This window comes from Blennius ocellaris (genome assembly GCF_963422515.1).
Source record: "Blennius ocellaris genome assembly, chromosome: 3".
Lineage (NCBI taxonomy): Eukaryota > Metazoa > Chordata > Actinopteri > Blenniiformes > Blenniidae > Blennius > Blennius ocellaris.
This window is the reverse complement of record NC_137652.1, coordinates 27,993,129-28,116,821: the sequence shown is the minus strand read 5'-3', so window position 1 is coordinate 28,116,821 and position 123,693 is coordinate 27,993,129. Positions and strand designations below refer to the sequence as shown.

At 45.9% G+C, this 123,693-nt stretch overlaps 4 protein-coding genes across 4 annotated transcripts in view; 1 reads left to right on the top strand and 3 right to left on the bottom strand.

The window, feature by feature from the left end:
• Positions 1-611, bottom strand: part of cygb2 (cytoglobin 2) — a gene marked incomplete at both ends in the record, with an annotated part of 32,369 nt that extends 31,758 nt beyond the window's left edge. Inside the window, one exon of the mRNA XM_080519924.1 lies at positions 433-611. Within this exon, the coding sequence (XP_080376050.1) occupies positions 433-611 (179 nt within the window). The remainder of the gene's footprint in view (positions 1-432) is intronic.
• Positions 612-15,340: 14,729 nt separating this feature from the next.
• On the top strand, positions 15,341-67,321 carry myh10 (myosin, heavy chain 10, non-muscle). Its single transcript, XM_080520579.1, is given in 45 exon segments — positions 15,341-15,479; positions 19,441-19,823; positions 25,522-25,678; positions 38,539-38,566; positions 39,670-39,772; positions 40,127-40,183; positions 41,037-41,054; positions 44,775-44,867; positions 46,063-46,126; positions 46,321-46,419; positions 46,716-46,859; positions 47,613-47,708; positions 49,080-49,198; positions 49,690-49,842; positions 49,943-50,116; positions 51,295-51,468; positions 52,416-52,530; positions 54,532-54,534; positions 54,537-54,724; positions 54,820-54,941; positions 55,067-55,136; positions 55,313-55,473; positions 55,586-55,694; positions 55,933-56,064; positions 56,183-56,389; positions 56,488-56,625; positions 56,874-56,997; positions 57,387-57,558; positions 59,154-59,366; positions 59,499-59,643; positions 59,788-59,994; positions 60,100-60,204; positions 60,514-60,666; positions 60,857-61,105; positions 61,194-61,406; positions 61,969-62,181; positions 62,283-62,444; positions 62,541-62,669; positions 62,745-62,833; positions 62,922-63,045; positions 63,803-63,892; positions 64,080-64,198; positions 64,271-64,379; positions 64,459-64,631; positions 65,663-67,321. Coding segments are annotated over 44 exon segments (6,006 nt in total). The 5' UTR covers positions 15,341-15,479; positions 19,441-19,478; the 3' UTR covers positions 65,811-67,321.
• Positions 67,322-70,839: 3,518 nt separating this feature from the next.
• ubn2a (ubinuclein 2a) lies at positions 70,840-97,682 on the bottom strand. The gene is given in 19 exon segments (XM_080494283.1): positions 70,840-71,154; positions 74,594-74,662; positions 75,221-75,419; positions 78,679-79,272; positions 79,274-80,206; positions 80,417-80,459; positions 80,598-80,648; positions 81,130-81,273; positions 82,781-82,891; positions 83,377-83,483; positions 86,430-86,559; positions 86,922-86,992; positions 88,202-88,802; positions 90,978-91,114; positions 92,516-92,589; positions 92,592-92,625; positions 93,396-93,494; positions 94,914-95,030; positions 97,055-97,682. Coding segments are annotated over 19 exon segments (3,882 nt in total). The 5' UTR covers positions 97,376-97,682; the 3' UTR covers positions 70,840-71,107.
• Positions 97,683-100,955: 3,273 nt separating this feature from the next.
• Positions 100,956-115,286, bottom strand: ift56 (intraflagellar transport 56). The gene is made up of 18 exons (XM_080521167.1): positions 115,136-115,286; positions 114,847-114,990; positions 112,329-112,421; positions 112,102-112,216; positions 110,594-110,643; positions 110,335-110,480; positions 108,494-108,665; positions 107,920-107,994; positions 107,189-107,291; positions 106,435-106,490; positions 104,600-104,653; positions 104,441-104,504; positions 104,272-104,360; positions 103,586-103,669; positions 103,429-103,498; positions 102,618-102,724; positions 101,447-101,580; positions 100,956-101,281 (listed from the first exon to the last, which is right to left on the bottom strand). Exons 1-18 carry the CDS (start codon positions 115,136-115,138, stop codon positions 101,167-101,169), a joined length of 1,674 nt encoding a protein of 557 aa, XP_080377293.1. The 5' UTR covers positions 115,139-115,286; the 3' UTR covers positions 100,956-101,166.
• Between the last annotated feature and the right edge of the window lie 8,407 nt (positions 115,287-123,693).

Below are 123,693 nucleotides of genomic sequence, written 5' to 3'. Positions count from 1 at the left end.
AAGTGAGATCCACTCAAATCAAACCAAAAACAAGCGTGAGAATGAAACGCACCGAAGCAAAACTATCGAGATTATAACTTGATATGCAGTTTGATCACACCTTCAAAAAAAAAAAAACACCTTTCACGGCAAAAATAAATAAATAAATAAATAAAAAAACAAGTGTCAATAAATCCACAGCAACTTCAGTAGTTCCAGGTTTTGGGGTATATTGGCAGCCAGCTGGTCTAATGCTTCATTCTAATGCCACAAATAAGAATTCTAAATCACCTCATAGTGACTAATTGGATTTCTACCAGACGTGACAGAGAGGTTTGCGTTCGGACACTGTAACTTCACGCCAGCCAGGCTCCACGGAGCGTCTCTGTCCACACATGGGAGCCGTAACGGAGGGTGTTCTCCCTCTCCTGGCCCCCTCCGGGTCGGACTCACCTGATCAGCACGGACACCCCCACGTCCTCGCAGTTCTTGTACACCTGCCCCCACGTGTCCTGGATGATCTCCGTCTCGGCGTCGGACAGCGGCTCCGCGCGCTCCGGACGCTCCTCGCGCTGCACGCCCACCAGCTGCGGAGGGGGCGAGGGCGGCGGCGGAGACTCCCGGCGGGACATCCTCCTGCGGCGCAGCAGCCCGGAGGCTCCCAGCAGCGCCCGGGGGAGGTAGGGGGCGAGGGAGGGGGGGAGGGAGACTGAGAGCGGAGAACCCACGGCGGGAGCCGGGAGGGGGGGTCGGGAGGAGAAGAGGAGCACAGAGGAGGAGAAGGGGGGGGGGTGAGAGGAGGAGGAGGAGGAGGAGGAGGAGGAGGAGGAGGAAGGAGGAGGATGGTGCTCACAGCCAAGAGAAGAAAAAGGGGAAATGAAGCTCCCAGTCCCCCCCGCTGCCACCCACCAAGTCCTTCCAACTGAAAACTACTTTTCCTCCCTGTCCCCTGCACTCCCTCTCTCTTTTTCAGCCTCCCTTTTTTCTCCCCTCTCTCTCTCTCTCTCTCTCTCTCTCTCTCTCTCTCTCTCTCTCTCTCTCTCTCTCTCTCTCCCTCTCTCCCTCTCTCCCTCTCTCCCCCAGTGAGGGATGCTGATGCTGCTCCTCCCGTCACTTCTCCTCTCCTCCTCTCCTCCTCTCCTCCTCTCCCTGGTCCTCTGGCTCTGCTGGAGGTGTGTGTGTGTGTGTGTGTGTGTGTGTGTGTGTGTGTGTGTGTGTGTGTGTGTGTGTGTGTGTGTGTGTGTGTGTGTGTGTGTGTGTGGTGAAGACCTGATGGAATGAGAGCAGGGTGGGGAGAGAGAGAGAGAGAGAGAGAGAGCACACACAGAGATTAAGTGATGTAGAAGAAAGAGAGGAGAGTGTGCACGGTCTCTGACCCCCCCCCCCCCCCCAAACACACACACACACACACACACACACACACACACACACACACACACACACACACACACACACACACACACACACACACACAGGTATGCTTTAGAAAAGCACTATGTCAAGTCATTTCAAAATCATTTCAAATGGTACAGACATTGTGTTTTTACGCTGACGACACTGTTGCATCGCACCGCGTTTCTATTCCTGTCTAATTGGTCAGTGAGGGATTGTCGTCAAGCACCTGCACAATGTTTTACCTTACAATCAACTACCTGTGCACGATGAGTCCTCAACGATCACTCCTGTCCTCCGCTTGGCTCATGTTTTGGGATGTCACACATTTATAAGGCTTCGTACAACAAAAGACACAATTCAGGCATCAAAACTGAATTATTTGCATCAGTTTTTATCCCCAAACCCCCCAAAGAATATGAGGCGATGAGCAAGAACTCTACCTTCCTGTCAACTCACTCATATTCTGGTAACATATGTCTTATAGCACTGATCTCCTTTGTGGACTGAGTAGAAATCAAAGCTGGAATCACAATACTTTGTACAAAGGTTTTATGTATGGCGGTTATCCTGTGAGCGTATGTGATAAGAAAAAGTAGTTGAAGGTGTTCTCTTTCCAGATGTTTCTACTGAACAGACATCCAGACAAACAGTATTCTTTCGGATTCTCCTTCTCGACTCCAAATATGTGTGTTTGCTGTCAGCCTTCATCTCAACATCATGTCAGCATCAACACCTCTGACACACGACGTCTGAGTGCCAGCATGTCTGATGATTTATTCTAGTGTCACTAATGACTCTTCAAATAAGTTATTTAAGCCGTCCAGGAGATAGGATCTCAATAATGTAATAGGCTTTCATTTTGTGGAGTAAATAAAAACCCATGGTTGAAATGTACAGTTACTATAATGTAGATATGGACATTCTACTGTTGATCCAACTGAATATATAACTTTGAAGTGTATAGTAGCTTTATGTAAATAACATTCTGGAAACAAGAGCGAATTACCTTCATCAGCGAAAGTAGGGTGACCTTTGAACGCTGCCTGAGAAGTTTATGTATTCACCTGTGTATGTTTATTTATTTATTGGTTTGTATGTGTGTATTTTAACAACTTTCCGCAAAAACCAGTCCCCTGACTTGCATGATATTTTCAGGGATGATTTGTCATCATCCTAGGAACTTTAACGACGAACCGTTTCTAAATAAATCTCCCCGAAAAAATGGAGAAAAAATTCCCCATACAAAGCAGATGAGAGAGGCTCCTCATGAAGGAGATCAAGCGAGATCAGCATCTGTTGCCATGGAGACGCTGCCTGACCAGTGTTTCACACAGTGACTGACGGGCTGGTGAGCATCGATATGAGCTGACTGCTATCACGCTCGCCATGCTAACTCCATCCTGCAATCAAATGTGGCGTTGGTTAAGGTCTGCACTCTACCGAGTGTGGTTCTATTTTGAAATATATTTTATAGATCTAATAAATGATAAGAATAATAGGACATATCATCCATTATCAGAGGACTGACAACCACTGCCGTACGAGGCATTCAGCGTTTGGTTGCAAATTGCCTAATTGTGCTAATCGGGGATCAAACGGGATGTTATGGGAGCGAGGCGGGGAATCGAACTACCAGCCTTTGGGCTTGGAATATATGACCTGTTCCACCAGCTGAAGTGAATTCCTGCACCCTTTCACTTCGGGAGCGACTGAAGCCAACAGCATTCACCCACTCAGTTAGACTGACAACACTTAAATCTGCTGAAAGGAAAAGAAGAAAAAAAGAAGCTGTGATGAGGCAGAACACAGCTGTGGCCTCACATTCAGCCTCAGAAGAGCAAGGTTGGTTTATTTTTAAATCCAAAAGTTATTGAAGAAAAGAAGTGGAGCCTAAAAAGTGCAATACTTGACATTTGTCAAGTTGTCATATCAGAATAACTGAAGCGTCTCTTCATGTGTGGAACAACTGTTCTCTATGTCCGTCACAGGAAACAAGCAGTCACAGATTCTGCAGCCAAAGCAGGCATCAGTTCATCTTCTTAGTTTGAGCTGAACTGTTTGATGCGGAGCAGACCGGAGGCAGTCCCCAGTGAACATGCTGAGCTCTGAGCAACAAGAAACACAAACTGTGCATTCGGGGGCCGTAAAGCCTGAACAATGTGCAGAATGACACGACGAGTCCCTTGCAAAGTCATTAAAACATCCAGTGATTAATGGCTTCAAACGTTTTACTTTCACTATCGCAATTGATTGACCTGAGGCTCTGATGGCAGCGTGTCTTCTGCGGCCCCAGAGTGGATTCAAACATCACTACATTTCAGGTTTTGAAGGCTGCAGGACTCCAGTGATAATCTTTTAACAGGAACTGACAAACATTTCTCAAGATGAAGAGATGAAAAGATTTTTATCAAGCTCCTCAAATGGAAATATCAGGATCTTGTAAGAACTTTGCGTTTACATTTGGGTGTACCGTTTACATCTGCACTGAGTACATCTCATTTTCTACCTATCTACACTGTGTGTATATCAATTCCTGTCCATTTACTCTATTTTTAGAGGACTTCTTTTCTTACTGGATTGTTTTATTTATTTATTTTTTATTATTTTTACTTATTCGATTTTTTTTGTGCTCTTTTTTTGCTCTTGTTTAGATATTTACATATGTTTACATAATTTAATTCTTTAATTTTATCATTTCTGCACCTTTTTACCTTGAGCTGTTGTAAGTTTGTTTCCCCCTGGGGAGGAATAAAGCTCTATTCCATTCTATTCTATTCCATTCTATTCTATTGTATTTAACACAACATTTAAAAGCTGCATTAGACACGTTTCCTCCGTCTTGTTCTCTGGATTGTGAGGAAGAAAACATCAACACGTTCTGCCGCCACATTCAGCTTTACGTATTGAATCGAAATGAAATCCCGCTCTGCTCCAATGTGCGTCACTGGTGAAACCTTCCCCTCACCACTGCTTTCTATATGGTAATGTTGTTTAACCTGGACCATCTGAGGAACGTAATAACTGCAGGTACCGACGCAACGTTGCTGGAAAGTTCCCATCTCATATCCAATCTCTGCTGCTGTGAGGCTCGTATTTAAAGAGTTCCAGTGGCTGGTTTGATGCGGGAGGAGACGCCAACCAGAACTGATCCTGGAAAGTCTGCCTCTGCCCTTCTTCTGCTTCAGCTGTCACCCTCAATTCTCTTCTCCCCAAAGAAACCAGAAGCTTGAGCTCCAGTTGCCAATCATTCTGATCAGTGAGCTGCTGCCAATCGTCCCTCCTCTTGCTGGACTAAACTTCTGAGGTTAGTGAGATAAAGAAGAGATGAGCTACTGTTCTCGCTCTGGATGCTGGAATTATTTGGATGTTTTGTCTGATAATGATGATTAAAACATTTCTGGGAAACGTACGAACGCAGAATAACTGAAGAAACTGAAGTTGCAAAAGTAAAAAGCAAAGCAGTCATATCACATGCAATATTGTATGAAATCGGTCTACAAAGAGCTTTAGAATAGAATAGAAGAGAACGGAACGGAACAGAATAGAATAGAATTGAATAGAACGGAACGGAACGGAACAGAACAGAACAGAACAGAACAGAACAGAATAGAATTGAATAGAACGGAACGGAACGGAACAGAACAGAACAGAACAGAACAGAAGAGAACAGACCGGAACGGAACGGAACGGAACGGAACGGAACGGAACGGAATGGAACGGAACGGAACGGAACGGAACGGAACAGAACAGAACAGAACAGAAGAGAACAGAACAGAACAGAACAGAATAGAATAGAATAGAATAGAATAGAACAGAACAGAACAGAAGAGAACAGAACAGAACAGAACAGAACAGAATAGAATAGAATAGAACAGAACAGAACAGAAGAGAACAGAATAGAATAGAATAGAATAGAATAGAACAGAACAGAACAGAAGAGAACAGAACAGAACAGAACAGAACAGAACAGAAGAGAACAGAATAGAATAGAATAGAATAGAATAGAACAGAACAGAACAGAACAGAACAGAACAGAACAGAACAGAACAGAAGAGAACAGAATAGAATAGAATAGAACAGAACAGAACAGAACAGAACAGAACAGACCAGAACACAACACAACACAACACAACACAACACAACACAACACAACAGAATAGAATAGAATCTAAACTTTATTGCCATTGTCACCAGTGCAACTAGATTAAAAAGTGCCGACTCCTGTGTGCATCATACATTTTGTAAAACATTACAATATCCAGTAGAATATTCAGAAATAGTCTCAAAGAAGAGCAGTTTAGTTTAGTTTCTCTCTCGTATGAGACTCAGAATTTCTGAGGAAAGTGTTCAGGAACAAGTAAAAGTTGTGCTACAATAATCAGCAGAATCTCCTTTAAACCCCAATAGTGGCTGATTTATTACCGCTTAAACTGAGCGAGACCACTTCCTGTCCAGCTCTTCATATCGCCAGCAGCTCACTGCTACAAACACAAGTCTTTCAGGTGAATGTGACAATGACGGATGTGTAAAGGAGGAAGTACACTGACGGTCAAACACAACTGAAGACCTGCTTCTGTACAAAGTGTGTGTCCAACATGGAGGCGGACAGTTTGTCCATCTGAAGTTGTTTTGAATGACCAGACATCGGGTTTGAAGTCTCCCTGTTTTATTGACACAGTTTCCAATAGTCCATCTTCTATCAGGCAGAATCTAGAAGTTCAGTAACAACAGACATAATGTGCATCATAATAGTACCAACGGATTCTCAGTAAAGGATTCCAATGACAAAGTGAGAAAGATGAAAAGTTTTTGTGTTGTTTTTTTTGTTTTTTTTTTATTCTGACTGTCTATATCAGGGGTGTCAAACATGAGGCCCGGGGGCCAGAACCGGCCCGTCAGAGGATCTAACCCGGCCACCATGTGATTTTTTTTTTTTTTTTTAAAGTATAAATATGAAAAGTGACAGAGGCTGATCTAAAAACACCAGATTGGCAAAAATGACATTCAAAACCACCCTTGGTCAGAATTTGACTCCCGACATTAAAGCATCTGTGGAGGTCACATGATGCAACACCTTTCACAATAAAGGTGTCCAACTTATGTGAAGTGATACTTTAGACACGTAAACTCAAGGAATTGTTCCAGATGATGACAAATTGTTTTAATCCTGAATAAACATACGATATCCAGATCCAGATATTGTGGTTTTTTTTTTTCAAATATAATAGTTTCTGATTAACTTTAATATGTATATTTCAGAATAGACTGGCAAATTCTTGCAGTTTCAAAAGGATGAAAAGAAGGAAAGACTTTGCATTTGTCCGTATCTGCAGTTTAACATGTGATGTTTGACTTGTTGGGCCTCCAGAGGTCAGATCAGGTTGATGTGGCTCCTCAACTGAAATCAGTTTGACCCCCTGGTCTATATTGTCGATTTTGTGAGTATGCATGAATGGAGTTTTGTAATTTCCGCTGTTGAAATACAGTGTATAAACCTCACTAGCAGGGGGTCACAATAGAAAAAAAAAATCTGTGGTAATAACTTCACCTGTCAGTGGTGTTGAGAGGGAAAAACGGTAGAAAAAAGTTACTATAGAAAATCAAGAATATTTACACTTGAAATATTTAGAATAACATCTATGGCGATTCAGGCAAAGCCTATTTTCCAAAACTGTGTCAGCGCAGTGAAATAAATATGACTTTCAAATCCAGTGACGGGAACATTTGCTCATTAAGATGGAGATTCTCTCCAGTGGCGGAGAGCAAAGAGAGCTCATCCATTTGTACCTGTGCAGAAAAACTGAAGTGCCCAAAGAGGTCACACTCTTATCTCAGTCCAATCTGGTGTGGCACTATTGAAATGGCCACATTTGACATTCCTTATCGACGCTCCGGAGGAGAGAAAAAAAGAAAAAGAAAAGAAAAGATGAGGATTGGGTTCCTGATAAGCTGCCGTCTAGACAAAAGCAGGAGAGGGGTGGTGAAGGACGATGCTGATGACGGGTCTATTATGCCACAGAGGCGACAGGAGGAGCCCAACAATTGAGAGCCGGCGCTGTCGCAGCATTTTGCAAAATGGCAGTATTCCTGAGCCAAAACCAAAGGGTGTCACTCTGCCAGCCGTCAGGACGAGGTGAGATCACTCACCTGCGTCTGTCACACAAACTCCGCTGCTCCTTTCTATGTAGAAGATCCTGGCAAAAATACTTCTGACCAACTGCTGTGGAAACCTGTTTGATGCATGAGGAGAAACCGGGCTTCACTATACTGTGTGACCGAATGTTCCACCTGTCTGTACAGGACCACACAAGATTCCCTCATATCCCTGGAATTAAAATGTCTCTCCTGAGTTTTAACCGCAGTGAGAGGAGGAAGACGACACAACAGCGTATCTGTCAGGACAATGTCAGTATGTGAGTGACAAACGTGTGTGATGGTGGTCCAGTGACCTGATCTGAATCTGTGAGCCTGACAGGAGGAACTGCTTTACCTTTACTTCTGCTGCCCTCTGCTGCCCCCTGCTGTCTGCTGCTGTCTGCTGCTGTCTGCTGCACTCTAATGTACATCAGGTGAAATCATGTTACAGTTTTTGTCAATCACTTTGAGACTAGTTTCAGAACCTTGATGTCATTTTTCGCAACTCTAGATACAAAACTCACAACCAATGATCAAAATGCACTTTTTTTCACTCACTTGGCTACAATGCACATAAACCAAAGATCATTTGTCCACTGAGTCCATTGATTTAATCACCGGTTGAAAATGACACATCTTAACATCACAGTACAATCATTTCAAAATGCCATTCACACATTACATTTCAAATGACTGCCTATTCATTTCATGACAATATTCTAACTATCAATTGATACAACTACTCAAAATGACAAGTAACTGTTGAATTTTAAAGCAGAGTCTTGGAAACTGAGGATGAGCATGTTCAAATCATGACATTTTCAGGATGATGACAATGATTGACACGACCTGTGACACCAGTTCGTTACTGATGATTGATCTGACCTTGTCGTATGGCAGTAAGGAAGTGGCTTCCACAACTACATATGTAGTGATACAACGTGGAGCGGGCAGGTGGGCACCATAGAGGTCAAGTAGGAGGAGGAAGAGGAGGAAGAGGAGGAAGACGTGGTCAAAGGAATGGCAGAGGACAAGCACTTAGTTTGAGAGGTGTCCATGGGCCCCGTTGAGACATGTGGGGGGACGGGGTCGAGGACAAGGACCAAGACGGCAATGGCAAAGAGTCTCCAATGAGATTAGATCAGTGGTTGTTGATCATGTCATCAATCACGGTATGACAATGATTGAGGCAGCAAGAATGATACAACCAAACCTTAGAAGACCAACGTGGCCTCAATCATGAGAACCTTCTACAATGAGAACCGCTGAGTGTTCAGCTGTACTACAGTAAACTTTACAGTATAGTACTGTAGTACTCTTACTGTCATTGTCAAGTTATTGTACACTGTACTACAGTAAACTTTACAGTATGGTACTGTAGGCTCCTCTTACTGTCATTGTCAAGTTATTGTACACTACATGCCAATGTGCAGTACAGAGTAGGACATGTGACTATTACTGTAAAATGTGTTCTACAGTATGACGACAGGTTCTTCCTGTCAGATTCCTACACAATTGAGACTCGACCCAATAGTGGAGGTAAACTCAGTCAACATGTAGTCAACATGGTCCGGCCAGAAATGACATTAGGCTGAGAGAAATCAGACATAACATCCTGGACCATGAAGATCCCTACAGGAATGTGGAAGACATCAGTTTGCACACCTTTGCACGTGTTCTGAAAAGGCAGCAGGTGTCCCTCAAACAGTTGTACCATGTGCCTTTCGAAAGAAATGCAGACAGAGTGAAGCATGAGGGTTGAGTTTGTTCAGGTATGTTCAGGTTCATGATGCTTGTTTGTGAAACATTCCCCATCATTGTACTGTAATCAATACTGTACAGTAATCCTCTTTCCAACATGTCTTCTTGTACATAGAGGGTGACGTCCTGGAGGCAGAGGAAAATGATCACAAATGTGTGTTTGTGGATTCAGCAGGCTTCAACCTGGCCAAGACAAGGAGGAGAGGGAGAAAATTACAGTAACTGGCCAGCGGGCCACCGTACAAGCACCTGGACGAGGGGGCCAACATACGTAACAGGGCCACACCAGGTTACATCTTTGGGAGACTGGAACAATGTTTTTTTGTTGTTTTTTTTAATGAATATGTGTACTTTAACAAACCTGAGCTTTGTCTCTCAGGGCATATTTTAATCTCCATGTGCATATCTGAAAGTATGAGATGTTAAAAAGATATTAAATACAATACAGTACTGTGAGAGAAAAAAAATCACACAATTCAAATTAATAAGTGATTCAAACACTTTGGTAATCTATAGGATAATCATATAATGTACGGTAAAGGGTTGTGTCCACCTCACAGTTTAGGCAAAACTAAAAACACAGATTACTGTTATTATCATTATATATATATATATATATTTTTTTTTTTTTTTTTTTTTTTTTTATACAATTGATGCATTGTTTAGAATTGTCTTCATATTGTGTGTTTTTGTGACCATTTCACAACAGATGATCACTGGTTGAAGTCTGGGCTTATGGGCCTTTATGTTTGAGGTTAATCACTGACTGGAAATTGTTTATGTTGTGAATGTTAACGTGTGGAATCGTCTGCCTTTCTCTATTCAAACTTGTATGTGATTTTTTCATTAATTCCATTTAGAAAGTCAAACGTGTAGAATGTATATATTCATTCCAAACAGACTGATATATTTAAAGTGTTTTTTGCCCCCCCCAAAAAAGGATGGTTATAGCTGACAACCAATGAAAACCCTAAATTCATTATCTCAGAAAATGAGAATATTGTGAAAAGGTCAGATATTGAAGACGCCTGGTGCCACACTCTAATTAGCTAATTAACTCAAAACACCTGGAAAAGCCTTTAAATGGTCTCTGGGTTTGATTCTGTATGACACACAATCATGGAGAAGACTGCTGACCTGACAACTGTCCAAAAGATGACCATTGACACTTTAAAGAAGGAGAGCAAGACACAAAAGTGATTGCCAAATAGGTTGGATGTTCACAGAGCTCTGTGTCCAAGCACATTAATAGAGAGGCGAAGGGAAGAAAAAGATGTGGTAGAAAAAAGTGTACAAGCAAGAGGGATAACCACACCCTGGAGAGGATTGTCAAACAAAAGCCATTCAAAAATGTGGGGGAGATCCACAAAGAGTGGACTGCAGCTGGAATCAGTGCTTCAAGAACCACCACGCACCGACGTGTGCAAGATATGGGCTTCAGCTGTCGCATTCCTCGCGTCAAGCCACTCTGGAATAAGAGACAGCGTCAAAAGCGTCTCGCCTGGGCTGAAGACAAAAAGGACTGGACTGCTGCTGAGGGGTCCAAAGTTCTGTTTTCACATGAAAGTACATTTTGTATCTCCTTTGGAAATCAAGGTCCCAGAGTCTGGAGGAAGACAGGAGAGGCACAGAATCCACGTTGCCTGAAGTCCAGTGTCAAATGTCCACAGTCAGTAATGGTCTGGGGTGCCCCCCCCTCCACAGTAATGGTCTGGAGTGCCCCCCCCCCCCCCCCCCTCCACAGTAATGGTCTGGGGTGCCATGTCATCTGCTGGTGTTGGTCCACTGTGTTTCCTGAGGTCCAGGGGCAATGCAGCAGTCTACCAGGAAGTTTTAGAACACTTTATGCTTCCTGCCGCTGACCAACTTTATGGAGGTGAAGAATTCATTTTCCAACATGACTTTGCACCTGCACACAGTGCCAGATCTACCAGTACCTGGTTTAAGGACCATGCTATCCCTGTTCTTAATTGGCCTGAAAACTCACCTGACCTGAACCCCATAGAAAACCTCTGGGGTATTGTGAAGCGGAAGATGCGAGATGCCAGACCAAACAATGCTGAAGGGTTGAAGGCCACTATCAAAGCTACCTGGGCTCTCATCACACCTGAGGAGTGCAACAGACTGATGGACTCCATGCCACGCCGCATGGCTGCAGCAATTCAGGCAAAAGGAGCTGCAACGAAGTATTGATTGTCGTACATGCTGAAACTTTCCATGTTCATACTTTTCAGTTGACCCACATTTCTAAAAAATAATTTTTTGTATTAGTCGTAACTAATATTCTAATTTTCTGAGATACTGAATTTGTGATTTTCAGTAATTGTCAGTACTAATCATCCAAATTAAAAGAAATAAACATTTCAAATATATAACTCTGTGTGTAATGAATTGATATATGTAAGTTTCACGTTCTGAATATAATTACTGAAATAAATCAACTTTTCAATACCCCCCCCATGTTAAAGTCATTCCTATGCCCTCGATTACATTTATATCAAAAGACACAGGGAATTACTCCCAGACCACATTATTTATTTACATCAATACTTTTTTTAAAGAAAATTTATTAATTCATGTGTATTTTTTCAAATGTAGAGTTTCGTGTACGTAATATTGACGTTTAAACTAACATTTCCTTCTTAAGCAAAGTTTCCCTTTAACTTAAAAGAACCTTTCTTTGTAGGACAAACATGTTCCAGTGTTTGTGTTTGTGTTTATGCTTGTGTTGGTGTCAGTGTGACTGAAAGAGGAATGTTGATGATATACAGTTTTACCAGTTGATGCTGTTGGATGAAGAGTGAAATAAGAAGCTCTTTTCACTTCGTACAAGATAAATCTGAGTCCAGAGAGTCGGTGCCTCATCAGCCAGGAGCCTCACCTCACCTCACCTCACCTCATGGAACCTCACCTCCCCTCACCTCACCTCATGGAACATCACCTCACCTCATGGAACCTCACCTCATCTCACCTCACCTCACCTCACCTGACCTCACCTCACCTCACCTCACCTCACCTCACGTCACGTCACGTCACGTCACGTCACCTCACCTCACCTCACCTCACCTCACGTCACGTCACATCACCTCACCTCACCTCACCTCACCTCACGTCACCTCACCTCACCTCACCTCACCTCACCTCACCTCACGTCACATCACCTCACCTCACCTCACCTCACGTCACGTCACGTCACGTCACCTCACCTCACCTCACCTCACGTCACGTCACATCACCTCACCTCACCTCACCTCACCTCACCTCACGTCACCTCACCTCACCTCACCTCACCTCACCTCACCTCACGTCACATCACCTCACCTCACCTCACCTCACCTCACCTCACCTCACCTCACCTCACCTCACCTCACCTCACCTCACCTCACCTCACGTCACATCACCTCACCTCACCTCACCTCACGTCACGTCACGTCACGTCACCTCACCTCACCTCACCTCACGTCACCTCACCTCACCTCACCTCACCTCACCTCACCTCACGTCACATCACCTCACCTCACCTCACCTCACGTCACGTCACGTCACCTCACCTCACCTCACCTCACGTCACGTCACATCACCTCACCTCACCTCACCTCACCTCACCTCACGTCACCTCACCTCACCTCACCTCACGTCACCTCACCTCACCTCACCTCACCTCACCTCACCTCACGTCACATCACCTCACCTCACCTCACCTCACGTCACGTCACGTCACCTCACCTCACCTCACCTCACCTCACGTCACGTCACATCACCTCACCTCACCTCACCTCACCTCACGTCACCTCACCTCACCTCACCTCACCTCACCTCACGTCACCTCACCTCACCTCACCTCACCTCACCTCACCTCACGTCACGTCACATCACCTCACCTCACCTCACCTCACCTCACCTCACCTCACCTCACCTCACCTCATGGAACCTCACCACACCTCACCTCATGGAACCTCACCACACCTCACCTCACCTCATGGAACCTCACCCCACCTCACCTCACCTCATGGAACCTCACCCCACCTCACCTCACAAACACACATAAACACTTTGGTAGTGATGGATTCTTTGGAGAAACCAGGGAAATTCTCGTTCTGAAATGAATTTTACTCAGATAGCTTTTTCTATTTCTTTGCACATAATTTGCTTTTCTATTGTAGAAACACGGGCATCATTTTGATGCTTCAGCCTGCTGGTTGGGTGTCCCATTCCCTCAGCGATGTTATTTGTCTCTCCACGATAAATATGGTGCCATATTTCTTTGTAATAGGTAGTATTTTCTGCTGAAATAGTTTATTTTATTGTGCTGTGGTTTGTGTATGTATTAGGTATACATAAGTGATGTTTTGGATTGTACCTGTTGCAAAAATATCAAAATGCCATTTTATATCTTGAGCTTTTGCTTTTAAATTTGATTCAACACATCTTCATTTTGACATGTAGTTTTTTTGTTGTTGTTGTTGCTTTTTTCCAGTAGTGATATCTGTTTATAATCAACAGAGGGCACTATTTAAATAGTAAACTGTCTTCTCGGTTTGTAAAGGCTCACTCTGGAGGATTCAATGGCAGGTTATACAATTAATTATTAGCTCAGTTAAATATGTTGCCGATAGCAGCAATGCACAAACAACAATGAAACTAAAACTAAAGACGAGACTAAAACAATAAATGCGAATATAAAAACATTTGTATGTAACATTAGATGATCTGATCATAAAATAAATCTAAATATTTCCTCATTTACTTCCTCCTCCGTGATAACAACTGAACATATGAACTTCCGTTTGAAACAGAACACAGCATTTATTGATTATTGATTTTTATTAGACATGTCAAAACTATGGTATGAACCAAAATACAAAAACATACAAAAATATGTTTAGATTATTATGAATAATGAATATACATATAAAAATCAATCAATCTACACATGCCTATATATACATACATACTTATATTCAAGATTAAGGATTGAAATGCTTTATTGTCATCATCATGACTACAATGAAATTCTGTTAGAGACATAGTATGTTGTAGAAGAAAGGAAGAAAGAAAGAATGAAAGAAAGAAAGAAAGAAAGAAAGAAAGAAAGAAAGAAAAGAGCATCAATATATTCAGTGCAGGCACAAACTAACAGTCTTTAGCAGCAAGAGGCAAAACAGAAACACATTGTCATTCATTGGTAAATGATGACTAATCCAGTTTACACATGTTTAAATGTGTGTGTGTGTGTGTGTGTATAGGACAAAACACCCCCTGTATATATATATATATATATATATATATATATATATATATATATATATATATATATATATATATATATATATATATATAATCCAGAGTAAGTGATCTATCTATCTATCTATCTATCTATCTATCTATCTATCTATCTATCTATCTATCTATCTGTATAAATCATACATGTTATGTATCATAGCTATGTAGCGCGCCCATTTGTTTTTACCTATAAGTGCCCTTGTGCTTTTAGATTTGTATTTTAAATATATGAAACAGATCATCAGTTTCTCTTACAGTAACTCTACAAGAAAGACCTTCTTCGAACATTCACAAAACCATCTGATAGGGTCACCATATACATCAAGTAAACTCAATTAGATTGACCACAAATTAAATTGAGAACAAAATGTATTAAGAAAAACATCACATTTTTTTATTTTTTATTATTTAATTAAGATCCTAAAGAATCCAGCCAGAGAATGAATGTTGAAACATTAGATTCCTTTGCAGTGTTGCATCGTACACCTTTGCACCACCGTGTGTGGAGCCCAGGATCCCGCGCGGCGGCCTTCCCGGGCCGCGTCACGCCGCCGCAGCGGCAGCATCACCGGCCTGCAGGTGTTCTTGCTCTTCGGGCGGCAGTCGTCAACTATCAAAGTTTTTGGGTTGGGACTTTCAATTTCCACCAATCACGGCGCGGTGTCGCTCTCCTCCATCCAATCACAATCTGGTATTGCTTTGACTGGGCGTGACCGCAGAGAAGTGCGGGCGGAGCGGCGCATCCTCCTCCCGGGCCGGAGCGGAGAGAGAGTTCGGTTGAGAGGGTGCTGGATGGTGGAGGAGTACCACTGATGAGAGAGCGACCGAAGGACGGGACTCTGTTAACGCGCGTATCTGGGTTTTTTAATCTCTCCACCGGGACACCGAGAGGCACCGAGGCGCGGTGTCTTCGCCCACGACGTGCGGTGAGTCCAGCCTTTGCCGGTCGCGTTCAGCCGGGGATGTGGCGGCGGGGAGCGGTAACCGTTAGCTAGCGGATTATTGTGCCATGACTTTTTAATGATGGAGGACCGGGAGCTCTGCTAACGTTAGCCGGCGCCGCAGAGCCCTCCACGGTTTAATTACAGCCCCTCAATCCATATTGGCCCTCCGGAGACACTGTTCGCGGGGGGGTTGGTTGATACGAGCTGCCGCGGTGAAACGGCGTGGTCATTGTCCGCCTGCTTCCATCCCCACCCAGACGGCTGCGCGTGAGCCTCCCACACCCACGATGGGAGGCTGCACACTTCATCCCCCCCCCCCCCCCCCCCCCCCCCCCCCCCGAACTCCCCGTCCGCGCTCAAACCGAGACCATCCACACCGCCGCAATCCGCTTTTTACAATACTTCCCCGCGGATCCTCTGAAACCCTTCCGGTGGTGCGCGGTCGGGACACCCCGGGGCTCGTGGAGCCTCTCCGGTTATCTGGAGATCAACTTTGGGGCTAACGCTAGCAGCTAGCCTTAGCCGCTGCAGCTGTTCGGCCTGGACACGACGAGCCGCCGCCACAACTTGACATCCGACCGCCGCGTCCGACTTCCAAGTGCAGAGCATCTATGGTGCAGGAGCGAGGGTTTCGAGGCGCCGCGCGGACACACGACTGCTCAGAAAACAATTAACAGCAACAATAAAGCAGCAAGTTGGGATCAATTCGAGAGCAGACAAAGACTTTATGAAAGCTGTGAAATCAATGAGCTGATCAAATGACATTAAGGCAAAATTAAATGTCTTTCGGGATAACAAAGACATTCTTCTAATGACAAGGTGTATTAAAATGGATTGACAGTAAAAACAAGTGAAATAGCCAGGAGAGGCACAAGATGGGCTGTGATCGAATAAAGAAACAATACATGAGGAAAAGTAGGTTGAGGCCAAGTGCAATATTGAATGTGTAATTCAAAGGCAATGGTATAGATTTCAATTGAAGGTGAAGTTGCTGCGTGGATATTTTGCACATCTGTATTGTAATTCTCTCTTGATTGACAGCTGAAAGTGACTGGAAGGATGCACAGACACAACAGCCTGCAGCCACACACGCACACGCACACACACACACACACACACACACACACACACACACACACACACACACACACACACACACACACACACACACACACACACACACACACACACACACACACACACAGAGGACCCCCCCATGACCTGACCCAGATCTGTATCTAAATAGTGCCTGATTTAAGCCTGGGACTAGATTGTAGGTTAAATATCCCAGATGAGGTCGTCTTGGATTAATAAGGCAGGAGGTTGAGTGAAGCTTGCATCAGCTGTTGAGAGCATCAAGTGCCACCTTATGCAACAGTTCCCCTGCTCTGACTTACTCCCTCTTTAGTTACTGCATCTTCTACGTTCAACCCTAACCCTCAGGAAAATTAAAAACAACACCTGTACCGTCCTCGGTTATATTGGCGACAGTATCCCACTACAGAAATTAAATATATAGATGGAGAAGTTGAATCTTTTACTTTTTTATATATTACAGAAAGATGTTCACACTAATAAATTAGTGTATACATCTAATTTACAGAAATCCATTTGTAGCTTCATACAGGTTGAACAATTAGTATTTTATAACAGGGGGTGTTTTGTCCTTTTTGTTTTACTTTTTTCTTTTGAATAAGCCGACACTGGTTACCTGTTGCATAAAAGGCAGCAGTTACTGAATTACTAGTATATATCTTGATTAGTGACAGTGAAATGTAAAGGATCGCTCTTGTTTTTTAAAGCACAAGATGACATTCCAGGATTATTTTTCATTAATTCCAATAATATCACATTGATTTATCATTTGGGCTTTAAGATGTAAACATAAAGTAAAATGGTTGTCATCCTTGCTTAAAGCTGAACATGTGCCTTCAAGTTACCTTTTCTGTCCCATTTTATTTCAATAATCAACTTATTTTTCTGAACTATTTGGTCTGTTTGAATTGTATATTTTTAAAAGCACAATATTGATCATCATTGCCTGAAACTGAAGATAATGTGCTCAGGTAAGGCAAATGACTTAAGCAAAAAAATTAAAGCTGAAAAATTAATTTACAAAAAAACTAAACCATGTAGCCTGTTTCCTTTGAGAAATTACCTGCTGATTACCTAATAAATATGACCTCAAGGTTGCTTTTCTATTAGACTGTTTCATAGATTGAGATTGACTTTCTAAAATGCGTCATTTGTGGGGGTTTAATGTTTTTAATTCTTTGTTTCTTTACCTTGTTTTAATGTAGCAAATCAGTCCAGGTTTTTTTCTTTAGAAATGGCTAAAAATTGTGAATTTCCTGTGTATGTGGGTTGGTTATGCATGAGGACGGAGGCTTGACACTTGAACCGTCTGTGTGGGCAAAACTGCTCCTTCTGGGAAAATTCACAGGCCTGCTACAAAAGAGAATTAACAACAATAAAAGCCTGAATACAAACAATTAGCATTAATGTGTTCGTTGACTTAGAATTCCTCATTGGAACAGAATAAAACACCTTCCTAATTTAGATATCATAGGGACTCCCACTCATAATCACTGTTTTGCTGTAGGAAAGGCCAAGGGCTGGCCGAGCACCATGTGTTTAGATAACTCGCATTTCTGTGATAGAAGTAAATTAAAATAATGTCTGATCCTCATCCAGTCCCTGCAGAGCAGTGGCAGGCCTGCACCAAACACTGGATGATGACTGTGATGAGCTTTGACACCCGTCACTCCACTGCACATGCTCTGAAATGGATCTGATAAGACTTGTTCAGTGAAACTTTTTAGAATAACAGTACGTATAAATATATCTAGTTATTGTCACCTGAAGGTGTTTCGGTAGGAATCTCTTGTTTGTGTAACAGAAGCGAGTCTGATCGTTGTGACCCGACAACATTGAGCAGCGACTTCAGGCTCACAGAACGTCATCGATTCTGCTTTTCCCGACAACCAGCGACTGTTCTTTTTATATCACTCTGACTGTAAGTCGCGGTCGATGGAATGGGAGTGAAGTTATTCCCCAAAAAATGTTATAGAATTATCGGAGAATTGACCTGTTTTATAAAAACTACAAGGACTGTGGTGGAGGGGAGAATCTGCTCACAGTGCAGACCTTCAAATGTCAATGATTCAAATGCATCGTTACACAGAGCAACGCTTGACCAAAGCTGCTCTGTATCGCCTTCCATCCATCCGTCCGTCCATCCATCCATCCGTCCATCCATCCATCCGTCCGCCAGTCCCTCACAATGCAACCGGAGATAAACAGACAATCACACACACTCACATTCACGCCTGTGATTAATTTAGAATCAGCGGTTGTGGGAGCAAACCAGAGCAGCAGGAGAGAGCCCACACACCGCCAGGGCCCCGAAGCCTCACCAAGACTCAAACTGACAACATTCTTGCTATGAAGCACTAGACTGTTAACCGTGACACCGTTCTGCAGCCCTCTTCACACTCCTAAATGACAGAATTCAAAAGACTCCCATCGGTGTCACCTATTGAAATCAATGTGTTGGGAGCTGATAATGTAGGTTATAATGTTGTCAGCAACTGTGACCAGGATGCAAACGTTGTTAATTGGTTCAGTATTGTGTTGAACTCCAAGGTGACTTTGCGTTAGTTTGGAAAGGAGTTTGTAACGGGAGACGACAACCGGTGCTGTAACCAACACACATCAAGGCTTATTTATCAGCCTGACAAATTCCAGCACAGCTGTGTATTAAAAGTAATCTTGGAACCGACTCCCGTCTCTGTGGCACAAATGCTTCAAGTTGAAAGAACAACTCTACCGATACAATCGCTCGTCTGTTGTAACGAAAACCTCATTTTGTAGGACGCGTTAATCAGTGCATGGTTCCTCTGTGTCGGTGATGTACGTTTAATACTTTCTCTCTCCCTCACAGGTGGCCGAGAGAGGTCTGCTTCTGGTTTCCCAGCAGCGATGTCACAGAGGAGTGGGCAGGAGGACCCGGAGCGGTACCTGTTCGTGGACCGCGCCGTGGTCTACAACCCCGCAGCGCAAGCCGACTGGACGGCCAAGAGGCTCGTATGGATCCCGTCGGAGCGCCACGGCTTCGAGGCGGCGGGCGTTCGCGAGGAGCGCGGGGAGGAGGTGGTGGTGGAGCTGGCCGAGAACGGCAAGAAGGCGGTGGTCAACAAGGACGACATCCAGAAGATGAACCCGCCCAAGTTCAGCAAGGTGGAGGACATGGCGGAGCTCACCTGCCTGAACGAGGCGTCGGTGCTGCACAACCTCAAAGACCGATACTACTCGGGTCTCATCTACGTGAGTCACTTCCCTCCAGTAAAAGTACTGTGCTCTGATCGTCTTTGTCGTTGTCCGTCTCCTGAAAGCTCCAGCGTCTACGTCATTTAAAACATGTGGTGTCCAAACGTACAAATTCTAGGTCTTACTTGAGGATATTACGGTAATTAAGAAACTGATCAACAAATGCTAATATTCATTGAAAAGTTAAGTTTTGTGACCTTTGTAATATGACGCTTATCCAGTTATCTAACAAAAAGCCAGTTTTCATGGTATACTGTACCATAATGCATATTACCCCGGGAGTAGATTCCCTCAAGCTCGTGTGTGTCGCTATAGTTTATATAGTCTATAATACACCTAAAGTGTACAATAATTTCACTGATGTGTTCTAAGAAAAATGCAACTTGGGTTCAAATCATCTCATATTTCAGTCTATGAATTTTAAGAGAGTGCCAATCACGTCCCCTTCAGTAACAAGTGATTATGTGGTTCCTAATGTGACGATTTCCCTGGCGCTTGTGACCCAGTTAATAACATGCATTCCTGGAATAGCCCATACACGGAGCGCGTAGGCCAGGAGCCACGTCTCCGTTCACACTGAGGAAATGAAGAAATATCCCTGGAGTTGATCCTTGGGGGGGGAAAAAAGCTGAATTTCTGTTTAGGTGCTCATGAAGAAACTCACGTCCTTTGTAAATGATTGTGAAGTCAATATAAGATATTGTTGTTTGAAGTCATTCAAAAAGCTCAAGTGTGCCTTTGCAGTCTGTTCCATGTGCGCTAAGAGCTGTTTTTGTTGCATTTTCTATTTCAGACACGAGGAGCGAGTTGTTGTGAATGCAGAGCTTTGTTTCAGTTTGGTCAAATGTTTATGTGCTGGGCTTTCAGCTGTGCCGTCGTCTGCAGCTCTTCTGTGCAGCGTCGCGGAAATAGATTGAAATATTGATGTATAGTTGGACAACTGACTAAACCACAAGTGACTCGTTCTGCGGCTACGTGTAACGCCACATAAATATATCAACAATATGAGAGTGTCGTACATCTGGTGACATTAGCTGCTATTCATGTGATTGACCAAGACAGAGACCGAATCATTTGGGAATAATTTTTCACTATTCTAAAGAATCTCCGAAGAAAATGTGACTGGAGCCTGTCTGATAAATTCAAATGACTTCAAATTGAGGCTACATAAGTATAGGGAAGTGTGTGCTATTTCATTTATATATATATATTATGATCATTTTGCAATTGTATGCCGAAGTGAGATTTTTGTTTTGACATCTTGTTGTACTGATTAATTTGATGACACCATCAGATTCTACATTTTGAAGAAGAGAGGCCAAAAAACAGTCAACGTTCCAATCTTAGTATATATGATCGCTGGGAGAGTGTTGCATTGTACGCTTTGGACTGTCTTTATTCAAAATCTTTCTATAAGCTGAGTGAGATGGATCCCAGTTAATCTCTTTGTTGTGTTTTTGGGGGGGGGTTTAAAAGATAAAAACTGGTTCAAGAGTTAACCTCTGCAAACTTGATGGTACCGTGTAAGAAACCCAGCTTTCTTCTGAAATGCTGTGCAGGAGTTTTTCACAAGTTCAGGTTTGATTTAATCCAGATTTCTTTTTAAGGCCCGACTAAAAAGATCACGTCTGTATTTCCGAGGGCTTCTAATGGAGCTGCAGTCTCATGTCTTCGCTCAGGGAGGTCACACTGTAACCAGACTGCCTTCACAGAGCTCTTTGTGTGCACTGATAAGCAACATCTGTTTTGCTCAAATAACTGAATTTCATCAGTTGTGCTGTTAGAAAAAACCCCTGATGTGACATTAATGGCGAGAGTGTGTCTGTTTATAGCTGACCTACAAGGTCACAGAGGAGCCTTTTTTTCTGAGCTCAGTGTGCAGTCTTCTCTGTGTGCACTGTGTGCTGATGTGTCCTTGAGCCTAGTTTATCGTCCCTATGAAGAGGCCTAGCTGTGAACCCCCCCTCCCCCCTCCCCAGGGCCTCTGTGTCGCCTGATGCACCTCCCCGAAAGGTCCCATCTACGTTCTGAAGCGACGCTCATCACAAGGGCTGTGATTGGTCTGCTGTACTAGGTCATGGGGCCTCTTAAGAAAGTGCATGATTCAGATGACGGATGTATTAAACGTGCATGTTATTGGAGAAGTACTATTACATTCCATCCAGAACTCTTTGCACAGCGTAGCGTCACGGCAGTGAACTGCTTTGCGGCTCCTACAACCTCGACGCAGGACGTCCAGGGGTGAAGGGAGTGTAAGAGGTCACATACTGTCGACGCAGACGTGTATAGATCAGCCTTTAGCCACTCAAGTGTGAAGTAAAAGACCAAGAAGCTTTAGGAAACTTGATTTGGAGACACAAAGACCTGTGGGTCAGCTGCTCCAGCCCTCCTGACTCCGTTTCTCCCGACATCCATTCACACCAGCCTTTTGAATACAAATGTGATCATTGTGACGTTTCTAGGGCAACGGAACGAGTTTGTGGACTGAAGGTGTGACATGAAAATGTTATTTTGAAGGAGGTTGATCCGGTGGCTGAGTAAAAAAAGGGAAAGATGCCACCATAATGTATTATTGAATGCAGGCCACTATATGCTGGTGCTTTGTGAGGGTGGCAGCGTGCATCCTGAGGAGGAAGTGTGGTCCGCTCCAGGCTGGGAGCTTTGTGTCTGCTTCTGAAAGCGTCCGCCTCTTATCGGAGTGTCTTTGTTCGCAACAGAAATGTGGACAAAGTCTCCTCTGAGCGCCTCTCGTCGGCAAACTGAGCGCCAGGCTTGTCTGATATTTACATTTTTGCCCACATTATTGACAAAAGTTCTGAGCTCTTACTTTATTGATCCTCACATCTCGATAACGATGCTGCTCCCTCGCAGCAGTACGTGTTGGTATCCTGTGGTCATTCTAGATTCTTTTCATTGTGTATTGTTTCAATCGTGACTCTCTGCTCACTGCTCTCTACCATGTGGGGAGAGAAGTCTGATCTCAGTCGTATTCTGTTGTGCTCACCAGGGAGGCGACGTGTCCCCTGTGCTGTCCAAGCTGGTTAAAATGTCCAAGCTGGTTAAAATGTCCTCTGTGCTGTCCAAGCTGGTTAAAATGTCCAAGCTGGTTAAAATGTGGCGAACTGTCTCACAAGCATGCGAAGCCCCATCGTGATGACGGGTTGAGCGTTTTAATCAAGCGCCGGTAGGAGACAAATTTAGAGCACCTCAAGAATTGGAGTAAATATAAATCCTGGAGAATCTTCAGTCTTTCTGGGCAAAATAAGGGACATAATTAAGATGTCCCATGTTTGACAAGTATACTTCTTAACTTCTTTGCCAAGGCAGCAAAGATACTGTGAGGTCCAGTGACGTCAGACTGGAAAGCACCGATTTATACACAAGGAGTCCAAAAATCTTTTCCCATTATGAGAGGCCCGGTTGCTAAGCACTACTTCTCTCACGGACATTTATTGGGAAATTTCTGGACGTGCCAACGTTTGTCTGTGGTCGTGGGCTCAAAGCTGTCTGAACACACACACTGGTACGTACTTTAGTAATCTATTAACTATGTTTGTAACTATTCTCTGCGTGTAAGTTCCTCTATGAGAAATCTCTGTTTTGAATGGGTACTGGTGCAGACGGCCAACCCACCCCTTCCTCTGAGCCCCATTAATCCCACCAACACCCCCCCAAGATCTAACATCGAGGCTGAGTCATCCCTCTCCCCGCTGCTCGTGGTCCAGGCTGGGTCGGGACGGCTGATCTGTCTGCTTGGCGCAGTGCCCACCCCAGGGGGTCCCGACTGGGTTTATTATGGCAAAGTCTTGTTCTACACACTGTAAACATAGTGTCCATTCAATAGACTCTAGCGTTCAGTGGGTCCTGGAAGAGTCCTGCTAGTGCCACTGGTGTCAAGCAGTCAGACTTCAGGAGGCAAATACCACTGGTGACTTCAAAATACCAAATCTCTCTGGAGCCGGGCTGCTGCACATTGTCGTGTCGGAAGCATCTGTGCACATGGAAGGGGGGGGGGGGGGGGGGTGGCCATCTGGTAACATTACCCCCCCCCCCCTCCCTTTTTCTCCAGACATGTAGAATAGAATGATTTATTCTCATTATACAAATACAACGAAATTAATAGACATTGTGGAGGCAAAGTACAAGTAGAACGAGACAAAGATCAAGTATATAAATATATCGACAAACTAGATACAGTACGCAATAAAAGGAACAAGTATGACTGCAAACAACCAATAAATGGGAGGTGTGAATACTGTTGACGTTGACTGAACACTGAGGATATGTATGATAAATATATATCCTTATTCAGGATGTCGGAGATATTGTGTTATGTGAGCGACAACGATGTACAACCACCACAAGTGGCGTACGTTAATAAATATTTCACGAGTAAGTGAGGTCTTGTGACTGTTGCAGGTTCAACCCATTATTGCACATTTAGTCTTTATTACAGTGAATGCACTGACTGCAGTGATCGCATTAAGAAGTAGTCCAGCGCTGTTTGACTGTCGCTGGAGCATCACAGTGCTATTTCAGGCTGTACAGGATCGTCATGCAGATAAATGTACTATATGAATAGACTTGTGTGTTGAAAACCTCCAGCCAGGTGTCGGTTATGTTGTAATTAAAATTTTTTTTTACCAAATTCTTCTCCCTCGTCTATCACGTACACAATCCACACCGCAATGCGCCGCATGCTTCAGTTGTGTCACTATTGTTCCAGTTCAACAACTGGGTTAGCTGGAGCCGGGCCCCCATGCGGGCCGCTGGCTCCCACAGGCCACACAATCAACATAGTGGGGCTTCGCTGCTCAGTCAAGCGTGGAAATCTGAAAGGTGAAAAGGACATGCAGAGAAGAGGAGTTAAAAACAGAGGGATGGGTCCAGGAGAAGGACGACCGTAAACCGTCAACACCGACGTGCTGATTGTCGGTGCATTTTAATATCTAGCACAAGAGAGGGTTGTGATTAATTTATCAAAATGAATATGGCAGCATGTGTTGTATACAGTCGACCCCGCGAACGTTCCTGTAATGTTGCAGCAGTAGGAGAGGCGTCGGGGATTAACCCCGTCCTGCCCGGTGGGTTTGCATTACAGAGCTGAAGAGCAGCTCGACTGTCGTGGATTCAAATCTCCACCTCTTGTGTTTCAGTTGTGATGCGAGAGGATTTCTGGGTAAAATTGACACCAGATTATAAACTGAATTGCTCATATAGTCATCAGAAGTAAATGACACAAGAATCTCAAATTCAGTTGAACGCTTGGTAGTATTGTAAGCATGAAGAAACTATTTGTACAATAAGATCATTTCTTAAATGGCACATACGGTATGAGTATATGAGAAAATATGTAGCATTCAACATTTCTCTGGTGGTGTACAAGTAGAATTCCTGAACAGTCGTAGTATTGTCATATCTTTTTGACAGTCCAGTGTGTGTGGTACAATCCTAGTTTGCAGTAACAGGAAGGGTAATTAATTAAAATTGTATTTTTAAACTTTGCAGGAAGTTGTCGTAGACATTTATGTAAAATCCTCATTTTGATGGATGTTCCGGGATCCTCGTCGTTTAATGCTTGTCCATTTACTGCTCAAGACAGTCAGTCCTCATGAATGTCAAAATAATGCGTCTTTACCGTGACACAATGGCTGACGACTAAAGGGTCCACCATGTCTTCTCTTTCTTCTTGTAGACGTACTCCGGTCTCTTCTGCGTGGTCATAAATCCCTACAAGAACCTGCCCATCTATTCAGAGAACATCATTGAGATGTACAGAGGAAGAAAGAGGCATGAAATGCCGCCCCACATATACGCCATCTCAGAGTCTGCGTACCGCTGCATGCTTCAAGGTAAGTCTCACTGCCTTTATCCAGGTCCGACACACTCGCAGGAATAAGTTGGTTATATTCTGACTTCAATCAAAGGTCATAACTACTCGATACATTTTAAACATGAAATTGGGCTGGATGGATTTGTGACTTTTACTGATGTTTTAGCATTCTGGAGAGAATCCGAGGTGTGTGGCAGCAGTGTGATTACCACCAGGAAGTATTTTGAAAGGTACAACATTTGTACTGTGAAGATGTGACGCTGACATGGAGCACATCGGGTTCCGTTTTAGATAAATGAAAGCCCCACAGTTGTCGAGGTTGTTTTGTACCACGATTGCAGTAAATAGTTCTGCACGTGTGTGAATAAGTCAACAGTAACATTAGTGAACTCCGCAGTGCTGTTTGTACTGCTCATCCTTCTGCATGATTATTTTAAAGAAACATTCTGCATTTTCAGCTTTTCTGGCGTTTCCGTTGTGTTTTCCAAACGTTGCCGTCTGAACCCCATAAAAGATTTGTAAGAAGCGATCTATTCATGTTTTATTACAAAATGTTTGTTCTTCCCACAACAGATTTGTAGTTTTTTTTTCTGGTGTTTCTGGTTGATATTGTTCTTTTGGGGGTGATTTGTGTCACCCAATCTACTCCTGTTGTCTTGTTTGCCCAGTTTTGTTTTGGTCCACTAAAGCAGTGTTTTTCAACCACTGTGCCGCGGCACACTGGTGTTTCTGCGAGATCTAGTCAGGTGTGCCGTGGGAAATTATCCAATTTCACAATTTTTCTATTATACATTTGTGTGCAGAGCGTGCAGACTAATCAAGTGTAAATACTGTGGCGAGCGCCACGGAACAATTGCTGAGTCGAGATTCTTTCCGACCAGCTGATCACCAGAAGCTTTTATTTTGACATGAACACACGCAACCGGAACTTCATAACAGGATGAGACTCCACACAACACATTTCTCACTCATGGTTGCACACCAACGTGCAACAAACCAAACGAGACGAAATAATGAACTATCTGAACCGAGGAACAAAAACACAACACAAGCACAAATCAACACACAACAACCCCAACAATAACCCTCAATAACCTCCGGCAACACATAACCTGAACTCCCATCATGCCTTGCAGCGACCAACTCCGTGATCGCTACAATACTCTTCACCACTAGATGGCAGCACAGAACTTTGCCGGTGAAATGTAAAGTGAAAGACGTCAGTGTGGTTAATCTCCACCTCCTGCTACCATCTTGTATCAAAGTACTGTGTCAGTGGCAGTGATGGAGAAGTTTTTGAAAAGGAAGAATGTGAACCAGGATCTCAGCTCTTCATCCATCAGGTCCAGGTTTCACACTGAGGGAGTCACTATTAAAAAAAGACATTGGGAAATACTTTTTTTCTGTATTTATTTGATTCCTGTTGATAAAACTTTGATGAGAAAGACTTTATATTGTTAATATAGACTACAGAGTTTCACATTTTAACATTTTCGGGTGGTGGTGTGCCTCCAGATTCTTCCAAACAAAAAAGTGTGCCTTGGCTCAAAAAGGTTGAAAAACAGTGATCTAAGGAACGGGACTCGGAGCAAGTGAAGGCTGTGCAGACTGAGCAGTGTCTTGGAAGAAGCTTGGCTCTGGGCTGGCGAGCTCCCAGGCCCCGAGCAGTGACGGACTAGGATCAGACCAGCGAGAACAGTGAGGGCGACCCCATTGTGCTCAACAATAGATCCTTTGTGCGGCTGCCCGGGCTGACCGGTGGGGGTGGTGACAAACTGGACACTTCCGTCAGTCCTTCTAGGCTCTGCTCGCTCCGTATTGGCTTCACAGAAGGATGTTTTTAAAACCTCAAGAAGAAGATCAATGGTACCGTTTCATCTCACGAGTGCATTGGAACACGATTAATGAATTCTTCTCTTGAACGTTGAGTTGTTTGTGCCGCAGTGTGGCTGTATTTTATTTTAAACCTATTTTGGGGGTAAATAGTGTAGATTTTGTAACGTGGTCTCTTATTTGACGCTGCAAACACTGGAAGGTATTTCTCAGTAACCTGTGTTCTGTCATTCATTCCTGCTAGTTTCTTCTTCTTTTTTTTTACCACCATTCCTTTTCTTCACAGTCTCTGTTTTCTGCAAACTGTTTCCACGTGGATGGTCATGCATCAGGGTGGGGGGGGGGTCAATTAGCAGAGCTTTGATACCAACATATTTTTGTTGGTTGTTTCTTCAGCTTGAGTGAAGCAGTGACCTCTGTCCTCAAGCGCTCCAAAGCGCCGCCCGGGTCTACTGTACTTCGCTTAAGTACGCAGCTGTGACCCGTAGTTTGAAGCGCTGCTCCCACCCATTTGTGGCCATATCAGAATTAAGAGAGTTGTGGGTGAAAAGGAGGTTTGTAGGTTGGAGATTAGCGGAGGGCCAGCTGCTGCTCAGCTGTGGCCCTGAGCTCTTCAGCAACCTGGTTCATATGTGAGAATATCCAGCTGTATAGATTAGCATCGCTACTTAGTTTTTTTTCCCCCTTTCCTCCAAACGGGCAGCAAAGTCATTGGAAAACTCAACACTGGCAGATGCCGTGAGTTTCCTCCCGTATGTTGGAGGTTCCAGACGTTGGGACTCTGGTTTTTCTACTCACAGGCTGTTTGTCATTTCTAATCCAAACACAGGTGGAGTGATCAAATGCCCTCAATGTGGAAAAACACTATTCAATGAATCACACAAGGCAGGAAGCTGTTTTAGACTCATTTGTCTTTTTGATGTACAACTTTACCACAAAAAACTGACTGAGTTTATTCGCAAATTATAAAACCACTTGATATAAAACAAACAAATGATTGGCGTCGCTCCAGTTTCAACAAGAAAAGTTCATCAGAATCTCTGGCAGATCGTCTCTGACGATCACATTATTCAAGCTGCTTCTCCGTTGCCTCGGCATGATTAAAACTCTGTGATGAACGCTGGACCTTTTACACCCCATGCTCAGGTTTTGCACCGTCAGTTGCCACCTTGACAAGAAATACCATTTCAGGTGATTAATTTCTTGGCTCTATATTCTGCCCTCTGCAGCTGAGCAGATTGCAGAGTCATATTTATGACCGAAGGGTGTATAAACCTTGCGGGGATCTGTTAATTGCCGCAACATCGCCCGTGAAACCAGCCGCTGCTGAGATGGGAGATTAAATGAAGTGTTGCCTCACAGAGATGGGGTGTAGACTGTTCTCTCTCCACCCCACTGCACATCTGTCATCCATTAGAGGTTCAGATAAACTTTCTATAATTGCCTGCCCTCGCTGCCCTGTCAGCGGCTAATTTGATTGTATGTGGAAATGTGTTGCAGGGGAATGCTGGTCCTTTTCTTTTCCATCAATGCAGGCATGCAATGAATGTTCATGTCAGCAAGTCAGATGGGTTTAAGTAGTGGACGTGCATCAGCAGCACTGGGAGCCTCGCAGGTGGAGGTATGAAACACACGTCCAGTGGAAGTGATGTTTAATCAGGGCATTAGGTCACATTCAGCTCAATCCATCTTGAATTGTTGAGGTTTTCCCCTGAAGCACAAATCTTTGATTTCTCATCTATTTAACAATCTTTTTTTGTGGAGAGAAAAAGAACACAAGTACTCTTCATGTCACACATTCGCCAAGTGGCTGATATTCAAAAGGTTTTCCAAGTGAAACCTGTGGCCGTGAGCCACTCTGCTTCCAAAAACTGAGTTTATTGTGGAAGCTCCTCTCTCCCAGTGAACAGCAGCCCACCGGGTGGTGATCAGGTTCAGTTGAGTTTTGATGGCCTTTTCAACCAAATCTTGAACTCCACCTTTTTTGGGGGGGGTTGATCAGTCTGTGTTAAACACATAGAGGATATTGCTAATCCTTTAGTCCTGGATTGTTTCTTTTCTGAACTTGAAAATTCTCAGGGAAGAATATAATCAAACATTGATCCACCGTTTGATTGGAAGTAAAGAAACTCCTTAGGTATAAAGGATTACCCCAGCTGAAGCTATAACAATTGGTTTTAATTCAACCACTGTTTAAAATACTATCATATATATGTTGAGTTCATGATGGAGGGAGGAAACATTGGCTAGAAACTAATGGCCAAACATTGAGCCTCGGAAAACTTGAGTGTTATATCGTCCATCCTGTCAGCACAATGTCTATTTAGGACCTAAAACACACGACTGGACTCTGTCAGTTTGGATAAAAGGATTATGATTTAAGTGAATTAAACTTGTAAGCATCTGAAACGCAATTGATTTAGTTTTTGAAGCATCAACAAGTACTATTGTGCTGTGAACTCCAGTTAAAATCAGCCAGACTTGTAAAAAGACATCTGCAACTTTACAAGAACTGGATTGGACTTTTTTCTATTTGTAATTGCTGCTTGACAAGTTTTTTTGGCGTTGGTATTGAAGAATCTTCATGTTAAAATAATAAATATGATTTAACCTCTTTTGCCGTCAGGCTTACTGCTTTCTTTACTGATCGTTTCTCTCTTTGGCTGCCTCATAAGACTCAAGTTATTTAACGCTGAAGCACTTTTCCATCGGTTTGCATGAATACCTTGATAAAAAGATCAATCCAAATCTTGTCAACTTTGCAGTGAAGATTCCTGTCAGGTATGATTACAGACTGCCCTTCTCAGAAATGCTGCCTAAAGAAAGCCAAACACTTGGATCTGCATTTGTTTCCATCTGTCCTTGGCAGCACCTTTAGCGTTTTGCAGAGACACCATTGAAATGAAGTGACTGCTTTGATTTTTTTTCTGACATTAGAGGGGAAACTCTGCGGTGAGGTGTTATCCACTCTTCAACACTGGTTTTTATCTTATTCTGAAGCTGTAATAACAAGTTTGAGAAGGTTTGGTTCATGTCACTGAATTCCTTTAGTTTTGATTTGAAGTTCCCATGGCGATCTTTCGTAAGTGTCATTGCCTCGTCATGCGTCAAAGCGACGGACACAAGCTTCTGTATTATAAGACGGTCTATTGTAGGTTATTGTGTTCTGCTAAATGCTGTTTCATTCTGTGGACCTCAGTGCAGACATTGTACAGTATATATTCAAATTTTCATAGATGTAGTTGTCAATGCATCCAAATGGATAAATAAACGCAGGACTGGGACTTAAACTCATTAATTTTGATTGAGTAACCAGATTAGAATCGCATTAACAAATAAGTGCATTTCATCATGCCTTATTTCTACACAACTCTGCACCTGAGAGTCTTCCTTTCAGTTAATACCAGTCATAAGAATGAAAAGTGCAAACGTGCAAGTCGACAACTGTTTGACCAGTGCATTTCTTTCTATTGATGAAGGAGAAGGAGGTCCTCATCTGGTTAAAATAGTCACAACTCCATGAATTTCCATTGGATTCATAAGCACTTTAGTTTACAAATGGTCAGCGTGGAGAAACATTTCTTAAAGAGCTGCATTTTGATCTTTAGACCTAACTTATCCAGTGCAATATCTTAAACGTGTATTTCAGTGTGTAAAGCTACATTTCAAATGTAAATGCATCTTAGTTTAGCTTGTTTCTCATGAGCATAATAATGTCATTTGAATTGTCAACCCAATTTTACATGGTTTGGTTCGTACACAGAGCAGGTATCAGGCTTTGTAGCGCCCATAAACAAGAACATATAAACCCTGGAAAACGGAGACATGTGGCCTGGAGTTAAAGTCCTAGTGAAATGTAAAACACTACTTTGCAAAAAACGATAGTTGGGGTTCTACTTCTAAGGTTCCTCCGACTCTGCCCCACCACTGTTGTCGCATAACAAAGTTATTTGAATTTTGAATCTCCAGCCGAGGAAGTCGGGGGAATCCTTCTTCGTGGGCGTGACGTCAAGAGTTGTGCAGATCTCCATCTGTTGTGTTTATATCGGCTTGTTTCCTCTTAAATATCCAAGTTTTTACAGTGTTTTGAAGTTATAGTCGGCGTTTTATGAGCCTTGACGAAAGATTGAGCCTGGAAGAGACCGAGAGAGGAGGAAAGGAGCACGGGCAGCAGGAGCGGCTAGCCGCTAGCTCGGGCAGCTAGCGGGAGCGGCTAGCTCGGGCGGCTAGTAGACGATCAAGTAACACCTGGACTCATCTTCAGTGATTCCGCGCAGTGGGAAAAGCGCTTCGACATGATCCAGGAAGTCGTTCTGCCAAAAGTCAGGAGCCTCAAAGGTGAAAACTGGCGGCTGCTGAGGAGACGAGGACGAATGGAGGACGAAGCGTCTTCTGCTTCCTCAAACATGTTCCAGACGGGGTCACCGATGGCAGAACCACCTTCTGTGTCTTCTTCATCAATCACTGGGTTTGAAATGACGATGATGATGAAATATGGTTAAATTCAGCCTCTTCGTGGTCAAAACTCTGATCCTCCATAATGTAAACACAACTTGGGCGTGTGCACAACTCGTGATGTCACTCTATTATTGTCAGAAGCTCCGCCCAGCAGAGGAAATACCCTGTTTATCGGCTATTTTCTCGCAGATTGCCGTGTTTTAACATTTTACCCTTGGACCAGTTAACATAAAAAATGTCCCTAGAAGCGACAGCCAGAGTGTTTTGGAGGTCGAATTTTCATTTCACGAGGACTTTATGACTTTTTTGTAGTGAATTTCCTCAGTGAGGCAATGCTCCAATAGGCAGTGGCAGTTAATGAGGCATCCTCTTATTGTATCCACGTCGACTTATTCCTGTCTGTGACAACAAAGCTCCATGTGAGCTGCAGATAAGAATAGCAGCAGGCCATAGTCATCTATTTTTTTTTTTAATCGCGTCTCATCTTTAAAAATAACATTTCCCACAGATATGGAGTTTTACTTGCTACATGCACTTCACAGACATCAGATCTTAAGCAGCAGACGACCTCTCAAAGACGAATCGCAGTAACTCATGATACGTCATTCACGAGAGCCGAAAGCAAACGTCCTTGTTAGCCGTTAGCTTTGAACGTGACACTGCAGCTTGAGGTGCAGCCCAAGTGGCCGAGCTGTTACTCAAACTCAGGAAGGCATTTGACTCCTGTCTGTTTCTGACTGTACGAAGCCATTTCTTTCTTTAACAGTTGATTTAAAAAAAAAAAAGTTTATTGACTTTAAATGATGTGCATGGGCTAAATGTTGTCTGCACACCAACAGTAATTCCACCTGGTCTTGTTATACGTGTCGGAGTGGTGCATCTGTCACAGGTTGACGATACGCCATTATTCAAGGTGTGGCGTCGCTCAGCATGCACCAGACCGGCGTTGTATTAAACTAGAGCAGTGTTTTTCAACCACTGTGCCGCGGCACACTGGTGTTTCCGCGAGATCTAGTCAGGTGTGCCGTGGGAAATGATCCAATTTCACATTTTTTCTAAAAATCCTTTGCTCTCACAGTCGACAGTGTGTTGCAGAGTAATCATGTATAAATACTCTTCACCACTAGATGGCAGCACAGAACTTTGCCGGTGAAATGTAAAGTGACAGACGTCAGTGTGGTTAATCTCCACCTCCTGCTACCATCTTGTATCAAAGTACTGTGTCAGTGACAGTGATGGAGAAGTTTTTGAAAAGGAAGAATGTGAACCAGGATCTCAGCTCTTCATCCATCAGGTCCAGGTTTCACACTGAGGGAGTCACTATTAAAAAAAGAAATTGGGAAATACTATTTTCTGTATTTATTTGATTCCTGTTGATAAAACTTTGATGAGAATGACTTTATATTGTTAATAGAGGCTACAGAGTTTCACATTTTAACATTTTCGGGTGGTGGTGTGCCTCCAGGTTTTTCCAAAGAAAAAAGTGTGCCTTGGCTCAAAAAGGTTAAAAAACACTGAACTAGAGTACTTGAAAAGGGCCACATCGAGGTGAAGAGCCTTTTAAGCAGATTTCTTTCACAGTTCTGTTTGTTGGGAATATATCCTCGGTGTCCAAGAAGGATTACCGATGACAAATTAGTTTATATGAGAAACAATCTTCGAAATTGAATTTGGAGTATTGATCCAGCTGTGCTTTGGTCGGGTTGTTGAGGTTTTGGCCCAGAGCTGTAATTATTTATTGGTAATGAGACACTCTAGTAATTCTAAGGTTGTTTCTGTTACGTAACGTTGAACTAATGGGCGCTCCTACCTATGTGGTGTCGATGGCAGTAGTTTTGTCACTGTGACACTTCAGGAGGAGCTGAGTCAGCATGTCGGAGGTGACTGTTGCACTTCATAGTGTCTTAAAGGACCCTTATTTCTCTATATTTCATGTTTCACAGTCCATCCTCTGCTCATGTAGGATAATAATTTAGGTGACACAGTATCCAACACTCAAAACTTGTGAAATTAGTTATTTCTGGGATTGAGCTGACGTCGCCTCTCATGAAACGGGGGGGTTCTCAAAACAACTCAAAACAGTTGTGGACACAACAAAACCAGCAGTTCAATGTGAAGCAGCAGAGAAGAGGCTGCAGCTCCTGGGCACATTGGTGGGCGTGTCTTGTTTTGGTTTCTCATGTCAATCTCCCTGGAGGCGGGGCTTCTCCAGCTCTGTGACGTCAGCAAGGTGGTGCCTCATCATCAAATAGAATCAAAGTGTTGAGCTCCCCCACCAGGTAGAACAGAGAAAGATCACTGTGAACTCAAGCTGGAGGGAATCAATGAAAAAAACACTTTGGGGATGTTTATGAACCCCAAATAGAACTTTTATGATGTTTAAAGCACAGAAAAGTCCATTTCGTATAATATGGGTCCTTTAAATGCAGGTCCATAGCAGCCACTGTCTAACTTAATCAACCTTTGTGTAGTTTGTTCCATTTGCTTTAAACATTTTATTTTGTACTCAAACTGGGTGGACATTTCCCCTACTCTTAAGGGAAACATATTTTAATGCCAGTTTGTGGCTAAATGTCATCAATGTTGATGCTTTGATTTGATCTGTGAATACTGATTACTACAGTGAGCAGATTAGAAACCTTCTCTCGGCTCTGTTACACAATTATCTAATAGGATTTTTTATATTCCTTTTAACTTCTATATTTGCAAGATTCTTTTTTTAAATACATGTATTTGAAAATGACAAAAACAGACTTTCATAGTCTCCAGCCAGCTGTTAGTTTCAGGTAAATGCAATACTGCTGACTGGGTCAAACTCATATCAGCCTCATTTTATTGAACGCCTTAGTAAAACACTTTTGTCTTTTAATTTTGGTCATAGCAGTCCGAAAGGTTGGACTACAAGGATAAACTATATTTAATGTTTTTTTTTCTTCTCATTACAATGTTATTTTACAGGGTTTTTTTCTGACAAGGATAATCACATTGCAGAATTCAGATACAGATCAGTAGCTGTACTGAGATCAGAATATCATTTTAAGTAGGAAAATATGCTGGAGCCATGTTTATCTCTAGTGATTTAGGTTTTCCACTGTATTAACAAACTGACATCAATATTAGCCAAGTATTGATGAGATCTTTTAGCTGTCCAACATTGATCATAGTGTTCTACTGTTACTTTTATACCATCTTGTGATTTTTATGATCCAATTGTTTTTGTTGTTGGTTTTTTTTTGCCTTTGAACAATTCTAAGTTCATTATTTCAAATAGTTTCCACAGGTCAGCTGAAGCTAATGTCACTTTTTTGTATCTTGGGGGAGAAATTGCAACTGGCCTCCATCATAATGGAATCATGTGACGCTCGCAGCAGCCTTGGCAATCGTACCAAAGCCACAGAACAGCTCTTATGATCATTAAGTAATTTCACGGAAATGGCTCCTCTCTTGGTAGTCGTGCACAGACGGTGTCTCCCGGTACCGTGTGCTTCACAGTGACGGGGGCTGTTCAGGTCGCAGCACCACGAAAGGACACGAGCGGTTTAACAATGACCGGATCGTATCTTCCCACTGTCTGCAGGCTCTCTGATAAACACACTGGCTTTCTTTCAGATGGGTGTTTTGTTGTGACCAATTTAGTGTATATAGCATGTGTGTGTAAGAAGAGACGTGACGAAGCCTCCTGTTAAGCTTCCTCCGTGCTCGGTGGACGAGTGGAGGTGTTTAAGGGCGATTGTCCTCCTAACAGTATATAAAGGAAGGAGATCCAACCTGGGTTGTCCTGATGAGCCGTCCAGCTGCATCCTGAGTCTGATAACCTTCCGTCATTCTGCCCCAGAGGATTCCAGTCAGCAGGAAAGCTTTACTGGCAGCAGCGTCCCTCCTGGACACGGCGAAGCACCGAAGGACTCATTTTACAGCAGGAGTAAGAAGAGTGCAGGCATCTGGTCACGAGTGACAACATTTTAGCAGGGTCTTTTTTATATGTGGGTCTTTACTGACCAAGAGTCAAACTATAGAGGCTCTTCTACAAGGCTTCATCCTGTTCAGAGGCCCTGGAGCCCGTCTCAGACAGAGCACACCTTGGAGACTCTAAATCCTGTCGCTTGATCAGACGCCATGTATTTGTGTTTTTATATCAGATGTCATTGTATGAAATTTGATTTCAAGGTTTCTGACATGGAATCATTTCTAAAGCTTCCTTTGTGTGGATAAAGTGCAAGGTTGACAAAAGACCAGGTGAAGAAAAGGGCCAGTCAGACATTTTTGTGCACTAGTTCACTATGATTTTCACACACTATTGTCTGCATAACTTGTATTACTTTAATAGCTGAGCGGTCCTTTACAGAGGCAAATCCTTGGAGAATATTATAAATAATGTATTACAAATAAAAACCTAAAGAAAATGTAGTACGAGCAATCAAATAAAACAAATGTCCGTGTGAGATGAACCACTTTCACGCCGTATCTTTAAATATCAAGTGTAAGAAACACCTGTAGCTTTGTGTTCATCATGCATTGGTCATTTTGTATAGATGCAGGCTCTCTTCTTCAGTCATGTACTTTTTGCTCATTTTGCAGAGAGGTTCCAATCAGGAGTCTTGTTAACATATAAACTATAAAGCCACACTTGGTTTTTTTAGCCTTTGTGAAAAAATGATAACGTTCCTGTCCAAAATAAACCTCAGGAAGGTTCTAGCTGGAGAGGATCTACTGTGAGTTCTCTGTAGTGCAGTAATCTCGCACAACTTGAATAACTAAAATGTAAAAAAAAATAATTAAAAAAATGGAATCTTTCTACTAAATTTCAATATTTTTGTTATTGAACTTTTTATTTGAAAAACAAGAACACGTATTATACATGTTAGTCACACGTGTCACCAGTCTTTTACACGTAGCCTGAATGAAATAGCACTGAAAGGTGAAATAATAAATTCAATTCAATAAATGAAAAAAAAAACTCACTGACAATAGTCAGTCTCTCTCTCTCTCTCTCTCTCTCTCTCTCTCTGTCTCTCTGTCTCTCTGTCTGCAGAGACTCACCATACACTTTCATCTTAGTGTTTTACTGTGACATTTAAAGTAAAAGTAATCCCTCTTTTGTAAACTGCAGCACTAAATCATGCAGAACTGAAGCCCATCTGAACATAAATGTGAATAGTGAATCCAGAATGAGCCTTTTGAGGGAAAAGGATCTAAAACGCTGCATCATTAGTTGAACTATTGATGTCTTGTGGTTTTCAATCCAGCCTACGTTTGTCACCAGCCAGTGAGGAACCTCCAGTTGGAAACCTGCAGACTTTGCAATCCAGCTGCAATATTAATGACCTCCGAGATTAAAGAACTTAATGAACATGCAGACACTCTGAATTGTTTTAGCTTGAGTTAAATGGGTTCAAGTACCGGCTCAGTCTTGCGCCATCAGACCAATCAGTCACTGGCGTTCCCCACTGATCACTCAGTAGCTAGCTGCTGTTTGGCACCACTTTAATTCAGGTTCTTCTTATTCAGATCGCTTTCAAGGTCAGCTTATTCGCAGAGCCTGTTTCTTGAATAATATAGTAAATTTCATCTTTTTTTTTTTTCAAAATGAATAAAAAACAAATTGTGATTCCTGATCAACTATTACATGAATCATGACGTGGACTCTGTTTATAATCCTCCTTGCCAAAGACGGCGGAGCCACAGAGTTAAGTTGTGACTAAACTGCAACAAGAGTCTGGTGACTTCGATCTCGTCGTCTGACTTCCGGCTGCTCGGCCAGCCATGTGACCAGACGGGAGGCCCTCTCCCCGCCGCCGCATTGAGGCCGGGTTCCCATGACATCATCGCCATGAAGTCCCCTCCTTCAGGCCTGGAGATGACTGGATGAGTCTCGGTTCAAACTCACAAGAGACGACACAGTGATAAAACCCTGCAGGTTGACGGAGTCGCATCCGTTCTCATATGATCGTGTGACTTCGACACAGTGAACATTAATACTTGTCTGCAGCTTGACTGGGCTCATACTGGAATCAAATACATTATTAAATATCTCTATTGGACTCTCCCTTCGACTGTTGTGCTCATACAACAATCCAAAGCTGTTTTCGGCAGCATGAACCTTATTTAATTGTGCGAGCTGCTTCCTCCATGGACCGCGTTCACTGCTGAAACATCTGGGACGGATGAATCTTCTCATTTTGTGTGCATTAGAAGCAGGCTGGTGGTTCATTGGCGTCTCATGGTGCTGGAAGGGTTCATCCTCATACAGGCTGTTTGTTTCACTAATGGAGAGAGAAGTAGGAAGCTGCCGGGGGCTTGCGTTGGAATTTAAGTACAGATGTTGTACAGATGTAACCCGCTTCGGTTTCTCCTAATATCCAAGCTGTGTGACCTTCAGGATTTTTTTTTTTTTAATTGTCATTGCTGTTCATCATGTCCTCGGCATATTTGAAAGAAAATATTTATAATCGGTCTTTCGTTAGTTAAAATGGTTAAAATGACGTTTCTTAGCAGTCCTAACATTGAAACCATCCTTTGATGTATCCATTTTTTATTTTATTAACATTTCTTTTGTCCTGATGTTGTTTATTTTCTTGCTCCCCACAGATCGAGAGGACCAGTCCATTCTTTGCACGTAAGTAAACGGGCTGAATGACTTTTACTTTGAAGAAAGTTCGCCGCTGAAGTGAGATAGTGGCCTGAGGTCTCAAGAGTTATTCCACAGTGTGTCATTGACACTGGCCACGCCGCTGCTACTTAAGACAAAAGGGTCAAATGGAGATCTCAGAAATGCCCGGCGTGCCTGCGTCAAGGCCCTCTGGCTTCATTTCGGCATCGACGGTCTCCAGACGACAGATGTGGAGCCAAAGAATAGGCCGGGAGGGATACGAAGGACTAGAAGAACAGGCTGTTTGTGCTATTTGGTCTCGTCTAAATACAAACAGGAATCTAGACAACTTGTCTTGGACACCTTGTGTCCTCTACTACCACGCTTTTTCTCGGTTGGAAAAATAGAAGCCTTATTCACGAGCCGTGCCTTATTAGTGTGATCATTATGGTATATTTAATTTTTGAACAGTACGTCCATCTCAAACTAAGCAGTTGATAGAATTGCATAAACGTATTTGCATACAGCTGTGCTCATCGTCTTGTGAAAAGCATACATCATAGACACTACACTTTTTTTATAAGCCTTATAAGACTTGTTGAGTGGGGGGCGCTGAGGAATGTTCCACGCGGCAGGCCGAGGCCATCAACCGACACATCGACGCAGTCTGCATGACCCCCCCCCCCCCCCTGCTCAGAGGAGCTGACAGGACTGGCAGCACCTCCGCTCTGCTCCCACGCTGCTGACGCACGGCCGCGTCACGCGCAACTCAAAACAATATTCTGTGCATACTTGGTGTATGCAAATGTGCACTTCTTGTAAAACCTCAGGTATGCTCTAAATCTAAAACCACCTCGGCTCAGACAAATGTCTCTTCTGCCGTCCTGTGCCCTGCTCAGTGTGTGAGGGATAGAGAGACTGCATGCCAGCAACCACATCTGCTGCCTCTGGGCCCACTGGCAGAATGAAGGGAAATATACTCGTGATAGTATGCGAACCCGGTTTTTGGTTTGAAGTATGGATGGTGCTTTGTTGTCCAAATGAGAATTGTCCAGATTGTATTATGTTGAATGTGAAATGTCTTTTTTTTTTGCTGTGTGTGTGTCTGCATTGTGCTTTTGTGTTTGCAGGGGAGAGTCGGGAGCCGGCAAGACGGAAAACACAAAAAAGGTCATTCAGTACCTGGCACATGTTGCCTCCTCCCACAAAGGAAGAAAAGATCACAACATTCCTGTGAGTACTCTGTCAGATGTAATCCTTCTCATTCCCCTCATTCCCCTCAGCAGCACCTCCTTCCAGGCCCGAGTCAATGAGTCTATGGTTTGATGCTATAAATGTTACTTATTGGTTTTAAATGTGTATAAAAGTTCTGTTAAACTAGAAATCACACTAGAATAAACTCTGTGTGTTTAGTATCGACTTAATTGCTGAGAAGTTTGGCCGCGGCGGGAGTGTTGGGACGTGTTTATACTGCCATTGTTCTCGCTACAGTTTGTCCAGCGTCCTGCACTAAGGGGAGAAGCTCTGTGCACCAGATGTGTCTGCACACAATCTAACAATTTACATTTGTTTATCTGTGACAAACAGCCAGAATCACCTAAACCAGTGAAACTACAGGCAAGTTCTTGTGCTTTCTTACACACTGTGTCCATGTGCATGCAACACTTAACGTTCTGTTTCCACAAAACCAAATGATGATTAATTGACCTTTTTCAAGCTCTCAAGTTTCTGTAGTTGAGTCACAAGTTTGACTGGAACGGCTGTTGTTAAATGTAAAATACAAGCAATTTAGAATCCACTTTGTTTTTCTTCTCCGTCAGGCACAAAATGCAGTTGTAAGTAAAGTTGTAAAGTGGCCCGATTGACTGTGTTTCCAGTGTTTGTTGTGATGTGTACTGTGAATATGCTTGCCATTAGTGTGAAACATAATCACATGCATGCACTGTTTATTTGTTGTCGTAGCCACACGTAAGGTCTTTGCTGTCATTTTGTGCCGCTTGTATTATTCTACTGCTACCAAAAAAAAGATGCAGACGGTAAATAATGTGGTAGTTTGAGATGTATGCCTGTGCCGTTGACCTAGATCTGCTGAGCGTGCGTTTCTGCTGTAGATGCTTAGTGTCGCAGTAACGGTCTGGAATCGGACCGTTTGATCCGGCGGAGTTAAGTGACTGTGTTTCCTGGTCGTCGGGACCCAGAGCCACGCAGGCTGCCCGTGTGCTGATAAGTAGAGCCAGTGAATTACGGCATGCCTGAACCCCCAAGGGCCCCACGGACTTCCTGGTAGCGTGTTCTGGGTCTGGAGGGCCAGGATAACAGGCCACTCAAGCGCTATCATTAGACCTGCTGCGTGTTGCATTCATAGACCGCTATAGAGCTTTTGTAGATATTTAAAAATGTTTAATTATGCCAGCCGGTAGACTTGTATCCATTACATAAATGTAATGTATCATTTGTTCGTAAGTATTTAACAACTGAATCTCCCCATATCCTACAGAGTGGATCCCTGTTTTATGTGAGTAGTTATGTAGTTTCTCACCTCTCTCACCTCATTGATTGATAGGGGGTGCTTTTGCCCACTCTGTTTCCACCTTTCAGATAATATAAGAGGCTTTTAACTCCTTAATGTTGACTGAAGATGGGCAGTAGTTGCTTTCCATTCACCATGAACACCTGCTGTAGTGTGCTTTAACATTTGCATTGCATGAGCTGCACTAATACGATGACATCCGTTTCATTTATAACATGAAGACAACTCTTCTCAGAAACCCACAACCTCAAGATGCTGTGAAGAAAAACTGATTTGTAATTGACTTTTTAGAGCAGTGGTGTGAAAAGCCAATATAATACATTTTCTTTATCGCACAACATGATCAGGCCATGCATACTCGAGGTTTAAACCAAAAGAGAGACATTTCTAATGTTATTACTTGATGGTGTCCCATAATCCATTGCTTACTGAGTGTAAATTAGGTCAATTTGTAGACTTGGTTTGTCACCTCAAAACTCACAGCGGGTCGTAACAGACAGAATCATATGATCTACACCAGTGTTTTTCAACCACTGTGCCGCAGCACACTGGTGTTCCGCGAGATCTAGTCAGGTGAGCCGTGGGAAATTATCCAATTTCACATTTTTTTCTAAAAAAAATAATTTGCTCTCAGAGCCGCTGTCAGCTGTGAGAGCAGTGTGTTGCAGAGTAATCATGTATAAATACTCTTCACCACTAGATGGCAGCACAGAACTTTGCCGGTGAAATGTAAAGTGACAGACGTCAGTGTGGTTAATCTCCACCTCCTGCTACCATCTTGTATCAAAGTACTGTGTCAGTGACAGTGATGGAGAAGTTTTTGAAAAGGGAGAATGTGAACCAGGATCTCAGCTCTTCATCCATCAGGTCCAGGTTTCACACTGAGGGAGTCACTATTAAAAAAAGACATTGGGAAATACTTTTTTTCTGTATTTATTTGATTCCTGTTGATAAAACTTTGATGAGAATGACTTTATATTGTTAATAGAGGCTACAGAGTTTCACATTTTAACATTTTCGGGTGGTGGTGTGACTCGAGATTTTTCCAAAGAAAAAAGTGTGTCTTGGCTCAAAAAGGTTGAAAAACACTGGTTTAGACAATCAGTCACAAGAGGCTCAGTGTTACGATGGTGAAGACAAACTGCCGTTGTCACATTGTGAGTTCACCGTTGACTTTGAATGGAAGCTGCACAAAACAACAGGTGGAAGTTAGGAACCTCTCAGGTGGAAAGATAAAACGACCTCCGTGTCATCAGACTCTCATGAACTCAACTTGTAGAATAGATGATTCTGGAGGAAAGGAGTCGTTACAACTCACCAGTTATCTTTCTCAAACTTCATTATGAAGATGGTGTTTGTTCTGTGGTCAACATGTCCTTGATCAAAAGTAAACATGGAGACATTCGTACCCTGAGAGCATAATAACAAGGCAGAATGGCCTTTGTTTTTCTTTTTCTTTTACAAACCTCTGGTAACAAAGGCTTTCCAAGTACATCTTTTATTTCTCAGTATTACAAAGATAATACATTTCATACTGTTTTCGATTTTCAGGCAAGACACTGTAGATCGGTTAACTCTGAGAGCGATATATATATACAGTATAACCTTAAATACAATCCACTAGGTTTCCTTGCTTGTGAGTGGCGATTTCTTCAAAACACTTTTTGACATTCCAAATTAGTTCCCCGTGGATTTTCTCCCCATAGAATTCTGAAATCTCAGCTATTAGCGAGTTGTGCTACACTGGTTCCCCACATGGGCCCATTTCTATCCTGCATCCTCTTCTTTTTCTTGCCTGTGAGAAGAGACACATGTAATGTGTGTGATGTCACCATGTGACCACTGAAGCAGATGTTGAAGTGAATCCTCATCCCCAGCTGGCCTCGGTGCCACAAGATTTACTGGGACTTTAGTGACGGATTCCTTTCTGCCTCCCATCCAATCTGCCCTCAAGTCTTGTTTCACAATTTGCCTGTGAAGTGAGACAAACTAGCCGTTCTCCAGTGAGAACGGTTTGAAAGTCGTTGATGGGTTTGAGTTTGATCTCTTTCGATTCACAAGAGAACGTCGGATGTTGTTTGGCAGCTGGATGATCACGTAGGTTTTGTAGTTTCGGAGGAGTCGCCTCTGTTGGGCGTCGGACGTCCGACACGCTCACTTTGCAGCAGGAATGTGGGTCAAGTCCTAAAGCCGCCACTGGACCCCCCGCTGGTGTTTGTAATCGGCTCTTTGTGTGTGTGTGTGTGTGTGCACCGCCGAGTAAAGGCGACCGATGAGCAGTTTTGACGAGCCTGCCACGCAGCGGGCCTGTGTTTATACAGCAACAAAGGCTTTTTGCTTTGAAGCCTCTGCCCTCGTTGGGCCGCACCGCCGCCCTGACACACCAGGACCCGCTTCATCCACTCTCCAGCCCCGCTTCATTCCCCATGGCTCCAAAACTCAATTAATCGCGGCCCATCATGCTCTCTGGCCAAAGATCACGTTACATGTCTCGCATCCCGAGCGCAGTGCCGATTCCTCACTTCCCCCTCGGGGGAGAACCAGCCGAGGCGAGCCTCCGCTGTGTGGAGCTATTCCTGTCGGGGGAATATTTCACTCCGCCGCAAAGAAATCTCCGCTCGCAATAGAAACGTTTCTCTCTCTCGGTAGATTCTCTGGTCATGACGAAGCCCGCAGTGTGGCTGAGATGGAACTGGAGTGGAAACACCTGTGTAAACATCTGCACAAGTCCTTTATTTATTTATTCAGCTTTTTAAAGTGTCCATCTTGACCAGAAACAAGCTGAGCTGTCGTCTTTGTAAGTTTTGTAAATGAAGCGCAGCGTCATGTGTCTGTTACTAAACGCCTCACACGTCAGGAATTAGTCTTGAGACGCTCTGCTGATGTGGGTTGTAAACAAAACTTTACAAGACAAAACGTCTGTAAATAAAGCTGTTTCTAAAAAGCATTGTGAAATAACGAGGGAGATTTTTATGACCATCAGAAATTAAAATCTCAGTTTTGTTTGGGCTTTGGCCTCATACCTTCTAAAATGTTTATCATCAGAACACAGAAACACGATGACTTTACTTTTATTCAGATGGATTTCTTTGGCATGGATTGGGCAAACTTTACACACCACGTAATGATTCTCTCTTAAAACCTCACGTCACAAACATGTTAGTTTTGTGTTGTGGTTTTCGGGTGAAGTCTCTGGTTGCTCAAAGGTTCAGCTGTAGATCAACTCCAGAATAAAACACACTTTACGTTAAAAGGTGATTCATGTTTAGCCCTGATTAATTGACTTTAAGTGAGTGACGATTCTATTTTTTATACTTTTATGTCTAAAACAATTGATCAACGCACACAATCCGACTTTTGCTTGATAAAGTCGATGTAATTAACTTTTAAAGTTGTCAGTTATTAATACGTCTTCATGGATGGATTACTGCCACAGGTTTATTTTTTTTTCCTCATTAGCATTGTATTTAAACCCGTATGACCACGACACTCTTCACACACGTTTCTTTTCTCTCACTCTGTTGACTTTATCTTTGTGGGCCTGATGTTTTTGAACCTTCCTCTACAAACAACACCACAGCGTCTGCTGTCTTCGTCTGCATGTCCATGTTTGTTTTTCCAGCCGTCACTGAAACGCGTTAGTTGCTTTTCCTTGCCATCAGGCGGTGAAACAGCTCGCCTCTAAAATGTGTATTTTGCTTTTAGGGTGAGTTGGAACGTCAGCTCCTGCAAGCCAATCCTATTCTGGAATCTTTTGGGAACGCCAAGACTGTGAAAAATGACAACTCGTCACGTTTTGTGAGTATGAACAATGGTTTTTATGAGCCGCTCATCACCTGTTCCAGCGTTGTGACGGCGATCATTGTGCTCACTTGCAGCACTTTGACCCCATAAAGACAGAGTCTGGTGCCTTGCAGTCATTATAAAGCCTTCGATCTGTATTTTCCGCACTATAAGGCGCACCTCCATTGATTGACATAATTTACAACTTTGTTCATATATAAGGCGCATGCAATAGACCAGTGGTCAGCAACCTTTATAGCTCAAAGCCATTAAGTTACATTTTCCACTGATTCTAACACCCAGAGAGGTGCATGCACTTTATTTTGATAGTCCTACCTGCAGCCTATGCCAGGAGGACACTACACACTAAACCTTCTTCACTGCTGGTTGACAACTTACAACTACCGGTAATAAACTAAACTACATGAACTAAGCAACAAAAACACAACACAACACAATTATTACCGACACCACAAACCAAATAGAACCCCCAATAATTGCATTTAAAACACCACAAACAGAAACTCCCATAATTAATTGCAGCTATCGGCTGCACTGAGGAGCTCAGGATGCAAAGCATGATGGGAATTCATGTTTTGTGTTGTTGGAGGTTATTGTGGGTTGTTGTTGGGCTTGGTGTTGTGTTGATTGTGTTTATGTGTTTTTGTTCCCCAGTTTAGGGAGTAATTATTTCATCTAGTTTATTTTGGTTTGTTAGAATGTTGGTGTGCAACCATGAGTGATGAATGTGTTGTGTGGAGTGTCGTCCGCTCTGAAGATCCAGTGGCGAAGTTAGAGTTGTCAAAATAAAAGCTTCTGGTTGTTTAACTGTCAAATAGCAGTCTCCAGTAGAGCAATTCTTCCATGTATAAGGCGCACCGGGTGATAAGGCGCACTGGCAGCTTTTGAGAAAATTTGAGGTATTTAGGTGCCTTATAGGGCGGAAAATACGGTACTGGATCTCCAAAGAAAGGAGCCACTCTGCTTGTCAGTGATGTCCTCCTCCTTCGTCATCTATTAAAACTTGTTCAGAAGTAAAGGATTCTATTTTACAGAGTAGAATGTCTTTTCTCTTCCATGTTAACGAGAGACTCACGTTGACTCTCGGTTCACTTCAACCCGTTCAGTCGAGGGTCGTGATGCTTCCGTTTGTTCATGATTGCTGGTTGTCGTCTGTCTTGTGTTGAGTATTTCTGATTGATCTCTGCAGGGGAAATTCATCCGGATCAACTTTGACGTCACCGGATACATCGTCGGGGCCAATATTGAAACCTGTATCCTTCTCCATAAGAGTGAACATTCCAGGCTCTCTGCAGTGAAAGTTGGACGACATCTTGACAGAGTCATTTTGTTAAAGCCTGACTTGTACACCAGTCACACGTATCAGTTTCTCTGGGATTACCTTTTTCACCACACGTCAGTTTATTCCAAGACACCAGGCATGTTGTTCTTGACCGCCCGGTGCCAGACCTACTGGAGAAGTCCAGAGCCATCCGTCAAGCCAAAGATGAGCGCACCTTCCACATCTTCTACCAGCTGCTGGCTGGAGCTGGAGAACATCTCAAATGTGAGGCGTGTTTGACTTTAAGGGACGTTGATCTGAAGAGACACGTCTTTACTGTTTGGCAGCAGGAATTTGTGCGAGACAAACATGATTTATAACAATCGGCACTGCTTACTGAGTTTTAACATCATTAGTTTGTCTCACTTAAGGTTTCTCATGTTGTCCATAATAATGATAATTGTTATTATGGTACCTCCACCACTAAAAAGCCACAGTTTTCATGTCAGTTTTTGTAGCTTCTCATATTATTGGGCAAACTATTACGTGGGAAAATGATTTTTGGATGTATTTCTCTGTAGCGGACCTGCTATTGGAGGGTTTCAATAACTACCGCTTCTTGTCCAACGGAAACATCCCGATCCCCGGCCAGCAAGACAAGGACAACTTCCAAGAGACCATGGAGGCCATGCACATCATGAGCTTTGGCCACGAGGAAATTCTAGGTATCTCTATGTGTTGCATCTAAATAAGCTTGTTTTACGTGTTTCTCTCCATCCCATCCCTTTTTTCTTATCTTTTTTTTATCCAAGTCTTTGGCATGGGTGATTTTTTTTTTTTTCATGACGCTGCTTGAATTTGATGGCTTTTAGAAACTGTTTCTTTTAAGAGAAACTCCTCCAAATTGTTGACCTCTGATCAAACAGTCGAGAAAGGGTTCGTCTCCAGGCACGACAGGTGTGTATTTATATGTCAAACTATAAAGGAAGGCTGCTTTCCACACATTAGAAACTGATTAAATATACTGAGCTGGAACAATGATTTTCTATGTGACCGAGTCCACTGGGTCAAATGAAAACACCTTTGATTAGGCTTGTTTATATTTGTTTGATAAATCAATGGCACTTGGTGAACTAATTTAAGATGATGTAAATGTTTTGTAGATAGAAGATGAGAGGTTTTATCTAAGAGGGAGTTGGTTATCCAGAGAGAAATGCCAGAATTGGGAGATGCATTTCAGGAAATGTTTCCGTCTTTTGTCTAAAAACGTGACTTGGAGGTGAATTAGTATCTGTAAACGGTCTGTAGGTGTGATGATGAGTGTGTGTGGTTGTCTGCCGCTTTGTTTAACAAAATGTTTGTAACGTGCCGTATTATTTTTAATGAATTTAACCCCCGTGGAAGAAATGACTTATCGATGTGAATCTAAAAAGTTTTCACCACCGTCTTTGTTTCCTCCTGACTGTTGATCTCTGTAGCCATGTTGAAGGTGGTTTCCTCGGTGCTCCAGTTTGGTAACGTCGTCTTCAAGAAGGAGAGGAACTCTGACCAAGCCTCCATGCCTGATAACACTGGTAAGATTCTCAGAACTGAACCACAAAGTCCTTACAGCAGCAGCCTGTTCTATCTGCTTTATGACCTTGTAAGCAGGATGTTACAGGTCAGTACCCTCTCCTCCTCCTCCTCCTCCTCCTCCTCCTCCTCCTCTTCCTCTTCCCATATATACTTCAGCTCCTCTCCTCCCTCCCACTCTGCACCTTGTCCGCAGAGCAGCGGGCCCCGTGATTTATATCGTTCCTCTCTGAGCCTTGTCATGGTGCCATTAAGCCACATCATTGAGAGGATTTACTCCTGAAGGAAATGGGGCAAGGCCTCCCGGTCCCTTCACATGTGGCACTGCACATTGTAGAGCGAGGGATTGGAGAGTTTGGTTTGGTGCCAACAATGCAGCTCAGCCAGATATCCCCAACTCCAACAGCAGAATGTGGCCCGGAGCAGATGTTAGCAGTGGGACTGGGCCAAACTCAACTGGATCCCACTTGTTCTACATTTCCACAAGCTTGTGCCATGTAAAATCTGACGTCTTCCCAGCCACGTTCCCCATCGAGACTGGAATATATTCTAATGTGAATGTGTTAAGTGCAAACGGTAGACATCCCCTACCTCCTTTGAAAAGATGTATTTTTCTTTGTATCTACTCACAAAGTCAAAGCAAGTTAAGGTTTCCACATTAAAACACTACAAACACACATTTCCACCGTCTGTTTGACTTTTTTTTAGTCAAAACAATTTATCTTGCACATAGTTTAAACCAGGGGTGTCAAAGTCATTTCAGTTGAGGAGCCACATCAACCTGATCTGACCTCTGGAGGCCCAACAAGTCAAACATCACATGTTCAACTGCAGATACGGACAAATACAAAGTCTTTCCTTTTGATCCTTTTGTAACTGCAAGAATTTGCCAGTCTATTCTGAAATATACATATTAAAGGAAATCCGCTATTATTATATTTGCAAAAAAAAAAACCCTCAGTCACCTGTATCTGGAAATCGTATTTTTATTCAGGATTAAAACAATTTGTCATCATCTGGACATTTTGTTTGAGTTTCCGTGTCTAAAGTATCACTTCACATAAATTGGACACCTTTATTGTGAAAGGCGTTGCGTCATGTGACCTCCACAGATTACATTAATTAATTCTGACCAAGGGCGGTTTTGAATGTCATTTTTGCCAATCTAGTGTTTTTAGATCAGCCTCTGTCACTTTTCATGTTTATACTTTAAAAAAACTAAATAAATCACATGGCGGTCCGGATTAGATCCTCTGGCGGGGGCCGCTTCTCGCCCCCGGGCCGCATGTTGGACACCCCTGATTTAAACTGTCCTCTAGTGTCACCAATGTGTCCTGATTTCACTTCACTTGTTTCTGTCTGCTTTTTCCCAGCTGCTCAGAAGTTGTGTCACCTGCTGGGCCTGAACGTGATGGAGTTCACCAGAGCCATCCTCTCCCCCAGGATCAAAGTGGGACGAGACTACGTGCAGAAAGCACAGACCAATGAGCAGGTCAGGGGCTTTTTCATTCACCCATCATCTTTTATTCATCGAGTGTGTCCCTTTATTATCTAGTTATCAGGGAAGTAGATTTATCTGATGTCTTGGCCGGTTTCTGTGTTGAATCTCCGTCCGGAAGTCTTTTTTTCTTTCTGTGAAACTTGTAAAACTGCATTACCTGCTCATGAATCATTTATGGCCATTTGGTGTGTAGCACGGTTTCCTGATGTTTGCTACTGCATCTCACTGAATACAGCTTTTATCCCAAGACTTAACACACATCAATTGATGCTGCCTTGCCAAAATGTAGGGTTCCACTGGTAGAGGGGAGATTGTTGTGACGATCAGGCAGCTGGTCTGAATTACAATGATTTAACCAAAACCTGATCGACGAAGCAAAGCACACTTTTTTTTTTTCTTTTGTTTTAGTTTTCACACTTGGATCAGTTCATCCATTTCTTTTTAATCCGTTTTTTTTGATCTAATTTTTTCCTTCGCTCCAGGCTGATTTTGCTGTGGAGGCCCTGGCGAAAGCAACGTATGAGCGTCTGTTTCGCTGGCTGGTTCATCGCATTAACAGAGCTCTGGACAGAACCAAACGGCAGGGTGCTTCCTTCATTGGCATTCTGGATATCGCTGGTTTTGAGATTTTCCAGGTTTGGCCTCCGATCTTGTCAAAAAAAAAATAATCCTTCATTTTTGAAAGATTGCCCAAACGTTGAGACGTTGTTTTGTGTTTCTGGTCACGTCCTGCAGCTGAACTCCTTCGAGCAGCTGTGCATCAACTACACCAACGAGAAGCTGCAGCAGCTCTTCAACCACACCATGTTCATCCTGGAGCAGGAGGAGTACCAGAGGGAGGGCATCGAGTGGAGCTTCATCGACTTCGGCCTCGACCTGCAGCCCTGCATCGACCTCATCGAGAGGCCGGTCAGTACCCCCGGTCAGCGGGCCGTGAAGCTGCCTCGTTTTCTAAAAATACACCCAACTTCCAATTTAGGGAATTTAAAGGCCTAGTGAAATGTAAAACACTACTCCGTAAAAAAACGATAGTTGGGGTTCTACTTCTAAGGTTCCTCCGACTCTGCCCCACCACTGTTGTCGCATAACAAAGTTATTGGAATTTTGAATCTCCAGCCGAGGAAGTCGGGGGAATCCTTCTTCGTGGGCGTGACGTCAAGAGTTGTGCAGATCTCCATCTGTTGTGTTTATATCGGCTTGTTTCCTCTTAAATGTCCAAGTTTTTACAGTGTTTTGAAGTTATAGTCGGTGTTTTATGAGCCTTGATGAAAGATTGAGCCTGGAAGAGACCGAGAGAGGAGGAAAGGAGCACGGGCGGAGGGAGCAGCTAGCTCGCGCGGCTAGTAGACGACCAAGTAATACCTGGACTCATCTTCGGTGATTCCGCGCAGTGGGAAAAGCTCTTCGACATGATCCAGGAAGTCGTTCTGCCAAAAGTCAGGAGCCTCAAAGCCTCAAAGGTGAAAACTGGCAGCTGCTGAGGAGACGAGGACGAATGGAGGACGAAGCGTCTTCTGCTTCCTCAAACATGTTCCAGACGGGGTCACCGATGGCAGAACCACCTTCTGTGTCTTCTTCATCAATCACTGGGTTTGAAATGATGATGATGATGAAATATGGTTAAATTCAGCCTCTTCGTCGCCAAAACTCTGATCCTCCATAATGTAAACACAACTTGGGCATGTGCACAACCAGTGATGTCACTCTATTATTGTCAGAAGCTCCGCCCAGCAGAGGAAATACCAACGTTTATCAGCTATTTTTTCAGATTGCCGTGTTTTAACATTTTACCCTCGGACCAGTTAGCATAAAAATGTCCCTAGAAGCGACAGCCAGAGTGTTTTGGAGGTCGGATTTTCATTTCACTAGGACTTTAAGATGCTGTTATCTTGGAAACAGACTTTTATATGATACTTAATGGAGAACAACTGTGTCTAGAGATAAAGTTGAATGAGAGTAAGCTTCTCCAGCTTAGTGAAAGGAGAAGAACCCTGAGAAATGTCCTCAAGCAGGACAGAGAAGTCGTTATGCAGGTGTCGATTTGGACCTCTGGACTCTTAACTCCTGTCCTGCCCTCTTTCCTTCAGGCGAACCCTCCAGGAGTGCTGGCCCTGCTGGACGAGGAGTGCTGGTTCCCCAAGGCCACGGACAAGACCTTTGTGGACAAGCTGAGCCAGGAGCAGGGCACACACACCAAGTTCCAGAAGCCCCGCCAGCTCAAGGACAAGGCCGACTTCTGCATCATCCACTACGCTGGCAGGGTACGCTCGTTTCTGTCCCTTTAAGGGGATTTTCAGGCACAAGTGGTTTGCTGGGCAGAAGTGTGAAGATGTGGAAGACGCTGAAACTGGTCATATTTTATGACTACCGTGTCACTGCCTTTGTTTTATCTCACTTTGCAGCACATCTGCCTAAAACAATTGCACAGGACTATAAGTATTAACTTAAAAAGAGGTGTAAAGTTTACAACTTGTGTCATTATGCCTCAATGTACGTTTTACCTTCATAGGTAAAAATATGAAACTTCCTTTTGCAAAACTCGCCCAGCAAGTGAGCAAGGAAAGCTTCTGATAAAAACATTGATATCTGACTCTCCTGTTAAAGTTATTTGAGGGAAAATTCTGAAACTTGATACGCGTGTCATTGTAGTTTAGAGTGTCAATAGCAGAGTTATGAAACTGAATTCCATGTGTGTTTTCACAAAACCTGTGGATATGAACCATATCGTTCCAACAACAATATTTCAGAAAGTGAAATATGCAGCGTTACAAACATCTGCTGTGTGGGGGGAAAAATCTTCTGAGCCAAAAGTGACAAACCTTTACAAAAGTGAGTCACAGCTCATTGAATGAATGTCAAATGGAACTGGACTCAAACCTCAGATTGATATTCTAACTATTGAAGCAAATAAGATATGTTGACAAATATTTGGTTGGGTTTTTTTTGCAGTAAATTCCTAAAATGTATTGTTAATATTAGATTTAACCTTGTTGATTTAGTTGTATTTAGTTTATGGTGACATTAAAATACAAACATCAGCATTTTGAATCTGTGGGAAGCTCTCAGGTACATAAACCAAACCAAAAATATCAATCCGCTGCTGTAAACTTATTTGCAACCCAATGAGTTGTGTAAAATAAGCCAAAGGATTTCAGAAACATGGTGTGTCGTTGTGTTTCACGGAGTGGAACCACGCTTGTTGTTGCAGGTTGACTACAAGGCAGACGAGTGGCTGATGAAGAACATGGACCCTCTGAACGACAACGTGGCCACACTCCTGCACCAGTCCACCGACAAATTTGTGTCCGAACTGTGGAAAGATGGTAATCAGCTGCTCTTCTCGCTCCCAACACTTGAACTGTGTTCAGCACTTCCACACCATTGACATTACGAGCCGTTGGCGTGTCACTTTGGACTGACTGAATTTAAATAACTACGCCGACACGTGTTGCTCCGGCAGACTAACCACAGCTGTGTGTGCCTTGTTGAGCCGGGCCTCCATGTTTCTAAGAACTAACCCCCCCCCCCCTCCCTCCCCCCTCCCTGTCTCTCTCTCTGTGTTGTAGAGATTCAGACCGTTCAAAGGGCCTCATTCTATGACAATGTCACTAGTCTGGATGAGCCGGCAGGTGAATGACTGGGTCGTTTTGTAGCAGACCTGGGCCAAAATAATGACCAGCGTTAGGGGATGAGCTCTCGCTGCTCATGGTGGGGGGGGGGGGGGGGGGGGGGGGCTCAATGCAAGCCCTCCTCAACTGACTTGAAGATTGTTGGTATATTTTTGCCCAGATCTGGCTGTGTGTCTCGCTTCAGCCAGCATTGTGTCCGTCGTAGCTCCAGCCGCTCCCATGTGCTTCCAGGCTGCATGGCTCTGTCGCCCCGGCCTCCAGCCGTAGTGGCCAGTCCCTGAAGGCATCACGCTAGTTCCTCCCTGCAGCCCAGTCATTGTGCTGTAATTAGCTCCAGTACTTTTGTGTGCTGATGTTGGTCTTTGTGTTGAAGATTTGCAGTCTAATGCAGCTGTTCGTGAATCTTTTTTTCTTCCTCCTTTGAGACGTGAAACATCAACCAGCAAATTTGAGGATTTGAAGCCCGACAGAAAATATTTAATAACTCCAACCTCTCGTCATTCCTCTAATTTTATTGGATCGCAAGTGTCTGGGAATTGAAACCAGACGTGACTCTTTGTGTTTTGCTTTGGCTCTGACCTGGTCGTGACTTCCAGCAGCTTCACTCTTCAGACACTAATCATTTCTAAAACGCTCCTAAAAACTGATGATTTGTTGGATAGCAGCAATTTGGTCAGCTGACCAGTTGAAATAAAAGTTATGGAGGTTTTTGTGAGTATGTTTAATGCTTTCTGACTGTTCCTATGCCCGATACTGAAATGTGTTTAGTTTTCTGTCACAGTAACACTCTAGGTACAGGTCTTATACATAGCCCAGGTTCTGCCTGTTTACAAGAAATCATGTTTGATGTCATAAAGTAGGTGTGGAACTTAAAATAACAAAGCCATTGTCAGAGTGATAGACTGGGGTCTTCCTCCTCCTCACCTGCTGCGAAACTCCACTTGCAGTTGTCAAAGTCAAATTTGCAACTTGAAAATTAATGAGAAATTGAGGGAACGATGAGTGAAATGTGGTCACAAAGAAGGTTCTTGATCTAATTCAGCTCAGATCCGTCTCAGATGTTCCATTATACACACACACACACACCTTTCTCCTGGAGGAATGGTAATAAATAATCACCTCGGTGGCAAATCAGCAGCAGAGCTGCAGTCCTGCACGGCCCCGCGCCTGTTTGCTTAAAACTCCTCAACATTTGCGGTTCTTCATCCTCGTCATCTGATACGTTCCCCCCCCCCCCCCCCGAGCACGGCTTTCAGAGTTGGACGCATTTGGACTCGTAAAGTGATCTTTCTGTGTGCAATCGTCAGCGTGCCTCGTCCAATGTAAGTCACAAGAGCAGTTTATACGGTGTGAACAGCGACTCTGTTGACACGTTGGCAGAACTATTTTCCTGGCACTGAGAGGCTTCCACTTTGAGAAGCACTTCATTTCTCGGTTTTAAATCCACGTTTTAAAATGCGTTCTCTTCCGACGAAGCCGAGGGAATAGAGGCTGTGGGCCCAGAGACAAGACTGTTGCAGATGTTAGGTAGTTATAGAGTTAATGCTACTTTGTTCCACTGCCATTGTTTGGAATCTGTGTCTTGTCGTCTCCATCATCCATCTGCACGTGGCCCCGTAGCGACATTCTGCCACTGTGTGGTTGGCTCTGTTCCTGCTCTCAACCCCTGCTTCTCACCCCGACCCCCCCCCCCAGTGGACGCATCGTGGGCCTGGACCAGGTGGCGGGGATGAACGAGACGGCGTTCGGCGCCACCTACAAGACGAAGAAGGGGATGTTTCGCACCGTGGGGCAGCTCTACAAAGAGTCGCTCACCAAGCTCATGGCCACCCTGAGGAACACCAACCCCAACTTTGTCCGCTGCATCATCCCCAACCATGAGAAACGGGTAAGTACCTGCTTGGTGTCTGTACCGGTGGAGGGCTGGGGGGGGGGGGGACCTGCAGGGGTCTGAAGGCCTGGTGTGTCTGTTTGGTTTCCCAGGCTGGTAAACTGGAGCCTCACCTGGTCCTGGACCAGCTGAGGTGTAACGGAGTCCTGGAGGGCATTCGTATCTGCAGGCAGGGCTTCCCCAACCGGATCGTCTTCCAGGAGTTCAGACAGAGGTGACAAACACCAAATAGGCTCTTTTTTGTTGTTGTTTTTTAATTTAAACTTTGTAGTTCCTTTTCCCAGAGAGGAAAGTTCAGTCTCCATTCACAGTTGGTGTTCCTGCTGTGTGTGCGTACAGATACGAGATCCTGACACCCAACGCTATCCCCAAAGGATTCATGGATGGAAAACAAGCCTGCGAGAGGATGGTACTGCCGTCTTCACTCTTATTTTCTATAAGTTTGTAGAGTTTTGGTTAGTTGTACAAACTGCATGTAGCCGAACATTGTACAGGAAAAGTAACGTTAATTCAATTGTCACAATACTAGTTACCAAATGGTAAAATGCACCACATCCTGTCAACTCTTCTGGACGTCTTTCATAGATCCATGCCCTGGAGCTGGACCCCAACCTGTTCCGAATCGGTCAGAGTAAGATCTTCTTCAGGACGGGTGTTCTGGCTCATCTGGAGGAGGAGAGAGACCTGAAGATCACCGACATCATCGTCTACTTCCAGTCCGTCTGTCGGGGATACCTGGCCCGCAAGTGAGTGCACCGTTCTGAAGAGAGCTTTCTGTTTCCTTATTGCTGTTTGCCCTCTGACCCAACTGTGGATTAAACAAAAAAGCACCGATTGAGAATGTGTTTCCTCCTCCAGAGCGTTTGCTAAGAAGCAGCAGCAGCTGAGTGCCCTGAAGGTCTTACAGAGGAACTGTGCTGCTTATCTGAAGCTTCGACACTGGCAGTGGTGGAGGCTCTTCACCAAGGTGAGAACTCCAGCAACAGCCTCCTTCCACAAAGTTAAACCAATTAGCTCATATGTGTAACACTGACTGGCTAACGGCTCAACACTAGAACATTGGTTTTACTATTATTAGATACTGTACCAGGGCTCAGTAATCAGTTTAGTGAGCCTGCATGTTTGCTGCATTTCTTTCAACTATTGAGCTCAATGGATTTCTAAATGAAAAATGAGTTAAAGTTGAATGTTGTTGTCTCTTGCAGGTGAAGCCGCTGCTGCAGGTCACCAGACAGGAGGAAGAGCTGCAAGCCAAAGATGAAGAGTTGGTGAAGGTGAAGGAGAGGCAGCTCAAGGTGGAGCACGAGCTGGTGGAGATGGACAAAAAACATCAACAGGTGAAAGGAAAACAAAACATACGCAAATCAAACCCCAGAGCCGGTGGGCTGGAACAGAAAAGAATAGTTTGGATGCGTCCGTACACTGTTTTTGACGAGCGTTTCCTTCCGTCTCCAGCTGGTAGAAGAGAAGAACATCCTGGCCGAGCAGCTCCACGCAGAGACGGAGCTGTTTGCCGAGGCGGAAGAGATGAGGGTCCGTCTTCTCTCCAGGAAGCAGGAACTGGAGGAGATCCTTCATGACCTGGAGTCCAGGGTGGAGGAGGAGGAGGAGAGGAACCAGAGCCTGCAGAACGAGAAGAAGAAGATGCAAGCTCACATTCAGGTGAGTCTCCCTCTCTCTTGGTTCCATAATCAATCTCTCTAAACCTTTTCGCGCAGTAAAGACTTCACCTTTGCGTTTGCGGCCTCTCCTCCCGCCAGGACCTGGAGGAGCAGCTGGACGAGGAAGAAGCGGCGAGGCAGAAGCTTCAGCTGGACAAAGTGACGGCTGAAGCGAAGATCAAGAAGATGGAGGAAGGCATCCTGCTGCTGGAAGACCAGAACTCCAAGTTCCTCAAGGTGAAGCCGTTGTGTCAAAGGATGAAACCTTTGTGGGTGATGGTGTGTGGGGCTGAGGATGTGATCCTGTTTGGGGGTTTTTTTGGTCTTATCTTGTCCTCTATACATCCATCCCTCCATTTATCTTCTGGGCTGGTCGTCACTCACATCCTCAACTCTCCAACTCTATAGTCGCCAATTGTCTGACATGCGTTGTGGTATGGAGTACCATACCTCTCCTGCATGATCTGAACGTCTCCCTCAAACAGGAGAAGAAGCTGCTGGAGGACAGGATTGCGGAGATGACCTCTCAGCTGACGGAAGAGGAGGAGAAAGCAAAGAATCTCAGCAAGGTGAAGAACAAGCAGGAGATGGTCATGGTTGACCTGGAGGGTAAGTGGCTCCCAGCGGCGTGCTGCTACGCTCTTCATTTAGTGTGTAAGAATCGAAATATTCACTGTGCCAGACGGAGCGGGACGTCACATAGATGAATAGGAACTGAGGAGAAAGAAGAATAAAGGTTTTTGTGTCGCAGTGTAACAAGGGTCAGTTGGAGGACACCCAGTACAAATGTTAACCAGACTTGATTATCCAAATTCAGTGTTTACATCTGCACAATGAGCTGAATGGCTAGAAATCGTCTAATGTGGTTACCGTTAGTTGTGTGAGGCTGTGACCTCCTGTAACTTGTGACTGTTTCCAACACGCCTCTGTGCGCGCACTGCACCGACACGTCGTTCCTGAGGTCTGTGCTCTTAACACGCGACGTTGTGCCTCCGCAGAGCGTCTGAAGAAGGAGGAGAAAACGCGGCAGGAGTTGGAAAAGGCAAAGCGCAAACTGGACGCGGAGAACACGGACCTGCAGGACCAGATCGCTGAGCTCCAGGCCCAGGTGGAGGAGCTGAAGCTCCAGCTGGCCAAGAAAGAAGAGGAGCTGCAGGCCATCCTGGCCAGGTGCGTCTCTTGACGCACAGAACCATGAAAGTAGAAAAAGAACCTCCACTGAAGGCAAAACGATCAGGAAATAACTGGAAATGGTCACAGTAGCGCTTGATAACCACGGTTTTCTCAGTCAGACACCAGTTCTTGATCTGTGCACAAAACCTGTAAGATCAGTCTGGATATCAAAATAACTTTTAACATCAGTTTTTAAATACAGCAGATAAATTGTTCTCCAGCTCAGACGTTGAATAAAAGGCCCGTTAAGTGAAGGGCAACGTGTTTTCAAACGTATTTGATGGCCAATTAATGTGAGATTCGCTTCTCCTCCGAGCTTTCCTGGTTAGAAGGCCGAGCTGCAGGTTTTCATTAGTATCGTTGCTCATTTCAGGAGATTTACAGCTTCGCACATCCTCTGTAGTGCAGTACAGCTCATCTCCATGACAACAGCCCTTCACTGTGGTACAGAGGAGGCAATACCTGAAATAGACATCCAAACAAAGACTCATAACTCTGAACAGCACAGATTCCTCCTCCTCCCCCCATCCTCCTCTTCCTCCTCCTCACTCGGCTCCGTTTTCTCTCGGCGACACAGAAACCTTTCATCTCGCAGCCGGACGCTCAGATTTCAGGCAAATTGATGTTGATTGATGCTCTGCAGTGTTTCTTCCATGAGACGATCAAGAGCTGGAGCAAAACAATACTGAACATCTGACAAGAAACTTTCCACGTACACTTTTCATTCTGTTAGATATATATATATATATATATATATATATATCTTTTTGTCCTACTTTTTTTTTTAAACTTCCATTAATTGCACACACACACGTCAGCAAACGGCCTGCATGTGAGAGATAAGCGGCTGCGGAGGTCGTTCCTCTGAAGGTCACTTCAACAGGACTTTGGTGGTTTCACTGTCGCACAGATGCGTCGTCTTGTTGGAAAAGCGTCTGCCGGATGGATTTCACACTCAGGAGTCACCCGTTTAGTCACAGCCGCAGACAATTAGGCTTCCATCAGAGGTGGCGCGGCTCATTTTCTCAATTCAGCTTCTGAAAACAGTCGTATCGTCTTTGTTTGGAAAGCGGGTTGTTGAATTTTACGCGAGAGTCGTTAGCGCCTTTAATCAAAGTGGCGGCGGCGTTAATTATGTCTGTGAATCATTGTGACAACCACTGTGTGTAACCAGCGGACTTCCACATGAGTGAGGAATGTTTCATCACACACACACACACACACCACACACACACACACACACACACACACACACACACACACACACACACACACACACACACACACAGTTTCAGTTGTGTACAGTTTGCCACACTGCCCCCCTGTGTGCACTGTTGGATATAAATATATATATATAACACCTGCATGCAGTTAAACTCATTTATTTCACTCAAGCAATAATTTCAAAGACGAGAATATTAGCCTAGTGTTCTGTGATGAAATTCAAACATTTTATTTTCCTGCATAAAGAAGCTTAAAGCTGTCATGTGACTAAACCTTTATTTTGGACGTCCTTCCTGAGTTAAGAGTGGTTGAGGCGTGAGGCTGCAGTGTACGGGAGTGACGAGGTGTGGCGGTGTTGTTGGGTGCAGGAGCGACGAGGAGGCCCTCCAGAAGAACAACGCCTTGAAGCAGGTCCGGGAGCTGCAGGCGCAGCTGGCCGAGCTGCAGGAGGACCTGGAGTCCGAGAAGACGTGTCGCAGCAAAGCGGAGAAGCTGAAGCGGGACCTGAGCGAGGAGCTGGAGGCTCTGAAGACGGAGCTGGAGGACACGCTGGACACCACCGCCGCCCAGCAGGAGCTCAGGTGCTCGCCGCCAACACTGTGCATCCAATATGGCCGCCGGGATGAGGTCTCCTCACATCTATTTGGGTGGTGGTGGTGGGGGGGGGGGGGGTTCTCCACACGCTCACTCCTCCGCCGGTGTCCTCCCTCCAGGACCAAGCGGGAGCAGGAGGTGGCGGAGCTGAAGAAGGCCATCGACGAGGAGACCAGGAACCACGAGGCCCAGGTCCAGGACATGAGGCAGCGACACGCCACGGCCCTGGAGGAGCTGGCGGAGCAGCTGGAGCAGGCCAAGAGGGTGAGCCCCTCACACCACACCCTGACCACACACACACACACACACAACCAAGACCTCCAGAACTGCTACACAGGCACTAATGTGTTGCTAGTAAATGTCATTCAAAATCATTATCAAGAAGCAAGACTTTATTGGTGTTTGCAGTTCAAGGCCAACCTGGAAAAGAGCAAGCAGTGTCTGGAGGGCGACAACAAGGAGCTGTCCTGTGAAGTGAAGAGTCTGCAGCAGGCCAGGACCGAGTCGGAATACAAGAGGAAGAAGCTGGACTCTCAGCTGCAGGAGTTCGTGGCCAGAGCCACGGAGGTGGAGCGGGTCAGAGCCGAGCTGGCCGAACGCTCACACAAGCTCCAGGTACACTGCAGAGTCAAGGACTCTAACGTCTTCTAGTCTGATGGCTGGCATTAAATGTGCTCAATTGTTTTCCCTTTGTCTTCATCCTCCTTCACGTGCCTGCAGTCTGAACTGGACAACGTGTCGGCGTTGTTGGAAGGGGCCGAGAAGAAAAGCGTCAAACTGGCGAAGGAGGTGGACAACCTGAACGGAAAACTGCAGGATTCTGAGGTGAAGAGAAGAAACAACTTCACATGTTCAGAGCTGAAATGTTTCCTTTGCTCTTCTCTGACCACTGATGCACGACGATTGAACATTATTTAAAATAAATATATATACGTATATGATGGTTGTTTTCTATAAATTGAACTGTAACATTGTCATGGATCAATAATCAACCATTTATTTTCTGCGTTACATGATTATAATGAAACTTAACAAGTAGACGTGACCGTCTGTCAGTGTGTCTCTGACATCTCTGGTCACATTTGGCTCCGTGCGGGTTTCTCTCAACCTCTGTCTTGGTTTCCCGTCTTCTAGGAGCTCCGGCAGGAGGAGACGCGCCAGAAGCTCAACCTGAGCGGACAGCTCCGCCAGCTGGAGGTGGAGAAGAACACTTTGCTGGAGCAGCAGGAGGAGGACGAGGAGGCGCGGCGCAGCCTGGAGAAGCAGCTGCAGACGGTGCAGACTCAGGTAATCGCACTCGCACACCTTCCACCCGCCGCTGCTGGAGGCTGGAGGCCAGAGACACTTTCACTCTGCAGTCTCTCCGGTCAAGGTTTGGACATTTGTGACACTGAAATGCAAGAAATTGCGCGACGACGACGACGACCTGAAAACGAGGTTTTGTGGATCCGTTTAATGTGAACTTTTCATCCCGCAGCTGTTTGAGGCCAAGAAAAAGCTGGAGGATGAGGTTGGCGCGATGGAGGGCCTGGAGGAGGCCAAGAGGAAACTCCAGAAGGACGTGGAGCTGGCCGGCCAGCGTCTGGAGGAGAAGACCATGGCCATGGACAAGATGGAGAAGACCAAGAACCGGCTCCAGCAGGAGCTGGACGACCAGACGGTGGACCTGGACCACCAGAGGCAGATCGTCTCCAACCTGGAGAAGAAGCAGAAGAAGTTTGACCAGGTGGAGGCGTCAGTCCTCCAGAGGAGGAACCGCCACGGCGTCGGCCTTCCCTCGTGCTGACGGCCTTTTTCTGTTCCCGTGGCTCCAGATGCTGGCGGAGGAGAAGACGGTCTCGGCTCGCTACGCCGAGGAGCGGGATCGTGCCGAGGCTGAAGCCAGAGAGAAGGAAACCAAGGCTCTGTCCATGGCCCGGGAGCTGGAGGAGGCGCTGGAGGCCAAGGAGGAGCTGGAGAGGTTCAACAAGCAGCTGCGCGCCGAGATGGAGGATCTGATGAGCTCCAAGGACGACGTGGGCAAGAACGTGAGTGGAGAGCTGCTGGTTCTTACCCCGGAAGGGTGGTTGAAATCCGGCGGCGGACCACTTCCTGTCCGCTGCCGTACGACCACTTCCTGTCCGGTGCCGCACGACCACTTCCTGTCGGTGCCGTACGACCACTTCCTGTCCGCTGCCGTACGACCACTTCCTGTCCGCTGCCGTACGACCACTTCCTGTCCGGTGCCGTACGACCAATTCCTGTCCGCTGCCGTAAAACCACTTCCTGTCCGCTGCCGTACGACCACTTCCTGTCCGCTGCCGTACGACCACTTCCTGTCCGCTGCCGTACGACCACTTCCTGTCCGCTGCCGTACGACCACTTCCTGTCCGCTGCCGTACGACCACTTCCTGTCCGCTGCCGTACGACCACTTCCTGTCCGCTGCCGTACGACCACTTCCTGTCCGGTGCCGTACGACCACTTCCTGTGCGGTGCCGTACGACCACTTCCTGTGCGGTGCCGTACGACCACTTCCTGTGCGGTGCCGTACGACCACTTCCTGTCTGCTGCCGCACGCCGGGTTCTCACTCCACCTTGTCCCGCCGCAGGTCCACGAGCTGGAGAAGTCCAAGCGGACCCTGGAGCAGCAGGTGGAGGAGATGAGGACGCAGCTGGAGGAGCTGGAGGACGAGCTGCAGGCCACGGAAGACGGCAAGCTGCGCCTGGAAGTCAACATGCAGGCCATGAAAGCCCAGTTTGACCGAGACCTGCAGGCCCGAGACGAGCAGGGCGAGGAGAAGAAGAGGACGCTGGTCAAGCAGGTCCAACTCACCGCGACGTCGTCTTCTTCTTCACGCTGGACTTGAGCTGTGTCCACAGCGTCACGTGTCCGTCCCCCCTCCTCCCCCTCCCCCCCCTGCAGGTGCGTGAGATGGAGGCGGAGCTGGAGGACGAGAGGAAGCAGAGGAGTGTGGCCGTCGCCGCCAAGAAGAAGCTGGAGATGGACCTGAACGAGGTGGAGGGGCAGATCGAAGCCGCCAACAAGGGCAGAGACGAAGCCGTCAAGCAGCTGAGGAAGATCCAGGTACCAGCCCCCCCCCCCCCCCCCCCCAAACCCACCTTCCCACTTCTCCCCGCAACGCTCCTCGGGTCAAACGGAGTGTTTTCCCCGCTCCCGCAGGCGCAGATGAAGGACTACCAGCGGGAGCTGGAGGAGGCCAGGACCTCCAGGGAGGAGATCTTCACTCAGTCCAAGGAGATCGAGAAGAAGCTGAAGAGCCTGGAGGCGGAGATCCTGCAGCTCCAGGAGGTGGGCGCCCTCATCCTGCACTCTGGGGGCGGCGAGCCACGCGCGGCGGCGTGACCACACTGTGTTTGTGTGCAGGACCACGCGGCGTCGGAGCGAGGCCGCCGCCACGCCGAGCAGGAGAGAGACGAGCTGGCGGACGAGATCGCCAACAGCGCCTCCGGAAAGTGGGTGTGGTCCGGGAGCTAGGAGCCCGTCTCCGCCCGTCTCCGCCCGGCCGGCCGCCGCTCACCCTCTGCTGCTGTCGCTCGCCAGGTCGTCTCTGCTGGAGGAGAAGAGGAGGCTGGAGGCTCGCATCGCCCAGCTGGAGGAGGAGCTGGAGGAGGAGCAGGGCAACGCCGAGCTGCTCAACGAGCGCTTCAGGAAGTCCAACGTCCAGGTGGAGGCGCCGGAGACACTGATGTCCTCCTGCTGGGACAGGAAGTGGAACGCTCTGCTCAAACGTCTCTCTGTCTCCTGCTCCTCCTCTTCCTCCTCCTCCTCCTCCTACTGCTCCTGCTCCTCTTCCTCTTCCTCTTCCTCCTCCTCCTCCTCTTCCTCCTGCTCCTCTTCCTCCTCCTCCTCTTCCTCTTCCTCCTCCTCCTCTTCCTCTTCCTCCTCCTGCTCTTTCTCCTCCTCTTCTTCCTCTTCCTCCTCCGCTTCCTCCTCCTCTTCCTCCTCTTCCTCTTGCTCCTCCCCCTCCTCTTCTTCCTCCTCTTCCTCTTGCTCCTCTCCTCTTCCTCTTGCTCCTCTCCTCTTTCTCTTCCTCCTCCTCCTGCTCTTCTTCCTCCTCTTCCTCCTCCTCCTCCTGCTCTTCCTCCTCCTCTTCTTCCTCTTCCTCCTCCTGCTCCTCTTCCTCCTCCTGCTCCTCCTCCTCTTCTTCCTCTTCCTCCTCCTCTTCTTCCTCTTCCTCCTCCTGCTCTTCCTCCTCCTCCTCCTCTTCCTCCTCTTCTTCCTCCTCCTCCCCCCTTCCTCCTCCTCCTGCTCTTCCTCCTCCTCTTCTTCCTCTTCCTCCTCCTGCTCCTCCTCCTCCTCTTCTTCCTCTTCCTCCTCCTCCTGCTCCTCCTCCTCTTCTTCCTCTTCCTCCTCCTCCTGCTCCTCCTCCTCTTCTTCCTCTTCCTCCTCCTCTTCCTCCTCCTCCTCCTCCTCCTCCTCAGATCGACACCCTGAACACTGAGCTGGCCGCAGAGCGGAGCACCGCCCAGAAGAGTGAGAGCGCCCGGCAGCAGATGGAGCGACAGAACAAGGTGTGTGTGTGTGTGTGTGTGTGTGTGTGTGTGTGTGTGTGTGTGTGTGTGTGTGTGTGTGTGTGTGTGTGTGTGTGTGTGTGTGTGTGTGTGTGTGTGTGTGTGTGTGTGTGTGTGTGTGTGTGTGTGTGTGTGTGTGTGTGTGTGTGTGTGTGTTGGAGTGTAACACCTGGACGTGACGACGCAGGAGTTGAAGGCGAAGCTGGCGGAGCTGGAAGGAGCAGTGAAGTCCAGGTTCAAGGCCTCCATCACGGCCCTGGAGACCAAGACCCTGCAGCTGGAGGAACAGCTGGAGCAGGAGGCCAAGTGAGTCCGGCGCCGCGGCCGCAGCCCAGACACGAAGTCCACCGTTTCACATCTCACGTGTTCGTCCCGCAGGGAACGGGCGGCGGCCAACAAGATCGTCCGGCGCACCGAGAAGAAGCTGAAGGAGGTGATGATGCAGGTGGAGGACGAGCGTCGCCATGCCGACCAGTACAAGGAGCAGGTATTTGCTCTCCCGGGGCGGGAATGAGTGACGGAGGCAGGTTTCCCCCGCTCTAACCCCGCCTCCCGCCTCCCGCCAGATGGAGAAGGCCAACTCCCGCATGAAGCAGCTGAAGCGCCAGCTGGAGGAGGCGGAGGAGGAGGCGACCCGGGCCAACGCCTCCCGCAGGAAGCTGCAGCGGGAGCTGGACGACGCCACGGAGGCCAGCGAGGGTCTGACCCGGGAGGTGACCTCCCTGAAGAACCGCCTCAGGTAACAGCCAGAGTCACTTCCTGTCTCCTCAGAGGCTTCACTGCATTTTTGTTTGACCGCGAAGAGACGATTCTGATTGGCCGCTGCTTCAGTGTGACGCTTCCTGGAGCTGCACCTTCACTGTGGTGTGATGCTGCTGCTGAGGTGTTGCTTCTGGGTCAGGGGTCGGTGACCTGTGGCTCCTGGAGCCTCGGTCCCACTGCAGCTCATCCTGGAGGGACGTAAGGAGGCAAGGCCACCCAGAGCGCAGTCCCTACAAAGAGTGGTAGAATGTAGGGTCGTGACCGACGCAGCGATGTGACGTCATTACAACAATAATGGATGAAGAACGTAGAATCGCGGCTGCAGGTCATGACAGCGGCTCAACTGGTGTCTGAAGCTGGGAGCTTCCTGTTCCTTTCACAGTAAAACTGCTGCGCTGCGGAGCGCCGACAGTTCCAGGAGGTTCATTCCAGACTTGTTGAGAGTGACGGAACATTCTAGTGAACTACACAACAACTACAGGACATTAAAGACACACCATCACACTCATGGTTCTAACAATCCACATCTCCCACATTTATCTTCATTTTAATAATGTGTAGCGATAAAGGAGCTGAGAGCTGCAGTGCATTATGGGAGTTTCTGTTTGTGGTGTTTTAAATGTAATTATTGGGGGGTTATGTTAGGTTTGTAGTGTTGATAATAATTGTGTTTTTGTTGCTTAGTTCATGTAGTTTAGTTTATTAGTTGTAAGTTGTCAACCAGCAGTGAAGGTTTAGTGTGTCGTGTCCTCCTGGCATGGTCTTCCTGTGGGACTGTCAAAATAAAATGTGTGTATCTCTCTGGGTGTTGAGTTCAGTGTTAAACGGGACCAAATGGCTGTTTGAGCATTAAAGGTTGCCGACCCCTGGTCTGGACTTTACCTTCATCACTGTCATGGAGCTCTCCAGCGCCGTCTAGTGGCAGAGACTAGACATGGCGGCACTGGCGTCTTTGCTCCGCGGCGCCGTCCTCCACTCTGACTGAGTCTTGTGGTTTCGTCCCGACAGACGCGGCGGCCCCGTCGCCGGCTTCTCCTCCGGCCGCTCCGGCCGCCGCAACCTCAACCTGGACGGCGCCTCGGTGGACATGTCGGACGACGACGCCGACAGCCGCGCCAGCGACTTCAACGAGACGCAGGCGTCCAACATGGAGTGAACCGGCAGTCCCCCCCCCCCCCCCCCCCTCCTCCTCTTCCTCTTCCTCCTCCTCCTCTTCATCTTCTCTCCAAAGATCAGAAGGTTGAAGCGACGACCCGGCGCCACGTCTCGGCCCTTTTTCTATCCACTGCAGGGAAAACCCTCCGCAGGGCCACACGGACACGTCCGCCTTCCTCTGTCCTCCTCTGGCGTGCTGCTGCTCCTCCTCGCCATCATCATCATCATCATCATCATCTCATCGCTCCACGTCATCTGCTTTACAAGTGCTTTTTCTACCAGGAGGAGGAGGAGGAGGAGGAGGAGCACATCAACTCACACTGCTCTTCATCCTGGAAATGCAGGAGGACAAAGGAAACGTCTCGCTCGCCGTGGCGCCGCTGCACGCCACCATCACACCCCCCCCCCCGCCGCCGCTCAGACTCGCTGAAGCACGGCGGCGCTTCAAACGTCTCGGGACTTGCAATAGAACAAACGCGACGGTGTTTTACTGTGAAAAGTGTTTTTATTTCCTCTGTTGCTTCACCTCAACATTTAACTGGAGGAAACGCGGCGTGGACTCTGCCCCGGCTCCGCCCCCTCCCACGCGGCCCCGCCCCCTCCCACCAACATGCTGGAGAATGCAGCAAACTGCACCGAGCGATTTGTTCAAACTGGAGGCGGAAAGAAAAGAAGCTGTTAACTGGAAACTCTGGGCGTCGGCGTGACACTAAAAGGTATTAAAACACGTGTTTGAGTAGAAAGTCGCCACATCTCAGTGCTTGAACTTTGCCCCACTTTGTATTCAAGTTGTTAGATTTCACTTTTTACCTCCAGTAATGATTTTAACACTAAAACGAGCGTCTGGGTGAAGAAATGTGACGTTTAAACGATTTAAACCCACAGAGACGAGGGTGTCTGGTGCATTGTGGGTAATGTGGAATCAAAACGTAAACGCTTCTCACCCGGAGGGTGGAAGTTGGTTCCTGGCTCGACGAACCGTCGCTCCGTTGACTCAAACGTGACGGGCGCCGTCGTCTTTCATCTTTCCCGCTTTTTCCGAGTTTCTCTCGTCGTCGGAGCCGCGAGGTCCGGTGTCTTTGAAGCCTTTGATCCCGGATGATTCGGCCGGCTGGTTATTAACGGCACGTTTCTTTTAAAAAAAAAAGTGCCTTAGACACTGAAAGAACATTGGGCGGGCGACGAGGAAGAAACTCCTCGCTTTGCTTTCCTTTTCGACTCTGCGCTTGGTTTCATGTCCTCCGCGGTGGAAACCTCCAGAGCGACGGTTCAGCCTCTCGGACGCTTTTCCCTCCTGAACACTGAGACGCCGCGCAGGATTCCATCGGTCGGAAGCTTTAACGTTCACTCCCGTCACTCATTCTTATCAGACTGGCTGTTGACAACCAGGCGTTTCACTGCAAATACTCCCAGCGTATTACTTCTTGTATACCTGTATTTCTAGACCGTGACTTTTTTTTTTTTTTTTTTTTCTTCCCGTTTTGTTTTTGTAAAAGGAAAATAAAGCATATTCATTGTAACTGTGATTGTTGTGTTGGTTTGTTTTTTTTTGGAGGCCGGAGCATTTTTTTTTGAAAGATTTAATATTTGTAATCAAAGAAACGCACGTTCTTTTGATTTGAACCGTCGTACTTTTAGTTTTAATACGTGGATCATAATGAAAAGCCGATTGTGGATCGTGATTCTTTTCCTTCAGTGAGTTAAAGAGGTGGACCTAAAGTATTGATTTAAAATATACCGTCTTTTTAGTTATTCCTGTAACTTCACATTCGTCTTTACATTTTCCCAAATGTATGATTACAAAAGTTTCATAGTTTTGACAATCGGATTAAGAATGTTTCTTAGATTAACTGTTTGCACAGAATCTTTTTACAAAACAACCAAACTAGAGATGGTAAATAGTGTGTGAAGGAAGTTCGACTTCCCTTTTCAAACACGCTACACACACGTCGTAATACTAGTGTTAATTCATCTCTGGATTACTCAGTGTTTTTAGATATTGTTTGTTTCACTTAATTTTTTTTATCCCCCGCCGTGGCTGAGAGGCCCCGAAGGGGGATCTTGAAACAGTCTCCGTACGTCCGTCCGTTCGAACGTTTCTACCTATATCTCGGCAACCCCTGGGCCCACAGTGACCAAACTTCACATGTGGATACATCTCAGAGGGGGAAGGGATACTATGGTGACCTTGACCTAATTTGCATATTAAGTAGGTCACAGGGTCACGAAGTGCTTAAAAACACATTTTGGGCTGTGGAGGCCTAGGTTTTTGAGCTAGGGCTCTGAAATTGTATACACACATGATACACACTCCAGGGATAACCTCCAGTACACCAGGTGACCTGACCTTGACCTTGAAGATTGGTAGGGTCTGAAGTTTGCTCGTCATGGTTGCACAATACATGTATTTTCATATAAACATTTCTCCTCATTTCTCAGCAGTTCCTGGGCCCACAGTCACCAAACTTCACACATGGACACTCCACCTGGGGAGAAGGGGCACCATGGTGACCAGGACCTAATTTGCATATCAGGTCACAGGGTCACTAAGTGCATAAAAACACCTTTTGGGCTCTGGAGACGTATTTTGACATAGCTTATGAAGAAGACCTTTCAGATTCTACATAATTATCTACTAGGACCCATGGAACACCCTCTAGTGTACCAAGTGTGCTGCCTTAGAGCTGGCTTTGTGAGAAAATATAAAGCCCTCCGGCGGGGGATTAGCCCAGCAACGGCCTTCGTTTGTACATGTTTGGAAATAATTTTTAAAAATCCATATAACTTCAAAAAGAATTACAGAAGCAAAATATAAATATTGTTCATGCTGATTGATTTGCTTATATATTTAACATAGAAGATAAATGGGGGGGGGGGGGACAGTAAAGTCAGCGGTATAAAACTTGAGTCAGTTGGAGAGAAAATAAAGGAGTCTTTGTGAAAACCACCTGTTTTGTTTAATTCTCATAACAGACACACAAAAATAATCTACAAAAGACCAAATTAATTAACCAGATAACCACAAAATGTTTTTTTTTTTTTTTTTTTTAATCCTCCCCATCCCTAAAAGAAAGAACAATTTATTAGACGTCACCCACTGCTCCAGTCACATGACTTCCTGGGGGGGGGGGGGGGGGGGGGTGTAGACCGGCGGCACCCCATCAAGAGGAGCTACGAGGAGGAAAACAATCTTTGGCGTCGTTCTCGGTGCGGCCGGCCTCGAGGGACAGCAGAGCGACGGACAGACTCAGGAAGAACAGAACGGTCGGTTAACGGAGGTATTCGGCTCTGAGGGAAGAAGAGTTCTGCTCGTGTTCAGACGCGACGGCCGGGGGGGACAAAACTTCAGCCGCCAAAATGTTTCCCGCCAAAAAGTTCCCGCTTAAACGCACACCACAGTTTTGTTTTTTTTGTTGTTGTTTTTTAAGTGCAACTTTATCACTGAATTGTTTTTCTTTAAACTTGCATCTTTCTAAAAGAGGACATTAATTGAATAATTAAATAGATCCTCAAAGTATTATAACGCTCAGCCCTCAAATCGCTCCATCGCGGCTCGTTAGCGTCGCCGCTAACTGGATCAACGTGCTCATTTTAACTGATCAATTAATGAACAGAAAACATTCATGTTTTATTTACATTTTGTGCGGAGAAAAAGTGAAATTCTGCACAAATGTTTATAATTTATTGCCCAACAGGAGCCAGAAATCCATTTTCGAAACCTGGAGGTAAATATGAAACTGTAAGGCTTCTTCAAGGTTAAAGATCTCAATATATTTAGGAATAAACTAGATTGTTACGAGGTGGTTTATTTAACACTCAAACTGACTTTTCTTTTCAGTTCTGTAATAAAAAAAAACATTTTTTTTCTTATGTTATAAAACAATTTGACTTTCATGGTGCAGATACTAAACAGTGATTCTTTTCACACTATTCTGAGTCTCAAGTCTTGTTTTTCAACTCAATATAAAGTAAAAACACCAAAAAAGAAGAGTTTATCTGATGTCAAAATAAAAATGATGAAAAATAAATAAATCAGATATATACATTTCCCCTGTATGTAATAAAATAATGCCGGTTGTTTATCAGGTGAAGGTTCCAGAGTCTGTTTGGTGTTTATTGATGGTTTAAAGTTGATATTTGCGGCTGAAGTGTCTCGGCCTCGTGTCTGAACACGACGTCAAGGAATCATCTGGAAACGTTTCGCGCCTCCAGAGACACAACGTGGAGAAGAGGTTGAAAAAAGCCAAGCGACAAACTTGCACTTTTTGCATTGAGCGGTTTTTTTTGTTGTTTTTTTTTTTTTTTTTTTACAGTCCTGCATAGATCTTATTCATAACTTTTTTTTTCAAATACAAACTAAGGCTTTTTTTTTTTCTTTCATATTAAAATTGGTTCGAGTCGTAAGCAGATAAAGTAAAACTTAACTCTTTAAAAAAAAAAAAAAAAAAAAAAATTCAAGTAGGCTACAATCTTCTAGCTCCTCCCCTTTCTCACAACGCCTCCTCCACAAAACTTTATCAGTTCAAGTCTTATTTTTTTTTTTCCATGTCCAGAAAAGGTCCAGTGTGATTAAACAGCACCAAAAACACCCGGCGGCGCGGCGCTCGTCCGCCGGTCGCTGCTGACGGAGGGACGACGTCCTGAACCGTCCAACAAACTAACAGTATATTGTGTCTTATGTACAAACACACATTCAGTTCAACCTCTCTCTCTCTCTCTCTCTCTCACACACACTTTGTCCCTGTGTAAATTACAAATAACTTATCAATATTAATTTAAGCTACTACTTAACAGTCATTTGTGGGAGCAGCGGTGACCAACGATAAACGTCTACAGACAAACGATTTCGCCGCCGGAGACGAAAGACAGAAAAACAAATATAAACATTACTCTGTTTTTCTTTTTTTTTTTTCCTTTTTTTGTTTTCGTACTGAGATTTCTCTCACGCCACACCAGCTGAAACACAAATTACTCATCTGCGTCCCCCCCCTCCCCCACCCCCACCCCTACCCCTCCCCCGCCATCGCACTCGTTCCACAGTGATCAAGGTCGGTCATGTAAACATGTTGACACAAATAAAAACAAACAAAAGAGAAGTTCTCATCATTCACGCCGTCTTGTTCTCGTACCCGGTTCATTAGAAAATACACTTAAATTAACTCGTCATTGCCACTCGTTTTTTTTTTTTTTAGGTCCGTGTGGGGGAGGGGCCGTGAAGCCCCGCCCACTCCGCGCCGCCCCGCCCTCAAAGTGAAGATTCCTATTGGTGGAGGCGGAGCCTCCGGAGACTCCTGTTGGTCAGTGGGTTTTCCTCTTCATGTCTCCACTCTGGCTTTGGTTCGCATCTGAGAGGAGACGAAGAACATCATCATCATCATCATCATCTTCATCATCATCATCATCATCAGACAAAATGTGTGCAACAGAAATGAACTGATCTGTTTTCGGGCCATTGCTTTTCATTTTGTTTATTAGTGACATTTGTGACTCAACAAACAGGTAAAATGTTTTGTTGTTTGCCGATGACACCAGTATATTTTAATCAGGAAGTCATTTGTTGGAACTTTCGGAAATAATTGAAGAAGAAATGTTAAAAGCGAGAAATTGGTTTATCGAAAATAAGTTGTCCTTAAATTGGGACAAAACAAACTATATGATTTTCAGTAATCACAGCAAAATTGAGAATGTGAAACTCACGATTGATGGAGTTAGCATAAAAAGAGTCAAGGAAGTTAAGTTTCTAGGTGTTGTAGACGAAAAATTTAATTGGAAAGCTCATATTGATTATGTAAAAAGAAAAATCAGCAAAAGCATCGGCATTTTATATAAAGTTAGAGATTTGTTTGATTGTAGCCTGTTGGATCTTTTATTCCTCAATGATTCTCCTTATTTCAGTTATTGTGCTGAAGTCTGGGGAAATACTTCCACCAGCACCACTAATACTTCCACCAGCACCACTAATACTTCCACCAGCACCACTAATACTTCCACCAGCACCACTAATACTTCCACCAGCACCACTAATACTTCTACCAGCACCACTAATACTTCTACCAGCACCACTAATACTTCTACCAGCACCACTAATACTTCTACCAGCACCACTAATACTTCTACCAGCACCACTAATACTTCCACCAGCACCACTAATACTTCCACCAGCACCACTAATACTTCCACCAGCACCACTAATACTTCCACCAGCACCACTAATACTTCCATCAGGACCACTAATACTTCCACCAGGACCACTAATACTTCTACCAGGACCACTAATACTTCTACCAGTGCCACTAATACTTCTACCAGGACCACTAATACTTCTACCAGTGCCACTAATACTTCTACCAGGACCACTAATACTTCCACCAGCACCACTAATACTTCTACCAGCACCACTAATACTTCTACCAGCACCACTAATACTTCTACCAGCACCACTAGTACTTCTACCAGCGCCACTAGTACTTCTACCAGCGCCACTAGTACTTCTACCAGCGCCACTAATACTTCTACCAGCACCACTAGTACTTCTACCAGCACCACTAGTACTTCTACCAGCGCCACTAATACTTCTACCAGGACCACTAATACTTCCACCAGCACCACTAATACTTCTACCAGGACCACTAATACTTCTACCAGTACCACTAATACTTCTACCAGGACCACTAATACTTCTACCAGCACCACTAATACTTCTACCAGCACCACTAATACTTCTACCAGCACCACTAATACTTCTACCAGCACCACTAATACTTCTACCAGCACCACTAATACTTCCACCAGCACCACTAATACTTCTACCAGCACCACTAATACTTCTACCAGCACCACTAATACTTCCACCAGCACCACTAATACTTCCACCAGCACCACTAATACTTCTACCAGGACCACTAATACTTCTACCAGGACCACTAATACTTCTACCAGGACCACTAATACTTCTACCAGCACCACTAATACTTCTACCAGCGCCACTAATACTTCCACCAGCACCACTAATACTTCTACCAGCACCACTAATACTTCTACCAGCGCCACTAATACTTCCACCAGGACCACTAATACTTCTACCAGCACCACTAATACTTCTACCAGCGCCACTAATACTTCTACCAGCGCCACTAATACTTCTACCAGCACCACTAATACTTCTACCAGCACCACTAATACTTCCACCAGCACCACTAATACTTCTACCAGCGCCACTAGTACTTCCACCAGCACCACTAATACTTCTACCAGCACCACTAATACTTCTACCAGTACCACTAATACTTCTACCAGCACCACTAATACTTCTACCAGCACCACTAATACTTCTACCAGCACCACTAATACTTCTACCAGCACCACTAATACTTCTACCAGCACCACTAATACTTCTACCAGCACCACTAATACTTCTACCAGCACCACTAATACTTCCACCAGCACCACTAATACTTCCACCAGCACCACTAATACTTCTACCAGCACCACTAATACTTCTACCAGTACCACTAATACTTCTACCAGCACCACTAATACTTCTACCAGCACCACTAATACTTCTACCAGCACCACTAATACTTCCACCAGCACCACTAATACTTCCACCAGCACCACTAATACTTCTACCAGCACCACTAATACTTCTACCAGTACCACTAATACTTCTACCAGCACCACTAATACTTCTACCAGCACCACTAATACTTCTACCAGCACCACTAATACTTCTACCAGCACCACTAATACTTCCACCAGCACCACTAATACTTCCACCAGCACCACTAATACTTCCACCAGCACCACTAATACTTCCACCAGCACCACTAATACTTCTACCAGCACCACTAATACTTCTACCAGCACCACTAATACTTCTACCAGTACCACTAATACTTCTACCAGCACCACTAATACTTCTACCAGCACCACTAATACTTCCACCAGCACCACTAATACTTCCACCAGCACCACTAATACTTCTACCAGCACCACTAAGCCCTCAGTCCTGTTGCAAAAAATATCAATTAAAATCATCAGTAAGGTTATAGCGAACACACCAATCCTTTACTTATTGAAAATAAACTTCTTAAAGTTAAGGACCTTGTCGACTTAAAATTTTTGATTATTATGTGGAAAGCAAAACAAAAAAAATTGCTTGATGTTCAAAATAATTTTGTTGCACAAACCGTTTGCCAGAGGAGAAAATACAATTTTCAGAACATGAATGTTAAAATCCACACGTGTGGATTAGAACATTCCAGATGAAACGGTTTTATCATCTTTATAGTGTTTCAGCAGAGTATTAGAAACCGTATGATAGGAAACGTTTTAGAGAATAAATCCTATATTTGCACCTCCATTTGTTTTGTACGGAGTGAAGATGAACGCTGGAGGAGAATCAGTGGGAGGTGAAGGTGTTGATGAGTTGGTTGTTCTCATGAACACCAGGGATCCACTGCAGCAGGGAGAAACTCCCAGGTTACTTTGTTTTCTTCCTTCATAATTCATGCAGCTGAATCACAGTTTCACATGTTGATCAGAGCAGCTGCTCCCAAATCAAACAACGTCTGCAGAAACTGAACCTCGACCACGACGACGACGCGTCCAAATCACAAATGTGGAAGAAAGAAGTGGAATCGGCTAAAGACGCAGGACAGACGAGGACGGGTCAAACCGGGCGCCGCCGATACTGAAGTCAGAACAACGCTAGAGAGGAAGATGGTGAACAGATGGAGGAGGAGGAGGAGGAGGAAGAGGAGGAGGAGGAGGAATGCAGATTACCTGAGAAAGCAAGCTGCAAGTGAGGAGGTAGGGCAGCCTGCGACCCTGACTGGAGACTCTTATACAGATCTGAGGAGAGACGGAGGACGGAGACACGTGATGCTAATCAACCAGGATGTGGAACACATGGCGGTGGGGGGGGGGGGGGGGGGGTTGAGAGACACAAACATAAATATTCATTTCAACCTGCAGCAGGAGACTCAAACTCCTCGTCCCACAACAAACTAACTCACAACGATTCATGAATCTTTTCTAAACTGTATGAAAAGTCAGAAGTGAGATATGAAATCCAGGATTGTTTCCCTCTATAGTTCCAGCAGGTTCCTTCATTACGTCACCAGTCTGTCGCCATGGTTACTCTTTAAAACCCCCCCCAAAACAACCTGAACATCATGTAAATAAAGACAGTTTCCACGGTGGGACCGACACACAGAGACTGGAGCAGGACGACGATCTCTGCTGCTCAGGCCCCAGAGGTCAGAGGTCAGAGGTCAAACATGGAAAACAACTGATGTAATGAAGTCACATGTCGACTAAACAAGTGTTTTCTACGCTCCTGTTCTGAAGTCGTTAGTTAAATAGTGAAAGTTTCAATGTGTTAAACTGGAGCAGCAGCTGGACGCTCACCCATTAGGTCGCTTTGTGCTAGCGGGTATCCTGAGTTGGCGCTGGGGGCGGAGCCCATGCCGGCGCCCCCCGGGGGGCTGAAGTTGAGCAGCGAGGGGAACTGGAAGGGCAGGGAGACGGGAACCAGGCCTCCCAGCATCCCGAAGCCCAGGGGCAGAGTGGCGGGGTTCCCCAGGAGGGCGGAGCCCGCCGTCGATACCTGCACGCAGAACACCCCGTCACACCACGTCACACCCCGTCACAGCCCGTCACAGCCCGCCACACCACGTCACACCCCGTCACACCACGTCACACCCCGTCACACCGTCACACCCCGTCACAGCCCGTCACACCCCGTCAGAGCCCGTCACAGCCCGCCACACCCCGTCACACCCCGTCACACCCCGTCACACCACTTCACAGTCCGTCACAGCCCGTCACAGCCCGTCACACCACGTCACACCCCGCCACACCCCGTCACAGCCCGTCACAGCCCGCCACACCCCGCCACACCACTTCACAGCCCGTCACAGCCCGTCACACCATGTCACACCCCGTCACAGCCCGTCACAGCACGTCACAGCACGTCACAGCCCGTCACACCACGTCACAGCACGCCACACCACTTCACAGTCCGTCAACAGTCCATCACAGCCCGTCAACAGTCCGCCACACCACGTCACAGTCCGTCACAGCCCGTCACAGTCCGTCACAGCCCGTCAACAGCCCGTCAACAGCCCGTCAACAGCCCGTCAACAGTCCGCCACACCACGTCACAGTCCGTCACAGCCCGTCACACCCCGCCACAGTCCGTCACACCCCGTCAACAGCCCGTCAACAGTCCGTCACACCACGTCAACAGCCCGTCAACAGTCCGTCAACAGCCCGTCAACAGTCCGTCACAGCCCGTCAACAGTCCGTCACAGCCCGTCAACAGTCCGTCACAGCCCGTCAACAGCCCGTCAACAGTCCGTCAACAGCCCGTCAACAGTCCGTCAACAGTCCGTCACAGTCCGTCACACCCCGTCAACAGCCCGTCAACAGTCCGTCACACCACGTCAACAGCCCGTCAACAGTCCGTCACACCACGTCAACAGCCCGTCACAGCCCGTCAACAGTCCGTCACAGCCCGTCAACAGTCCGTCACACCCCGTCAACAGTCCGTCACAGCCCATCACACCACGTCAACAGTCCGTCACACCCCGTCACAGCCCGTCACACTCCGTCACACCCCGTCACAGCCCGTCAACAGTCCGTCACAGCCCGTCAACAGTCCGTCACAGCCCATCAACAGTCCGTCACACCCTGTCACACCACGTCAACAGTCCGTCACACCCCGTCAACAGTCCGTCAACAGTCCGTCACACCCCGTCAACAGTCCGTCACACCACGTCAACAGTCCGTCAACAGTCCGTCACACCACGTCAACAGTCCGTCACACCCCGTCAACAGTCCGTCACACCAGGCCAACAGTCCGTCACACCCCGTCAACAGTCCGTCACACCAGGCCAACAGTCCGTCACACCCCGTCAACAGTCCGTCACACCCCGTCACACCACGTCAACAGTCCGTCACACCACGTCAACAGTCCGTCACAGCCCGTCAACAGTCCGTCACAGCCCATCAACAGTCCGTCACACCCTGTCACACCACGTCAACAGTCCGTCACACCCCGTCAACAGTCCGTCAACAGTCCGTCACACCCCGTCAACAGTCCGTCACACCACGTCAACAGTCCGTCAACAGTCCGTCAACAGTCCGTCACACCACGTCAACAGTCCGTCACACCCCGTCAACAGTCCGTCACACCAGGCCAACAGTCCGTCACACCAGGCCAACAGTCCGTCACACCCCGTCAACAGTCCGTCACACCAGGCCAACAGTCCGTCACACCCCGTCAACAGTCCGTCACACCCGTCACACCACGTCAACAGTCCGTCACACCACGTCAACAGTCCGTCACACCCCGTCAACAGTCCGTCACAGCCCGTCACACCACGTCAACAGTCCGTCACACCACGTAAACAGTCCGTCACACCCCGTCACACCACGTCAACAGTCCGTCACACCCAGTCAACAGTCCGTCACACCCCGTCACACCACGTCAACAGTCCGTCACACCCCGTCACACCACGTCAACAGTCCGTCACACCCCGTCAACAGTCCGTCACTCCACGTCAACAGTCCGTCACACCCCCGTCACACCACGTCAACAGTCCGTCACACCCCGTCAACAGTCCATTACTCCACGTCAACAGTCCGTCACACCCCGTCAACAGTCCGCCACACCACGTCACACCCCGTCACAGCCCGTCAACAGTCTGTCACAGCCCGTCAACAGTCCGTCACACCCCATCACACCACGTCAACAGTCCGTCACACTCCGTCACACTCCGTCACACCCGTCACACCACGTCAACAGTCCGTCACACCCCGTCAACAGTCCGTCACACCACGTCAACAGTCCGTCACACCACGTCAACAGTCCGTCACACCCCGTCAACAGTCCGTCACACCCCGTCAACAGTCCGTCACACCCCCGTCAACAGTCCGTCACACCCCGTCACACCACGTCAACAGTCCGTCACACCCTGTCAACAGTCCGTCACACCCCGTCAACAGTCCGTCACACCACGCCAACAGTCCGTCACACCCCGTCACACCACGTCAACAGTCCGTCACACCACGTCAACAGTCCGTCAACAGTCCGTCACACCACGTCAACAGTCCGTCACACCACGTCAACAGTCCGTTACACCCCGTCACCAGTCCGTCACACCCCGTCAACAGTCCGTTACACCCCGTCAACAGTCCGTCACACCACGTCACACCACATCAACAGTCCGTTACACCCCGTCACCAGTCCGTCACACCCCGTCAACAGTCCGTTACACCCCGTCACACCCCGTCAACAGTCCGTCGCACCCCGTCACACCACGTCAACAGTCCGTCACACCCAGTCAACAGTCCGTCACACCCCGTCACACGACGTCAACAGTCCGTCACACCCCGTCAACAGTCCATTACTCCACGTCAACAGTCCGTCACACCCCGTCACACCACGTCAACAGTCCGTCACACCCCGTCAACAGTCCGTCACAGCCCGTCAACAGTCCGTCACAGCCCGTCAAACCCCGTCATACCACGTCAAACCCCGTCATACCACGTCAACAGTCCCGTCACACCACGTCAACAGTCCGTCACACCCCGTTACACCCCGCCACAGCCTGTCACAGCCCGTTACACCCCGCCACAGCCTGTCACACCCAGTCACACCCCACCACGCCCCGTCACACCCCTCCCCACCCTGCCACACCCCTCCCCACCCTGCCACACCCCGTTACACCCTGCCACACCCCGTCACACCCCTCCCCACCCTGCCACACCCTGCCACACCCCGTCAAACCCCCGTCACACCCTGTCACACCCCGTCACACCCCGTCATGTAACCCAGGCTCGCCGCCGGTCGGCCCACAAACCTGTGAGAGGTGTGATGTTGTGGAGGACGTGGCCAAGGTCCCTGAAGCCACCCAGCCGTTCCCTGCCTTGGCGCCCTGGCTGGCCCCGCCCACCACCCTCTGCCTCGGCCCGTGATTGGCCGAGGCCGAGAGTGAGGAGGAGGACGACGGCGTTTTGTCGGGGTGGCTGCAGATCGCCGACACGACCGCCTTGTTGTTGGAGGTGTGGATGACGCTACTGTTGCTCGTGGTCGACTGAGGCTTCTGGGCTCCGGCGAAGCTGTAGCTGCTCGCCGCCGGCTTCGCCGGGCCGCCGCCCGCCACGCTGTAGGAGGGCCGGAACGCTTTGGGTTTGGGGGGGTACTGGTGCTGCTGCGGTTGGCCGGAGATCATCTGGTGGGGCAGCGGGTGCGAGGGCGAGGAGGACGGGGAGGGCGATGAAGAGGAGGAGGGGGGGGGCGTGGGCGCCGGGGGGCGAGGGGTGAGTTTGATGATGGGGGAGGAGTTGCTGCTGTGGGAGGACTTGGTGAGCGTGGCCTGCATGGGGGTGATGAAGTTGGGCTGATGGTACTGATGCGTGTGGGGTTTAACCTGCGTGGCGTGGGGGGCGTGGGGGGGTGGGGGACGGCGAGGAGGTGGCGGGGGAGGGCGGGCAGAAGGACTGCAGGCCGTGGTGGGAGGTAGTATTGGAGCGGGGCGGCGCGGCGGGGGAGGGGGACGGGGCGACGGCAGCGTTGGTGGCACCACCGCCGCCGTTGCTGCCGGGCTTCCCGCCGCCCTTGGCGAGTCCCGGGGCGACGCCCATCGCCCCCAGAATCCCCACCGGGCTGGCGAAGCCTTTCTGATGTGGCGGCAGCAGGGGGGACGCCGTGGGGGGGGGCCGCTGCTTTGGCGGCGACGGGGAAGGGTGCGGCGGCATCTTGCCGATCACGGAGCCCGGCCTGTGGTTGGGCGACGCCATGGTGACGTGTCTCTGAGTCTGGGCTTGGCTCATGGCGCCCGACGCCTTGACGGTGCCGTAGTGGGCGTCCGCCGTCCTGGAGGCCAGCGTCAGCGCCGCCGCCTGCACGCGGGCCATGGAGGAGGCGACCCGCGCCGCGGAGAAGGAGGTAGAAGACGAGGTCGGTAGCGTTGTGGTGGTCGTTGGCAGATTCCCAGAGGACGCGGCCGCCGGCAGCGCCGGCGCGGCGTCCGCCTTCGATAGGGCGTGTGGCTGCGCGGCGGAGGCGGACGACAGCTGAGAGGCCGACGGGTAGTGGGGGGTTACGGGGGGGGGCGACGAGGTGGGCATCTGCAGGGGCGGGGGCGACAGGGGGCTGTCCGAGGAGCACAGGCCCTTGGTGGCGTTGTTGAGGAAGGCCAGGGCGTGAGAGATGGAGTCCAGCGACGGCGCCGTCAGGTCCTCGTCCAGGGAGTCCGACAGACAGATGGGCTCCAGGGCGGAGGAGGAGGAGGAGGGGGGGGGAGGAGGCGGGCGGCCGGAGGCGGGCAGAGAGGAGGAGGAGGTGGTGGTCATGGCGAGCGGCGGCTTGTGGATCCAAAGACCCTCCTGGAGAGCAACAAGCACAAAGTTCATTCAGTCAGCAGGTTGATCTACAGACACAAACACAACAGAAGGAAAAAAAACACCTGCAAGCCAGGCAACCTGATGGATTCAAATAAATGGTGGAAAGAAACTGTTCGTGATTCAATCCAACATGAAGTCCACACACGATCCAGTGATCACATGATGAGGCGATGAGAGAAGGACGTCACTCACCTTGGCTTTGGCCTTGGGTCCAGGCATCATCCTCCTCTTGACTCTGAATGACAACAACGAATAAAGAATTACCAGAAAGTATTCAACCTCCGGTTGACTTTCCCCATTCAGGCTGAAGAGGAAGCGTCGAGCGGCTCGATTCACTGCAGAAACATGAAAGGATGTGAAGTGAAAAACTCACAGGTTTGCGGTGAGGTGATTGTGAACGACGAGACTCTCCTTGAACAGGATCCTGGGAAATACAAAGGTAAAGAACACCAACACAAGAATATGAACAACTGGGTCAGACCTTCCACACTCAAACAGTTCACGCAGGTTTTAACTCGGTGAATTTACTCTTTTTTTATTCTGGCTATAGAATCACCGCGACACTGATCTGTGTGGTTACATCATCTGAACGACTAAAAAGCACATATTTCAAAGTTACTTGCTCAAAAAGTCTGAGTTGAATCATTTTCTTACTAAATACCTGCAAAGGAATACGTCTTTAATACTGGATTCCATCGTCCAGTTGTGTTATTTGTTAAAAAACATCTTGTTGTTGTTGGAATTGCTTGATTTTTGAAGGTTGCATTGTGCAACCCTTATTTTCTTTCACATATAGTGTAAAACACCACGTGTTCTGCTATTCCTTTTATTTAAAATTAATTCAATTAAAACGGTTCACTGTGCGAGTGAAGACCCTGGTAAAACACACACACACACACACACACCTGGTCTGCATCCAGCCCTTGGGCCACAGTGGTTTGACCTCGTTCTCGAAGAAGGCCTTGAGGTAGTCCTCCACCGACAGAGAGCACTGCTTCTCCATCTCGTAGCAGCTGAGCTTCACCCGCACCAGGCTGCACAGCAGGTTCCTGCACACACACACACGCACACGCACACAATCAGTGAGGCTGCAGGTGGAGAGCACCTGGTGGAAGATGAAGATGAAGATGAAGCAAGTGATGGCTCCAGTTCAGGGTTTTTCCACCTGAATGAAGCTTAGATCAGTGAACCTGGAGACTCTGAGGAGGTGAAACACCAGAGACCTCGGAGGAGGGAGGAGGGAGGAGAGGGGAGGGAGGAGAGAGGACGGAGGACGGAGGAGGGAGGAGGGGGGACGGAGGAGAGAGGACGGAGGACGGAGGAGGGAGGAGAGGACGGAGGAGAGAGGACGGAGGAGGGAGGACGGAGGAGTGAGGAGGGAGGACAGAGGACGGAGGAGGGAGGAGAGAGGACGGAGGACGGAGGAGAGAGGACGGAGGAGGGAGGAGAGAGGAGAGAGGAGAGAGGAGGGAGGACGGAGGACAGAGGTGGGAGGGAGGAGGGAGGAGGGAGGACGGAGGACAGAGGAGGGAGGGAGGACGGAGGACAGAGGAGGGAGGGAGGAGGGAGGACGGAGGAGGAGGAGGAGGAGGGAGGACGGAGGGAGGACAGAGAGGGAGGGAGGAGGGAGGACGGAGGAGGGAGGAGGGAGGATGGAGGATGGAGGGAGGAGGGAGGAGGGAGGAGGGAGGAGGGAGGACGGAGGAGGGAGGATGGAGGGAGGAGAGAGGAGGGAGGACAGAGGAGGGAGGACAGAGGAGGGAGGGAGGAGGGAGGACAGAGGGAGGGAGGAGGGAGGACGGAGGGAGGACGGAGGGAGGAGAGAGGAGAGAGGAGGGAGGAGGGAGGAGGGAGGAGAGGACGGAGGAGAGAGGACGGAGGAGGGAGGACGGAGGAGTGAGGAGGGAGGACAGAGGACGGAGGAGGGAGGAGAGAGGACGGAGGACGGAGGAGAGAGGACGGAGGAGGGGAGGAGAGAGGAGAGAGGAGAGAGGAGGGAGGACGGAGGACAGAGGTGGGAGGGAGGAGGGAGGAGGGAGTACGGAGGACAGAGGAGGGAGGGAGGAGGGAGGACAGAGGAGGGAGGGAGGAGGGAGGACGGAGGAGGGAGGAGGGAGGAGGGAGGACGGAGGGAGGACAGAGGAGGGAGGGAGGAGGGAGGACGGAGGAGGGAGGAGGGAGGATGGAGGATGGAGGGAGGAGGGAGGAGGGAGGAGGGAGGAGGGAGACGGAGGAGGGAGGACGGAGGGAGGAGAGAGGAGGGAGGACAGAGGAGGGAGGACAGAGGAGGGAGGACAGAGGAGGGAGGGAGGAGGGAGGACAGAGGGAGGGAGGAGGGAGGACGGAGGGAGGACGGAGGGAGGAGAGAGGAGAGAGGAGGGAGGAGGGAGGAGGGAGGAGGGAGGAGGGAGGAGGGAGGAGGGAGGACGGAGGAGGGAGGAGGGAGGAGGGAGGACGGAGGAGGGAGGGAGGAGGAGGGAGGACGGAGGAGGGAGGAGGGAGGAGGGAGGAGTGAGAACCAATCAGGACTAAACTGCAGCTCCAGCAGGACGCTACCTGAGCTTGTCGTCCCAGACAAACTTCTTCCTGGGGCCCATCACTCGCTTCCCGGGCTTCTCCTCGTCCTCCTCCTCTGAGCCGTTCTTCTCGCCCTCCTCCGACTGCTGCCTGCAGGAAACATGGCGGACGGCCAATTAAAGCAGACGTTGGAGTGAGGAGCTTCAAGCTCTCAGCAGACGTCTGGTACAATGTTCCACTGCAACCCAGAACGTAACATTCAAATGAATGTGAATAATGAAATATTTTGTTTTTAAGATGGCAAACCTTGAAGAAAGCTGCAGGGTTTTTTTGCTTTTTTATTATCCTGTCACCGTGATGTTGAAGTCTAGAATTAAACAATAACATTTATAGTTTGTTTTAAGTGTTGGCTTATAATATTCTTTGTCATACTCTCCTTCAAAGTCACCTTTTTTGCCATTCTTGAGTCCTCATGTTTTCTGTATTCTTTGTATATTGATTTCTTTGTTCTCTCTCTACCAATTCCTTCCTCCACCTCTTATTAACTCCACTTCCTTCTCAAAACAATGTGATCGTGTCAAAAGCGCCTCCTCCTGTAACTTCTCCAGCGACCTCTCATCTTGTCAGACACGTACTTGGCGACCTTGGCCATGCACTCCATGTTGTATTTTGCGATCTGCTCCGGCATCACGCTGCACACCGCCAGCTTCAGCTTCAGCAGCGGCGTCCGCAGCCGGTCGTCCTGAAAGAGAGAGAGACAGGCGGAGATGGACTGAGTGGTAGAGGAAAAAAAACAAAACAAAAAAGACAGAGGGGAGTGGAAAAGGATGGAAAACAGAGCAACAGGGAGACAAAAAGAAAAAAAGTGCAATCAGATTAAAAAGAAAGGAAAACATGCGAACAGAGGATAAAAAGAGAAAGCAGGAGAGTTTTGATTGATCTTGTCAGTTAACGGCGTTAACGGAGCGTGACGGAGGCCTGAGGAGGCTGCTCTCTGCCTCACTGACGTCTCTGCACAGGAACGGGCCGGCCATCGCAACGACGACCTACCAACGACCAACTACAACCTCACAACTACAACCTCACAACCAGAACCTCACAACTACAACCTCACAACTACAACCTCACAACTACAACCTCACAACTACAACCTCACAACTACAACCTCACAACCAGAACCTCACAACCAGAACCTCACAACTACAACCTCACAACTACAACCTCACAACCAGAACCTCACAACCAGAACCTCACAACTACAACCTCACAACTACAACCTCACAACTACAACCTCAAAACTACAACCACACAACTACAACCTCACAACCACAACCTCACAACTACAACCTCACAACCTCACAACCACAAAACTACAACTACAACCTCACAACTACAACCTCACAACCAGAACCTCACAACCAGAACCTCACAACCACAACCTCACAACCACAACCTCACAACTACAACCTCACAACCAGAACCTCAAAACTACAACCACAACCACAACCTCACAACTACAACCTCACAACCACAACCTCACAACTACAACCTCACAACCACAACCTCACAACTACAACCTCACAACTACAACCTCAAAACTACAACCTCAAAACTACAACCTCAAAACTACAACTACAACCTCACAACTACAACCTCACAACCAGAACCTCACAACCAGAACCTCACAACTACAACCTCACAACTACAACCAGAACCTCAAAACTACAACCTCACAACCAGAACCTCACAACCAGAACCTCACAACCACAACCTCACAACCAGAACCTCACAACCAGAACCTCACAACCAGAACCTCACAACTACAACCTCACAACTACAACCTCACAACCACAACCTCACAACCAGAACCTCACAACCAGAACCTCACAACCACAACCTCACAACTACAACCTCACAACCAGAACCTCATAACCAGAACCTCACAACTACAACCTCACAACTACAACCTCACAACTACAACCTCACAACAACAACCTCACAACTACAACCTCACAACTACAACCTCACAACTACAACCTCACAACCAGAACCTCACAACCAGAACCTCACAACCAGAACCTCACAACCAGAACCTCACAACCAGAACCTCACAACCAGAACCTCACAACTACAACCTCACAACCAGAACCTCACAACCACAACCTCACAACCAGAACCTCACAACTACAACCTCACAACTACAACCTCACAACCAGAACCTCACAACCAGAACCTCATAACCAGAACCTCACAACCAGAACCTCATAACCAGAACCTCACAACTACAACCTCACAACCAGAACCTCACAACCAGAACCTCACAACCAGAACCTCACATCAGAGCCCAGATCAGACGCTTGAGAGAAAACTTACTTTTCACCAACAAGAAAAATCTTTGGATTTTGTTGAACTTGATGCTTTGATTAGAGAGAAAAAGCTACTTGGGATGTAAATCTTTGATGTGCTGGGAGGAGAAACAGGCCGGAGAATAACATTGAAATCAGTTTTCTCAAACCCAGAATATGGTGAGTGGAGCTTTTCTCCACGTGGTTAAAAACCATAGAAGACCACAGTTGAAAGCTCTGATTATACGGCCACATGAATGAGTTCAGAGGAGAGACGGGCTGAGCTGAAATATCTCATCTCCATGTTTTATTTTTAGTCCCACAGTATTTATGCAAGATGATAAATCAGACTCATATCGTTTTGTTTTTTTATCAAAATGAGTGACTATGTGACTTTATCAGGTTGTTGTTAGACTCAATTATATGAACAAACAGCTCCTCTACAACCTGAGGCTGTGATCTTAGAGCTCAGTTCAGATTGTTGTTATTGAGATTATATTGAAACGTGACCTCCATCAGTAAAAGTGAACCGGAAGACCATCATTAAGACGGAAGTCGCTTTGAAAAACTTCAGATCAGCATCTGGCCACATGACAGTGACCTGGATCGGATTTCATAAGAGTTAAAGATTTGTGCTGATCAGAGCTGAAGAATCAGATGGCTGACAGTAATCACATTACTTTCATGATCACGTCGACATGCTTGAGATAAACTAGATTCACTGTGACAGATGAAACTTCCCTCATTTACTGACTGAAGCGTCCTCGTCTTGTTGGACACGAAGACTCTCAGTCTTACTGTTCAGGGTTTTCACTTCATTAAACGGACAATTTAAGTCGTCTTCACTCTTTCACGGTAGCCCACTCGGCTTGTCGTTTGTTCACTCGCATATCATTACGTCACTTGTATTTTCTGTGTTCATTCCCTTCTCCTTTTTTCAAAAATGAGACTTGCAGCTCATAATAAGCAAAGTCTGGGGTTTTTCTCAGATCTGCAATGATATGTCTAAATTATGAAATCTAAATTCCTCTGATTATGACGATTCAGTTCTAACTCACTGCTGGAACGTGAACACATCATCACCGCTCTGGTGGACTTCCACTGGGGAGTGCGTCTCTCTGGGCGGGTGTGATATGGGGAGTTTTGACACCTTTATACATCTTACAAGACCCCCAACAGCTCCACAGCACTGTTGTTGGGAGTCATTGAAGTTCATAGTAAACATGGTGCTCTCGGGTTTGGACAAAGGAAACGACCACACAGCAATGGGCCTGCTGCAGGAAGCTCTTTCCAATGTGACGCGTGGCGGAGGAGCCGGCTGCTCCACACGAGGCCTCACTCACCTGGATGTTCAGACTGAGCTTCTTCAGGCGCTTGAGCAGCGCCTCTTTGTTGCACGGCACAAACGCCTCCATGTGGGCATAGATCTCCGAGCGCACCTCGGGAGGCTGCTCCTGGGCCTGCAGCTGGATGCTGAGAGGAGAGAGAGAGAGAGAGAGAGAGAGAGAAGATTGTGAGGAAAAAGAGATTAGGAGAGAGGCGGAATAAAAGAGAGCGATGGGAGATTGAAGGAGTGCGAGGAGGAGAACAAAGGCAAGTGGCGGAGGAATGAGAGCAGGGTGAATGGAAATGAGAAGCATGTCATTACCGCAGACAATGAGAGACGGAGAGAAAACAAAACACTTAAAGACAGCAGAAGAGGTGGCGGGGGAAATCTGGTGGAAATGAGCGAGGATGGCTGGAGCAGCAGGGGGGGAGGAGGAGGAGGAGGAGGAGGAGGAGGGGGGGGGAGCTGGGATTTGGGATGACGGTGATTTAAAAGCTGTCCTACTCACTCCAGGAGAATGTTATTCATGTCCAGGGTGAAAAATTTCTTCCTCCCCTCCTGATCAAACTGCCGCGAGGCCTGTGGGGAGAAAAGGTTGAGTCAGCTTGCGGCGCGAACGGTAAAAATACATCCAACGCATCCGGGAGGCGGCGAGCCGGCCCTCCTCCACCTGCCCGACACACACATCCACCTCAATCTGCTGCACAAATCACAAGACTCACAGCCTTTCTGCTTAAAATGAGGTTCAAGCTGCCGTCGCCGCGCTGCAGGCCGATGACAGACGACTTCCACTGCCACGGAAAACCGCAGCATTCGCTTTTTTTTTTTTTCTTTTTAAAGAAGGAGCCATCATTTTAACAAGCTGTGGAACTCATTTACAGGACAGGACGTACGCATGAGCCGGCCCATTCCACTGCAGCCTTTCATCATGAATTATTGCCTTGATCCTTCTCAGTTAACCAGGTAGCCGTTTGTCTCAAAGTCTGACCTGCTGCCTAATGTAACATTTTTTTTTTTTACAATCCAACCAGGTATTTATGATCAGTTCCACATTTAAACAGGCTGAAATAACACATTTTAAGCCAGGAAAAAAAACTGTCACATTTCTCTCCCTTGATATACCGAGTTTAAAAAAATGATAGCTTCTTTCATGGGTTTGTTTTGATTTATGAAAAGACATGAACAAAACGATCACCTCTTTATGTCTATGTTTCTATCACTATTTAAGACATGAGGTCCAGCATTAACTGGTTATATTGCCCATTATTTATTAATACGTTTGCTTAGTGAAAGCAAACAAATAAAAAGGCTGTTTGCTCCATGCACACGTCCAGACCTACAGTTTATTTGAGCCTAAAAAAAAAAAAACCCTGCCGTTTGATTTGGGCGGAATAAACTCAACTATTCTCATTTAAATTAAAGAAAATACCCCTCAGGTTGTGCTGATGCTTCCCATGTGTTACCTGTGGAAGCAATAACAGAAGATTCCAGCTATTCTTTATTCTTCTCCTTCCTCCTCCTCTGCATCCTCCTTCTCAACTGTCTTTAGATTTTTTACCAACATCTAAAAAAAGACGTGCGGCTCGGTGATATGAAAGCAGCGAGAGCCCAGGAGCTCCTCCAAGCGCTGCCGCTTCAGTTACATAACGCCCCCCCCGAGGGTCCGGCTCTGCGAGGAGGCCACTCTCGCCGGACCAAACGGCAATTCGCCATTCGTGCTGGACCCCGGCGAAGAGGCTCTCAGGTAATTGCAGCCGCCCACTGACGCGGCGCCGCCGACTGACTCACCGCCCGCAGGTCCTCCACGCGTTTAATCAGCGGCGCGGGCAGCCCGGCGGGGAGCGGGGGCGGCGAGAACAGGCCGCTGGACGACCCCGGGCCACGCCCCTGGATGGCCCCCCCTCCTCCTCCTCCTCCTCCTCCGCCTCCGCCTCCGCCTCCTCCTCCGGGTTTCAGAGAAGGAACACCGACTCCCAGAATGCCGTTCTCTCTGGCCGCCACCATGGCGTGCTGCGGGTCGGACTCCAGCACGTTGAAGTCCAGGTCGCCGAGGAGATCCTGCAGCTCCTTCTCGTTGGCGGAGCCGAGCAGCGACATCACGGCGGGGTCCGACGTGAGGTCCGCCAGCGAGAGGTCGCCCCCGGCGGCGCTGCCCGGCGGGTGGGCGGGGTTGGGGGGCGGCAGGTGGTTGGGGGCGTGGTCGGGGCGGGGCCGGTTAGCCACGCCTCCTCCCGCCGCCGGGCCCGGGGGAGCCGCGCCGGGGTTCTGCTTCTTGATCTCTTCCTTTTCCCGGGTGAAGCGGCGGAGCATGGCCGCCAGGTACAGAGAGTCCTTCATCAGCTTCTTCCTCTTCTTCTTCTCTGGCCGGTGGAGGTTCAGAGCCGTCACTCTGGGGGAGAAACAAAACAAACAACCGTGATCACCGACCTGCAGCCACAACAGAAACTTTGTGACTTCTCTACAGCATCAGGTCGACTTAAAAACCTTTCTCATTAATCTAATAATCCACAACATTGCCTTGTTATGATTCAGTTTGTTGAAATCTTTTTTTTATCTTGTACTGATCATTGATTCACCAAGCTTTGTAAACCTAACAATGTGTGGTGCTCAAGAGTTTCCGCCAGCGCCAACCCTCATAAAACCCTACGTCTGGATGGATTGATGGGACACTTTATGAATGGATGAAACAATGAGCCCTCTTCTGATTGGCCAGCTCCTTTATTACAGGACTTCCAATATAAAAGCACCAAATGCTGGAATTTCACACCAGCCTCCCTATTTTGCTTCCTGCTGTACCGGAAGCAGATAAAACATACAAGTATTACATTTTTTTTTACAAGCTAATGACAGCAGCTCATGTAAATCTCATAAAACTATGTGTGCGTGCAATAAAATATAAAACACAAAAAGCCATGAGCGATCCCGCTGCAGTCACTCAGCACAAGATAACATCAATTATGAAAATGAACACGCCCACTCTCACAACACAAACCAACCTGCCTCTTTCATATCAAGTCTTCAGTGAATAAAACATGGCGCAATACTGATTGACTCCTGCCACTTGTGAGTTTTTTCAAAGCCTCTTTTTAATCGGTCTGCCTTTTTCTCAGCTATTAAATAAAGACTATTAATAATTCTGATTTAAACCGACTTGTAAAAGGTCTCATTCATGCACACTGGAGGACTTTCTCTCTCACTCCTTTAGCTTAATGAAGATGCTATTTATTATTTTTAACCATAACTCCCAAAGCTTTTCGTATCTAGAAAATAAATAAAAAAACAAGCTAAACTACAGATAAGTAGAGATGTATTACCACAGTGTGACCATCGAAACACAGAATCAATTTACCAGCGTGTCACACATTTGTAAAATGAGCTACTTGATTAAAGAACCAACAACAACACAGATATATTAAATAATGGCCAGATATTTAAAGTTTAAGTTATCTTGGGAAAAAAACACCAAAAGCACTTTGCACTTCCTGTCATTGTAATAGTAAAAAAGGATTTAAGAGACTTCAGGCCTCAAACTCCAATAATAATAATGAGTTACTTGCCGATAATATGAAACAAAAAAACAAATAAAAAAACTCCACTTGAGTCTTTAAAACCTTGAAACGACAAAGTTGATCGGTGCAAAGAAATTCCAATATGAAGATAAAGTGTAAGACACGTTAGAAACCAGACCGATTCCGTTCTCCTTATGTAAACTTTATAAACCCTAAAAGGACAGTGAAGGAACGTTCGCTGCTGGACTGAGACGTCACACCGTGCTGACAGAGACAAGTCGGCAATGTAGAGCACGTTGAACCGCCAGGGCTCAGTGGATTAACCTGCAGCCTACACACACACACACACACACACACACACACACACACACACACACACACACACACACACACACACACACACACACACACACACACACACACACACACACACACACACACACACACACACACACACACACACACACACACACACATGCACACACACAGTCAGAATGGCACAATGGCAATAGATGCTGCTATTTTTAGAGGCTGCTTTCAGGATGGCAGCGTTCTCGAGTATTCGGCATATCTGAGCACAGATAATGGAGCATTTTCTAGAAGGTGGCTGGCTCGTCGCTGCGGCTAACAGCACGTCTCAGTCAGCATCCCCCGCCTCATGATGGATGTATGAGGGGGTCCGCACAAAGGCGGAGGAGTGTAATGTCACACGGGGAGGGGGGGGTGAGGCTGGGTAAAGAATGGACAAATGCATCATCATATATTCAGAACAGCCCACAAATCCTCCTGCGACCAAAAGGTTAACTTTTGAAAATACAGCGGAGGGGAAATACTGCCAGCGGCATTTTAAATGGACGTGTTTTCAGAGGCTCTGACTCGATAGAAGGGAGACTCTTGTTTTCTCCTCCCCGATGCACGAGAAGCCGTGTCCTCCCAGCAGATATTTTAGCTGGCTCAGCCACTCCCGGGTTTTATTATTGAGCTGTTCCATCAATATGAACCACGGGGGCCCAGCAGCAAACACAAGACACTGGCGTCACAGCCATGACGCTCACCCTTGTTTGGGGACCTTGTTTTTCTTCGCGTTCTTTTCCTCCAGATTGTTCACCTCCTTCTTTTTCCTCTTCTTCATCACCTGCTCCTTGTCTGCATTCAGTTTCTGAAAGCAGGACGGTATTTCAGTCACTTCTCTCTGTTGAAAGCACAGAGAAATGACTGTGTTGTATGTGGTGCCATAGAAATAACGTTACATGGAGTTACATTAAAAGATCGACAATACAGAATACGTGAAAATGAGAGTGTGTGTAGCCACACGATAAGTAAATACGCAATAATTCAGTCGAGTATTGCATTAACAATAGTTTGTTCTGGTAAACAACCACTTGCTGATGCTAATATATCTCTGGTAATTTGCTCTTCTCAGTGACAGTGCTCTTTATTCCATCTGCGGTTAATATGTTGCCGTGGAGCAACAAGGTAGTCTGTTAAGTAAAATCTGACAAACTAATCTCACTACTGCCACCCAATGGACAACGATGACATTACATTCATCTCACATTCTGCACTGCCGAATACAACTTGTGAAATTATAAACTGATAATTTTGAGCCTCACATGCGATTTATTTTCTGAATAATCCTTTTGTAATTGTTTTATGCTTAACATTAAAACAACCGTTATAAACGTCTTCAGTAGAAAGCTTGACAGCAAATAGCAATATGAAATAAAATGAGCCCCGAGGACGAATTTCAAACAAATACTCGGAACATTAAATACTTATTTCATCAGGTTCAAGCTTCTTTCTTCGACATCCCATTAGACACAACAATCTCATGAGACTGACGATGTGCACTGCCCCCTACAGGAAGTGTTGGTTCAAATCCACTCCAACGTGATGGCAGTGTGGAGGCAGTGACACTGGACAACTTTTGAAATGCACGCAGCAACTGAAGTGAATAAAGTGAGCCTCAATACAGTTTTGACTTTTAAAACCCGACCTGCTGAAGCTCCTAGCTCAGGCTGTCTCGGGTCACTGTGGGCCGTTTCCAAGTAAAGCCGCTGATGGTAGACCTTCATAAAACGGATTCATTCAAACGGGTTTGACTCTTTCCTCCAACTCTCCAGGTATTCAAGTCCCTGACTTTACGAGCGCCTCCTCTCTGTCGGTCCTGCAGGATCTCACACACTGGAGGTGGAGGTTTGTCATGTTACATCAACTTGTTTGTTGCTCTCATATAATGAGCGCTCTTATTATCCCCAACTCCCCGAGCTGGATGCCAGAAAATAGCCACCTCCGTCTGCTGATGTCTCTCCCCCCTTAAACTGAGTTTTCACTTGTGCTTGCAAGGTCTGTCCTGTGTAAAGGACCGAATAGAGTTTTTGCAAAAATAGTTTAAACTCATGCTATTGTATCTCTCTAAATAATTACTTGTTGGGGAACAAAATGACAATAGACTTCAAGCGTACGATGAGATATTCTCAACCATCAATGAGACACAGAAGTGGAATCGTTGGGTCGTTAAAATCACAATAAAACTGAAAACGCAATATGTTTGGCCCCCTGTTGAGTTCCGTTTGCGTTGGGGTCATCTCACCTTGTCCTCGTCTCCCTCGGAGTCGGAGGCGGCTCTGAACTGCAGCGTTCCCGTGTTGATGTAGAACCCCCCAGCTTGGTGGTCAGGGAGGCCGGCACCAGCTCATCGTACTGAGGAGCCAAACAAAGGAGGACAGTGTGAGGTGAAAGGCTCACAGGACTCTGGGAAACAATAGCTGCACTTACACAACAAAATGCTCATGTTTTTCAAACATTCCTGAGTATCCCATAATGTGTGTTGTGGCCGTTTCACCAAGCAGCTGTCGCGCTTCTGCTGGTCAGTGAAAACGGGCGTCTGATCGAGAAACAAACCGATTAAAAAATGTAACTCGTACTCCCTTCAGGCCAGGGATGAGGATACTTTCCCATCACATCAGACCAAAAGATTAAAAAAAAACAAAAACAAAAAACATGAAAAGACTGAAATAGCTGCAGCCTGTTTGCGAGTGCAGAGAGGACCTCCATCAAAACACCCAGACAAACATCATCTAACGGCACAGAATCCATGGAAAGAGCAGCATTCTGGTCTATTCTAGTCAGACACAATGAGAAATCCCCTGAATACCGAGCAACAAACAGGCAGACAAACAGCCACAGATTCCCGTGTGGACACGAGGAGCGTCGACGTCTTCATGAGTCATCAGGACAATTTTAGACCTCAGTCTCAGGTTGGACATAATGAGGGACAAGTGTCTATCTTTAGAAGTGCCACTGAAGGCTCTGTCTTGGAAACAACAAGGCAGGAAATACATTTTCACCCCTCCCCCCCAAAAAAACAAAAAACCAGATGACAATAATAAAGCAAAGAGAGCAATGTCTCATATAAAGAAACACATAAGATGCTGTGTTAATCCAGTGATTGACAACAGAGCGGTACTCACTGCTTCAGAGTTGTCTATAAAAGGGTCGGTCTCATCGTAGCCAAACCCGATATCGATCAAATCCTGCATCCTGTCTTTCCTCTTCTTTCCAGTGTTTCCCTGTTAAAATATTCCAGATATTCACAAGCAAACACTCGTCAGTCCAGAGAGGAATGATTACAAAGCAGCAGGGGGGGGGGGGGGTTCAACTTCATTTTGGTAGTTTGGCCACATCCACTCTAAATTCATCTGCAGTAATTAATAAAGTCTCCATGATCCCAAGAGGATGAAGAAGAAACAACAGCCACCAATTGTTTTCTTTGTAGTTTTTAAACTTTGCAAAGTCATCGTCTGGGCTGAGAGCCTCTGTCGGGCAGATTCCGGCCCTTTGGCCTTCTGGTTGACCCCCCCTGCTGTAGAGTGTGGGGGGGGGGGGGGGAGTCAACAATTGAGGAAATGATCCTCCACAATTCTGTTGTTTTTTTCTTTTTACATTTGCTTCTACAAATCCCTGTCTTCCCAAGATTCCCCCTGGAGGCCTTGAGGGGTTCCATTTACTCCGAGGATGTCAAAACGAGATCTGCACACAATTTAGAGTCCAGCGCAGAGCGGGGAAGCTGCCCAACGCTTCTGAAATGAAAAACGAGCTCTACCGTTACGTCCTAACTTTTTGAGTTCCTCTCGGATGACTGAACCCGGCGAGCCACCCGGCGGCCTCGCAGCAGAACGGCCCCGGGGTCAAGTCCGGGTCGGGCTGATGGGTTTTTCTATGTGAAGTCTGTCTGTGTGTAATCCCCCCCCCCCCCCCCCCCGGTGCCCCGAGACCAGGAGTTGGTATACAAAGCAGTATTTAAGATGTATTTCTGGACGGAGATCCTCACCCCGCTACACCGGCAGAGAAAGCTCATTATAGCCACTTATGTCTGGGCATCGTTCTTCCAGTCACGGCTGAAGGATGCGAGGAGAGACGGCAAATGTGCTCTGCGTATTTAACCATCAGGTCCACAGAGAGTTAAAACAACGATAAGTGTCACAACATGTTTTGTCTTCCTCTCATCTGCCGCTTTTATCAGATTTTTTTTGATCCCCAAAAATGTTTTTTTAAGTTTGACTGCAGCTGCCGTCTCCTGTTGTGAAACCATTTGAGGAAACGTTGTGAGTTACGGTGCATAAAGTCCATTAATGACACTATAACTCTTTTAAAAATAGAAGGAAAAAAAACAACCCCGCGCTTTAAAAAATTAATAAATAAATGAAGGCAGTCAGAATTTAATGCAAATACAAGGATTCATCTCCAAGTCGACTTTAAAAAAAAAATACTAACAAACAAAAAACATGTGAGATTATTTAGAAAAAGTGTCAGCGTTGTGTTGTTTGTCCCCCTGAATACATGTTTGCTTTCCCACTGGAACGCGTCCTTCTCATGTCTGCTCGTGTTGTTATCGGAGTTATGAAACTCTGCCGGTATCGGCCTCAGGACCAACGCTACAATGGAAATTACATTTCTTTAAAAGAGAAAGAAAAAGAGCAATAACTCACATATTTATTCTCAAACTTTTTTGCCAGGGCTTCAACCTGCAGACGCTCTCGCTCCTCCTCATTGAAGGGGTCGCTGGGAGTGTGCGCCGAAGTCAAACTTGGAAGATTATTCTTTGCCTGGAGAGAATATTGAAGATTAGAAACTGTGAGCAGAGGCGATCGGATGTCAGAAGAGGAGTTAAACAACTGCTGCGCTGCTCTTGGAACAGTGCCAGCGCCTGTGCACCACTCTCAGAGAAATAAATGAACACAGAACCACCAGAACAGAAATGGACTGACCGAGTGAGTGATGTCATGAAGCCAAAACATATTAAAAAAAAAACGGGGCGGGAACAAAACCCTCCCCCGGGACATGAAGAGGAAATATTTCTCAGATGTTATCGAGGCTCTATAAAGTGAATGTGCCTGCAGTCTGTGGTCATTTCCTGATCTTCAGTTAAGAGTCTCATTATGGTCATTTTGCATTTCTGTGATGAGCTCCTTTTTATTTTATTTTATTTTTTTGTACTCATTTTGTGTCAAAATGTTTTGGTTCTAACTGATCAACAGCGAAGACTCATTTGTTTTTACTTTGTTGTCGTTTTGTCTTCAGGTTGAGTTACATGACATTTGTTCATATCTGATGTAACTAAACTACGTTTTGCTCCATCCGTCTCTTCCTGTGATAGCTTTGAGTGTTTTGGATTCTTCGAGTGTGTTTTAGGACAGTTATGGAAATCTTCACAGTCAAATTATATCCATACCTGATTCTCCTATTGGTGACGATCATGAACCATTGGTGTTTATTTTGTCACTGCATTAGTTCGCTGCCTGTTTGCTGTGATGCTTTATGGTTTTAATGTTAAGTGTCGTGTCTTTTAAATACTTTTGCATCTCTGGTGGTCATTTGGCAGCTTGCATTCACTTCTGTGGTCATTCAATATGTGCATATGGTTCTTTTTAATCTCTTACAATACATTTGTATCCAAATGAGGTGTATCTGTGTATTTGATGTCCATATTGCCTCTCTGTGTGATCACTTGCAGTCTATAATCAATTTTGAATAGTTTTGCCTCCTTCCAAGGTTATTTGAGAGAATACCGTGGTTGTTCACGACTGACATACAGTCCTTTTAATTTTGTTCAGGTCACTGTGGTCATTTTGTAATGTTGTATATGTCTCTGGAGTAAGTTTGTAAGCTTTGCTGTAGCTTTCAGTTGTTTTATGGCCTTTTTGTGATCATTTGCAGGCAGTGTCACTCTAACCTGTGGCAGCCAGGAGTTAGAATCATCTTCTGCCACTGTGGCCAAAAGAACTACAACAACAACACATTAATTAAGTCAAAAAGCCACATAACGAGCTTGGCATGCAGCAGGGATGGCTGGGAAATGAAGATAAATCAGAAATAGTTACAAATAAATAAGTTTGCAAACTTTTTTTTTTAAATTAATTTCACACAGTATCAAACAATAACAGAGGGTGCAGCGATGAGCAATGAGGGGTGTGTGTGTGTGTGTGTGTGTGTGTGTGTGTGTGTGTGTGTGTGTGTGTGTGTGTGTGTGTGTGTGTGTGTGTGTGTGTGTGTGTGTGTGTGTGTGTGTGTGTGTGTGTGTGTGTGTGTGTGTGTGTGTGTGTGTGTGTGTGTGATGCTCCCGTGCTACATCCTGGTACTTCCATCATCTGTCTATCACCCGCAGCCAGAGGGCCGCGTGCATGTGGCAGTTCCACGAGCTCTCGCGGCTGTGTGACCCGGCTGTTGCTGGGCAAGTCAAGGGGACACAGGTAGCACGAGCCCAGCTTCATCTCCCCGAAAAAGACGAGGCGTGTGTCTGTGTCTGTGTCTGTCTCTGTGTGTGTGTGTGTGTGTGTGTGTGTGTGTGTGTGTGTGTGTGTGTGTGTGTGTGTGTGTGTGTGTGTGTGTGTGTGTGTGTGTGTGTGTGTGTGTGTGTGTGTGTGTGTGTGTGTGAAGTTGCAAAGTGTCTTTTGTGTGGTCTCGTCCGGTCCCCGGTCCCCGGTGAGGACACGGTCCGCTCCCCCCGCTCCTCGCTCAGCAGTGACAACTCCACACGGGCACTTCCCGGAGCCGTAAATCAACTCCGGCTCCGGTCCCGGCCGGCCTGCTCGTGTTCCGGGAGTTCGACGGGGGGGGGGTCGGTCCTTACCTGCAGGTTCTGGATCAGTTCCCTGTAGTTGAACTCCGCGGAGGAGCGGTCGTCGGGCTCGGACAGGGGCAGGACGAGCCGCACGGTCGTCGCCGTCGTCGTCGTCGTCCTCCCGGCGGGCGCCTTGTCCCTGTCGCCGGGCTTGCCGAGGCGACCGTTGCTGGCAGCGGCAGCCCCTGCCCCGGTCACTGCCTCGACCCCCCCGGCTCCGTCGAAGTTGAAGCCGGCCTCGTCGTCCAGCCGCCGCTTCCTGGACTCCGCGGCCGCCCCGGCCGCGAAGGCCGAGAGGGTGACAAACTGCACTTTCCTCGGCTCGGCCATTTGGGTGAGCCGCCGCTGCTGCCTGCTGCCTGCCTGCACCTCGCTCCGGACAGACGGCGGGGAGAAGAGCTACTTCGCGAAACTACTCCAAATCGGGGGACCGAGGACGGCTCCGCGGAGCTCCGACGGCGGCTCGGGGGCTACACGGACGTTAGCGCCTCCTCCGCGGCATACGGATTGAACTCCAGAGGACGCGACGGGCGGGGAAAAGTTGTTTTTTCTGCAGCTACTCGCATCCTCGATTTGCTATGGGACTGAGACATCCACAGGAGCCATCTTGGGTTTCGGGAGTAAATAAAATATCAGAGGAGAGGGTCGCTGCGCCTGCGCGCGCGCACGGAGCGGAAGCGCCGGTGCCGCACGGGGGGTCACCGCGGCCAATCACCGCCTGCCCCGACCCGAGACCCGCCTCTGTCACAACAGGCGATAATAACAACACGGACGGCCGCTACTATAATGACCTTTATAAAGTGTGCGGCTGAAGGACGGGCTGCGGGGGGACGCGGAGCCGCACCGGGGGGGCTGCAGCCGCGGCATTGTCTGCTTCCTCTCCATTGCCCCTCGTCCTCCTCTATTCAGCGAGGGGAGAAACGAAAACGCTGAATTGTGCTTTTTTTTTTTTTCCCCCTTCAAACGTCAAATCCTGAGCGGAAGAGGGCGACCCAGTTCACCGGCGGCCCCGCCGGGGCTGATGGCAGGGAGCAGCCCGGGGGGACCACCTGTTGATACCAGCCGCAATTAACGACGTGGATGCGGGTTAATTTCACAGTTTCGCCCTGAAAGGAGGCAGAAAGTGTGTGAGGTTCAACGTGTCGAAGGAACGGAACAAATTAATGAATGGTTTATTTCGGTGACAGTTTTCGCGCAAAAGTTGAGTTTTGTGCATTTAGTTTATAGTGTTTTGAAGTTCACGCACATGTTTTTTTCTTTATTTTTCTTTTGTACAATATCTGTAGCCGAAAGGGGGATAGGCAGAAGACCAGGCTTGTTTTAGCCTAAAACACAAAAAGAGACCACCGGGCTATTTCTCAATTTGTATTTATTTACACTGACAATATATCATGCTGTTATTTTTTACCTTTTTTCAGATTTGTCTACATTCAGTTTGTTTGCTTTCGATCCTTCTTCTTTTGGGTGTAACTGCAGTTTGCATCCATATAGTCGCATTACCGCCACCTGCTGGTGAGATCGAGCTACAGCCCCTGACGGAAGTCTCGTTGCTGATCCCTTCTGTCGGCCAATGGCTTGATTTTAAATCAGTCGGTTGGTTTCAGAAATGGCTCATATGGAAGCTGAAACCCTGCCAAATTATGTTTAATGTACTAATCAGTTTGTTTCATTCAAAAAAATGTTCAGGGTCAAATTTCGTCAGGACAAAAGTTTGTCACCGACACAAAGTCATGTGCAAATTGAACAAATAATTTATTTCATGAACACAAATATTTTACATGACATCAGTAGATGAAGTTTTGGTGCTGTGAGATCCAAATTACATATCTTGTAGACCTCCATGAGCTTGAAGGACTGCATCCAGGCGGTTTGGCAACACATTTTATTGATGAAGTGATCAGGAATAGCAAACAAGGTGGTCTTGCATGTCCCCCAGAGGTCATCAACATTCTTTGGTTTTGTCTTCCATGCTCCGTCTTACGTCCGACCCCAGACGTGCTCCACGATGTTCATGTCAGGTGACTGGGCCAGCCAATCCTGGAGCACCTTGATCTGTTTCACCTTGAAGAACTTAGATGTAGAGATGGAAGAATGCGACGGAGCGCCATCCTGCTGCAGAATGTGACACCTTTTTATGGTTGGGAATTTAAGAGGCAGCTCAGATTTCTTGATATTTCAGACTATTGATGTTTCCCTCCACCCTACAGATCCGTCGCACTCGGGTTTTTCTAACCTTATGCTGGTTCCAGTAGATCTCCTGCGATATTTACGGTGACTGTGGTGCCATCATGAGATTAATCTGGAAAAAAATACACCTTCTGCCACTTTTCCAGCGTCCGTCTAATTTGCAGGCCGTGGGCCTTGGAAAATGCCACACATATTTTTTTTATTTGTCTCTTGTTTAGTCCTGGTTTCTGGACACTGATTTGACCACAGAATCCAAATCAAGACAGGATCGGACAAACTGTCCTGGTTGACGCTGGGATTTCAGGTGACCAGGTCTCGTGAATCCGTGTTTGTCTTTGCAAACACTGATTCAATGGCTTTATCAAGCTGTGAACATCAGAATGCTTTTCAACAGTTTTTGTTTTGCACCAAAACATTATTCCAGAAGTTGTTGGGATCAAAATGAACCATTTCCTGTAGACATTTTTTTATTATAAATATATATGAGGGACACTTCAGGTCAACGTTTGCCAAAACAAGAAGACGTTTGTCAGGGACGGTACATCGTTTCCCACAACTCTCAACGTCCATGACGAACGTTTCACTCTCTCTTACTAGCTTTTTTCTCCCAGATGACCGTTTCCCTTCTGTTTCTTCTTCACATGTCCAGTTCGATCGATTTCTCTCTCGGGGTCTTTGTTTAGTTCGTGTCATCATTTGGAACTTTTTACACAAATGTACAATTTTTTTTAAGACCTTTTGTTGGTCGTCTCGTTGTCAAATTGTGTCTTATCTGAAGTCAACAGACTTTCAGGGCCTAAATAACAAATATCAGTGGCGGTATGTGAAATCACTCACCATTTTGGACGCAGGTCTGCTCATGTTTTGGTTCTACTTGTGTTATGTTCACTCAAGTGTCACAGGAGGTTTGACCTGCCTGAATAAAACAACAGATCAATTTGTCTTTTTGGTCATTTGCTTTCAGTTTGTGTCTTATTGTGTGAATTCATGTCTCCTTGTGGTTGTTTTCATCTGTTTTGGATTTTATTCTTTTTGTCTGTCGTCAGTGTTTTTGTGGTAATTTGGTTTATTTTTGTCACCATGTAATAATGTTCCATTTCTTTGTTTTGACCATTTACTACTGTGAAACATTTTCAATCTTTCCGTGATCATATTGTGTGTCTTTGTCATCACTTCACCTGGTTTTGTGACCAATTTGTTTCTCTGTGGCCATTTTGTATCTTGCGCTCATCTTATATGGCTCCATGTTTGTCTTTGCAATCATTTTAAGTCTCTGTCGTCATTGTCCACATCTGCCTGTTTCCAGTGATCGTCTGTATGGGAAACAAGCATCAGTTGGCCAGTCGTGACTCGAGGAGCTTCAAACAATTGAGCTGCATTGTGGGAACTATTAGACAAGATGTTTATGAAGATGGATACACTAAATAACTTTTTAAATCTAAAACTGGCCTTTTTTTCTCTGACTGTATTCCAAATGCATATACTATTATTAATTATATATGAATATGTAATGCAGGTGAAATACTGTATATGCATGCTATCAATTTAAATGACGTTATATTTAAGATGACAAATCATAAATGAGCAATTTTACTGGCCATATCTGTAATGAGCCTGAACTGAAGTGTCTCACTTCATTTAGCTCAGCTTCTGCAACCGGTTGTGTCCATTCACAACAAAAGTGAAGATTTCTTGAAAGGTCCATTTTTAATATGTGCCCCATGACACTGAAAACTAAATCTCATCCATCCATCCATCCATCCTCACAAAACCAAGTTCACCCGTCTGTAGTATAGCAGATAAATGTTAATCCGCCTTCGTGTGGCATCATTGTCATTTATACAGTTGATTGAAGTGGGGAGTTGCAGATGAATGGTGAAGACTGCTGCGTTATGGAGGACACCTCTGGCGAGAGTTCAGAGAGACGGAAGCCGTCAGGAGAGGAGGACTCTGTTTTCCTTGGCCCACTTCCTCAGAGCACGGATGATGTACTCCACCTGGGGGTTTCCCGAATTCTGCAGGAGCACGAGCACTTCTTTGAGCCTCTCCCTACAGGACACAACCCAAATCGAGTCAGAAAGCAGGACGGGGTCACGGACAAACAAGCGCTTTGAGCCTCTTCTGTTAACAAGCAACACTCCTGAACCTCCAGCGCAGCAGAGGAGGAGAAGATTCAATATCAAACTACTGCGCAGCCGGAAGAGACAAACATACTTGGGCTCCTTATTCGCCAGTATGAGCTGGAAGACGCCGACACAGGCTCCTCGCTTTCCCTCCCAGTAGTTGGAGCCTGGGTCCAGCTTCTCCAACGCCTCAAACGCTTTGGCTGCATAGTAGAACTGACCCATCTGGAACAAGGCAGACACAGGCGGGGAGGGTGACGTGTTAGTTTCTCTGGTCGCAATCAAACCAGGAAGCTGCAGATGTCGTCCAAATGACTGCTGTCTTCCATGTAAAAAGTTCAAACGATTTGAGGGATCATGCGACCATTTGATCACAGCTTGAATAAAACGTGAGGTAAAATGATTTGATCGCTGCCGCCAAAGAATCAGTCTCACGATCACAGTAATTAATGTTCATTAAATCAATGGGGGCTTGTAATTGTTTTCCACGGTCACTGAGTTGAACTGAGGTCATCACATCATCTGAACGGAGCACTCGTGTATTTCACTGCTAAAATAGTGTATTTGTTACACACAGAACGTGGGTATGTGACTCGATGTTACAAATGTCCTCACTGTGGGATAAATGAAATGTTATTGATCGTATCTGGCAGTAGTTTTGAAAAAAAACAACAACTCTAGTTTATCAAGTCCAGTAATATTAGACGATAATACAAAAAGTCAAGTTTATTAGGCTTTGTAAAGTAGGATTTTATGACTTTCCTTTATGTGCAGAGGAGCAGCTGTGACTGGTATTTACTAAATCCAAAACAACAAAACCTTTTCTTTGCATGTACAGACATTTTTTTTGAATTTTTGGTTTTTGCAGTTTGATATAATTGAAACGTTTTTGAAAAAACTAAATCTAAATACCCGACGATACATTAAAACATAAACATTGAATTGATTCAAGAAAATAATTGGCATGTTGATAAATCATTTCAAATCACATTTTAACTCAAACAGTATTTTAACTCATCATGCTTTCAATAATCAATTTAGATTTAGAAACAAGAGCAATGATGAACCCAGCCGAGCTCCATTGTGTTTATTTACACAACTTCCCTTCATATTAGCATAAATCACACGTGACGCACATCAGACCTGCAGAAAGGAAAGCGTCCTACATGATTGAACAGTACATGTATTTATTCCACAGTTTATCAGTTTATGTTGGGTGGTCTGTGCCTCCAACCAGAGGCAGAGCAGGGGATGTGTGTTACCTTGTAGCAGTCGTTGGCGATGAGCTGCAGCAGGCTGAAGGAGTCGGAGGACGTGCCCATCTTCAGATAGAGCTCCCAGGCAAGCTGCCCCTTCTGGTTCATTATGTCTGACAGGAGCAAGATCAGTGTTCAATAAAGCAGCGCTGCTCAGGCAGCCCCGGCTGTTTGAGATTCAAATTTGTAAAATATTAAAGGCCGTGGGCCGGCTTTATTGATGTGGATTAGGCCAAATGTGGAAGAGAGATGTTGGAGCTTGTGAAGTGAAAGTCTATCAGTTTAAAAAAAAAAAAGAATGACCCTAAATTCTTTGCAGGCCCGAGGCGAGAAATCTGGGAGTGTTGTTCACATCTCAGCCTCAGCGAGTTTGCACAAAAGGCCTTTCAGTTCTGTTTTCACGGAGTGAAGATATCCAAGAGTGTTCTTCGTGTGGAAACGACTGCATCCTTTCTTCTTTTCTACATAAACAGGCTCTGCAGGTGTTTGTGCAGCTGGAGCCACGCAGACTGCAGATAAAGCCGAGAGATTACTTTTGCTCTAGTTTTGGGGAGCTGTCACCAGAACGTTGGCTCCGCCCCCTTTTCCCGAACCACCACACTCCTGCTGTTGTGTTCAGGGTGACCCTGAAGATTCTGATCGTCTGTGTACTGTCAAATAACTCCCGTGCTCTGTGCTCCGGATTTTAGCTTGTTATCGTAATGATCCATTAGTTTAAAAAGTAAAGATGGCTGAGCTCTCATCTCTCCTGAATGAACTGTACCGGAGGGGGTGGAGTTGGAAATAGTGTAACTGTGATAAGCAGCAGTATACATACAGCATCGTGCCAGCCAGCTGAGGTAAACATAATCATTCTTGATCTTCTCACTCCGAATGTGCAGAAAATACTACAAACACAAGAAAGCAAATGATTAGCGCCGACGCGGGAGGTGAAAGAGTCTATGGAGAGAAGACGTAGGAGCGTTTTGAAACACCTCTTCTGCTTCTTTGTAGTTTCCAAGCGCCGCCTTGGCCTGAGCGTAGTTGAAGTTGAAGGTGTCGTCGTTGTAGAAGTAACTCTGGAAGAGAAACAGGCAGTCATCCTGAAAGAAGAATAGAGTTCACACAGAGTTGCAGCCCTCCGTTGGAAGCGTGGAGCCGCTTGGTGAACACGACGGACACGCTGCCGCCGCGTCGCCCCGCGTCGCAACGCCGGGCCTCGTTTTATGGAAACAGACGGAAAGGAAATTCTCTCAAATCTAGCAAATGAACATTACAAAGTGAATCAGTCTGTCAAATATGTCTTTGCTTGTTTACTGGAAAAAACTGAGAGCTAATAATAAATTCAGGCTTCTAAATGTTTTGGAGTGGATTAACTCACTTTAATAGTGTTTTTCTTCTTCGTGCACATTTTGAACAATATGTGTAGGTAGTTGGATGCTTATTGACAATATATGTGTTGCATTTCTTGCACAGGATGTTTGTTTTCACATCACGATCACCTCTTTTCCTGCGGCGACTGATCTCGCTTGTGGGTCTCAAAGACGGGGTTTTTTTTAAAAATTATGAAGATTTCTTAAGTAACTGTTGTATTTATTCTCAAGTTATCACAACAACAATGATATGTATTGCCTGCGGGAGTGAAGCACAGTGTGTGCAGCTTGTACTAATGAACACCAACCTTGACCGAGTTGAGATAAATGAGAACGTCTTCAAACTGCCTCAAGAGGAAGAAGCAGGCGGCCATGCACTGTCTGCCCGGGATCGTATCTGCAAGGGACAAAACACCACAAACTCGCACGTCGTCTGCTTTTAACGTCCACTCCCGATAACGTCTCTGCTTGGCCTACCGCATTCGCTGGCCGAGCCTCCGACCAGCTGGAACAACTGCTGAGCTTTCTTCAAGTAATCACTCTAGAAGAGAAAAGAAAAAGAGATAAAAATGCAGGAGCGAACGTTTGTTTCACTCTGTTTGCTTGCAAGTTTTCAAGTTGAGCACCAATACTCACTGATCCGATTTCTTGTCCCAGCGCGGCGTGCACCACTCCTCTCAAGATATACTCCTGTGGAAACACCGCGGATGATCACAGTCGACCATTTGATCATTTGTTTCATCGCAGCTTCAAACTCAAGTCATCAAAAAAAAAAAAAAAATACATAAAAGAGACACAAAACCCAAAACACTCCATGAGTTTCACTTCCTCTCACATCCAGGAGAGATTAAAGAGCTTTTGAAGATTAAAAACAAACTGTCAGGGGGTGAAAAACAAACAAACAAAACTGAGTGAAAAGCAGGACAAAAAGAGCCTGTTAACAGGTTTTATTTAATCAACCATGATTGTGGTTTATTGATTGGACATTTTCTCTTCTGGAAAAGCATTTGCCATATTAAGCTGAACATTAATGTGACAAGTTGCATTTAATGCAGAAAGAAGCCATAAGAATTCTCCACTGAGTCGCGTCACGTGAACATTCAACCCCCAACATACAAACGCCTCGTTTCTTCAACCGAAAACAATGAAACTCTGGGACCTGATTCAATTCAAAACATTTCCTTTGAAAATAAAACAAAATCTTAATCCATCAAATTTCTCCAAAAATAATGTAGCTACTAAAAAGACCAGTTTAACTGAACGGCTGTACGATGTGTGTGACTCGCCTTATGGAACGTCTGGAGGATAACATGGTTTTATGTTTATGTATATGCATAAATATGAAGAGGCAGTAAATAGAAATACCTCACAATATTAATAATCCTCCACACATCTTCATTTACTTTGCACATTTATGACCCAAAACCATTCAGTTTTCTTTTATTTGTAAAACTGTTTAATTTAATTAGTAATTTATTTATTTGATCTTGACAACACACATTAATGAACAATTATATACAAATTGTACACAAATTATAAATGTGGCAGATTATATAAAAACTGTTATTACTGCTATGTTTAGTGCTATTGAGGTTATTGACGTTTCAGTTTTCAACTCACGAGGGTGTAAATCAGACGCCTTCAGTCTTATTAGTTGTACAGAGTGAAAACTGCAGTACAGCCGATAGTGAATGATGAGAGGAGGATTTTCACAGGTTCAGTGAACTTCTACTTTCTCCTTTCAAGTATCTACTTTCTAATCCTCCTCTTTTCTTGTACAACCTGTGTTTTATCGATTCTGCTCCTCAAACAAATCATCTTATGAACCGTTTTCATTTCAAACATCTTTTACAGCAAAATCTAATGAATCCTATTTTTGATGATCAACAGACGACATAATCTCAGTCCTATCATTTGCTCTCTTATTAATCTATTATTCAACGGCCCTAAACTACATCAAATCACTAAATCTGGTTGTGTAAATCATTGGATAAAGGATTTTTCTTCTGCACCGTCATCTCTGAATATTCATGTGGGATCTTTGTGTTTCTCTCTTCACAAGAGCCATAAAGAAGGTTATGTTGTAATTGATGCACTATAAATAAATCTGAATTGATATGCAGATAGACGTCAGTATATTTACTCATAATAACTAATAATTGCTTTCTGATTTTCTTTATTCACAGATCTGATTGGGCCTGAATTCTGCTGTTCGTAAAATATTCGTCCAAACGTGAATTTCTTTTGTCGTGCTCCTGCTGTCTCTCTGTTTGAACGTCATTGGAGTTAAATGATGTCACATAGGAAGTTTTAATAAATAAACATGTGATGAACAGAAGTCCGGATGAATGATGTGTTGAAAATAAAAATCGGCAAATTAAAAAAATTAAAACGCCAGCATCACTCCTCCTTTGATTTCTCATTATATTATATTCATAGAAGTGAAACATTGGGTTAAACGGGGCATTCACCTGCGGTGTGGTCGGCACCAGGTCTTGGATGAGGTTGTACGCTTCCTGGACGTCGTCTGGAGGCGCAAAAATAAGAGAACGTGAATCTCTGAAGGATCCGCTGGCGACTTAAAGACAAGGCCGAATGCTGCGCGACCAAGACGTATCTGATAACGCACATCCATCACAGTGACACATCCGCAATACCAAATTATTTAAACTGAATAACTTCAACATGCTTCAGTGTTTTCAGCGTTAACACTTGTTTTATCCTCACCCTTTTCTCTCTCCTTTTTTTTAAAAGCGTTTCTGTCCAGACAAAACACAGGCTTCTGCGTAAATCTTCCTCTTTGAATTATAACGTGTACATTTCTAATTTTGCTAAATGTATCTTTAAGAGATCGTTTATGTGTTTGATTTACTACATCTTACACCAACTTCACAGTTATTGGAGACTGTTGTTAAAATACCAAATCCAATGGGTTGAAATTTCATGTTCCTTGTGGTTTTTATAGCAAAACGTGTCAAAAAATTTTTTTATCATGCAATAACAGTTATTTTTAACAACATTATGCTGTCTGTCATTTAAAAGTAAAACTACACGGAACAATTTAAACTGAGACGATGCGCGAGGTGAACGTGAGAGGACTATTTAAGAAAAGGGCGACACATCCCAGGCTTTTCCTGAAATAACATCAGGTCTGCAGATATTTGCTCTCTGTAATCCCACATGGTTGTAGGGTTTAGGAGGCGCCGCGCTGCGCCGGGGACACACCTTGTCTCAGATAGTAGATGACCAGGTTGAGTCTGGCTTCAGGAATCACATCGATCAGGGGAGGAAGGACCTGCAGTGCACCTTCACCACCGCGGAACACCACCTGCAGCAGAGGGGGATTCACCTTGTGCAAGGCTGGCACACAGACGCAGACGCAGACGCAGACGCAGACGCAGACGCAGACGCACAGGCACAGGCACAGGCACAGGCACAGGCACAGGCACAGGCACACACACACAGACACAGGCACAGACACAGACACAGACACAGACACAGACACAGGCACAGGCACAGGCACAGGCACACGGACGGACACACACACACACACACACACACACACACACACACACACACACACACACACACACACACACACACAGAAACACACACATAGACACACACATAGACACACAGACACAGACACAGACACACACGGACACGCACACACACACACACACACACACACACACACACACACACACACACACACACACACACACACACACACACACACACACACACACACACGCACAGAAACACAGAAACACACATAGACACACAGACACAGACACAGACACAGACACACACACACACACACACACACACACACACACACACACACACACACACACACACACACACACACACACACACACACACACACACACACACACACACACACACACACACACACACACACACACACACACAGAGCTGTGGGGAGAGCTTACCAGGTTGTGCCTGATAAGCTCCTTAGCGAACTCAAAGGAGCAGGAGGAGATGTCGATGAGGTTCTTCAGCTCGGCCTGAAAAGAAGCAAAGTGCCAACAAACACAAGTCAAACCTGCCGTCTCTTAACTAGGAAATAAAAAGGTCACGCAGATACTGAGTCAGCACGCAGCCACAGCCCGTATAAAACCAAGGTCTTTAGCAGAAACACAGAAGATTCACAGTAACCCCCCCGCCGCCATGGTGACGTAAGGACTGATAGAAATCAGATTGAATTAATATAATGATGATATGATACTATTAAACAGTATCTAAATATTTGGGTTTTTTTTTTCTTTTCTTTTATTGTGCAAACCACAAATGTTGCAGTTTTTAACAGAAAAAAAAAGCATGAATTCACTAGACGAGAATCAAACGTCAGTGTTTTCTATAAAAACAATAGCAGCTTGTTGTCCCGCTGATACATTATGAAACTATTTAAAGATTCTGACATGTACCCGAATTCAAAGAAACGCCATTAAGAACCTATAAAGCCAGCGGAACATGAGTCAGAATTGTCTGACAGACAGGGAATACCTCGGCGTCCTTGCCGTTGTACAGCCTGAAGTGGTTGCAGGCTTTGAGGTTGAGAGCGATGGTGGAGTCGGGGATGCTCTGCAGGTACACGGCCAGCACCTCCTGAGACACGTCGTAGTAATCCAGCTTGTAGTAGCACAGGGCCACGTACACTTTCACAGCCAGATGATCCCTGAGGGGACGGAGTGCGAGACGGAAGCTGTCAGACACGTCACGGCGTTCAAGGCTTTTTGGCGATTCCGAGGTGAAGGTGAGTCCGTGAGATGATCCGTCTCTCTGGGTTTGGGATCTTATCGACTGCTGGCGTGTCCAGGAAAACTTGTGTAAAGTATATATTGAATGTGTCTTGTGAAAATAGTAATGTTATTTATCTCGAGAGCCTCGTTTTGTTTTGGTTTCTCTTGTTTTTTGTGATGTGGTCGGTGTGGATAAGCTTTTGCTTCAACCCTCACCCTTTCAGCTCATTAGGTGATCAACTGAGAGTCATTTCTGTTTTTCTGAAGAATTGCTCAAATAAAATTCAAATATAAATACAAGAGTACATTGTTTTTGTAATGTTTTATCTGAACAATGTAGTTTCATTCCACCAGTGGGTCATAGGAAGATAAAGTCCTCAGTAGCAGGATGCTACAGCATTTACCATCCAAACTATTAAACAGATTTGTTTATGCTGCAGGCAAACATTTTATCCCAAAGAGTCAAATCTAGACAAGACGCACATTTGATTCTTCAGAGACTGCTATAATATGGACAATCTCAGTTTGATCTCTATCAATTGAAATGTTTTTCACCAACTAGCTCAATAACTACTCATTTTGACGGCAAAAACAAAAGAAGTGACAGTACCGTAATTCAGTTACTTCAGGCATAAAATGATGTCCCAGTATGTCCTCATGTGTGGAGGTGGGACACATATCAAGTGAATGTGGACTTTCTTTTTTCCAATCACGTCTTGAATCCACTATTGACTATCCAGGCCTGAATAAACCCATGAAATCTCTTGGATAAGGAGCGAAAACTCTCTCAATATACAACATTTGATGAAATCAGATACAGATGCAAGAACTCTCACTTCCAACTCTCATGCAAACTCCAATCAAAGTGACAACTTTTGTTGTCACTTTGATTGGAGTTTGCATATTTTCCCTGAGTACATTTTGTTTTTTTAAATCAAGTATTCAAGCTTATTAGAGATTCAAAATTGCTTGTGGCTGCGAGTATGAGAGAGATTTAAACCACAGCATCAAGTCTCCAGGAGGTTTTTCAGCCTTCTACTCAACCTTATGTAAATCTCATTTAAATGTTTTGGTCAGGCCATTTAGGAATCAGGCCTCTGATACGTCACTGTGATGGACGAGTCTGAAGTGGCTGTGCTGGTGGGGGGAGGGGGGGGGGGGGGGGGGGGGGGGGGGGGTCATCCTGACGCCCAAGCAACCAGCCATACCGCCACTTGCCATGGCAGAGGGGGTTTTGAGCTCAAGGAGTTTCCCCGTCATTAGTTTTGTGTCATTTGTGCTTTTGTGTCTGGGTTGGTTGAACCCAGTGAACACATCTGTTCCCTCGTGGCTCATGACATCTGGATGATCTTGATGGTGCAGAAGGTCTGAATCGTGTGAAACTCGACCAGCAGGACGATGAAGCTCATTTCTCTGTGGGTTTAAAGTGTTGGAACCTGGCCTTGGTCCTGCACCTTGGTGGTTTAAAAAGGGTCTCAAGACAGCGAGATACGTTTTACCACTTGCTTATAGCAAAGCGAGTAAAGATAGCCTTATGCAATGTGCAGCGCTGGACCCTGAAGGTCTCACGCTGGAGTACGAGCAGAGTCACCCTGAGGCTCAGACCTGTTCTGCAGCAGCAGCCGTTTGTAGATGTCGATGGCCTCCTGGTAGTGCGAGCGCATGTAGTGGATGGACGCCAGGCTGAGCTGGTCCTCCGTCACGTCCTCCAGGTTCTGGTGGAAACCCATCAGCTTCTTCTCGTCGTGGAACTGAGACGGCGGCAGGGAGACGGGACAGCGAAAAGCAACACGTGAGCCAAAAATCAAAGTAGGACGGTGGTCAGGAGGAGGAGGAGAAATGACCCATTCATTCACGGTCAAACCTTGTGAGCCAAGTGGAACAGCAGCCGGTTTTGCAGGGGGGAGTCCGGCGCTACGGCAAAGAAGAGACGCTAATGTCAGACAGCCAGTCGCACTGGAAAGACGGACACAAGTCAACTGCAAATAATTGGAGCTCACAGCAGTGACTTCCAGGTTCTGCTCAAGCTCCAGCTGCAGATCAGCTTCCAGCTGTTCATTCCTCTATTTTTGCCAAAATTCTGAAATGTACACTATTTTTCAGTTTTGAGTAATAATAATTTTCTTTGTACTATTTCAACCAACCGTACATCATATGTTATCTGCTGAATCGACTTCTACCCAGTGTTTCTTGGCTCTTTGTCGATAAAGTTTCACATATATTGTTGCTCACTTCTCTTCATATAAGCTGAATATCTATATTCATAGACTCAATTGAAATGGATTATTCTCCCTTCTTTTTCCCACTCGCCTCCGCATATTCACTGAGCTGAGGGCACAGATGGAGGTAAAGTGTTATTACCGGGGTCTCAGCTCAGTATTTGAAGCTTGATGTTGTAAGAAAGGTAAGAAAGGCATCGCTACGACCTGGAGCTCGCAGAACCAGAGCTGGAAGTGTTGACTGGGCGACGATAACCACTAGGAGATTCAGATAAGCTGATTGGACACGGAGCCCTGAGCCAGCGTCACAAAATACAGTTTGCAAAACAACATTTGTTGACCAAGTGGTGAGAACTTTTATTAGAGCCCAGAATGTCAACTGGAAGAGCACTGTCAGAGAAAGATCCACCTCTGTTGATTAAAAATAAAATATAAAAAATAATACAAGATATGGCTGATCAACAAAAAACAAAAACAAAACAAAAAATTATATATATATATATGTATAAATAATAATAAGAAAAATAAAAATAAATAAATGTATAGATATGCATTATTTTTTTTCAATAGCACTTTACCTGTATCACACCACCGAGTAATCACTTCCATATTTACACTTCATGGTGGATTTTTAGGAATAATTATTTCATCATCCTTGTCTTTGTTTTATCGTATCGTTTTTATATGTTACTCTCTGGTTTTATGAGGGACGACGGATGTAAATTAGATTTGTGCTAAATCCGTCGTATTTACAGTGGCCTCATGAAGCGATGGCCTGTTCATCAATATGTACTGCCCCGTCTAAATAAACTAATAAATGAAATTAGATTAAATGAATTAGGGGGGTTGGATCTGGGACGTCAAAGACGGCCCTGATGTGTGCACTCTGTTTTTGTTTTTTTTTATTTGAATGTTGATGTTGTTGAACGTTGTTCTGGCCAGAAACAATTTATGAAGCCCATAACTATAAATCTCATAATTGTATCAGGAAATATTGATAATTAGTCCCATTTGATTTAGCGTTTCTAAACATATAATGCTCAGAAGAACGGCCAGGCTTGTTTCCCTCGAAAACACAACATTGCAGAAGAAGGGAGGTCCAGTGGTTAGCGATGGATTCACATTGTGGTCAAACTCCCAGTGGAGCGCTGACCTTTAGACGCCGCCTCTTCAGCCTCTTTATAGAGGCCCAGGAAAAACAGAGCGCAGGCCAGATAGACCCACACCTCAGCAGGACAGTCCTCCTTCATGGTCAGAGACTTGTACTCCTGGCAGGACCAGAGGGACAAACGTTTACCCAAAGAAGAACTTGCAATCCGCCAGCTGAATGAAGCGCCCGGCAGGGCTCCGGTGCAGTTCTGTCTACGCTGCAGGAGTTACCTCCATCGCTCTCTTGTAGTCGCCCAGGTGGAAGGCGCAGTAGCCGATCCAGAGGTCTGCGTGCTCCTCTTTCTCTCCAATAGATCTCTGAAACTGGAGGAGACACAGTGAGCACGCCTCAGAAACACTGTGCCGTCTGTTGCATAGGGAAAAAGGGGGAGTGGTTCGATTTCTGAAACATGACTCCAGGTCCATGGCGCAGGATCAATCTGTGGGAGTTCAAATGGATTTGTGAAAGTGCAGCAGTTCGTTATTCGATGGCGAGGCTGAGTCGGAGCAAAGGTTTCATCTCGGGTGACCGATTACAATTTATTCTGTCCATTTGGCAAATTACTTCTGCTTGTGGTAATCAAAGAGGCATTACACAACAAGAACAACCCAGCGTCTCCCTCTCCCCAACACAGGACCACATTGTGACGCTCCAGTCAGACGTCTTATTGTGTAACAGCGAGTGACTGAGGGGGATCTCAAACGGCTCATCTTAAATTACAACACCTCACATTTATGACTCGCAGCTCAGTTAACAGTTATGTTCATCAAGCTTAATTTAATTTAAATGGCTTCTTGAACAAGATTCTGAGCCTGCCTGTCATCAGTGGAGGAGTCGTTTTACCAAATACAATTCTGAAACAATTATATTATGACGCAGGGTTCAGCTGAATGTCTTCAATCAAACACAGAGGCCAGAATACAGGGCGAAGAGACTCCAGGAGTCTCTCATTCCTGCTGCTGTTAGTCTTTAAAAACAATACAATGCAAGTGTTCTTGTCTTTTTTTTATTTCTCAAGTCGTTATTTATGTTGCTGTCGATGCTGCTGCATGTAAAACAGTTTGCCATTTGACCCTAACAAAGATTTCCATGAGTTAGGATGATATTAAAGATTGGATTTGTCTCAAAATCAATGATGTTCTCTTAAAAAGATGCCAAGCGCTGTTTCTAAAAACATACACAAAGATATATGTCTCTTTTCCTTTTGATTTAATTTCAATGTGAAATGCCCTGATTAATGTTTGTGATTGTTAACCTTGTATTGGTTTATTTAGTCCAATCAACTTTTCCTTTTTTTAAAAGGGGTCATACCATCCAGCTTTTCAACACATGGTCACTTTCACATGGTCTCATTGGTACTAAAACATTTTATTCAAAGTTCATTGCTCCAAATCCAGCTTTTCCTTGATTCTCCTCCATTAGACTATTGGATCCTAGGAGCTGCATTCAGAATCTGCTGTGTCTGTGTGAGCTGGACTGGCTCCACCCACACATGCCCATCTTGGGAAGAGGAGGAAGTTCTTCCTCTCGTGGCGCCATGTGCCAGAGCAGAGCTGCCTGATTGTGGGAGGAGTCAAAGGGGCATACCTTGATTGTGATTGGCTGAACCCCCTGATGACCCCTATATTCACCTTATTCCGGAAGTTTGCGTGGGCGGCGCCATGCGCGTAATCACACTTCCGGTTTGGCTCCACGCTACTTGATTTGCGATACCAGTCTGTTTAATTGTTTCCAAATTAAAGCTAATTTAAAGCTATCAGAGATGGCCGGCATTAATAGCGCAGTGTGTGGTCGTCATAATAGCTGGAGAAAAAGGAACCTAACTCTGTCGCAGCATTGTTTTGAACATCAGAAGAAGAGGTCTGAGTGTTGTGGTCCTTTGTTTACCTTTATTTCTGTTCCTGCAGCAAGACGCGGCTTAAGAATCGCTAGACCGGCTGGAAGCTAACTAGTTAGCAACATTAGCCTGTCGTCTTGTAAACACTGCCAACTCCGCGCTGCGGCACTATAATGACAGCATTTAGCACTGGACACACTCTGATTTAGACTGTAGTCTGTAATAAAGTCAGCTCTATATGGAATATTGTGTTTCCACACTGAAGAATCCTCCAGATTGTTGCTCTTTGCTCTCCCCAGTGAAGAGGAGCTCCGTACTGAGCACACAGAAGGCAAACGGGCTCTATAAACACCTCAAAGTCGTTTTCAAACTATCAACAGAAGCAATGCGTCGTTTACTCGTTGGTGTACATGATCATAGCACATTTGGCGCAAAATAACCTCCCTTATATGATATTTTAGATGCAAGTCTTCCCAGTAGTTCTCTGTTGAAACGAATGCGATTTCGCTGGAACCGGAAGTGCGTTTCAAACCGAAGTGTGGGACAGAAGTAAAAGTGGGCGGGGCGGAATAAGATCAATAGGGTTTGATTTCTGATTGGCTGGTTGGAGCAACACACTTTTTAAAACCTGGAACAAGCCAGGGAGAGAGAGGACACACTTTCTTCACTTTTGGGGTGTCGGTCCAGGTATAGAGACGATTAGTACTGCTGGAAAACCTCTAGAAAGTGAATTTTGCATCATATGAGCCCTTTTTAAAACCCAGAGATATTCATGACCCTATCTTGGGCCACTTTGTAGCATTTGGGGAGGGATCGTTGAAATTAAATCAAATTATAACCCCTGTATGGAGTTTGCATGTTCTCCCTGCGTGTACATCTCCATGTATGTGTATTGGGTGGCGTTTCCATACCTCCAACAGCGTCAAGGCCCCCAGGTAGTCCCTCTGCTGCAGGTATTCCTCCAGACTGGGAACCTTGGTCCTGCTTTTCTTCTTCTTCTCCCCGATGCTGGTCGGTGTCTCTCCTCCCACGGCGGGCTTCATCCGGGAGAGGATCTGCCCACAAAAACCCCCGGAAACAAGTGACAAAGTGGGATTTTTCTCAACTTCGTCTGTAACTTAAAAGGTTCGCTCAAGTTTTCATGTATTCAAAAGGAGGTTCTGAACGAGGCTCCACAGGTTTAAACACACGCTATCTTACCATTTCCAGGCGGTGTTTGGGGACAGACGACTGAGCTGAGGTTTGTTTATCACCAGGTATCGTTCACAGCTCGTCTCGACCCGCACTAACGTCAGCCGTCTGCTTCAACGATCATCGCCAGGCTTCATTTGTCGCTGAAAACAGGCGGACATCGGTGCCAACGTAAATGTAATCCTATCTTGGCGCACATACCCGCGACAAAAACTACAGAAATCCAGTGTTTTCTCTTCTCATGTCTGATACCCTGGTAGTTTTAGCTCGATGGTCACTTTGCCGGTTTAACATCAACCTACATCCGGTTTCTCGTTGTCTGGATTTCAATGTAAAATCATCAATCGCACTATGAGCCGGTTTAAGCATCGGGGACGGGAGTGTTAATAAAAAAACATTCTATACTATTTATTTTATTTGGTTAAAAATATAAAATCTATGCTGATGGTAAAATAAAAAGCTGAGATGTCATTAGCATTTTGCAACACGACCGTGCAATGGCAATTATTGTGAAGCGACCTGGCATTATACCGGAAGTAGATTGGCTCCGCTAATTTACCTTCGTGGGGGAGCTTTGTTCGTTGTTGCTTAGCAACCGAGTGGAGCGTCATGGCTGCAGCGCAACAATGGCAAAGTTCGTTTCGGTGTCTCACTATGGTACATCAAATATTTATTTAATTGTATTAACAGAAATGCTTTTTCATTTTCAGATCAAAACTGTACTTTTGGCTCATAATATAATTAATAATCAATCGTCCAAACTGCATTTACATTTTCTTTTTGAAGACTGCTTATTCTATGACATATTTAAAATGAAAAAGAAAATGACCTTGAAGAATCGAAAAAAAAAGATCAATATTCAATTAGACTTGGCAATTCCAAGCTGCGAGTCGGGTCTTTTTCGCTGACCAATCGAACATAATGGGAGTTTGTCCATTTTACAAATGTAGAATCTGGGTCTGTTGGTGAATTCCAGCAGCAGGAAATAACTTACTCATGAATTTTTTTTTCTGTCTTCCTGTGTTTTCTTAAATTCTGGGGACAAAACCCCCAATTAAAAAACCACCTAATCTTGTTAAAATGCATAGTTAACACACGTTACTGAAATTGTAATGACGTCCATCTCAGATGGTTCATTATTGTCCAGATTAAATCCTCTGGTATGCTGATGCATGTTTGTGTTTCCTGATGTGCTTCACATTCCTATCAATCTCAAGGATTATATCACAAAGTTTGCGGCCATGGCATTTGAAAATATAATTCCTTAAACTTCCTCTTACCAATAGGTGGAGCTATGGCTATGAATTGACTAGCATGCGGCTGCATAAGTAAGTTCACTCCCTGAATCCTTTATATTACACATGAGTTGTAGACACTAAAACGCCACAAAAGCTGAAATAATTGTCATTCTAGCAGAGGATGTCCAAGTGTTTGTGTCTTTCATTCATTAGTTGTTTATAGAGTTTTCAAGCTAAACCTAATGTAAATACATTCCATTGTTCAATGACGTGTTAATTGTAAAAAATAAATACATAAATAAAAATGATTTTTTTTTTAAACGCAACATTGAAGGGAATTGGCAACTTTCAAAAGACAATTGATTTAACGTTGCAATTTTTTTTTTATCTTCTCAGTTTTACATACAGTATAAAGTCGTTAAAAGTATCAGTTTGCCGACCCGGTAGCTATTTATAATTCTTTTCTAATCCGCCGGCTGCTTCACGCAATATAAACACGACTGTGGTTTAAAATCCTCCGGCGCCTTCATGCTGAATTAATAGAGAAGAATCACTGTGACGCACTAAGAATACCACTTCCTGTATAAAGATGACATCACTTCCGGTGCCAAGAGAAAAATGGCAGCGCTCTTGGTTGTCAGTCAGGCACTTTTGCAATAACTTTGTATATTAATTATAGATTTTATATGACGCTGTCCCAGGATGCCACGCCAGCCCCAGACCTCCGCCGATCTGACTGCCAATGAAGTCCTAACAAAGTACTAACAACTCCTCACAAAGTACTAACAACTCCTAACAAAGTACTAACAACTCCTCACAAAGACCGAACAACTCCTAACCAAGTCCTAACAAGTCCTAACATGTCCGAACGCAGACCTAACTGGTCCTAACGGGTCACGTGGTACACACGCGTCATTTCATCAAAACTCCGCCTCCCTGAGATGTGCGCCGCAGAACACTCGAGTAGAAGAAGAGGAAAAGTCACGAAAACTATGTCCAGTGAGTTCATTATTGTTCTTTTCCCTAAGTCTAATTCAGTTTCGTGTTGTCATACTACCGTCATAGTCGCTCCTAATATCATAACTGCTTCATAATTCATAATCGCGCGATTATGAATCCCGAAAAAATTGTCGGAGGAGGCGCGCGCGGTAATTCACTTTTAAATATAAATGTATATATCTATAAGTAGACATCTTTATCGATATGTCCTGTATGCATACATATATACTTGTATGCAAACGTGTATATTATGTCTCGGACTGTGCAAGGAAAATTTAACTGAATGCGCTTCGCTTTTCATTCTGCTCGCGGCAATGCTCTGAACCGTCGGTGGATTACGGTTTAATAATAAGCATTATTTATTCTCCGATCGATCGCAATGTGCCCACTCAGATCAGTTTCCTTCCCAAGCAGTTCCTGAGGGTCATTAAGCCTGCAGACCGGGAATGGATAGCGCAGTGTCTCTATGAGCCTACTGGTCAGCTACGGCAACACCTTCAGCAAAACTGGTTCCACCCACCAAATCCTCCCAAAGTAAGCACTGCAGCACCTGACCCCGTGAATTACTTCAGGCAGCGCTTGTTCATCTGGGCACCCATGCGCATGTGGGGAATTCCCTTAAAGTGCCCCCAGTGCAGCCGCAAAATGCACCACGCTGGAATCTACACAAGGGCACGAGAAGCAGTTGATGTAGATTCCAAATACTATTTGGTTGGTGGGGATTACCCACGGTGCAGCAACTGCATGATTCCAGTGTGTCCCTGGAGTTGTGATCTTTTAAGTCAATTGGATCCTGCTCACCGGAATAAGTTCCCTGCTGTGCTCGCCGCACAGCTGGCCCTGGACAAGAAGTGTGTGACCCTGCTGAAACCAAGAACCGCAGGTAACAGCTCTAGTTACCTGCGACAAGCACTGCAGGAGATACATAGTGAGAAATGGGCTAGAGACATCATCGAATACCTGACTGACTGCGAACTTCATAAAAAAAGGACTTCCTTGGTCCAGAGTGAGGAGGTGGTCTACAGTCAACCACCAGCATTTTGCCCCTTGCCTCTTGCCCAGTGGTTTGAGACAGCTCACAGCAACGAAATCCTGGGTCATGTGGAGGAAATGAGGGGTGCCATCACATCGTCATATGGCAGGATACTAAAGATGGACTCAACAAAAAAGGTATAATCAAATGTCTGTAATCATATACTAATCATTTAATTTATGAATTCAAACATTAAACTTGTATGTTATGCTGCTCTTTTTGTGGTTGTTGTTGTTTTCCCAAATGGATCACAAAGAAACTCGCTGGTGATGTTGCAGACACAGCCAGTTGGATGACCAACATCAGCAATGAAAGTGGGCAGGTGCTGAACTGTGTTTTGACCACTGGTGAGGGAGCTGGGCTGGAGGACGTCTGCAAGGGTATCGTGAAACCATACCTGGATGCTGGTGAGCCAGAACCAGAGCTGATCTATGTGGACAGAGACTGCTGCAGTGATTCAGGTGTGTAACCATTATGCTGAGGTTGAAATGTATCATTTTCAATACAAAAGAAACATGACCTTCATCTCCTTTTAACAAGCTGCTATATGAGGCAAAAATTCAAATGCACAAATAAGATAGCTTATTCTGTGTTGTAGCTTGCTCCAGTCATAGTTTGGACACTTCATTTTCACATCACTCATCAACATACACATCCAACAATAAGCACTTACCCATCTTTGCATTTTCAAACAGGTGTACCTGCAGTACTGACCTTATTTCAACCTTGGAAGACTGAAGTGAGACTTGATATATTCCACTTCATGAGGCGATTCACAGCTGGTCTCACAACTGAACATCATCCTCTCTACGGCATGTTTTGTTCGAAGATGTCCAGTTGTATTTTTGAGTGGGATCAGGGAGATTTCAGTCGACTCAAGGAAGCAAAGAGGTCAGAACTGCGAAAAAAGCATGCTGGTCAGTCCCCTACAGACACTCAAGTGCTGACCAACATCAGCTCCAGTGAATTGGCAAAGCACTGCAGGAGGAGAACTCGTGGGGTGGAGGAAACCCGGGGGATGATCCAAAGTCTGCTGGACTCCATGTGGGAGCTGACGGACACATCTGGCTTACGCCTGGTCAACCCTGAGTGCATGACCCACGTTTGGGAGGTGCAACAAAAACACCTGAAATGCATTCAAGACCCCCCCTGGCATTGAGCTGTACACCAGACTTGGCTCGGGTCTGCAAAAGGGCGACGTGTTGCTGGATGTCTACAGATGTGGGAGAGGTTCATCTTCTGTGGAAAGCTTTCATCACCACCAGTGCAGCTTTATTCCAGGTAATACAAATTGTGTAACTGAGGCATGAATTTTCACTCTCTCACAACTTTGCAGTCTAACAACATCATTTCAAACATTATTTTGGACCTTGTTTTTGTACATACTGCTAATATGATAAGGTCACTTGACTGGGTCATGTTAATACATAAGACTAATATTTCAGTGGTCTTTGAAATGTGTTTATTGCAAGGAACAAGATCGAACGCGACGCACGCTCAGATGTACATGCTGGAGGGTGGTTCCAGGCGGAACATGAACCGAGCCCGTGAAGCTGTTGCTGCCAGAGATGCATCGCACACAACAATGTACGACATCCGCCTGTTGTCGAACATTAACGACCTCAAGCAGAAGAGTCCTTGGTCGTTCTCTTGTGCCAGAATTTACACCTCCTGGTAGGCCTACTGGTAAGTTACTGCAGGAAGCATCACCAGGCAAATAACTCTTTCTTCTCTGACAGCCCAGTGTGTATTCTGGGCTGTATTCAACCATGTGTATTCTCCTCATTCACAAAAACACCCTTCCCTTTTCTTTGTTCTTCTCAATGTGTTGGTTGTGTGTTTTTGTTTTTTTTACAACAGGCGAACGCATCGCTGTGGAATACCTTCTTGCACAGTCCAACAAGGGAGACCTGAACCCCAAACAGGACAGTGAGCTGGGCATCATTGTACCAGATCTGCAAATTGAAGCACAGGATGAGGAGGAACGTCCTGATGTCACAATAAGTGATGCAGCTGATCTCTGTGAGAGAGCACCTGAAGAGCCCCCTGTGGGACACCATGGACAGTTCCCCTCCTCACAGTCCCTCTGGCCATGGTGACTCCACTCATCCATCATCTCAGGTAATGAGGGATTGAACAAGAATGTTTTACAGGCACTGAACATAGTAATTATTCATTCGTACATGCTGTGAAGAACTCGTTACACAATGTTTCAGAGTTTCCAGGAGCAATTTGTGCCACATTTTTAAGCACCATGCACTGAAAAAAAACCTACAAAATAAGAATACAACTGATGCAAATCATTGATTGCCAGAGTTTCAGCTGCTAACCTTGTCAATTAGAAACCGTACCAGAGAGGGGACTATTGATGTTCAGCATCGTGAACCTGTTCATTCTGGTCATCACATGACATGAAGTGACCTCCACACAAAGTCATCACATGTGTCCAGGCATCATTTCTAATGATTGTGTCTTTCTTCCAAGGATACTAGTTTGGATATGAGTGGGGTCTCCCACAGTCCCAGCAGTCCCACTGAAAGTGTCCTCACTGAGGAGCATCCGGCCAGTGGCCCCAGCACTTCACGTGAAGTAATGTTTTTCATGTCTGATCATTTCGTCTCTCTTCAATCATCATTATATCATGATTGATAATCATTTCTCCCCCTTTTTTAATTTAATTTCAGGAGAGATGTGACCAGAGGGGTGTTCCAGGATGGGATCGCACGATTACTGCCTTGTCAACCGCTGAGACAACAGAAATACTGCGGCGATACTCCAGTCTCCAGCCCACGGACAAATCCATCACAAAATACACCTTAAAATGCAAAAAGAAGACCTTGCTAGGGCCATGGAGAGCTTCCAGGAAACGCAGTGGCTCTGCACCTGGTCAACAAGCTGCTGAAAGGTAAACTCACATTGTTCTACAAGGAATGTATTTCACTGTATTCTACTAGCTGAGATTTCACACACATTCCTGGAACACATAGTAAGATGATCTCTGCTATCTTTTTATTCAACAGACTTTTCATGACTCATGGACAAGCTGCCCAGAGACCTGATCACAACAGGATCTCTGAATGTGTCGCCCTCAAGCTTCTCAAAGAATATCAACAGCCCAGAAACAGGCCAAAAGACTGCAAGGGGAAAACCTTGCCCCTCCCACAGTCCGTCGTGCAAACTTACTGCCACATAAAACAACTGCTGGAAGACAGCCGGATGGTACAGGACCAGACTAATTTGGTTCTTGTTACCATCAACAACACAACAGTGTGTGCTTGGTGAGACATTTTCAGTTCTTATGTTCACTATTGAAGTCGTGCCTGACATATTATATCAGAAACTCTAACATAAACACATTTTAATGGGAATACTGACCTACAATGTGGTACTTGCAGATCATGCAGCGTTTGTTCACACTTAAGTGGGAAAGTGATTTCATCTTGGCACACACACCTCCATTACAAGAAGTCCTAAAGTTCTAAATCTAAAGTGACATCGTGTCAAGTGACTAGTTGAAGGTACAGTGGCGTAGTCTTCAGTGGTTGATGCACTGGGTGATCTGAGACGTTGCAGTTATCCTGAACTACAGTTCATAAGTGCCTATTTCTGAAAATATTAAGCTCAACATTATTCATAGAAACAACAAAATATTTGCAAGTGCATTTGTGCTCATGAGAAACAAATACTGATCATTATTTATTTGTTCTTGTAGGTTGCATGAACGCCAGAAACGAGCAGACCGGGACTCGTTGCTGCAAGGAGTACAGCTTCCCCAACAGGTCTCTGTGGTGAAGGACTCAATTCTGGAAGCAAGAGATCTCCCTGCCGTTTCTGCACAACATGGACATGTGGAAATGGAATTTAATGAGCCGGAAAATCGTGAAGGCATGGCAGTGATACGTCGACGCCGGGGTGTGAAAACTGATCTGACTCAGCATCCTGGGTCATATACAGGGCCGAGTTCCTCCACACCATCGTCTGGCCATCCGGGTCCGTTCTCACCAGCCCCTTCACCTGCCTGGTCCATGTTTCCCCACCAGCAGCCACCACCAGCTCCATCTCCCACCTGGTCCATGTTTCCCCACCAGCAGCCACCACCAGCTCCATCTCCCACCTGGTCCATGTTTCCCCACCAGCAGCCACCACCAGCTCCATCTCTCACCTGGCCCATGTTTCCCCACCACCAGCTCCATCTCCCACCTGGCCCATGTTTCCCCACCAGCAGCCACCACCCGCTCCATCTCCCACCTGGTCCATGTTTCCCCACCAGCAGCCACCACCAGCTCCATCTCCCACCTGGTCCATGTTTCCCCACCAGCAGCCACCACCGGCCCCTTCACCTGCCTGGTCCTCCCTTGGACAGAGTCAACAGCTGCAACCAGCTGCTTGGCCTCAGCATCAGCTGCACCAACCTCCACCAGCGCCACCATCTGTCTCCCCAACACCCCTTCGTCACCCCCCCTCTGTCCCCTCTTCATCTTCAGGTTCCGCTGCCTCCACACAAGACGTGTTGCCTTCTTATGTGAACCGTCAATTAAAATGGAGGCACCAGAGGGCAGCACTTGAAGATGAGAAGCCATGGAGAGGGGGAGACACCCAAAAAAGCCCCCTTTCAAGGAGGACTATCACTACACCTGTAAAATGTGTGGCCTCTCAAAAAACAAAAGCACTGGGCACACTCAAATAAAGGGGGAATAGTACTGTCCAGCCTCTGGCAAGACTGTGACAGAATGGAGAGAGAGCCTGGAAAAATAGCTTCTGTCTTCTTTTTATTGCAATATTTTTGTTGGACAAATAAACCTAATTTCTTTGTACATAGTTAAAAAAGTGCCTTTTTTCTGTTTTGTGTGCACAAATAAACCTCATTTCTTTGTAAATAGTTAAAAAAGGGCCTTTTTTCCGTTTTGTGTGCACAAATAAACCTAATTTCTTTGTAAATAGTTAAAAAAGGGCCTTTTTTCCATTTTGTGTCCACAAATAAACCTCATTTCTTTGTACATAGTTAAAAAAGGGCCTTTTTTCCGTTTTGTGTGCACAAATAAACCTCATTTCTTTGTAAATAGTTAGAAAAGGGCCTTTTTTCCGTTTTGTGTGCACAAATAAACCTCATTTCTTTGTAAATAGTTAAAAAAGGGCCTTTTTTCCGTTTTGTGTGCACAAATAAACCTCATTTCTTTGTAAATAGTTAAAAAAGGGCCTTTTTTCCGTTTTGTGTGCACAAATAAACCTCATTTCTTTGTAAATAGTTAAAAAAGGGCCTTTTTTCTGTTTTGTGTGCACAAATAAACTCCATTTCT

What these genes read in the sequence shown, in the direction of transcription:
- ift56 (XM_080521167.1), bottom strand. An exon ending in TGTTCCACTTGGCTCACAAG is followed by an intron (nt 110,481 to 110,593) that starts GTTTGACCGTGA and finishes CCGCCGTCTCAG; the next exon opens with TTCCACGACGAGAAGAAGCT. An exon ending in CTGGCGAATAAGGAGCCCAA is followed by an intron (nt 101,282 to 101,446) that starts GTATGTTTGTCT and finishes TGTGTCCTGTAG; the next exon opens with GGAGAGGCTCAAAGAAGTGC.